Source organism: Gouania willdenowi, chromosome 10, assembly GCF_900634775.1.
Source record: "Gouania willdenowi chromosome 10, fGouWil2.1, whole genome shotgun sequence".
In the NCBI taxonomy this organism is placed as follows: domain Eukaryota; kingdom Metazoa; phylum Chordata; class Actinopteri; order Blenniiformes; family Gobiesocidae; genus Gouania; species Gouania willdenowi.
Window position 1 is genome coordinate 23,642,924 of NC_041053.1, and position 141,968 is coordinate 23,784,891.

The 141,968-nt window shown below is 39.2% G+C and overlaps 2 protein-coding genes across 7 annotated transcripts; both read right to left on the bottom strand.

Annotated features, from left to right (window-relative positions):
- Nucleotides 1–4,348: 4,348 nt before the first annotated feature.
- Nucleotides 4,349–70,518, bottom strand: ebf1a (EBF transcription factor 1a). Of its 5 annotated transcripts, none has more exons than XM_028459536.1 (17): nucleotides 69,740–70,518; nucleotides 68,799–68,955; nucleotides 67,778–67,841; nucleotides 67,125–67,180; nucleotides 65,727–65,800; nucleotides 64,175–64,243; nucleotides 32,206–32,287; nucleotides 29,924–30,065; nucleotides 27,043–27,173; nucleotides 24,999–25,125; nucleotides 16,432–16,520; nucleotides 11,979–12,044; nucleotides 11,432–11,594; nucleotides 9,421–9,600; nucleotides 7,686–7,883; nucleotides 7,415–7,483; nucleotides 4,349–5,272 (listed from the first exon to the last, which is right to left on the bottom strand). In XM_028459536.1, exons 1-16 carry the CDS (start codon nucleotides 69,871–69,873, stop codon nucleotides 7,416–7,418), a joined length of 1,800 nt encoding a protein of 599 aa, XP_028315337.1. In that variant the 5' UTR covers nucleotides 69,874–70,518; the 3' UTR covers nucleotides 4,349–5,272; nucleotide 7,415. The 5 variants fall into 5 exon arrangements, with proteins under 5 accessions (XP_028315337.1, XP_028315336.1, XP_028315338.1 ...); XM_028459535.1 differs by having other exon boundaries at nucleotides 7,415–7,486; XM_028459537.1 differs by lacking the exon at nucleotides 7,415–7,483.
- A 12,671-nt stretch (nucleotides 70,519–83,189) lies between these two features.
- On the bottom strand, nucleotides 83,190–88,560 carry il12ba (interleukin 12Ba). 2 transcript variants are annotated; one of them, XM_028459992.1, is made up of 9 exons: nucleotides 88,507–88,560; nucleotides 87,916–88,003; nucleotides 87,128–87,391; nucleotides 86,694–86,799; nucleotides 86,207–86,439; nucleotides 85,950–86,122; nucleotides 85,716–85,837; nucleotides 84,772–84,872; nucleotides 83,190–83,336 (listed from the first exon to the last, which is right to left on the bottom strand). In XM_028459992.1, the coding sequence occupies exons 2-8, from the start codon at nucleotides 88,001–88,003 to the stop codon at nucleotides 84,815–84,817; spliced, it is 1,044 nt and encodes a 347-aa protein (XP_028315793.1). In that variant the 5' UTR covers nucleotides 88,507–88,560; the 3' UTR covers nucleotides 83,190–83,336; nucleotides 84,772–84,814. The 2 variants fall into 2 exon arrangements, with proteins under 2 accessions (XP_028315793.1, XP_028315794.1); XM_028459993.1 differs by lacking the exon at nucleotides 83,190–83,336 and adding an exon at nucleotides 84,353–84,464.
- Nucleotides 88,561–141,968: the final 53,408 nt, after the last annotated feature.

The following is a 141,968-nucleotide window of genomic DNA, read 5'->3' on the forward strand; positions in this document are numbered from 1 at the left end:
AGTGTTCTACATGCTTGTTTAACACGCACAGTTTGACGGCCTCCCGTCCTCCCTCCTCCCCCCTTCCCATGTCTCTGCAAGCAGTAGTGAAATCCATCTCTCTATCTCTATCTCTCTGACATCCATTACATACCCCAGCACATCACCTCCCTACTCATTAGGGCCAACGCACAGTAAATTAGCAGCAGCAATTACAGGGAATATAAAGCAGAGGCTCTGCTGGGCTCCCTCTGACAGGTACCACACAGATCAGAGACAGACAGCCGTAGTGGCGAAGGATAATTACTGTGGGAAACGACCACACACCCTTCCAAAACGAAAAAACCTCCAAACGTTGGCGCACACTCGCTGAAAATGTCTTTACTAGAAGGCATATGCATGCATACACACATGCAGATAGGTGTTTTGTGCATAGGTCTGCCTCCTTTCTGAAACCCCCTACACTACACTACACACACACCCTTCCTTTCTCCATTTCTTCCCCTTCCTTTCTTTATCCGGGATCCCCATGGGGACTCCTGTTTTTCTTTCAAATATGCTTCTCCGCTCTTCCTTCCTTCATGTGTCCATGCAGGGAGGAGAATGAGAAAAAGGAGATGGAGAAGGAGAAGAGTGAGGAATGTGTGCATTAATATATTTCATTAAGCTACTAGTAGCACAACAGAACCTCTCTTGATGTGTGAAGGCTCTGCGGGCTGCAGTATCCACTGACGTTCTCCAGGAATAGTGTCTTTTATGTTGCATCTCCTGAGGGTTCTGAGGTCTGCTGGCTCCACGCTGCCCTCAGCCTCCCACTACTATTGTCCTCCTCCCACTCTGACCAGTCTATAGGCCTTAAAACTGCAGGAAATAAAGAGCAAAATGGCTTCACCTTTTGTCTATGTGGATTTATGATTTATGAGTGTGTGAGCTTATGTGTGTGTGTGTGCAAAAGTGTGCATGTGTGCTGCTCTGGGAGTAGAAATCCCAGATGCAACCCAGCACTGGTGCATGGCTCGCTAATCCAAAACATTAGGCTTTAGGACTCACTTTTCTTAACACAAAGAGTGCAGATTTCTTAACTAAACATCTCACTTCTCAATAAAGCTACTCTTCCAAACACGTCAGTGTTTGTCTGCAGTGTCAGCAGAGTCTGCCATCAGATATACAAGATGAAAAAGTGCCGGTGCAATCAAAACCTTTGATCAATAAGTTCTTAGTCTACACCAGTGGTTCCTAACCTTTTTTGGATTGTGACCCCATTTTGATATGAAGAATTTCTGGCGACCCCAAAGACGTTTTTTTTTTCTTTTGTTTTTTCTAGAATTTGTTTTTGATCATGTTTGAGCTCAGATTTTTTTTTTTAAACTGCATTTTAGTTGAACTAGTTGAACTGCATTTATATTTCACAAAGGGAAAGTATAGACATATCTGTTTAAGACTGTGTTGTTTTTATTAAAAAATAAATAAAAATAAAAAATCAAATACTAATTTTTCAGAAATTTCAGGCGATACAATTTAGACTCCAAGGGACCCCACATGGGGTCCCAACCCCAACTCTGAAAAACACTGATTTAGTGGCTCCTGAATAAGTTGATTTCTATAGTTTCTATCTATTCTGGTCATCTCACGCCAGAGGTGGGACAAAGACTGACACTTTATTTGTTAATTTTCCACTTTTTCTCTCTCTCACTCAAGTATCCCCTGTAATGCTATCTCGTACCCCTATTTGAGAAACACTGGTATACACCAAGGCCTTCACACTCTCCCCTTTGGCACTACGGAAACCGTCAATAACTGTAAAGACCCTATAATACTTGGAGGTCAGCAGAATCCTAAGATCCGCTGTTTTCATGATCTAATCCAATTGTGGCTACCTATAATTAGATATGCAAAAAATAATAATTTTCTGCTGATGACCGGGTATGCAAATGATGACTCAATTATGGTGGGCTGGTGCCTTTGCAATTAATAACCTTGGAATCATCATTAACTAATATGTTTAGGAGGAAACTTGTCAGGCTAACCATGTTCACCATGCCATCAGTAATGCATTAATGAATTAGATTCATTATAGGAAGGAAGGCTGGGGGGGGGGAGGGAGGGAAGCAGGCCCCACTTCTGACCTGTGAAACTGGTCAAAGCCAAGCCCTCATTTCTAATCTTTCACTCATCTTTGTGAGTCTGACATTTTCACACATGAAAAAACTCTTTTGAAATGTGGTATTGTTTTTTTTATTTTTTATTATTTTTTTATTATTACTATTATTTTAAAGAAGCGACACCTGACAAAGTCACAGACAAAAGGTAACTTTAATTCAACATTGTGAGAGTCCAAAAAGTTATCTTACAGCTCAATTTTCATCAAAAACAATAACAATCTATACAGTAGATTTTTTTTTCTTACCTCATATCTTAGAGCTGTTCAATGGATTTTGCAGTCAAAGACAAAACAGAGGAAAAATAGACACCAGCTATTTTGGTTTGCATCTTTTTTTTTTATGTTTGTTTGTTTGTTGTTGTTTGTTACCTAAATACAAAACTTTTTATTACTATCACTGATACTCATGTTCAGGTTTGGAACTTTGCTTACAAAGATGCCATTGTATGACAACAGACCTCTGTAGTTCATTTGAAACAGATACGTTGTGGCCCCTCCTGCTTTCGGCCCAGACCGACACAGGCACATGAGCCCCTGAAAAACCCCTCGTCTGTCAGCAGGCGCCTCTGGTAAAAACGCTCCTTTCTACCCACTTCACAAAACCAAGCTCTAGAAAAGAAAAGCAGAGAGAAAAGCCCTATTCTCTGTCCAGCAACAGCTTGAAGACACACAGTAGACACGAAAGACTACAGAAATGGCTGATATGGGCCAAGGAGTTGCCTTTTCATGCAATCCCCACTTGGTCTCGTCCTGTTTATCTTGTAATGAAGCCGTATTGTCTGAAGGCTAAAGCGGGGAGAGATGGCTTTTGGGATCGGCTGTCGGACACAGGCGTCAGCTTGCTGACTCCGTGTGAGAATAAAATTGTGCTGTGACTGTGCTACGCGTCTCTGTACGGCAATAAAAAGGACACCGTGTCGTCATTCTACAGCGATCCTTTGGGTAATGACAAGTTTAACCGTCATGCCGTCGAAATGATTCCATCTATCAAGAAACGCTACATAATGGCTACGAGAAAAAAAAAAAAAAAAAAGAAGACAAAAGTGTCTCTGTGAAGACTGTCGTGATCTACGCTCGGCTGAAAAAGCGCACCACTGCTGCGTTATTGTACAAGTGTGTATGATTGGTTGAGTTATGGCTCTTTGTTTCTAGTCTTCACCACCAAAACTGTTCGGTTTGTGCTTTGTCCCAAAGTTCTCATGAATTCTTCTGTGGCAACAGACAATTGTGGTGAGGGTAGAAAACTGTACACATGATTGAACAAAGAATGGGTTTGCATTGTTAAGGCATCTAGACTGCTGGTAAAGATTACAGTGGCAGGAAGAGAAAAAAAAAATAGCATACAGATACAGTATGTAGGCAGGCATAAATAACACAGGAAAAGAAAAAGGAGGGGAGGAAAAATAGAAACCAAAAGTAAAAAAAAAAAAAAAAAAAAACAGAGCAGTTTCTTAGATCTCTTGGTTTCCACACACATAAAAAAAAGAGTCACTCAAAAGAGGAGCCCATGCATATTATCAGTTCAAGAACAGTATCAATCTGAAAGCCTCAGAGTCCAAACCAAAAGATATAGATTTACAGTATATATTAATGTGTGTTTAAACTCTTAAAAAATCTACCTCAAACAAACACTCTCAATAGGATGCTACCTTTTCGCCATACAATAAACATTTTCATAAAGAAAAAAAGCAAACTGTTTTATTAACTTACAAATGATACAAAAATAGACAAGCGCATGATTTTAAATCAACAAATTAAAGCATGGTATAGTGATTTCAAAACAATCAATAATAATAATAATAATAATAAAAAAAAAGATTTGAAAAAGTCACATTTAAATAGTGAGAACAAACAGTCAATGACCAAGCAAAACACAGTGAAACATGTCCGCTTACTGTATTAAACTTACACAATACAACTAAACAAGGGTGAGAATCAATGTACAAATACAAGGGATAAATACATTATTTATAGAATATTTTACAGAAATCCCCTTTTTGTATCCAAATCTATGTTTCTCATGTTTAGCCGATGAGATATTGACAAGACACTAAACCTAGAAGCTGCCTTAAGACAAATGTTTTCATTTTAAACCAAAGCTATTGCAAAAAAAAAAAAAAAAAAAAAAAAACAACAAAAAAACGTGAAATGAAAAGTTCAACTATTTTTTTTTATATATATACAAAAATATATCACATATATCACGCTTTTCTTTTAATTTGACATTTGCTAGACTCCTGCAGTACAGTGCTGGCTGGACGCACACATCCTCAGGCTTTTCAAGTTTTCACTAAAAGGTCAATTCAGGCTAAATCTTTACCTTTTTTTTCTTTATGTGACCAGCAGGAAAGCATATTGCAAAGAGCTCAATCCTCACAGTTTTGTTAAAATTCAAACCAAGGAACCAAATTACATAAAAAATAAGAATGTGTAGCATAGCTCCTAATGTTAAAACAGTAAAGGATGATTCTTATCGTCCGTTTTTCTTTAGGTTATCAGATAATTAGCAGCAAAAGTCAGGGTGTTCCTTTTTATGATTTACAGTAAGTCTGTTTTGTTTTGAGCTGTGTTGTTAACGCTTTTGTTCACTTTGGGTAGTGTGTTGTTTTTGTGGGGTTTTTTCTTTCTGAGCAGCCTAAGCCAGATAAAAGAATCTTTTGCTGTGACAGAGACTGCGTAAACTTCACGGTCAAACCAAGACTTCATTCACTGTTGTTTGTGCGAGTTAGACGGCGAGGGGCCTCCAGTAATCAAACCCAAACGTTACAGGCATAAACAAAAAGATAAATAAATGCTCCTTTCATGAGGTCAGTGTCACACTGTGGGCAAACTATCAGTCTCTGTACACGCTGCGGTGTCGGAGAAGCTACACTAATTCAACCAAGAGGGAAATAACATCACAAAGGTTGGAACTGTCCCATATTTTCCTGTCTCCCCATCCCTTCTGATGAAATCCCAGTTGAAAGGCCTGAGTTTCGCAGAGTCTGGCGTCTCCTTCTTCACTTCCTCCAAGTTCAGGTTTGGCGTACAACCCAGACCATGTCAGACTCCTGCTACTGTGTCTTTTCCTATCAACGTTTTCCAAATCTACAGCGATGCCCTACATTGGTGGAACGATCATCCCAGGAATCGCTGTTTGTGAGAAAAGGTGAGAGACGGAGCGAGAGGTGGGAAGGAGGAGTGTAGAAAGAATAAAAGGAAGGAGGGAGAGAATGAAAGAGACGTCAGTGGGGTGATTGTTGGGTCGTATCCGTCATCACAGCAGTCATATATGGAATCAGATTTGTGCACGAAATACACAAGCAAATATTTGTTAATCACAAGCAATAAACAAGACTATGTTCAAATGTCTAAAAAAAATAAAACAATGTTTGCACATCCTGCCTTTTTGCTTGTGCTTCCTTAATTTTTCTTGCGATTCTGACACAAACGATCCCTGTGGGTGGAGTTATTAGGAGTGCGTCCACAGCCCAGAGCAGTTTTAAAAGCCACAATACAGTTTATTATGCACGATGTGCTGTTTTTACGCCCTCGATTTTGGTGTCTGCTCTGAGCGATCTCGTGTAATTAAGGTGGCCAAATAACACCATAGTTCTTCTTCTTCTTCTGTTGGTTTCATGCAGTGTTTGGGTTAATACTCCCCCCCCCCTCCCCCCAAAGATAGATAGCATAGACAGATTAATGTCTGGGACACTGAGCTGTCCTTCAAAACTAACCAATGAGGACCAGTGTTGGGAACGTTACTTTAAAAAAGTAATTAGTTTTAGTTACTCACTACTTAGTTAGTAATTGAATTACTCTATACTCTATAACAAAAGTAAATCAAAAGCAAGGAAAGTAACAATTTAAAAAGTTGCTACATGTCAAAGAATTCAGATTTTTTAGATGCGTGTGTCGTGAGGTGCTTGATTAAATTGGAGTTGCTTACAACGGATGTCGACAAAGTGTTCGCTCTTGGATATAATGTAACGTTTAGGGCGTTGTAACGGTGTAAAAAGTAATTAGTCAGATAACCCCCTTACTGAAAAAAAACCCGCCGTTACCTAATGCCGTTATTCCAAACACTGATGAGGACGCACTCCTAATAACTCCACCCACATGGGTCGTTTGTGTCAGAATCGAAAGCAAAATGTGAAAAATCACAAGTAAAAAAAGCAGGACGTAGAAACATTATAAGTAATTTGTTTTATTTCTTTAGATGACTTTTTTTTGGCAAAGTCTTATTTTTTTGTTTGCAATTCACACATTTTTGCTTGTGGCTTTACAACACAAATCTGATCGTCGTACACCTTAATATGCATCCGGCAAACAATGATGACAGTGCCTCAATAAGATCTGTTCATTCTGAGGCCTCGTGAGTCAAGACAGTTTTCATTGGCGCTCATTGGCAGCGACATTAAACTCCATCACAAAAGCCATCATTTGCACAGCCTCAAGCAAAGAGATGCCACCGATAATTGTTAGCAGTTACATCATGTACATCATAAGAGAGGGAATGTGGAGGGAGAATGAGGGACAATCTGGTGAGGATGAGCGGACGGGGGGGGTGATGAAATCAGTAATCTATGAGCATGTCAAAGGCAGTTTTAATCAAATAGATCTCTCATTTTTTTTTCAGGAGAGAAGCCATCAGAGGAAGAATTTTTCATTCTTTCCAACATACATTGCTTCTTATTGATTTACCACGCTCTTAAATCTACTAATTCTCAGGTTATTTATTAAGAGAATTCCCAGGTTGCTGAGATGACCAGAAATATATCTATAGTTATATCTATATATACTATATATGTGTGTGTGTGTGTGTGTGTAAACGTGATCAGTGCATGGTGGCCATTGGGCCTCAGGTCACGCTGGTCAGCGCTCATCAACGCCAACGGAGGAAGTGAGGAAGTGCTTAGCTCGGGGCTCTGATAAAGATTCCCATCCATCATTTCTCTCACTCAGGAACTCAACACCATGCAACATCCTGCCTAGACTAACAGGGACCCGTGCTGCATTCAATGGAAATGAGAGAACAGAGTGACCCATAGGGGCACAACTACCTCCCTGCTCTCCCCTTACATTGACACCCACGGAACAAAAACAGGAAGTGGAACACATGGCATGGCTTCGCTGACAAGTTGAGAGTGACAAATAAAAAAAAAAAAATTAAAAAGAAACGACAAGGAAGAGTTGGGCAGGGCAGTGCAAAACGAGCTCAGCAGATTGCATAGGTTTGGGAGGAAAAAAAAAAAAAAACAAGCAAGAGGAAAAAATGAATGAGGAACAACGTACTTCAGGAGAAGGCCAGGCCCTGCAGAGAGCTGGCAGACGAGTACTTGCTAGAGTCCACAAAAGATTGATCTACTGTGAGGCCGCAGAGTAGAAGGGTTCAAGAAAGGCATAGAAAGAAGTAAAAAAAAAAAGGGAAGAAGGAAAAGGAGGATTGGAGGAAAAGTGGGAAATTAGTTAATCTAAGAGGTGGAAAGAGAAGGCATAAAAGCTTGAGGGTGAGAACTAGTAGCTTTTAATGTACATAATAACCGCAGCTCCAAATCCAGCTCACCTTGCAGGCCGTTTGCATTAGCGCTGGTGCATGTGGGAGGGGGGGAGTTCTGGGGTCGGACGACGGGGGCGAAGGCACTCTTCTGCTTGACAGCGGCGGACACCATGTTGGCCGGAGAGAAGGAGAAGATGCCAGAGGAGCTGCTGCAGTTGGAGGGAAGGCTGGTGGATGACGCCATGGTGGGGCTGGACGGGACGACTGAGGAGAAAGACACGGGCAGGACGGTTGAAGGATCGAGTGGTGCGGAAAAGAGGAAGACGAAGACGGAGAGGGGTTAGAGAGAGGACCGAGGGCAGAGGACGGGCAGACGGGACGAACAGAAAGGGACTGGTCAATGGGTGATGGTAGGAGGGATAATGTGTTGGATTCAGATCAACTGCCTCAGACTTATTTGCTAATAAAGAAATCACCTGCTAGTCAAACATTTCATAGCTAGAAGGAAAAAAAACAACAACTTTGGTGTAAAAAATAGCACAAAGCTGTTTTTCTATCGGCCTGATTCGATGAGTCATCCTGTGCGCACCAGGCGCAGCAGGGTGATAAGCATCTTCTCACCTACTCAGCTGGCTCTGCCTATAATTTGTTTTAGGGCAACTTACAAACAAGGCTTCACACATCTCCTTCATTACAGATAATCGTGCAGGAGATCTCAACAAGGCACTTGAGTGCGTGGTTGCAGTAAATTAAGCTAAATGAGCTGCATCATCTGCACGACAGACAGACATTTCCTCACGCTTGCCTGTCTTGTCAATGAAGCACAAGAAGGCAAAGATAGCAAGATTATACCCCTTTAGACATTCTTGGAATGTTGTTTTACTGATTAAACCATTTCAGTGTTAATTGCTTTTTCAATTTGGATATTATTGGTCATTAATCTCATTAGTATGGCTGTACGGCACTTAAACATGATCGAACATATGGAAGGAAGAGTTGTCTCAGCAGCTTTTGACACATTAGGTGTTGGTTAATATCACTTTGGCTATTGTAAACCTTTGCCGGAAGCGCCACAGACAAAACTGACTCAAAGGTTATCTTTATAACCCAAATATCGTCTTCCTCTGACATCATCCCATCCATCCACTTCTCCGGGGGTTTTTCTTTTGTCTGCTAATACGCTAAGAGCATTTTCCTGCTCAGTGATTTTACAATCAACTGAGTCGTATTTCACCTGCCCTCTGATATCTCCTTCTTCCTTTATTGTTGTTATTATCCAACACTTAGCTTTTATGGCTCCTCCTGACAAATCCTTGCAATAAAGTCATAATCCATTTATGAAGGGGGCCTAACTAATCAATTAATGAAAATTGGACCTACAAAGGCAGGCCGAGGGGCCATTGATTGAAAGTGTCTGTGTGGGGCCGATGAGCCTGTTAAAATACTTGTTAACACCCTGGAATCAAAGAGCTGAAATGGAATTGCTTCTCTAGCAATTAGTTTATTGATTTAATCAAGGGTCTTTAATGTAGCGGGTGAGTGTGTGTGAGCAGAGGTGGTGGTGGTGATGGTGGTGTGTGTGTGTGTGCGCGAGTGCGTGTTTGTGTATTAGTGGTTGTTAGGTGATCTGCCACCCTGGCCAATAAAGGGAGGATTTGCGTTTCACTCTCTGCTCTTAAAAGAAACAGATGAGCCAGCTAAACTGCAACACTTTGTGTCCACTCTCGTATCCACATCTGCAGCTCAACTACCGTCCTGTGAATCAGTTTCAAGAGAGTGCGAGTTGTTTTTTTTTACTCACTAGCATAGGGCGAGTTGCCTGCAGATCCATTGAGGAAGTTGGGCGAAGTGCCCAAGGTTGCCATGCCAGAGTTAGCGTAGCCGTTCATGCTAGTGGAGACCGAGCTGTAGCTACTCTGCTGCGGAGTGGAGCTGGGGACATAACCGTGAGGCGACACACTGCTCGTACTCCTACTGAAACCTACAGATAGGGGAAGAAATAAGAAGTAGAGAGAAGGTGTTAGAAGGGGTTGCGAGTAGCAGACACAAGGGAATGAGAAAGCCTTCATGCAGCATGTCTACATAACTCATAACTTAACCCAGGGGTGTCAAACTCATTTTAGTTCAGGGGCCAAATACAGAGCAGTTTGATCTCAAGTGGGCCACAAATGTTTTGTGGGAAAACAAGTAATTTCAACATTATTGTGCCCTAGTTTGCACTTCTACGTATACATAAAATACTGAATATATAAGAAACTGATCATATCCAAGCAATAAGTGACAGATATCAGTCCCAACAGGATATTCACTAGAGGTGTCCCGATCCGATATTGATATCGAATATCAGTCCGATATCAGCCAGAAAACGAATATTGGATTTTATATGCATCTAAAGTCACCGATATAAGTGCTCCGATAAAATGTTCCGATAATATGAATCCATATGTGACTGTGGTTCACACTACTATTGCTGCCTATTGTTCTCTGTTTGACTAACATCAGGTGATCAAGCCTTTTCTAACATTCCACACTACAAAATAAGTCATAAAAGTATGCATAATTCGTGCTGATATTGTATTGGATCAATATCGGTATCGGCAGGTACGCAAGGCTGCAATATCAGTATCATATCGGAAGTGAAAAAGTTGTATCGGGACATCCCTAATATTCACTTTAAATTTCCTAGATTTTGTAACCAATTTCTATTAAATTAAGGGAAATATTATGTTATAATTTGAGGAAAATTGAGGGATTTTGTAGGAATTTTGTGTTTTTTCAACTGTTTAACATTAGAAATGACTGCAAGTATCTGATACAAGCACAGGGAAAACAATGTGCTAAAAGAAATCAGAAACAAAGCAAAGAAACACAGTATAGAGGGCAGAATGTAGCAGCTATCTGATGACTAAAACAAAAAGCCCTTTGACACGACAAGCTTCTCTTTAAAACTAAATATATTGATAAGGCAATTAACACTAAAATCCCTTTACAGCTCCTCTGAAATTTATTAGGAATGAAGGTAGTATTTCTGACAGGACCTTTTGCTTCTTTCAGCTTCATTGGGGCAGTGAACATAGGAGGACTATATAAGAAGAAGGACTATAAATACCAAAGGTCCAACATGCTGACACCGGTGGAAAAAAAATTGCCAGGATTGAACATCAAGAATTTCTGTCCTCTCCTACAATGAGGGATGCTCTCTGCTATAATTCTTCATTGTACCACACTTTTCCATGGGCACCGGTTGCTATAGCTTTGCTCATTGTATATGGAATTTAAACACACCACAGGTTAAGCAGCTGATTTCTATTGTGTTGTTCATGGTTCTGTGGATGTTTCCAGATGAAGATGAAGGGCTGCGGAAGCTCATTGGAATTATTGAGACACATCCAGAGGCTGTTCTATCGCCTCTCCTCTAGTTCCCCTGATAAATGTGATGAATCACCATTGACTGCACCCACATCTCTCTCTGTCAAACAACTACCGACCCCAGTCTAATATACACACCCCTAGGTCTCCCTCATATTTCCTCATTGTACTCCATCCGTGGCTTTCTTTTTCTTCATTTTTTTTACTCTCTTTCCGTCATTCTGTCACTCATTTCAAGAGTTCACCTGTATCGTCCTGCAATTTCCCCACCTTCCCCCACCCCTCCTTATTTTTAGAAAAATTTCTATTTATGGCATGTTCTTAAATTTCCCACATGAAAAATGATGCTTCTGCAGCACATTTTGACACTTTCACTGCAAGAGAGTGAGATGTAACTCGAATAGAAGTAGAAAAATCACAGCTTTTTGTTGTGGTTTGCTCACCCTGATTGGCTGTTTGGGCCACCTCTGACCCCGTGAAGGAATTCACGGCCATCATGCCTGCATGGACGGAGCTGCTGCCAAGACTGGCCAGCTGGTTGTGCCCTCTTGGCACTGTTGTGTAGAGGGCCTCTGCAATATCTGCTGCTCGTTTCAGAATCATTTCCTGAAAAAAAACAGCAAAAAGTTAAAGTGGAAATAAACAAAAAAAAAAAATGAAGTAAACATAAAAAGTTAAGGGGTTGAACAATACTCTAATCCCCTTTGTCCCTCTTTTATTAATGTTTTCATGTTTCTCTTCCTCTTCTGCATCTGTCTCCACACTCACCCTGCGCTCTAGATTTAATACGAAAACACTTCTCCTCCACTAACATATTCTCCTGTGCCTTTTTGTGTGTCCCTGATCGCGCACGAGCACATAGCACAGTGCTGAAAGGCCAACAGAGATCACAGCCCATGATCTCGCCGCGGGTCCACACCGCAAAAACGATTTCATACAATGAGAGATATTGATGTTTGTGATGAAAAATGTGGTTTTGTGTTTGCGTACCTGATTATTGTGAGGCATCCCATACAAAGCTTCCACAAGGTCTGCAGCTCTCTTTAAAATCACCTCCTACAATCAAGCAGAAATAGAAAAAAAAAAAACGCAGGAGAGAATTGATCACGAGTGTGACGGCTCAAGGAGTTCAGTCACTTTTATTACATTTCACTTCTCACATTATGCAGTGAATGCAGAACAGATAGTGTGCCAGAGAAGAGAGATCGGCGGATGAAGAGAAATAGGTCTATCCCAGCACTTTGTTACACGCTGGGCAGTTGGGGAGAGCCGAGAAAAGATACTGTTAACTGTGAATAAAACATGAGCCCATATCTCTCTATCACTCAACTATCTTCTACATCTCCTCCCTCCCTATCCCTGTCACTGCTGGATCATGAATCTACCCTACATGATCTGGCATCAATCTCATTTAACACAACATATCATCAGGTTGACGGCTATACAACTCCCCTCTTCAGCGGTGACACACCCGTCTACTTCCCTGTATTAACCCTGGTAATGATCTGAGTGAATAGCCCTGCATCCACTTTGTGTGATAAATGTAGAACATCATTGCTCAGGTGAAACCGCCAAGTGGAATTTCCCACATCAAACATTTATCCTAACGTAGAGTTGCTGCTTCTCTGTGCTCGTATTCTAACGCTTACCCTCCTTTTCTCCCTTTTGCTACGTCTCCTTTTCTCTCTCTGAGTGTATGAGTGTGTGACTCCAGGCAGTCGTTATATGTGTGTGTGATGTAGACACCTACAGCCCTACGAAACCCTTTTTAAAAGTTAATGTGCCGGGGCCAGGATATATGCTGGAGGCGCGACAACCAGAAAATTGCAGCCCCCTCCCCTCCAACCTTCTCCTCATTTCTTTCTCTCCCTCTTCCTCCTCTCGCGCACACACACGCTGAGCGTTATACTCTCCTGAGTGTATCCCTCGCTGTGAACAAGCCCTGGAGCATGTGTGCTCTCTGTTCCGTGACACACCGCCTTTCAATCAGACCTCATATCGCACACATACACACACACACACCTCACTTTCTTACACACACACGGGCAGGACCGCACACTCAGCCCCGCACATGTGGAGGCTGTCGAGCACACCCAGGACATGACGAGAGGGTCAGCAAAGCAATAAAGATTGTAGAGCGCTGTCCGAGGTGCTAAATTCACTCAATAATGGGAGCGCTGCCTCTGTGTTAACCTCCCATTACTAGCACTATCTGGGGGAGGCAGAGAGGGAGGTAAAGGGAGGAGGCGGGGGAGACCAAAGAGGAGGCCTGCTTGAAGTGATTGAGAGATGCAGAGGCCCTAGGAACGTAAGTGGTTCTTTAGTATGTATGCACTGCTCCTCGCTTTCTTCTCTCTGCTTTTCCTCGATGCCCCCATGCCTCCCTAGGATTGCTAGATAGGTAGATGGATGAATGAAGGATGGGATGTAGGGGAGGAGGAAGTTACGGTGGAAATAAGGGATGTGCAAGGCATTACGACCCAAACATGTCTGCAGCTGGTGTGTAAAACAGTTTGAGATGACATCTTTTGCTTAATCATTATATCTTTCACCACTTCCTACATCTTTGGAACCGATGATACAGCTCAAGTCTTTTTCCTGTTTGCTTCTCCAAACGTCCCCTATACCAAATGAGCTTCTATTTTTTGTCTTCTCCTGAATAACCTGTCCCTTTTCCTGTACCATGTGTACCTATCAGCCTCTCGTTAGCAAAGGGATCTGTCCAGTAGCTAAACGTGATTAGGCAGCGCTCCAGAGTCTTTCTGATAAACAGATAAATGTGGTTAGTGCTGTGCTGCCTCCAAAGCTCTGCCGCTGTAAGAGGAAACCATTTCCTGGGTGCAGGGTCTCTTCCCGTAAAGTCTGGCATGCAGCTACGTCAACAGGAAAGGGAACCTGATCCAGAGCAGAGCCTGTCCTGGCCTTGTCTGGCTGGGTGCTCACTCATTAGCCAGGTCCAGACCTCCTGGTTACACCCCAGTCCTGGCTACACACCTTCAAGCTTTGCTATCCAGCAGGGGTGGACTGGGACAAAAATTAAGCCCTGGCATTTTCTGTCCAAACCAGACCAATACATGATCACAAGACACCACGTAGAAGCCGTTATTAAGTCAGTGATGCTCAACATGTGGCTATTTGACTTCATTTTATTATTAAAAGGGGAAAATTTTAAACCCCTATTTACCAATTTCCTTCGTCCCATTTTTGCCCCTTTTCAAAAAGGGGCACTTTTTCAAACTTTAGCTACCTTTTGCTAATAAACTTAAAATTTTTCCTATTTTTTGTCCATTTTTGCAAGTTTATTTTGAAACTTTTATCACATTTTTGTCTTTTCTTGAATTTTTTTGGCCACTTTTCATCCAAATAAGCTAACTTTTGCCCAATAAATAGCACTTGTTTCCTTTTTCCCTACATTTTGTCTCTCTTTGTTCCACATTTTTGCCTTTATCAATATTGTTTGCAACATTTTGCTCATTAAAGCTACCCTTTGTCATTAAAGACAACACATTTTTGGGCCACTCTTGACTGCTTTGGGCCCATTTTAGTCAATATACACTTTTTTCTTGGCACGTTTTTGACACTTTTGGACCATTTTTGGCCACCTGTTACCATGTCTCCCTCCATTCACTTTTCAACAAAAAAAAAACAAAAAAAAAACTAGTGGACTGGCTATCCAGTCACTTCAGTCTGACTTGGGTGCATACATCTACTGGCCCCAACATAGCAAGGGCGGCTGTTTTTAAATGGAAATAGACTGGACACTGGTATATTTTGCCTGATTCTTTCTCAGGGAGACTCCTTTTCAGATATGGAAGCTATGTGTTAAACTCCAACACTTGAACAGACATTATTACCAAGGTAGCTCTGAATGCATCTTGCAGTTTGAGAAGGTACCAGTTTGTGCCCTCCATTCTCACCTGCTCTAATGATTGAAGCCAACAGTTGAGAGAAGTGTGGTCAACAAACTGTTATTACCTCAATAAAGGAACAAATCAATAGAGTTGAAATGAACAACTGGGTCTGCCAGCTACTGCTGTTCATTTAGAAAAAGAGACACCAGGAAGTAAAGGAGAAGGAGGAAGAGAAGAGGAGAAGAAGAGAGAGGAATGGATATTGAGATAGTTAGAGAAATACAGGGGGGTGATAGGCTAAAGACCAAAACTCACTGGACTAAGTCTTGAATTCATTGGACATGACACACAGCCAGGACAAGTGATTTCTCCTGCATCTATACCTGATCACTCATCTGTGCCTCATGGTGACTTCCTAGTAGTAGTCGTATGTGTGTGCAGGCACAAAGGTGTGTTTGCGCCTTACACAGCTGTGTGTGTGCGTGTACGCTGCTTTGCGGATGTGTGCATTTGTGTGAGTGTGCTGGAAGTAATAAAGTCCACCCGGGGTTGACTTCGATCCACTGACCCAGCAGGAGGTAAGAGTGGACAGCTATGATGGATCACCTAACCTGCTTCTGCTTCTCTCTCCTCAACCTCTATTCCTCCTCCTCTCCCTCTTTTCCTACCTTCATCCGTCCCTTTCTTCCTGCACTTTGCCAGTCTAAATGACCTTAAGCTCAGTGAAAAGATGAATAAAGTCAGTTGTGTGCCATTGCACGACTAAAACATTTGTGTAAAAGGAAATTGACCATAAATGTAAGTTAAAACCTTTGAGTGTGCAATGCATGGCGTCCTGCTTACTTGAATGTCTATAGCAGACATGGGCAACTGGCCGCCCGGGGGCCACATGTGGCCCCTAAGTAAAATTTTTTGCAGCCCCAAAAGCAAACCCACAAAAACTGTAATTCAAGACATTGGAAGGAATATGAAGCCCAACATAATACACACAAAATACACAAAAACACTCAAAAAATTCCAAATTACACAAAAAGACAGAGACAACAATCACTTAAACAAACAAAATGACTACAAAAACATGCAATACCTGCACAAAACATTACATTCAACGACACACAAACTGTTAACAAAATTACACAAAATGACAGGAAAATACACAAAACACCAACAAAAATACAGAAAGTGAGCCCAAAAATCCAGAAAATGACAGAAAACTACACAAAATTCCATCAAGAACACAAAAAAATAGCAAAAACACACACATATTGACTCCAAAAACACACAAAATAACTAAAAACTGACAAAACATAAAAGAATAACAGACAGATTAGATTTTCCCCCTGTGTTAATGCTATGATTGGTCATTCTAATTTATTCTGTTGATCATGTGACCCTCGAATCAGATACAGGCCCCTGCTGTGATAGATTTGCCCATCCCTTTTCTATAGCATAGTGACCCATTTTTGCCGTCTGCACTCACTTGATCATAAACCAAATAAAGGGTCCATGCATCAAAAGACGTCCCAATAAAACAATTGCATTCAGCAAGCTGCATTAACACTGAAACATGGTTAGGAGCGGAGTCACTGTACCTTGGGTAATCTCTCTTGGTCTCCAGGGTGTCTGGGGATGACCTTCTGTAACCTCTGGAAGCCATAGTCTATGGTGGGTTCATTCAGTGCTAAGTGCAAACAGATGGAATAGAATAGCAAGAGACAGAAAGAGAAAGAATAAAAACTGATTTAATTGCTTGATAATCAATAAAGAAAACACTCATTGTGTTAGTTTCACTGAGAACTACTGCGGGAGAAACACGCGACAGAAGATGGAATTGAATTGAAGCACCGTTTCCCCATTAATATTTCAACACTAAGCTAAACATGCTGAAAAATCTGGGTGCTCTCTATTACGTCTAGTGTTGCTCTTTGTTTGCCTGTGATGTAATGAATCTTTCTTTGTCGACCGCTTTAGTGCTTAATAAAAAGACTGTCAGGAATCAGGCAAAGTGAATGTGTGTTTGTGTGTGTGTGTACATGTGTATGTGTGTGTGTGTCCTGTGGTCTAGCGTTGATCAGCGACTAATATAAGCAATTACAGAGCTTGGTTCCCAATATAACAAAGGCTTGATCGCTCTGGGGAACAAGCTAGGAGCTAAAACTCACACGCACACGCACACACACACACACGCACACGCACGCGCACGCACACACACACACACACTGAGATTATCTCGGCAACCGGGAAGGCTCTCTCCCTCGTTCGCTCTCTCTCTCTGCATGCCATGGTCGGGCTATAGTAATTGAATATGAGAAGATTTACCATGAATATTTAAACATTAGAATAAATACAATGAAGATCTAAGGCTTATAGTACAAACACTTCAGAGGAAGATCGTTGGATAAGTGCTCTCTACACATAACTCCCCTCTAATGTACTGTCTCTGTCTCTTTTACCCACCACTGCTTATAAAGAGTAAAGCCACTGTCCTGTCCAGTTTTCTGGCCTGTATTGTTGCTTTGAAAGTTCGTAGGCATGACCTGAAATATCTGCAATTTGTGTAAAAACAAAGAAAAGAAGCTCTTCTCCGTGTGAATGGACTGTATGCGTTTGTGCCGTCTGTCTGTTTCTCCCGTGGGTCGCAGCTTGGACGTTTCCTGAGGGCTGATGCCCTGCTCGCCTCACATCTGAGCATCCACAGCCTGACTAGGCGGCCCCTAGAAAAAAGGCCCCTAGAGGCTAGGAGTACAAGCTGTCCTGCTGGACCTCTGGTGAATTTAACGTGGTTTTCTTCCCGAGCACAAATGTAGAAACACAAAAAAAATAGGAAACAGGAGAATAAAAAAGTGCAAGTATAGGGGAAGCGCTGTCTTTGCAACACAAACATATTCGGACAGCTCTCCCACAGGACGGTTACAGTAAATCAAAAGAGTGAATGAAAGGGAAGGTGAAGAGCTGCAGGCAAAGAGGGGGAAAAAGTGGATCCCAAGTTGCCGAAGGTGGGATCAGCTTCAGAAAAAAAAAAAAAAAAAGGGGGGGGGGCACGCATTACAGGCAAGCTGGTCTACTGATAAAATAAGCTAAAACAATGAGATGATCACATGCAACAAATAAAGTATGAATAATTTCTGAGGACAAATATTTGACATTACTTTCCCATTCTCTGATCTCACTAAAGCTTTAAGGAGGATTTGCCCTGGATTAGTCTCGGAGTCTGAGGAGGGGATTGTTCTGACAACATCCGCTCTTTCCTCTCAAAGGCTTTTGTTTTTATGATGAATTTTTTATCAGTTCTCCACAATGTGCTAAATGAGCCTCGAGTGAACAATAGCATAAAAAAAAAAACCCGAAGACATACATAGATACCCCTATTACAAATAAAAAGACAATTTTAGTAATTGAGAGAGGAAGTGAGATTGTCTACGTTCCTTTTCAAGGACCATAAACCTGAGGATGTGAGGGACAGCATATAAACACACCACCAGCTACCCAGCTTCTCTTCAGGGATTATCTTGGCTTTTTACACTCTTATATCCATGCTTGATATCTCACATTTTACACCAGGAATTAGTGCTCTACCTCCAAAGAAGAATGGAATGCTGCTAAACTCCAGGATTCAAAGCACACTCCCTCATACAGGTATTTTTTTTATAATCCTTAGCTGTCGCTCTCCACAAGAGCAAATCAAAGCCAGTAAAACATAACTGCCATAAATAAATGAATAGATGAGCAACAGCCCTGGACTGGAGGGATTCACCTAGCAATCACCCACATCAGATCAGATCAATGCTCATGGAAATTTCATGAAGCCTAGAATCCACATTGCTTCATATTTCACTATAATAACCCACAGAGCCGCAGGGGGAGTGTGTATGAAGGGGTGAGGGGGTAGAACGAGGAGGGGAGAGGCTAAAGGGGAAGCTGGGGTGTTGAGGGGGTGGATGTTTGGGTCGGAGGAAAGGAGATGGAGGGATAATTGAGAGGTCAGGAGAGAAGTGATGTCCTGGAAACAAAGAAGGGAAGGAAGAGTAAATGGGCAAGAAAGGTTGGAAACTATATACAGTCAGTGCCCAATGGCCTTGTCTCCTTATCCTCCCGTGTCACAACACAGAGTGAGAAGGTGAGTGGGTGGCGTAGTTGCAGGGTTGGGTAATTGGCTCTGAACCGTGATGTTAACACCCTAACGCGCCCTCAGACTGTGGGTAAGGAGCTGATCATATCACAACCTTGTTTCTCCCTCCTTCTCTCACTGCCTACCCCTTCATCTCTGCTCTCCCTTGTTACATCCCTATTTCCCTCCTCCTTCTCGCCTACCCCCATCCCTCCCTCTCCTCTGCAGTCTCCAGTGCTCAGGTGTGATCTCATAAGCGCTGCCTGGCGATCGATGCCGCCAGTGGCAGGGGGTTCAATAGCCCTGAATTACGGCTTCATTTCTAACCCCCCCCACCACCACTCCTCCCCAGCCACACAGATGAGAGCAGCCCCCTCAACATCGCGCACACACACACACACACACACACACAACACCCCCACCAACTGCTCACAATCCAGATCAATACCTTACAATCTAATTTTTATCCATTTTTCCATAAACCCTGAGATTGCGTTTATTTGCAGAATCCGACAAGCTAAATAAAGCATCGCTTGAACATGTCAGGGAGACTAATGTATGGCTGGAAATTCATACACAGAAAACAGATGAGTAAAGCTTTTTGCTCCTCAAGGAAAGGAAAGGGCTGAGCTTGAAACAGGACAAGAAGGCAAGAGAAATAGAACAAAGGGAGGGGGCACAGAGAGTCTACAAATCAATGGAGGTGTGGATGCAACTATACAACCTAAGCCCTAATTATCTGTTGCCAAAAAAGCGCATGTAGAAAATTATACCTGATATTCAGAGAATGGATGCAAATATGGGGATTTTTAAATGAAGAGTGTACGCTTGCATGAAGATACAAGAACTAATAATAATAATGATAATAATAATAATAAAAACAACTTTCCTTCTGGTGGAATCTGCCCATTTCAGTGGGATATGAGATAATCTACATTCGAAATTCATCTACATCATCATCATGTAAGCAGATGCTGCTGTAATGTAAGAGTGAGATGCACTAAAAAGGAAAGACAAGCCACATGGTGCAGAAAATTAATCTTAATCTCAAATAGAGGTGTGAATTTCCTCGCAGTTAACACTGGGTGCAGTAAACATGGATGTGTGCAGCGATCTCAGCTGGCCTCGTCTCCAGCTGTAGACCAGCAATTTTAATCAACGTCAGGCATCCACCCAGGCTCAATAAAAGACAGCATTCACAAATAGGGGCAAGGCAAGTAATTGACTGGCTCCTGGTTGCACCCCACGTTTATTGCCTGATGACTACACAGCGTGACGCGTGCATGTGCTCATGCATGCTTGTAGATTCGGTGCATCATGTTTAGGAATACTGAGTACATTTATTAGAGAATGGTTTATTTAGTCAAAACAATATGTAAAGCAGGTTTTCACATTAAATATTGCACTCATTGGAACTTGACAAAAAATAGTAGCTCAACATAAGATGAGGTGATGAGCTTTTGCCTGGTAGCACATGATGACTTTGTTGTTTTAAGATACTGTGCATGAATAGCATGGAAAGCATGTTTTAAACTGAAGAAAGGGTAATGAGTACTTATATATCCGACTGAAGTAGAAGTAGTTACTTGAAATTATACTCAAGTACAAGTAAGTCATTCATACAAGTAAAAAGTAGCTCAATTAAATAGTACTCAAAGTAAAAGTTACTAGTTACTTTCACACCCCACGTTTATTTTTGGTAATAAATCTTACCATGGTTCCCTTGCATTCAGTAAACATCTCATGTATAAACTTAAAAAGGAAGAGAACAAATCTTGCACAATTTGATGTTTTTTCCACAAAGGCATCTGTATAAAATAAAAGGTTTGTCAAAATGTTCAATTCTTTTAAAAAATAAAATAACACCATTGACAGATGCTTTGTCATCATGGGTTACATAGTGTTTGTAGATCTGCGATGCTCTGAGAAAATGCTGTTTTGATGCGGTGCATTACGTTGAATCTGGTTCATCGGCTGTGATGTAATGCATTTGATTGTTGTCTGGTCATTTAATTTTTTTGCAGTTTCACAACGTGCATTGATAATATCAAAACAAAAAAAATTATAATTTACTCAGCAATGGTTGGGCGTGGAAATGTAAAGAATTACTTTACTTCATTTAAAACATGAGTAAAAGTAAAATCACTGATTTAGAAATATACTCGAAAAAGTACAAGTACCCATTAAAGCAACTCAGTTACAGTAAAGTGAGTACTTGTAATCATTATTTTAAACTCTGTGCAAAGCACTTGTACTTTTACTATTGGAACCCAAGACATTCCAATACCTAAATACCAGCATAAAACTTCTGAGACTTTTCATGCTTTTGTGTCGTCTTTAGTGTCTGAGCTGTTCAAAATGACAACTAAAAGTCTTTCCACCGCCTCCTAAAACTAATTTGGAGCTCAGACAGAGAGAGCGATGTTAGCAGCAGCTGGTTTAAATTCTGTTCTTGACTTTTGTCTTTTCCCTCACATTTCCTGCTCCTCCTCACTGCAACTGAGTGATGTTTTCTACACACCTAATCTGCACTCAGCGCTGAAAAACTACCCCTAATGTTTGTGTGTGTGTGTGTGTGTGTGTGCGCGCGTGGATGGGCGCACGGTGCACATGGTGCCAGGTCTAATGTGAGCCAGCAGAGCCTTTTAATATCAGCAGAGTCTGTGGTGAAAGCACTAAGCAGACAAGGCTGCATACTGAGGAGGGAGGGATTGCCTTCTGAACGACACAGGTGATTCATCAACTCCCTCAATCTATGACCAGCATCCTTGTGTCACATACACACAAACATATTTGCACTAACACACACACACACACACACACACACACATGGCCCTGCTCCTGGGGTATTATCACTTTATATTGCACTGAAAAATAAAAGGCAAGAGCTTCACTGATGAATGTCGCAAAGACAGCAATCCCTTAGAAGGTGATGCACAACTAAACATGGGGATGCATTTGTACAGTGGGGTGTAAAGGGAAGGGGGGGGGACCTGATAATGAGAGAGACAGACAGGAGGAGAAGGAGAAAAAGAGAGAGATTAGGGAGAGCTTGGAGCCCCAGAGACGGGTAAGGCAGAGAGCAGAGTAAAGAACAGAAGGGGGATAAGGGGATAAAAAAAAAAAGACAGGAATTGCAGAGAATGAAAAAAAACAACATTATTTTATTCTTATCAGTGGATAACTTAATTGCCTTTGATGAGTCTAATTTGAGCTTTCAGAAGTCTAATGGCAGAAGAGTCCTCAGAGACGACAAAGGACACGTTACTGTAATAGCTTCTCTCTCTCAATCTCCTCTGGACCAAAAAAAAAGTCCCCTGCTTGTCTCCTCGGTCCAGAAATAACATCCCAGTGTCTTTCCGTTTGGCTTCCACTGGCTGGAGAGTATCAATATTCACACAAAGAAGTGTGTGGATGCATGCGTGTGAGCCGCAATAAACCTATACATAATGGTGTGTGTTTGTGTGTGTGTGTGTTGAATATGTTTGCAAAGCAGCAGTAGCAGCAGTGTTGGGTATGTGTTGACTTAATTAGGTCTGTGAGCTGCTCGCTTTCCTCTCCTCAGCAGAAGTTGATTAGCAATGCCAGCTGTCCCCAATGTAATTCAGCAGCGTGTGTGTGTGTGTGTGCGTGTGCTAACACATGCACGTGTAATATGTATGTTTGCTAGTGTGCACTGTGTTGATGTGTGTGTGTGTGTGTGTCTGACTGTGTGTGTTGGTTGCAAGCTGCCACACAGTGTTGCCAATCCTCCATGATTAGTACCCACTGGCAACTGGGCTCAAACTGGTGCCAAACAAACCCAGGAGGGCAACATGGCCCCTGGTAAATCTCCATCCTCACCCATCGATCTCCTCCTTTTCTCTGTTAATTCAATCACTCCGCATTAAAAAAAAAAAAAAAAAAAGAAAAAAACTCGTTTTTTTTCCCCCCACCCTCAAAAAACTCGTCACGTGTCTCCATCCCCATCGGTTTCATCTTTAAACCAAGGCATGAGAAAGTGGTAATGAAAGACCACTGTGAGAGGCAGACACAAGAACTGGGCCCAATGCTTTGACACGGTTGACTGTAACTGTGAAGGCGCCAGCGTTTGGCAAGCAGTGTCGTCCGGTTATGTGTTCAGCTCCCAGAGAATGACCTCTTGCTACCTCACCTGTTGAGATTTTCCCCCATAGTGCCTCAGTAGAAGCAGAGAAGCTGAAACTGGAGGGAATTCATTCAACGAAACAAGTTTTGAATAAGTGAATGTGACAAGGTGAAAGAGTGAAGGGCTGGGAGGCAATAGGAATTTATGCATGGGGCTCCCACATGCCTTGCACATTTTAAAGGCTACATACACACAGACACGGCTGCACACACTCATCTTTATGGTTTTGGCAAGCTGTGTGTGTGCTGGTGGACAGTTCTGGCATGGGCAATGCAACCCTCCCATCTGGCCTTTATCTTTAGTGTTGCAGTTTCTTGTTTATGTTTTAGTGCATTTATATGCATAGCCACAACAAAAAAATAAAAATAAAAACTCCTGCACTGGTACTCAAATGGTGCACAGCATTGCCTGTTTCAGTAAACAGTAGCTGTGACATACAAGTCGCAAATAAAGTAAGAAAGTGAGTTGTGACACACACACTTTAAATCTCTTTAAGTGTTATTTTGTTAAATGTTGCCAATTCCAGCTGAGGCTTACAGCCTAAATCTATCAGGGGTTGAGATTACAGACAGATTTGTGTGATTCACAATCTCCCAGAGGACCTGTGGCCCTGCATTGGTTAATCGCTGCTTCATGTTCACTCTCTCTGTCGCTCTTTTCACTGCACAACCATTACTCTGCATGCTGGTATGTTAGCTCTGCAAAGGCCTTCAAAATCACATCATACTCCCGACGAAGGCCTTTTTTTTTTTCTTTCTTCCTCTGAATCACATTTTCGACAGGGTTAATTCTCAATAATCCCACTAATCAAAAGGTTAAACCGGCTCGTGACCTTCAACTGCTTCATAGAAAAGGGCCAACACCTTTCCTTGTATGATCATCAGCAGGCTTTTTTTCTTCACAATTATTGAGTCAAGGTATTGACTTTAAATCTATGTAGCATGTAGATTTGTTTTCCACAGAGGGAAAACAACACTGTTTTAGATGGTTCACATCTGATAAGGAGAACTAACACCCGGGCTTTGACAACTGAAATGAACAAAAATGCAGTCAGTTGCAAGTTTGTGGTCATTGTGTCAAACTCCAGCCCTGTAGAGCAGCCAATTCAACCCACAAGAGGAAGTAAAAAAAACAACCAATTCAGCTGTAGATATCTCAGCCCCCCCACCCCAAATACGCAACTTCAATGAAATTCTACATTATTTCCCATGCTTATATAACACGATGGCAGTCATTTTTAATGTCAAATAGTTAAAAGAACTTTAAGTTTTTCTTAAATCTTACAATTTCTCGCAAACAATACCACAAACTTTGCCTAAATTGCCCAAAAAACATCGAATTTTGAAGAAATCTATAATTTATTGTTTGGTTATTGTTGTAGTTTTACCTACTGTGTCTATCATTTATACAGTGAAGTGCAAACTAGGGCACAATAAGGTTGAAAATGCTTTTTTGAAGCAGCTAAAAACCTGCAGCCGACTTAAGATCAAACTACTCTGCATTTGGCTCCTGAGAGAACATGGGTTTGACACCCCTGTGGTAGAAGGTAAATCAGAAGCTACCGACATTAATAACACTTGTTTTTAATACGTCACAACTCTCCCAAAACACATCTAGTAAGTATTTACAGGAACTGATCATTTTTCACAAAAGGTAACATGACTTTGTCTTGTGCTTTGAGTGGACTCGGAAGCTTCAAAGAAAGTTAAGCTGTAGACTTTTAAACTTTTTACTTTGCAAAATAAGTTCCTTATACACATCATTAAAATAAATATTATAAAAAAAAAAAAGAAAGATACATTTTAGTTTGTTTTTATCATGGCTATTTCTAAAACATCTCAATAACTTGTATCCTTTTGTACTGCACTAAATAGAGGTGCTTCATCTTAGTACACTGTGGTTACCTGTGTAGATGAAGCGTCCAGGTGTGCCTTTGCAGAACTGTTTGGATTTGTAGGACAGTGTGACCTCCACCACCCCAGGGATGTGTCTGGGAGGAGTCTGCACACGGATGGCGTGAGGGGTGATCAGCTACGGAGAAGCAAAGAGGGGACGCTAATTAACACAATGAAAGTTTAGATCCAAAAAAAAATCAGCCCAGGGGAATGTTCTCAGCTCATCTCAGACCTTCTCTTTACAGCTTTGACTTTTTTTGTTTTGTCTTTCTATAAGCGTGAAAACAACATGCTGCGGCTAAAGCCCTCAGGTGGCCTCATCGCCCCAGGCAATGTCACTGTGAGGCTCAGGATGGTTATCAGTGCCGACGTGGACTCTGTACGAGAGGTTCAAAAGCAGTTATCTGTTTATTAATAAAACACACTTTCCCTCCACATATTGAATAGTATAAGTAGATGTATAATTTGCTTGGCCTCGTCGCTGTGTCTGTCAGCTGAAGCTGTCTCGCTGCTGTTAGTCGTATTAAAGCGGCACTGTGTCTCAAACGGGCTCACTTAATGCGGTTGATGAGCCCACTCGCCATGTAAGTGTGCGCACGCTGAAGGGTCTTTGAAGGAAAAATGGTAACAACACAAAACACAGATGAGACCCGGGTGAGTGCTCATTTTCTGTACGCTATAGTGAACTAGCACTCAAAGCTAGCAGTGTTCAAAAGCTATCAATGCTGCTGCCAGAGCTTCTCCTGTGTGTGGTTGTGGTTGTGTGTGTGTCGTTCTAACTGTCCCTTTTATTGCTCACTTAGCAAAGCTTTCATTTTCCCATTGTCTGGCCCTGCTCACCTCTCAGTGAGATGATATAGGAGCTTTTTATAGAATTATTATTCCTTTACTAAAGAGAAAGCTGTTTAGCTGCACTGCTCACTGACCTTCAATTTTACACATATAGGCTACACTACATTTACATTTTAGTCATGTGGCAGATGCTTCTTCACGGTAGCAACGGTGTGCACATATTTCAGAAAGCCAGGAAATAACATAAGGAAAGACAAGGATTAAGGTAATAAGGAGCATGAGTGAAATAAAAGCTGCCACAAGGTAAAAAGAGATGCAGACTTTCTTGTTCTGATATGCAGAAAGGATTGCAAAAATAGGATTTCACGTTTAAAATCTTTGATCAATTTTGTAGTTAATGCACTGCCAGTCGGAGCAGGTATTAAAGTGCCATTACTCTCCCTGTTAAGATGAACAGAAACCACTTGGTTACCCTGTTGATGCTGAATAAATGCCCATAATTATTATGTACTTCTCTTTCTTTAACTTATAATGACACATTTTTTTTTTGAAGAAGCTGTTTGTAATTCAAATGACAAACTGTTCTTAAAATTGTGCACTTTTTAAGGTGTTTTAAGACAATTTTAAAGGGTAGTGAAAATACTGTATGTATTACCAATACACAAAATATGTTAAAAGGACTTCTTAGAATGATTGTGCATGAACTAAGGAGAACCACCATTTTGGATAGGATATGATGCACTTTCATTGATCGGCATGGTGCATTGTGGGAGGTAGAGGCCACAGGTCTGTTTACGCTGTGGGTAGTGTAGTTTTTCTGTTGGCTCGAAGGTATGAAATTGTTCTAAAAAGTATTTTTAATGTGTTCTTTTATAAATAGGTGCACACCACATTTTGTTTATCAGTAATACATAAAATTTGTTATATAAGCTTTATGAGCAATAAAAACAGGACAAAATCAAAGTACATTTTTTAGTATTGGAGTATTTCTCGGTAGATCTAATAGTCAGTCATCACTTTATTATATATTTTTTTAAAGTATAAAAACTTAATTTCATGTGCAAACATGCACAAACAACAAATAGTGGCTTTAGGAAAAGCTGTGAAAGTTGAGAAACACAATCACAAATATTTTCTACTAACTTTTTACACAATGGAGCTTAGCTTCACTTTTTGTGGGCTCAGTATGGAATAAGGAAAGCTAACGTTAATATTATCTAATCTACTATATCTGCCACACTTAATTGACATGTTGACTAACCTCACTCCAGACAAGCATGGTTCCAAAAATGACTTGAAGGCCATCAAAGAAGTTATCCCCAATAACGATAACCGTTGCACCCCCTGTGGTCCAGCCTTCACTGGGGCTGATGGCTTTGATGCTGGGAGTCGCTATAAAAAAATAGACATAATATATTAGATGCTGACTAACCCAATGACATCTCAGCTAAATACCTTACCATGGTACAGCCTAGTTCTTTTCCTCTCTCTCTCTATTTCAGGCACACACAGACACACATACATCACCTCTCTCCTCTCTCCCTGAGGTCGGCGGGTGAGCGAGGAATACTAATCAGAGTGATTATACGCACCCCGTTATTAAACATCACCCCTGCCCTGCGTGTGAGGGCGGCCGCAATGTGCTTGTTTTATGACACGTGGCAAAGTGTGCGGGTGTGTAAATGTCAGGTGTGCTCAGTGTCTGATCAAAGGCCATGTGGCCAGGGAACAGAGGAGAGCCAACAGTAGCTCTACCCTCTGAATACCCTGCCTTCATTAACTAAACACTTAGCTCCTGCTCAGCTGGTCACGTCTTCTATCTGGAACACATGACCAAAGGTGTAAAGAGTACTGGTATATCCTACTCAAGTAGACGTACTGTTACTTGATTGAAATTGTACTCAAATACAAGTACAAGTACAAGTAAGTCATACAAATACTCAAGCACAAGTAAAAAGTAGCTCAATTAATTAGTACGCAAAGTAAAAGTTACTACGGTAGTTAATGTATGCACGGTTCCTTTGTATACAGTAAACATCTCAGGTATAAGTTGAAAAAAGAAGAGACAAAATCTTGCACAATTGAAACTTTAATTTATTTTCCACAAAGGCATCTATTTAAAATAAAAGGTTTGTCAAAATGTACAGTTCATTTTTAAATAAAATTACACTAATTAATTCAATTAAAAAAAATAAAAAATTAACTCTCTAAGTATAGCTACGTTTATGAACTCAAAAACTGAGTAAATAACCTCCATTCAATGCTGTTTGGTTTTTCGGTTATGTTGTGATGCATTTGATTGTTGTCTGGCCATTTCATTTTTTTGTCGTTTCACAATGCCCGTTGATCACTTTAAAACATTTGTCATGTGTTTAGTAATCTTTCAGTGTTTTCTATCTAAGCATATTCTCTGCATCTTACTCCGAGAAAATACATGGAATAAAAAAAGCCAAAACAAATTGTTAATATCTGGTATTAAATGAGCTTTCTGACCTCAACCGTTGGCGATACACTCTTGGAGATTAGTGAACGTGATTGAAGAAAAGAACAACATGGGGAGAATATATGTTTATACAGCTAAATCTCATCTCCTCAACAGATACCCAGCTTGTCCGACATGCTGTTATTCTGTAAAGTGGCATAATCCACTTTAGACTAGGCAGACTTTTTCCCTGCAGCCTGGCCTTTGCTCTTTGTCGTACTCCCTGTTCTGTTGATCCTTTCCAACAAGCTGGACTGATATTTAGCCCCCGATACGCCTGCAGAGATCAGCATTCAGCGAGCAGCAATCTGTGGCTGTAATCATGGCCTAAGATGCCTCTTTTTCACAGCCGCTGATATTATGTGCGCTTGGTGTGCGCGTGTGAATGTGTGTGTGTGGATTAACCAGATGGTGGAACGTGAATCCATGTGATAGGATTATACTTTGGGGTGTTCCTCTGTACCATCTGTTCAATTCTTTGCACTGCTCATCTATTACTGCCTCAAATGGGCCCCAAAGTTATGTATTCTGCACATAAACTGAATCCAAATGAGAAAAAGAAACGAAAGAAGGGAAATAAACCCGACAATGAGAAACCACTGTCCTTGTTCACGTCCGTGTAGAAAAGCAGAAAGTAGAAAACACCCCAATATCTGCAAATGAGCATGACTTCTTCTTCTTCTTCTTCTTCTTCTTCTTCTTCTTCTTCTTCTTCTTCTTCTTCTTCTTCTTCTTCTTCTTCTTCTTCTTCTTCTTCTTCTTCTTCTTCTTCTTCTTCTTCTTCTTCTTCTTCTTCTTCTTCTTCTTCTTCTTCTTCTTCTTCTTCTATTTAGTGGCATGTCTAAGATGTCTCGTCTTTGTCAAGTTCTCTAATCATTTGGGACCAGTTGCAGGGACAAGTGGTCCACCGTGCTTCAAGTGAACAGTCATTTGAAAGACTTAACCATTACATTAAATCTTAATGTAATCTACTTGAGGCCATCATGTAAAGCTCTTCTTAGTTTTTTTTTGTCATTATCATCCCTGAAGTTGACTCTCCTCTATGAAGAAAAAAAATATGTTTCTCTTATTCAATGTCTGGGAAATCGAAATGAGAAAATAACTGGATTAGGGACTTGGGAGTCAGTGCAAGCTCCTAAATCATGTGCACATGTCATTATGAAGTATTAAAGGTTTGGGTTTGACTGTGCATGTGGGGGTGTGTACATGTGTGCATGGGCTTTTTAGTGTGTGCATGGGTGTGTTTGAAAACCTAAGGGATGGGGAGTGATGGAGGGGCTGAAGGATAAAAGCAGGTCTCCGAGGAAATAAAGCCAGTGTCGGCTTTAAGCAGAACAGACCTCATAAGACACATAGTGCTTATGTGAGGCAGAGTAGAAGGCCCAGAGGCAGAGACCTGAGGGGAGCAAGCCACAAGGGAAAGACAAGAGACTCCCGAGCCACCACTCACTCAGCTCGAGGTATAGAAACCCTACAAAAGAAGAAGAAATGGGGAGGAAACGGGAGAGAAAGATAAGAAAAAAAAAGACGGTTTGAGGGAAACGGAGTGGAGACAGAAAGTGTTGAGCGTGGAGCCAGACGAGAGGGGTGAAGGGTGGGGGGAGAGAGAAAGAAAGTAAAGAAGACAAAGAAAGCCAGGGTTTGTTCCTGCTCTTAATACCGTGCTCCAGGTAGGACGGCGTTCCCTCCGAGGGGTCCAGTCTCCGTGCTCGGCGTCCGTGTTTGGAGTTGTTATGCACAAACATGTTGTCCGACACGGCCAGCACGTGACCCTCCACGCTCACCGTAGTTGACACAACCACCTGAGAAAATGAAAAGCACACAATAACAAGGAATGAATACTGGGCTCATCAAAATCGCAGCATTAAAAAGAATATCTTACAGGTTGTTGATTAGAGTCAAGGATTACAATAGTAAATGGTCACCTTAGTTATTAGACTTGTAATGAATTATGTTTCCAGCTCAAGTACATACCTTATGATTCTGAATTGATTTGTATTGTTGGATTTATCCTGTGCAAATTCTCAATACATAAGGCATTTCATTTTTTCTCTCTCTCACCTTTGTCTTTGTTAATGGAATGCATTAAGACCCTTATAATAATGCTTGCACATAAAAATAAAATTACAAATCATAAAGAATAATACTATGGGCTTAGTATAGGCCAGTGGTTCCCAATCTTTTTTATCCAGTGTACTCCCATTGCATTTTTGTCAACTCATGTGTACCCCCTCTTCATTTCATACATGCTTTTTTGAACATTGGTTCCCTCAGGTTTAATCTACAAATTCAAAACAATTGCCAATGCAACTTTTATGTAATTACTTCAATAGTAAGAAAATGTGGCTACCGATGTAAAATGTAGCTAATTATTTTCTCCTAAAAGTGTGATAAAATGGCCGCTAGAGCTTAAAATAATCCTGTTTCAATAAATTGCAAACAAATATAGTTTTTTTTTTCCTTTGCAATAATACTGTTTATGCCTAAAAAGGAACTAGAAACCAGATTATTCCAGATTATTTTTTAAATGAATTGTTAAATCTTTCTGAGTACCCCCTGCAATGTGCTTCTGCACCCCTTGGGGTACGCGTACCCCTGTTTGGGAACCACTGGTATAAGCAAAATAAAAGCAGGACATCATATATACCCAATAAATAAACTTGGAACAATTACTTACTTTATAGCAAAGAATTAGACTTGTGAACTGTGAACTGTGACCCTCCTTCCTTTCACTAGGTTATTAAAACTAATAAAGAGAGAATTTTATTTTATTTAAAAAAACAATTATATAGTTTTAATTAATATAGTGACTTTTTTGACATTGTGAACCAAAATCCTGGATAGAAACGATTATTCTTTGATGCCTAAATCCCTAATTCCGCACTCATAATCATCCTAGGAGTTAGAGAAGCCGACAGCTTAGCTGAAGTGAAACCACTTTTTTAAGTGGCTGTTTATAAAAGGCAAATGGCAATTCTTTGCATAAATGTTAACACATCATCTGACTAATATACAGAAACACAGTGAGACAGCTGCAGGTGTCATCCAGAGCTTAAAGATTGTAAAAACACAAAAAGAGGCCACAATGATTTGTAGAGCTGTCAGATGCAAAGTTGGATGATTAATGTCTTTAAAGTTTATCACCTCAAGTGCTCTAGTTTCATATTTCACATAGTCAACAAGATCTAAATTCAACATGTAAATGTAATAATAATACATGTTTAGATTACAGAGCTCATTGGTTTCATACACACAGAACATTGCAAATGGAAGGACAGCTAAGTAGTGAACCTGAAAGCATAGTTTTCAATTAAAAAAAATGAGTTTTTATGCATAGAGGTATGTTGATAATTAATTCCCACAAGGTACTCATTTGAAAAGGATGTGTGGTTAATGTAAAAAAATATTATTTCATGGTTTCTGTGTGATTATTATATTGCATTGATTGTTTATTAGTTTTAGTAATGTTAGAAAATGATAAATTTATACTTTTCCTACTCCTTTTCGTTCATGTAAAGTGAGATGCGTAAGAGTTTGAAGATGCAAAATGCTGTTTTGTTGTTATTTCCTAATGTTTATTTATTTTATTTTAAACTGTTTTTAAGTTGTCATTTACATGATCGAAAATAAATAAAGAAATCGAATCAAATCAAAGCTTATAGAAATGCATTTTTGTTGTAATATTTGATCCTAATTATATATTTTAACAATATGTGTTAACTTTTTGCACAATGCATACTTTGCTCTCCTTGCTTTAGGAGTTTACCCATGGGAAACACATTGTAAATATTTTTGTTCCACTCTCTGCAGGGAAATAAGCTGTTGCAGCCGCAGTTTTCTTGTAATAATGAGTGATGATATACATGGTTTGTTGTACTCTAGACACACATACAGTATAAAGGATTGTTGCACACTGCATGCTGTCAGGCACTTTTCTATCACCTGGAAACGCCTCATGTCTCGAGGGTTCCCAGCGTTCTTCAGGCAGTTCTGGTTGCACTTCAGGAAGAACTTGAGGAAAAACCTGCGTTGGAGGACACATAAAGAATCAGTTGAGTTTAAGTGACTCATTTAAAAACAATACGATCATTTCAATGAAACACAAATGAAATAAACGGCATTGGCATTCACGGCTGTATACACTTCCCCCGTCCTCATCCGTCAGCTGTTTATGACAAATTCAGTTTTCTATGTAAAAACAGCTCCAGGATATTGAGTAAAGGTGCTGCTTTGAATATCCATCTCTGTGCTGGAGCCACAGCTCATCAGACGAAGGACTCCCACCCCACCTTTCCCAGCTATAGACCAGCCATGTGACAGAGGTTGTGCTGTAGTTACTCTGCAGCATAGTGTTGCCATTCCTGCCTCTCTCAATCTCAGTGTGTGAGACCACATCAACAGCACCTGCCATACATTATTAATAGGCTGAGATGGCAAGTATGGCCAGCCACATCAATACTTAATGAGAGAGGGAGGGAGAGGGGAGGGTCGCAGAAGTAAGAGGAGAGAGCCGGGGGGGGGGGGGGCGGGGGGCAGAAGGGGGACGGCAGACAATTTATTCCCTGGCCACACCCTCGGGGTTGAGGCCCCAACAACTTCTCCTTTAAGTGAAGGTACAGTACAGCGGGAGGTGCACACTACCTCTCTACTCTGTCTATATCTACATTGTCTGTCATTCAGTCGGAGAAAAAGTGCATCAAATGAACCACAGCAAACAAACGGTGCGGTGTACAAACAAACAGGGAACCTCAAAAAGGTGGGGAGAATAAAACTACAACATTTCCACCCCCACCTTCCCACCTCCCCACCCCACCCAGTTCAGACCCTCCTCCTTCCTTTGAGGTAGCTGAAGGAAGTGCTGACAGCTGAAAGTGCTTACAATACAGATCTGCAACAGCCACAGAGAGAATCACTCCTTTGCTCAGCTTTTCTTTCATATGTCTTATTTTCTTCCTTCTGTTCATTTGTTATGGCTGGGATTCTGCACTGGGCAGCGTGTTTGAAGCCAACAGCCTTAGATATGATCATGCCACACACACACACACACACACACACACACACACACACACACACACACACACACACACACACGCAACGAAAAAAGAAAAACAAGAGAGCAAAGAAGATAAATGGACCAACCAGAGTTGTGTCTCATTTCAAACTGCTGTGTGCATTACGGGCATCTGATGTAACACAAGAACTGGTGATTTTTTCTCCTGATGTACTTTTAAATGCATGACAGCTGGTTAGTGGTAGAAGTACATCTTAAAGTAAAAAAAGAAAAGAAAAAAAACTCTCTTATGATCTAAATAGCCAACTGTCTCACTATTATGGTCTGTTGTCTTGCTTTGGCTTTGTTTGTCCTTTGATTTACAGCTGCGCTATAGCACAGGGGGTCAAAGCTGAATGAGGGGAGAGGAAGACAACTTGGGGAAAGACACAGGAGAAGAAAAAAAGAGAAAGTAGCTGCGTTTCCATTACCTTTGGAAATGCACAAAATCGAAATATCTCCACAAAAACTGGAAATAGAAACATCAATTTTGAAAAAACACTAAAATATCGTTTTTACGCTTTTATGAGGAGGAATTTCAGACGTTTTGATATTGAATTGTGTCGCAAAAGCGCCATGAAAACACTTTTTCAGCAAACACTTCACAGAACGCGACGTACCTGGTCACATGACCACCTCTCTCCACAAAAACATGACGCAGTACTAGATAGAAGAGGAGACCGGGACATTTCTTAGCATTATATTTAAAAATGATAACTGCCATATTAGACAAACAACAAAGTAATACAGAGTTTTATAAAGAGATTTGGAGCGTACGTTTTCCTGCAGCAAAGTCTCGCTGGATGAGATTTCATGGGCGTTACGAGGCTGCTACCAAAACAGCCTTTATTGGCACCACATTCAAAGCGCAATTATGCTTTGTCAACATTTAGAAATATCGCTTATATTTTGCAAAAATCACTATAGGAAACACAGCTAGTGATGGAAAGATGGACAGAGTGATGAAGTAGACTGTATGTGAAATCTGAAAGAAGAGCCAGACCACCCTCCTGTATATTTTAGAAGCAGGAGGCCAATATCTCAATAATTCATGAAGCAGGGAGAGTTTTTTTTTCTCTTTTTCCAGGGCTGGGCTGTTAGACCCCACAGGCCGAGGGTCTCCCAACTTCCTTATCTCCTCAGGGTCAGGGAGCAGCCTTACAGACAGCTGTGGACTACATCCACTTGTCCATGAACATACTCTGCCTCCTTCGCTGCACCTTCTGTTTAATTCATTGATTTTTTTTTTCTCTACCAACCATCTTTCCCCTCTGTTTCTCCCCTGATGTATGGCTGATGGATAAGCGGATGGAGAAAAGTTAGGGTCTCTGGAGTCAGAGGTGACTAAATCATGAGGTTAAATATTACAGATTGAAGAAAGAAAAGGATGAGGAGGAAGAAGAAGGAGGGAAAAGTGAAGACCCCCAAGACACTGAAAGAAAAAAATAACCTGCAGGGGGAAGAAGTCAGCATGCCTCATTCACTGTGCTATATGTCAGCATGTCTCCTTGATCTTCCACATGCACAGATCATCTGATTCATTATTTACATGACTTAAGGTGTCTGGAGTCAACCACGTTGGAGCATTACAAAACTACAGCAAGTTGATTCCTCCAGTGCTTTAGCTCATCTCCCCAGGAGCCCAGGGACTGAAATCACCGCTGCACACATTTACACGGATCAGCACAGGGGGTGTGTGCGGGTGGGCTGGATGAACATTATGGAATAGCAAAGAGATTACAACAAGGATTTATGGATAATCTGATTGACAGCTGACATGTGAATGGGAAACATGATGTGTGATTAACTCGTGTGAACGACAGTTGCTCTCTTCAGCTTCTGCATTGTTTATTTTTTTGTACTTTGCAAAAACAAAATTTTAATTAACGATTGAAACTGTTGGTATAACACAGATCTGACCACATTAAATCTGCTCTGAGGGACGACTTTGGACTGAATAGAATTTACAGTGGAAATAATACAAATCTGATAATTAACTTTGTAACTTCATTGTTTACTTGAAATGTTTTTTTTTTGTCAAACTGCTGGGGACATTTTGGATTGCCGTGGTACTGATTACATTGTGACATTCGCCTTTTCAAAAATCTCATGAATTTTCAACTATTTATTATCAGCGTTCACAAAACTTTGAAGCTGCTGTGTGAATTTTTGATTCATCACACAATGCACAAAATCAAAACATCTACAACAATGACTCTGTGTCAATGTGTTGCCATATTGCATAATATAAATATTCTTAAATTAGATAATTGGAAATGGAAAAATCGATTCATAATGGTCAATAATGAAAGAAAGTGTGGTACGGAAAACCCCCGGTGCTATTGGTACCGTTACCAAAGTACACGTATGTAGCGTCTTAGGGTTATGTATAGGTTAAGGTCACAACTCTATATCGCAACTATTTTTATGGTTAGGGTTAGGTTTAGTCTTAGTCACGTGACCTAAACTGGCCAATGAGGGGGGCTGAGTACAGATAGAATGTTGGTATCTTGATACGGCAATCATATGGATAGCCACTGCCATAATGAATTTATGATTAATCAATTATCTTTTTATTTTCACCACATCTAATATTTTTGTCATTTTTTTTTTTGGTTGACATGAACCTGGGCCATGTCTGGTCTTCAGAATTTAATGAGCCGTCCAGTGTAGAATTACTGTATGAACAAATTATACAATTTGTATTATACAAAAAGACAAAAACAAACCAAAGTAAGCCAATATGCTGATTTTTTTAAACAAGTTGGGACTGACTTCATCTGTTCGTCCATCCATCCATCATCACTGTATAAACCTATTTTGGGATTGAATCCCCAATCTTTTATAATTAATTCATCCCCAGCAGCACATATACCTGTGTTACAAAGAGATTCCACATACATAAACACATTCATACATACATTCATACAGTACATACTTATTGTCCAACCGCAGAGGACTATTTCCTTTCAAGACATGGCTCATTACATCTTTTACCTCCTCAGACTCTTTGATTATTGTTGCTTCCACAGCTTTTTTAATTCAACCTCTTGCTGGTTTCAAGCTGTTTTACAGACTGCACAGCTTACACGTATTATGGGTGTAAATCACCATACCGGCTGGATTAAATGAAATAAAAACCATTTTCCACTCATGTAATTACCCCCAAACCCTGAAACAGCGGTGGAAGTGGATTTGTGTAAATAACTGTTTGGCCTCTCCAAGCCTCTTGGCATAAATTTGTTAAAGCGAAAGCGAAGGAATAAACACATACAGCCAGTTGCTGTGGTAATTTAATGATCTCACGCTTTCATCATATCATAATGGGCATTATTTGTCACTTTGGAGCAATTAAACATGAAATCATCCCCTGCTCATAAAAAACAAAACAAGGAAAGCAATTATAACACAACTTTTAAGTAATCCCTGTAGCATCTAAATATTATTACTGCAGTGATAAAGATTGTCTAAGCGATTAGCTAACAGCAAGGAAGCCTCCGAGGGACAATTCTGTTATATTTTCTAATAATTTTCTACTATTAGCCACAAATGAGGCAAGGAGTTGGTTTCCTTGTCAGAAATAACACGGATAACTTTGAAATGCTGGTTTTTAATCTCTTTCCGGTTACACTTTGTGCATCGCTGTGTCTCAATGCTTACATTCTTCACACCCTCTCCTGCTCTGTGCTGTTGAGATGCCGATGCACAGGAAAAATGGCTGCAGGTGATGCCATAACTCAGCTCTTCCCTCTCCCACCATCTATTCCTGCTGTACGAATCATCTCCAGAAGAAAAGCACTGTGTCTCGCTCCTAATATGCTTCATGAGGTGTGTAATTCACTCTGCTCCAGAGGGGAGCCATTTGTCTTGGGGGTTAACTAAGTGACACAACAGCACTTCCCCATGCCTGTTACCACCATGGGACATGTTGAACTAATCTAGGCAGGTAGAAGAATGCAGGATCCTGCTCTACAGCAATTAGGCATTGAGATTTGTTCAGGAAATCGATTGTAATGAAGTCCAGGACAAGTTCAAATTAAGTGTAAATATTTGCAGCAGAATAAAGTGCTAGACTAATGCTCAACTACAAATGCAGCCTTTCGCACGGATTCCAATGTCTTTAGCAGCTCAAGTTTTATATATTTTCCTTTTCCTGCTCTTGTGATGTATTGCTCATTTTCTTCTCTCTTCTCTTCAACTCCTTCTATCACTCTTTCCGTCATGCATCACTAACACTTCCACCAGGAGCCAGAGCAGCTTGTTTCTGAGGCGACCCGTCTCCCTCCCTGCCTGCAGTATGGGTCTCAGGCATGGAAGCACACTCATGTGCATGCACACACACACAAACACACACATACACACACACTAATTTAGGGAGATTTATGAGGGGTGCCTTGCACCAGGAGCCATGCAGGCTGACCCCAGGAGTGTAAGGGGGCACTGGGTGAGGCCGGGGGGGGGACCTGGCTCCACAGGGGGGTGACATTAATAATCCAGAACCAGGTCTGTCTCTGAGCTTGGCCATCAGCCTCGGAAACCAAGATGTATTAGCCCACACTGGTCTAGTTTGGAAACATTCAGTTTAGCACGAGGTCAGACAAAATAAAACACAGACCAGAGAACCTTTGGGGCTGATGTGCACAAACAGACTCTCCTACACACACTTCGCCTCAACTCTTCAAAGTAGTGGGGCATCTCTATCTATATTGCCCTCATGTCTATCTTAAGTGTCATGATTTATTCAAATAGAACATCTCACTGCACTGAAAAATTCATTTCCAGCTCACTCTGCCCACTGTCCCGTCGTCCTCTTTATCTGCTTGATGTGTGTGCATGTCGTGTCAGCTGAATTTGCCCCGTCGTTAAATATTTCTCAGAACAAATGGACCCTGGAGGAGGGAGACGGTGACTCACAGGGGGATTCTGGCTGTGCCCTCGCCGCTCAGGGAGATGCCTTGCTTGGGAGAGATCGTTCCTCGCTTCCCCTGAAGCTGGAGCTTCGGTCGCAGCTTAGGGACAGAAGTCCCAGAGACACTTAACCAATTGTGTTTCATCCATTTCATCCAAAAAGGATCATTCAAAATTCAACTGAAAAAAAAACTGTGCAGGGAGCATTAGAAGACAGACATTGAGATATCATGTATCTTGTATAATGGAGAGGGGATTGCTGGGTTCAACAACTTGTAGCCTGAGTCTACCTGTGGCCCTGCTTTACACTACATCTCCCAGGGGCGACAAACATCTGTGCATGTGTGTGTATACTGTGTGTGCATGTCTGAGAATCAAAGCCATGATAAATATGGGGCTGTCTGAGTGATGGACAATCTTGGCAGGCAGTGCTGATTGAAACACTTCCTCTGCCGAGCCTGGCCCATTAATCTGATGGAGGCAGAGACAAAGAGAAGCGAGAGAGTAAAAAGAAAAGAGAGAAGTAGGCTCCAAGGCCCCCAGACCAGAGAAGTAATGAAGGGTCCTGGTCCCTCTCACCTCGCCTCTGTCCTGCCGACAAGCTGCTACGCTGTCCAGCGCAAACCCTGCCCTCATGGGACTGAGCAGTGAATAATGGTGCTGTCATCAGCCTAGGTAGACATGGCCATACTGCCAAAGGGTGTGTGTGATTGTGTGATTGCGAACGTCCCTGCGTTCATTTACCCTAACTGATCTCCTTTCCTCTCTAGCTTCAGTTGAAGACCTCTGTAGTCATATTGGATAGTGTTGATTTAAGCACATGTTAAACTTAATGCATAATGCATTGACTAAATATAGCTTGATAAAGAGCACTGTGTCAACCCGAGACCGGCCCCATACATTGTGGGGATGAATGTGCCGCTTGCCAAAGTTCTTCTTTTTTTTTGGTCCCTTTAAGCACCATATTAAATCATAACTAACTGTACACAGACTCAAGGTTATGTTTCTAAACGCAGCAGGATCAGCAATCAGAAACTTAGTTAGTGTGCCATGTTTGTTCTCAGGTGAAGAGTCGCTCCATCTGATGAGTCTTAAGGGATGAAAGTGGAAGCAGAGACGAGGTGAGACCCAGAAAAGGAGAGAGAGAGGAAAGACTGAGGGAGTTTGATACTCAGCAGAGACGCATGGCTTCCTAGCATATTACTGACGTTACTCTAATTGAGATGCTTTTATGGGTACTTGTACTTTTTTGTGTATATTTCTAAATCATTCATTTTACTTGTACTTAAGCACGATTTAAAAGAAGAAAAGTAATCCATTACATTTCAACACCCAACCATTACTGAGTAAATTATAATTTTTTGTTTTAAAATGATCAACGGACAAAAAAATGAAATGACAACAATTAAATGCATCACATCATAGGTGACCAATCGTATTAAACATAATGCACAGCGCCAAAACAGCATTAAATGGAGGTTATTTTCTCAGTCTTAGAGTTCATAAATTTAGCTATACTTAGAGCCTGTGAATTTTTTCATTTTGAATTTAATTAACTGGTGTTATTTTTTTTCAAAAAGACTTATACATTTTGACAAAGCTTTTCTTATATACAGATGTCTTTGTGTTCCAATTGTGCAAAATTTTGTCTCCTCCTTTTTAGGTTAATACATGAGATGTTTACTGAATGCAAAGGAACCGTGGCAAAATTTATTACCAAAGATAAACGTGGAGGTGAAAGTAACTCGTAACTTTTACTTTGAGTACTATTTAATTGAGCTATTTTTTACTTGTACTTGAGTATTTTATGCATGACTTACTTTGACTTGCACTTGAGTATAATTTTATTCAAGGAACAGTACTTCTACTCGAGTAGTATGCATCAGTGCTCTTTACACCTCTGTGTATTTTGGCCGATCGTCGCTCTGTGTTTAGCAACACATTACGGCTCCTTCTAGATTCCTCACCTGCAAACCCCCAGCCTGCTACATATGGCCTACCAATCACAAAATAAGGAACCATGCATGCATTAGCATAACTAATGACCTCCCCTCTCCATTTAATATGCAAATTTCCTGAAACATTACGGAATGCCGTCTGTTCTAAATGAATAAATTTGAATTGCAATTAGAATAATCCTTTATAATTAATGAAAACTGTCAATTTTGGTTCATAAGTAATTTGATTAAAGTGGTGATGGGACACTTATGAAGTTCATCAAGCTGCAACAACACACACACGCACACGCACACACGCACAGCCGCAAACGCACACAGAGGTTAAAGATGACCATCAACAGTAAGGCTGGATTATTGATGAAGTTGTTAGATAATCACATGGAAGTAATTGTTGCACAAACTGAGGTCTTCTTTCCTTTTTTCTTCGCCCCCCCAATATTTACAAGACAAGTTCTCAGTTTTACCACTGTGGGCAAACAACAGATCAATCACAGCTTTGTGTCGTCTGACAGGAAGGGAAAAGTGAGAGAGTGATTGAAGAGGTTTCCAGGCCGCGTGGTGCTGTGTCAGTGGCCTGTCCGTCTGGTGGGAGACACTGATGGACTGTCCAAGTAAAGAGGAGAGGATGCACGCGCAGAACCACACACACACCAAATCGTTACACAGGGAACTGAATAGCTACCCTTTAGTTTTTCACAGGATTTGCTGCGTTTTATCAGCACATATAATACCATGTTCCGAGGTGAAAAAGCAGGTGCAACGTCAATAACGCCCCCCTATCTTCAGCTTTGCCTCACTTGCGACACGGCTACTGAAGAATACAATGGTTTCACTTCAACAAGGGTCATTCAACTGTGGGAAATTATTGCACAGGCATGTCCTCCACTTTGAAGGTGTCAAACATGAGTGAGTATAAGCCAGTGTGTGCATGGCTTCAACCCAATAGTAATGGTCCATATAATGTACAAGAGCCTTGCAGACTAATTAGCTAAATCACTGAGAAAATAGCAGCCTACTAATTAATGGGTATTATGGCATTTCAGAAGTCACTGCTCTAATTGGGAGGGAACTGAGTATCAGATTTCCATACTGCAGTAATACTCTCTTTATCTTACCCTTTATCTGTTCGTCAGTTTATCTACTTGGTAAGCTCACTTTTAAACAGTCCTCTACATGCATGCTGAAAAAAAAACCCACTACCCTATACACCAGAGTGAACTACCCTTGCCCTATCAACCATACTTCAGAAACATCTGACCCATTAGCTTTTTTTATTTCCACTCATTAAATAGTGTTATATTGCTTTCTGGATAAAAGAAAAAAAACTTGATTCTCATGAATTGATGAGTAATAAGATTCATATGAATAATTCTCTTCTGTATTACGTCTCCTAGAGTCCCTCTGATACTCCTGCACGCCTGCATATCCCCTGTAGATTCCTCTTAACCCTATCAGACGGTGGGACAATCAAAATTGATTTGCATTCAAATGCCACACACTCACTATCAAATATCAAATCAAGCTGGAGTCTCTGAGATAGACAGTCACCTCCTCCCCTGCCATTGCCTCCTCCACCTTTCTCCTCACAGGGTCCCAGGGACTCCCCATTCTCTCCCAGACGAGCCCTATCCAGGAGTGACAAGCTGTGGCGAGGGCTTGATTGACAGCCTGTTGATGTTTTTTTTTCTCTCCATCAAACACACTACTTTGGCGCACAGACGGAGCACATCCACATGCACGCGCTCTCTCTCTCTCTTCACCTCCACCACCTCCCCCTGCTGCTATACTGGTCTGGGTGTCTGTGATAGCCCCTGGGCTAGTGCCCCTCAGGCGGCACACTACTATACATACAAATCACAGTGTGTCAACCTTGTGAATGGGCCCATTTTGACTTTGTCCTTGTAAAGTCAGGCCCCCCTTGAAGCTGGCTGTATCTGTATCCTGCGCTTTTTCCTTACTTTCCTTCTCATTCTTCACATGCACTCGGGCAGATTCTTCTAAAAACTCACACAAGGGAACAAACACCCATAGTAGAAACTGTGTACCTAAATGTGGTGCTAATGGGCAGCAGCTCTCCCATCAGAAGGGTATAAATACATCATCAACCACATAACCGCACAGACAGTCCAAACACACACAAACACACTCACAATAACAGCCAGGACCTGAGGCTTAATCTCACACACTCAGCTCTACACCTGGTCAATGTTAAAAGGGCAGTTATAGTCAATTACATTCCCATATAATGCATAAACCTCCACCCTGTCAGTGCAGGGAGAGTAATTGAAAACAGGCGCACTAGGTTTCCCAACTAAAAGTCAGATTCCCACCCTTGACTTTAGCATTCACAATAATCACCATCACTTCGATGCCATATTCTAAGGTCCAGGGGCCAAATACAAGGAGAAAGAGGAGATGGGGCTGCCATTTGGATAAAAGACATAGCAAAAGAGCAGGAGGATATGTGGTTATGAGGTGGTGAAGGAGAGGATAATCGTGGTGAAACTGGTGTGCGATTTGTCTACCAGGTGAGGTCCGAGTGAAGTCGCAGTTTGGGTTGTGTGAGGTGTGGCGGTATGGGTGGCAGTGTTTCATGTGGGATGAGCTGGAGGTGGAGGTGAAGCTGAGGGAATGGGTGGGTGGGGAGGGGGCGTAGGGGGTGGCGGCATGCGGTTGTAAGTAGGAGTTTGAGACTGACAGGTGACATTACCCTGCGTCATGGCTGGAGGGACAGACGGACAGAGGGCGTGATGGTTATCCAAGCAGAGAAATGTCACTGTCCAGACACCGCTGTGACACACACACACACACACACATACATACAGGCGCACACACACATACACACGCACGCACGCACACAAGGATCCAAGACAAAGGCGTCTGGAGTCTTTGAAAGGGAAAAAGGCTGGCTACAGTAGGCAGAGATGAAGAGATTACGTCCTCTTCATTTGAAAACGAGGCAGATTAGAAAAAAAAAGAGACAAAGCAAAAGGAAAGGTTAGGAGTCACGGACTATACTACTACAACACAACAACCTCGCATTTAGTTGATTTGTCTGTCTTCTAAGCAAATACTCTCCCCCTCTATTCCTCACGTGTCCCATTTCAATCTCCTCTCTGCTGTTTTCATTAAAGTCTAACCTAATTTTTGGCAAAGCTTATAAAAAATGTCCATATTGCTGCTCATTCGACCCCATTGATTTAGTGTTTTGTTAAAAATTCACGACTGTGGATGCAATTAACATGCTGTTAATGAATAATTGATCGCATCTTAAGCGGCCATAAAACTCATGCATATTAATTATTGAAGCAGGAAATATGAAAAAAAAAAAAAAAAAAAAACAGCCTTCGTTGTTGTGCCTCAATCAACCTTCTTTCATTTCGTTTTTCAGAGTGTTTGTGTTGGGAAAAGAGAGAGAAGTGTGTGTGTGTGTGTGTGTGTGTGTGTGTGTGCAGGAAAAGAAGAAAAAAGTCAACTGCTATGCAAATGCCCACTATAAATACTATTTTAATAGCTCTTATGTGTACATAAAGCTGCCTGTGAGTTCTTCTATTCTTGCGTTATGTCTCATATTTGTGTATTTCCGTTTAAGTGTGCAGCACAGACAGCTCGGTGTGATGTTGCGCTACTGTTTAAGTGAGCACTTTGTTCATCGGTTTCTGCTGTCTGCTGTTGTGTTTACCACAAATGAACAACAATAAAAGAAGGGAAAATGATCCAGTAAAAATGAGGGGCTTGTCAGCAAAAGGCTGAAGATCAGTCAGCCAACAGTAAGCTTTTCTCCTCCAATATGTCTCTGATGAGTTCCTAGGTTTGAGCTGATGTTGCCTCCGGCACATCCTGGAGAACGGGTGTTTTTGACTTAAGATGGAGAAGGTGGTGGGATTCAACTTTGTGGAAGCTTCATATTAATGCTGTGGTGCACCTGTGGTCAGGTAAAACCTTATATGTATGAGACCAAAACTCTATGTGTGTGTTTATGCACAGTTTATGGGGTTAAATGTATTAATAGTACATCTTGCATCCCTCAGCTACTCTAAATAGTCTTGACATGAAAAATACATCCTCGGAGCAGCCACACTTGAGGAAAACACAGATTTACATCCTTGCTTGTTATTTATTTAGCACACAAAATGCTCATGGTGGGGGGGTTGAGTGTGCATGCGTTACTCCCCTCTATCTCATTCTCACCGGTTCCTAACTAACTACTCTACAACGTTGGTGCCTCGGAGCTAAAAGTGACAAGCCGTCAATTGTGTTCCAATATTAACCCCCTCTCAACGTCTGCATGCCCGTCTTCTTCTCTGTGATGTTGGGTTGATCAAAGAAACGGCACTTTGGTAAAAATAACCAGGGAGAGTGAGATGGAGGACACCATGCTGCTCGCAGACTGATGAATGACGGCCAGTCCTTCAACACAGCACTGTGTCCTGTTTTCTTTCTTTGTCTCTTTTTCACAGTTTAAAAAAAAAAAAAAAAAAAACATCTCGAAAAGGCAAGATTATGCTCAACATGCTTGGTTCATCAGTGTATGGTCAAGGTGTACGAGGAGGAGAGGGGAGTAGAATCTGCCAAGATAATTTTTCCCTTCATTTTATCTTTTTTATTCCAAAGAGAGCGCAACGAGGCATCTGGTTAAGGATAAAAGGGAGGAAAAAGACCACCAGAGAGACAAAAGATGATAGAAATATGTCTCGTGCCATTTCATCTTATCTTAGCAGGTTCACCTAGCGGAGAGATTCCTCAAACGCACCTTCAGTCATCAGCGAAAAGGAGGCTTCAGGGGAAAAGACACAAGAGTAGAGGACTAAAGGAGAGAATTTTGAACACACACACACACACACACACACATGAAGGGAGGAACAGGAGGTGAATCTTGCTGTGGCTAATTCTCTGGGTGTGGGAAAGCAGAGCACCTAACACAAGTTGGCCTGGTTTCAGTAATGAGTTTGATTCTTCCCTCTGTCTCCTTACTATCACTGGGGACCAAGGCTGCATAATAACATCCTACACACACACACACACGCACACGCACACACACGCACACACACACACACACACACACACACACACACACACACACACACACACACACACACACACACACACACACAGGTCTATGGGGAGCTAATTATTCTCACCTGTGTTAATTATTGCTGTAAGCCAATCAGTGGACTCTGTGCTAATTAGGCAGTGTTAGGTCTGATTAGTGTTTTGCAGCAGCCCCACTCAAACTGTTATCTCTCAGACTAAGTCCCCTCAGGCAAAACAGGGGAGAGGAGAACAGGTGGATGCATGCCCTGTGTGTGTGTGTGTGTGTGTGTGTGTGTGTGTGTGTGTGTGTGTGTGCGCACTCATCTTTAACGATAAATAACTAAAGGACAGCTTAAATTGACAAAAAAAAAAAAAAAAAGTTATTTAAATCAAAGTTCCATTTAACAGAATAATAAATATGACAACACCAACTGCTCCTTTATACCTCCCCCCCCCCCCCACACACACACACACACACACACACACAGTCACCATGCCCTTTTAGTTAATGAGGGCTGAACCAGGATCAGTGCTGTCTCTAATGGCTTCGTTTTTTTTTTTTTTTTTTTTTGCAGGGATAACCTCTCGAATTGATCCACACATCAACACATGCTACCCCAGTTGCTCTTGGGTGTGAATGTGTTGGGGTAAAACAAAAAGACAGAAAAGAATCCAGCGGTGTCAATGGAGGGTTTGTGGGTGACCTCTTGAGTGAGGGGGTGAAAGGGAGAAAAATAGGAGGAAAGGGACGAGAAGAGGAGGAAGAAAGAAAGAGAGCAAAAAAAAAAAAAAAAGGAGGCTGGAGGAAACCTTCCTCTTATGACACGATTGATTTTCCTTCAGAGGCTTGAGCCTGTCGCTACTGAACACTTGGTTCCACAGTCCTACACACACACACACACACGCACTCACGCACACACACACACACACTCAATCACACTCACACATACACAAACTTCATGCCCTGACCTCCACGTGTGCCTGCTGGTCCATACTAGGTCCAATGACACTAGGGCCTCCCACAAATCAATACTCAGCTGTCACTCAGTGGGCGACCACGCATGCACAACTGAGCACGTGCACATGCACACACACAAGCACACACAAACAACACATACACTTGCACATACACATTTACTTGCAAGGTGCACATTTGTGTATGCTGGAAGCAATGTTTTTTACAACCTCAGCAGATGCCCCCTCCCCCCTCCCCTCAAACACACACGCGCACACACACACACACACACGCACAGTACTGGGCCAAAGCCACACTCTCCCTCCTCATCTGCTTCTCACCCTCCTGCTGCCTTACACTGACTCAGTCTTGGGCCTTGATGTAATATTGATGAATGAAGAATGAGCCTGTATAAAAAGTGATTTGCCGTTGTGATTGTAGATTTTAAGTTGTCATCGACTTAATTATCCATTTCCATTGCATGCAAACTTAACACACTCACACAGACGCGACAGACACAACAGATGCATAACTGCTTTTCACTTGTGAAAGCTAAGGGAATCACTTTCCTTCTTCTCACGTCATTATTTCACATCATTCAGGCCCATCTCTTCATGTGTCTTCTCTTCTCTTTTCTTCTCGTCTCTATCCTGCTCCTGCTCCCCCTCCAACTCAACAATCTCAAGCACTCGCCTGCCTCTCTCCACACACATCTCAAGTACCACTTAGAAAACCAGACGAGGGCTTGAGCCAAATTCTCCTCTCACTCTTTTAATGTTTGCGCAACTGTCTGCGAGTGTGACTTCTAATATCCTCAAGTTCAAAATCTCCAAAATCGAACACCAACATTTATTATTTCCTACGACAGTGTTTCTCAAATGAAGGTACGTAATGGCACAACAGGGGGTACTGAAAGATAGTGGGAATTTAACAAATGAAAGCATTAAAAATGTGGGCGTTTATAATGTTTATTTTTTAGTTAAAAATGATAATCATAATAATGATGATGAAAATGATCTTGATTAGAACATGAACTGAAAATGTAAAGGTCAGTCTTGGTCCCACACCAGATGGGAGATGAAAGGAAATATTAAAAACTGTAAAAATATTAAATACATATTAAAAACTGTAAAAATCTATTCAAAAAGCATAAACACTGTTTCTTTCCACTTATTTTACAGGGTGCATTTGTAAATACAAATTAAAAAAAGTTAAGAGTACACTAATGTTTTTTTTTTTTTTTAACTTTAAAATACAAGTCACGCTGCTTAAAAACACATTGACAATTTTAACAATTGAAATATCATACGCGCCAATTAAAATCAACAGTTTACAATGTTTTTGTCCTGGATATGTAGTTCATAGTGCTGTGGACGTGTAGCCACACAGTCACGTTAAAACATTTTTCATTTACTAAAGTTCTACAATCAGCAAAGCTCAAAGATTAAGTTTTGTGGCATATTAATTTGCACTTTATTATTTGTGTAAAGTTTTGTGTATTCTTTAGCTTTAGTTTAAGATATATTATATGTATGTATATATATATATATGTCTGATGCCCTCCCCAATAAGGGAAAGGGAGCACTTGAGCCAAAAAAGTTTGAGAACCACAGCTTTACGGGACAAACAAAATATAAGAAGATCTGCAAAAAAAAAAAAAAAAAAAACAGTGGCTAAAAAGCATTTGTTTGTCTCTTAAATCACTAATTACAGCCTGACACAACACAGGGCACATACAGGCTAATTCACCATTAGGCCGTTTGGTGTTTATTAAACTTTTATAATATGATCACTCTGATAACAGCACAATTGTTTCCCTGGGCATGTGTGATTATGGTGTTGTACCCCTCTGTCCTCTTGTAATGTCTCATGTGGTGTGTGTGTGTGCGTGTCGGTGTTTATGTGTGTCTTGTGGAGCAGTGTTTTCCATTCTCATTATAGTGGCACAGACTCCTGCTGCAGGGTCAATGGAGGAGGGAGGCTGCGTGAATGTATGTGTGTGTGTGTGTGTGTGTGTGTGTGTGTGTGTCTCTATTTGAAGGGGAGTGGGGTGGTAATGAGCACAGGAACATAATACTACGGCGTCCATTAATGCTCTGAGGCAGTGACATTAGGCATACTTAACTAATAGAGCCAGTCTCTGCAATTACCCACTGTTATCTCTGCTGCTTTAGAGGGGAACCGGCTTTAATAAATGTTTGTAGTAATGTGATAAATGCCAGGTTTGCTCATTTGTAATCTACACTGCAGGACAAGGGGAAGTGGGTGGATCTAATTGTTTTCCTCCCAATTTGAGAAAGTGGTGGATTCAAAGGAGTTCTTCCTTTTTTTTTGTTTTTGTGTCAGCTTTTTTCCCCCCTACAGGTACATCTTCCACCAAGTCGTCTGTCTGTCTATCTCTTCCAACCCCTCTTTGTCTCACTCTCAGTGGGGTACTGTAGCTACTGTCCTGCTGTCAGACACAAAAACAGCCCATACCTGGCACATCATCCTATCATGTCTCTGCTTCCTCTTTTTTCTTCTCCCTCTCATCTCTCTTTCATCCCGGCCCACATCAGAGCTGCTTCCGTGATCGTGTGTGTAAACATCTTGTCACGCTAACACAAGCGTCACGACTGACGAGAGACGTGCTTCATTAACGCTCCGCTTGTAAGTTTGTGTTTGTAAGTCCCTGTGGGGGCATCGTATCTGCATGTGTGAGTGTGTGTGTGAGATTTTTAAAGGTCATTGGTGGCGACACGGAGAAGAAGGTGTGTAAAAATGTGCTTATCTTCTTCAAATGTGACATAGTCGAGGAAGCACCAACTATAGTTGTTTAACAAATCCAAAAATCGCTCGAAAGTCGTCATCAAACGCCTTTTTACAAGAGCGAACCAAAGGAAAACTGTTAATGGACAAGCAGGTATCACTTGATACAGGGAAGATACACCTCACACGCACACAGGCACGCACGCACGTACGCACGCACGCACGCACGCACACACACACACACCACACACACACACACACACACACACACACACACACACACACACACACACACACACACACCACACACACAAAGTACTCAGGTTAGTGTAATTGAGTAGCTATATGGGTACTTGTACATTTTTGAGTATATTTCCAAGTCAGTCATTTTACTTGCACTTAAGCACGTTTTAAAAGACCTAAAGTAATTTGTTACATTTTTGTGATTATCTTTTTATTGAACATAATCCATGTGTTCTTAGTCGTACCTTTTCTGATCAATGTCCGGCCACTTTCTTGGTTTCAGGTTGGGGTTTCTACCTATTTTGTTGTTACCCACAGGGCACTGTTTTAGAGTAAATATATTCTGCTATACTTAGAGCCTGGTAATTTATTAATTTTGAATTTAATTTTGACAAACCTTTTATTTCATACAGATGCCTTTGTGGAAAATAAATTAGGTTCCAAATGTGCAAGATTTGGTTTCTTCCTATTTAAGTTTATCCAAGAGATATTTACTGTATGCAAGGGAACCGTGGGAAGATTTATTACCAACAATAAACGTGGGGGGTGAAAGTAACTTGTACAATTTCTATCAAGTATTCATTGCACTATAGCATTTACACTGTTGTACCTTTGCACTGTATGTAGATATTTGTGTTTTTCATTTTGTAAGTTTTTTTTTAATTCATGTGTCGTAACACTTTTCCAAACTGCTACAATTCAGTTTAATGTCTTGCACAATGACAATAAAATCTATCTATCTATCTATCTATCTATCTATCTATCTATCTATCTATCTATAGTATCTATCATAGTGTCTATCTATAGTATCTCTCTATCTATAGTATCTCTCTATCTATCTATCTATCTATCTCTCTATCTATCTATCTATCTATCTATCTATCTATCTATCTATCTATCTATCTATCTATCTATCATAGTGTCTATCTATAGTATCTCTCTATCTATCTATCTATCTATCTATCTATCTATCTATCTATCTATCTATCTATCTATCTATCCATCTTTCTACAATATCTATCTACAGTATCTATCTAAAGTATCTATCTATCTATCTATCTATCTATCTATCTATCTATCTATCTATCTATCTATCATAGTGTCTATCTATAGTATCTCTCTATCTATCTATCTATCTATCTATCTATCTATCTATCTATCTATCTATCTATAGTATCTATCTATCTATCTATCTATCTATAGTGTCTATAGTGTCTATAGTATCTATTTATCTATCTATCTATCTATCTATCTATCTATCTATCTATCTATCTATCTATCTATAGTATCTATAGTGTCTATAGTATCTATCTATCTATCTATAGTATCTATAGTGTCTATAGTATCTATCTATCTATCTATAGTATCTATAGTGTCTATAGTATCTATCTATCTATCTATCTACAGTATCTATCTATCGTATCTATCTATCTATCTACAGTATCTATCTATCTATCTATCTATCTATCTATCTATCTATCTATCTATCTATCTATCTATCTAAGTAACTGTACTTCTACTTGATATATCAGCACTCTTTACACCTCTGCACACACACCCGTCATTCTTTTTTGGAGGTACATCTTCTGTCTGTGTGAAGACAATAACCAAAGGAAGAGGGAGGCAGCAAAGCAGTGTGAAAATAAAAAAGTTACAGGGGAGAGGCAGAGGAGCGAACACCACTTTTAATTGTTTTCCAGAAAAAGGTTGCAAAGGTCTCGTGTGTTTTAACTGAATGGCATCTCATGTAAATCACAGAGAAGCCAATAACTGGGGATAATTAGTGTGACTCTACCGTGACGCACGGCGAGCTCGAGGAAGAGCAGAGCACGCCGCCGACGAACGTTGTTCAAACATGGGGGAAGATTCCAGGTGTGATTAACCAAAAAAAAACTTAAAGCTGGAGGTTTTGAGTGGGAGGACCAAAGCAAAAAAAAAATAATACACATAGATAGAAGAGAAGATTGACAGAGAAGTGGAGCAAAACAGGGGAGAAACACAGAAGGAGAAGAAAAGGAAACGAGCGAACACTCCGCTCAGCAAGGTCAAGCCACTTCGCTAACAAACAAACAAAGTAAGCAGTGTACACATAAAGGGGGTGATGCGGTGTAAAACAACAAAGTGTCTCAGTCGATTGCCTACGCCTTACATTGTCTCCTCTCATGAGTTGCATAAACACAAACAAAGGCCTTTAAATTCAGCTCAGCTGTTTGAAGTGGAACAGTGACGTGTGCCTGGCTCTCATTTGCTGATGATTAATGCAAAGTAAAACAGAATATATTAGAAATGTTAGAATATATCTTCCCTTTGATCAAACAATCTTGTTGACCGTAATTGTCTGCGTGTTGACGCTCGAGCTTTATGTTTAATTACGGCCGTCACATCTCCTTGAAGAATTCTTTATGTCTTCTAACATAACGGCTCAAATTAGCCAGGCTCAATATCACAAAAGTGAAAAACAAAGATGTTGGACTTGGACAGCTTATAGAAGTTTTGTTATTTATGTTTTTGAAGACAAAATAAAATGCATAAAACCCTTATATACAACAATACTTAAAGCTGCTGGACATTACATTTTTTTAAACAGATAAATGCATAGTATATGCCTCATAGATCCATAATTCAAAGTTGAAAGTTTGTTTTCATCTCTGCCGTAAACACTGTTTGTTAACAGTTTTTGCACATTGCATTGTGGGATGTGGAGTTGCAGAGACACATGCATCGAAGTGTTCTTATTTCATTCTGATAACACAGAGAATACTGGAAACTGTCCTCCTTGTCTGGCTAAACAAATCACAGTAAGAATGAAGGAAAAACACTTTTTTTACAGGACTTTAAATCCCACAATGCAATACATGACACTTTTCTGAAAATGTCAATAAAAGAGTGTTTAAAAAATAAAATAAAAGGTTCAAGTGTCAATTTCAATCTTTGGCCTTTCTTTTTGGTATGGAAGCAGATTAGGGTCAGTTTTGATGGAAAAATCAAATTCAAGAATAATGTAGAAATGTTGAGATTCAAGTCAAAATTTTGAAAATGAAGTCAAATCTACGGAAGCAGACGAGGGACAACAACTGATAAAATGGATGATATATGAAATAAAAACATTGATATGGATATATACAGTACATGAAGACATGTTTTTATATAACCCCCTAAATATAAAATATATAAACACTACTAGACCAAATTTCAGGAGCTTTAACAAACAGCAGACCGTGGCCTTCTACAAAATGCCATGTATCGATAAAAGTGTTACAATATTTTTCAATGTTTGGTTTAATAACAAACATCTTTTTTTCTTTTATAGCTCGTAAACACAGGAAGCATTCAGTCGGAAACACATTAGGGCCAATTTTGATGGAGACTGTTGTAGTATACGGTGAATTGACCCTAGTCTGCTTCCGTAGATGTGACTTTAATAGCAAACCTTCAATTTGTATCACAACATTGTATTTTGAGTTTATTTTAGAAATTTTGACATATTTAAACTTCATTCTCTAAATCTCGACTTTAATCTCCACATTTTGACTTTATTCTAATCCTTTTTTGTATTTTGGAGTAAATTATGTTTCATTGATCTTTGAAGCATAAACTACAATGTAATCAAATACAAAATGATCGTGGGTAGCAGTTTTAAACTATGGATTCAAATGCTATGATTTGATAATGAATGGCTGCACTTCTATTACAACACACATTGTTTTCTCTCTGTCTACCCCACACCGTGCAGCTTTTCCTTCCATTGTGACATGTGAAACTGAGCGCACCGCTGACACCGCCCGGCCAGCGATCCATTCTTTCAGGACAGATTGATGGAAAACAATCAGACATTACATGTTGCTTCAACAGGACAGGTCATAAGCACTCATCCTGGACACCTGGACTCACATCCTGGGCTACGGAGCTGATAGGAAGAGAAAAATCTGTTTGCCGGGTATAACGCTGGCATGTAGCGTACTGTCAGTAAACAATGAATCATCAGTAGGGGCTGATATCAAGCTTCAGATGAACACACGTGTGTCGGGGAGGAGGCCTGAGTATCCCTTACAGAGAATAGCTGTGTGTGTCTATTCAATTAAGACAGGCGACAAGAGCAGTAATATAACACATTTGCTGAGAGGGAGCACTTAGTGGACTGAGCGCAAGACTGTCCACATAGATCAGAGGACTGAGAAAACAAAGCTTTGTTTCAGCCACACACACATGCATAGCCATGCACGTTCCAATGTGGGGCATCACACAGGGAGGCACACACACTTGTGCTCTTCACGCCTCATTTGAAAAGCAAATTGAGCGCATCTTCTAGGGCGAGTCACGGACTGAACCCTGGGAAATGTTACTGTTACTTGCAGCATCGCACAGTCCCACTCCTCATTCTATCTCTGTCTCTAATAGCACAACATCAAAGATTTCTTTGGGCGATTCCTAAGAAAAAGGACTCATTATGGTTATATAGTGACCAAGAGAGGGCGTCCAGATCAGGCAGAGAATGATGCGTGGTATTGACTAAGCAAGTAAAAGTAAAACCACAACAGTGTTGGATCATAAGAAAAAAGAAAGGGAAAAACAACAACAAAATATGCTCAATTTTCTCAAATTTATTCTTTCGAATTGTAAATTTTACAAAAATAAACTTCTTGATGAATGACTTTAATTTACTCATTTAAAATGTAAACAATGCCATAGACCACGTATCAAACTGAAGGTCCGGGGGCCAAATCCGGCCCTTTAGACCATCCAATTTGTCCCGCAGGAGAGAGTAAAATAAGACTAAAAAAAATGAACTTTTGTGCAAATTACCAAATAATTCAGTTGTAGATATCTCAGCCCTTCTAAATACACTAATTTAATGAAACTCCACAATATTTGGAGGATTGCAATTGTCCCACACTTTTATCACATGACTGCAGTCAAAGGATTCAATTATGCTGAAATTATTTCTCATAATTTCCAGAAATTAGATAAGAATTAGTCGCAAAATGTAAGAAATTTAAAAGTTAAGATCCTGCAGGGACTGATATCTGTCCTACTTTACTATACGTCAAAATGCAAACTTTGGAGAAATTATTGTTGAAATTGCTCGTTTTCCTGCGGCGCACTTAAGATTAAGCTACTTTATATTTGGCTCCTGAACTGAAATGAGTTTGACAACCACTGCCATAAGCAGTTTATTCATAGGTAAAAATGACCTAACTAAATGAACACACAACCATGACTGTTAATAACAAAACAACCTATTTCCTCTGTGTTGGGACAGCGCGTGCTTAATTTCTGCTGACGAACAAACCCCATTACCATGTGTTAATTTTTGTACAGTGGCTGCGAAAGGAAAGCCAAACTGTCGTTTGAGGTGAGAGCTGAAGGTCCAAGTAAGACAGAAAAGAGCCAGTGCTGTTTCAGAGACTCGTCGACCTCCAAACTCCCAGCTGTCAATCAGCGCTGCAGCTCTTACCCTGGGGACACGCTTTCCTCCAACACTGGGGGTGTGTGTGTGTGTGTGTGTGTGTGGGGGGGGGGGAACCACCGCAGGGAAAAATAAAAAGAACACAGCCAAACAGATGCAGAAAGCTGCAGGTCACCGTGCATCTGTGTGTGTTTGTGCATGTCTGCAATATTTCAGCACGCCTGTGGATTCTTCGCAACTGGGCATGCGTGCGTCTGCATATGTATTTGTGAAACTGCGTCGGGGCTTATCCGAGTACCGCCTGCATATCGATGAGCCAGCAACTCTGCCTCTTTTGCCCCTGAGCCCTGCACAAACACCACAAGCGTCTTGGGGCCAATCCTTCTTCTCAAGGTCCAATCCAGCATCTAACGCAACTCTCCTTCATAATAACACACAAAGACAAACAGCACAGCAACAACAACAAAAAAAAACACTTTCAAACAGTGGCTGAAAAGCCAAAAGAAGAAGTGCTTCACCAAATATGTGCTGAAATGGATGGGAATTCTAACTAATTAACGTGCAAACAAACCCAATATAAGGAACCCAACGGGGACCTCAACAGTTGGGTATCAGAAGCATGTGGAATAGCAGTAGTGATGGTGTGCATTCACCTCCTTACCATCATAGTCGTGGCTATGAAAATGAAACTAAGTGGATGGGACGGAAGGCACTGCCAGTAAACCACATTAGCATCAAATGCAAATGAGGAGGAGGCTAATGGCTGGACAGGTGCACACAGGGCCTCTAAATGACACACACACACACACACACACACACACACACACAAACATTTGCGCATGAACATACGCACATACACACAAATGAGATGGATGAATTAAACATGGGTGGGCTCTGCTTGGGGGGGCTGGCAGAGCTGACATAAAGTCAATGATATACATTATTCACTAGTGCACGTTAGCCCAGCAGAGGCAACACATGACCTCTCACCCCAGGAAGTGCATCCAAACATAACAACCAAAACAATGAGGGGGTCCCCCACAGCGGCAGCAACGTGCTGGTAAACAAGCAACACATGACCAGGAAACAGGCTATATTAATAACACGGCTAAATCAAACGTGTGTAATGTATAAGATGGAACTTAAACCGAAGAAGCCAAGTCAGACACCTGGTCACCGAGGGCTAACTATGAGGCTGGGATACAGGCCATTTCACTGCCTAAGTGTACAGGAAACTGCCATGACATCATCCTCCCCGGGAGGAGCACTTCCTGCCTGACATTCTTCACTCAAGACACACACACACTCGTCAGGAAATGGCCTCTATCAACACACACACACTGACTTCTGGGGAAATAACCAGCATTGATGCGGATACACAGATGCAGACGCACTTGCAAGGAAATGGGACACATCAACAGCAGGCTCCGGGAGTGTGTGCAAATGCAAACACACACATACATGCATGAGCTCAGAAACAGCAATAAACCTGAAACAAACACACTGAGTGCGCATGTAAACTTAACACCCCTCCAGTCCTTTGAGCACTGCAAGACATTTAAACCAGTGGATTTTTATCTCTGGTCACAGAGCCGTTCTGTCCTCAATGCAGGGAGCAGGAGCTGCACAAGCAGGAAAAAAGACCACAGGACACAGGTGGTGGAATACAGGAGGGGACATGTTGCGTTATAGCTGGGGTATCAAACTCATGTTAGTTCAGGGGCCAAACACGGAGCAGTTTTATGCCAAGTGAACCACAGATTTTATGCAAGAAAACGAGTAATCTCGACATTATTGTGCTGTATTTGCATTTCTACGTAAACATAAAATACAAAATATGGTGAGAAACTGAAAATATCCAAGCAATACATTATAGATATCAGTCCCAACAGGATCTTCACTTTAAATATCCTAGATTGTGACCACTTTCTTTTTAGCTCAAAAACGTTCATCATGTCATCGTACGACTGTAGACGTTTTTTGGTTCTTTTTTCCAGACATTAAGTGTAGGAGTAGATGTTGCTCTTTACCTTCTTTCTTGACAGTTTCGGCGATGTCGGCGATGTCGCTCGCCTTCCTCAGAAGCATCTGAGGCATCGCCGAAACTGTCAAGAAAAAAGATAAAGAACAACATCTACTCCTACACTTAATGTCTGGAAAAAAGAACCAAAAAATGTCTACACTTTTCTTTTTAACCAATTAGGTCATAATTTGAGGGAAGTTGATGGATTCTGTAGGAATTTTGAGTTTTTCAAAGGTTCAACATTAAAAATAACTGCAATCGTGCGAAAAAAAGCACTGGAAAAAACTGTGAGCTCAATGTTTTTACTTTCTCCTGGGGACCGGATTAGATACTTCAAAGGGCCGAATCTGGCCCCCGGGCCATGAGTTTGACAAAAATGTGTTATAGGGACAGTTCAATCCCCAAAGCAAGTGGGTTTTACAGATTTGTCCACAGTCATATTAACATTACTCATCTGAGTGAAGACACATTGGACAGCCACTGTCGACTCACACCTCAGCTCCTTTAGCTGTGAAAGAACATGAGGGAAATGTGTTTCTGATTTTTAGGCCCTTCCAGGCACAATAATGGAGTGATCATATCCAATGACTGCATATGGTTAACCCCATGCTAAGCAGCAGGGACGAGGAGAAGTGGAAGTGGAGGTTGAGGGGTTAAGGATCCGCCTCATATTACCAGCCGCTGTAGGAGGATAAAGTGGACTACACATGTTTCCCTGGGGAGGGACACACGGGGGTGCCTCACCTTTCAGATGCTTACCTCGCCCCAGTGTCAAGCCTCTGTTAGTGTCAGACAAGGACTTCCAGGTTTCAGGAAACACAAAGGGTCACTCAGAAATATGAACATCAAACATTCACAGTTTTAGATCCGTGGTTGGAGTCGACACATGAAACTTGAGGTATGCTGGCAAGATTTGGCCCATCAAAGCATCAAATAGGCCAGTGGGAAAAAACTAGAGATGTCCCGATCCAACTTTTTCATTTCCGATATGATATCAATATTACAAGCTTGCGTGTTGGCCGATACCGATATTGATCCAATATCAGCATGAACCACACATATTTTTTTTATTTTTTTTCTTTAATTGAAAAAAATATTAATAATAATGACTTATTTTGTAGTGTGGAATGTTAGAAAAGGCTTGATCAAGTGATGTTACTCAGAGAACAATAGTCAGCAACAGTAGGTATGAGAAAAAATTGACCCATTTATTATTAACCAATTGGTTACATACATTTTAACGTTCAACAATAATATTTATAGTATTCTACAATTGAATAAAATAAATAAAAAATGAATATATATATTGGTAAATCCGGAAATTTGAATCCAATATCCGATATTCATTTTCAGGCTAATATCGGACCGATATCGATATCTGATCAGGACGCCCCTAGAGAAAACACTATGCTGATTTGTGATTTTTAGCGTTGATACCGATCTATAGTATTGGGGTTTTTAAAAAGCTGATAACTGATAAATTGGTTGATATATGAAATTAAAAAAACATTGATATGTACATGGACATGATCTTATATATTACTCAAAATATGATTTAATAATAATAATGCAATGAATTCATAAAACGCCTTATTTTGGTGACTCAAAGCGCTTTACATGGCATTATTCTTTCACTCCACGAGGCTGCCATAGTGAACCATCGGCCCCTCCGACCACCACCACCCAACAACACGAAGAAAGAAAACACTACTAAACTAAAATCAGGAACTTTAATTAGTAACACTGTCAACATTAGGACTGTACAGCCACTGATCAATAAGTAAACACAAAATTTGGGCAAACTGTATTTCCAGAATACAATGTAAAAAAAAAAACAAAGCCAAAAAATAACAATAAAAAAGCTGCTCAAATGGATTTTTTAAGGCAAAATGCTATTGTAAACCAGTGGTTCTCAAACATTTTAGACTCTGTTATTTCAACCCCTTTGTCCGACTACAACATTTTGCTCAGAATAATATAAAACAACAACAATAGAGAATAATGATGGAATGAATGAGTGTTAAAATACATTTTAAATAATCTAATTTCATAATAAGTGGAATCAAAGAGTATTTAGTGGCTCCTATATTTTTTTTTTTATTTCCCGTCATCTCACGCCTGGTGTGGGACCAAGACTGTTCAGTTCATTTTCTAGTCAAGATCACTTCCATCACCGTTATTATAATCATCATTTGTAAATAAATATAAAGATGATAAAAACTGCCTCACTGATTAATTGGTCGACCTCTGTAGTGGTGATTCGCTCTGATAAATATGTGCGCAAAATTGTTGAAATTGCTACTATTTCCTTGAGTTTGTGCCAGGTGTGGTTTAGTATCACCCAGCCCATCAGATTAAAACACTGAAACGTCATACTGCCCTGAACCCCAAACAGACTGTGCTGAATCTTTGCTTTCACCTCAGTTTGTTAAACGTGTTGATACCAAAGTGCTTCCCTCCATCACAAGCAGCCCAAACAAAACTCGTTCATTATTAAAATCTAAAACATAATACTCCTCACACAGATTATTTGAAGGTAAAAATCATTCTCCTTTAAACGGGGGGTGAGATAAAGACAGGGGGGGAGAGATTCCCCCACTGAGCCAGTAGAATACAGTACCCAGAGCGCTGCTGTACCAGATTTGTTCTCCTAACAATCAAATAAGTTTCTCATTAGCTGACTTTATTTTTCCTCATTCCTGCGGTTTTGCTGCAGTGGCCTGTTTCTCTCGTCCTAACGAGAAAGAGCTAATTAGGCAATCAGACCCATTACTCTTCCACAGGAGTTAGAGCTAGCCCAGCTAATTAGGGCTGTAAAATCTAATCATCTCTGCGAAACAGCAGCGGGCTAACGAGCCCTTATTTAACGAACTAAATAACTTCAAGGGTTGAGAGGGGCTGCTGATGGTGTTTCTTTATGAATTTGAAGGAGGGGAGCTCATGGTAATTGAGTCAGTTTCAGCCTCGCAGTTGTTTGTTTATGAATCTCAGATTATTACAGATGCCACAAATATATTAGCACTAAATGACTAAACGTATTAGCCCTGGACGCAGAGGTGGACTGGCCATCTGGCATACCGGGCATCGTCCCTGTGGGCCGTCGACCTGAAGTGGGTCGGTCCGCTAGGTTTTAGTTGTTGACGAGCGAGAGGAGGCAGACATGGTAACAGGTGGCCAAAAGTGGTCCAAAAATGGCAAAAACATGGCAAGAAATGAGTGAAAAGTGACTGAAATTAGCCAAAAGCAGTCGAGTGGCCAAAAAATGGGCAATTAAAGAGGAACCAAGTGGTAAGTAATGGCAAAGTGTAGCCTACATAAGTAAATATGACAAACAAAAGTTAAAATGGGTAAGAATGTCAAACAAAAAGACACAAAATGTAGGATGAAAAGGAAACGAGTGATATTTATTTGGCAAAGGTTAGCTTATTTGGATGAAAAGTGGCAAACATTTTTAAGGAGGGACAAAAACTGGATAAAAGCGTCAAAAAGAACCTGCAAAAATGGAAGAAATTGACATTTATGAGCAAAAGGAAAAAAGTGTTATTGAAAAGGGGCAAAATATAGGACAATGGAAGTTGCAAAATGGCCAAAGGAAATAGGTAAAAAGGGGTTTAACGTTTCCCCATTTTAAGGTTTTCTGGGGAATAATAATTAAAATTAAGACGTAAAAAGCCACATGTTGAGCATCACTGACTTAATAACAGCTGATAATGTAGTCAGCTGGTCTGTACACAAAATGCCAGGGTGGAATTTTTGTCCCAGTCCACCTCTAGCTGGACAATATCGATGAAAATTCATATCGAGATATTTTTCCTCAAAATAGCGTTACACGATATAAATCTTAATATTTTTACCTCGAAAAAGTCTAAGTCAAATTTGCTAATGAAAAATGATATACAGGCACATTTATTAACATTTAACTTTGCTTTTCATGCTGTTCTAAGAAGTAGCAAAATCAGCAACTCCTAAAATGAGTATGTTAATCTAAAACAAGCTATTTATAGGCAACATTGTCATTTTCTATATTGTCCAAAATGGAAAACTCAATATATCTTGAATCTCGATCTATTACCAGGGCCTACTTTCTAAACCCCTCTCCTCTAACCTGACCTATTTTCTCCATCCAGAAAGAAGCTCTGGCTGCAGAAAGAAGTGGAGATGTTTTTTTGTCCCTCACCCTTTTACTAATTTGTTGTTCGTTAATGCTGCCCTCACACCTGAGCCATTTGGCATCAGGGGAATAGTGTCAGTGACGTATGCTCGGTGTGGGAAAATCTGTTCACAGATTAGCCGACTTTATTGAAGCAACACTCCTCGAACTGCAAGGAAGCAGGAAAAGTTTTCCTTAGGTCGAGCGTGTCCCACGAAGAGATGAAGTGACGGACGCAGGAGAGAAACTCAACAAGTATATGCCCACGGGAAAACAAAAAGAATCTAAAATATGGCACAGAGAGTGATGGGCAGGCATGTTGTGTGAGGCCACGTGGTGGGGTGCAGCTGTCTCACGGAGCGCTGAGGTGAGGCCTTCCGCTCCACCGAAGCGGAAAGAGGGTGGGCACGCACACACAAGCCTGTGCACACGTAGCTGTTCACACACATGCGTACGCAGGTAAAGGGAAGCTTTTGACAAAAGCTGCAGCGCAAAGAGGACAGCTGTGTTCATCACATAGCACAGGTCACTGAGTCATTAACACTCGTACAAATGTGGCTCATTCAAATCAGACAGAAAACAGCCTTCAAATCTGTGTTTTTTTTTTTTTTTTTACCTGATCGAGCAGATGTTTGGACATGTAGCAGCTCCTAATCATGTCTTTAATATTTATAGCTACTATTTCACTTGGAAAGTGACTGTGTTTATTCACTTCAGTGCACATTGAAAGTGTCGCATATGCACGTCTACGCAATGGGACGTAACAATTTGATTCCTTACAGCAAAGGTGGCGTCAATATTACTGCGTTTAGCTAAGATGTCACAAATTATCACTTGCAACCATTTATAAATGCTTCGCTGCTGTCTGTCAACCAGTGTTCAATGACAGTGTTTCCAAATGAAGGTAGAAAACTGAGTCTATGATGCAAGTTGCTGTGTGTTGACAAGTTATTGTGGCATTTGGTACAAGTGGAAAAGGCATTTATTTATTTATTTTTTTTACATATTTCCAAATGTAACTTTTTTTGCCTCTCATTTGTCAAAAATCACACATTTAAAAAAAAGGGAAACTATTTCCGGCAGTGGTTCTCAAACTTTTTTTTGCTCAAGTACCTCTTTTCTCTTATTTCTGAATCCAAGTACCCCCTTTTTCCAACTAGAACATAACAACAATCTAATCAAGATCATTTCTATCACAATTTTGTGTGTTTTTTGTGTCGTCTTGTATATTTTGTCGGTCATTTTATTATTTAGTATATTTTTCTCTCATTTTATGTGTTTTTGTTGTCATTGTTGTGTGTTTTTGGTATTATTTAAATTATGGCACGGGCTATCCGTACGGTTGCCGTATCAATATGTCGACATTCTGTCCGTACGCAGCAGCCCTATTTGGCCAGTTTAGGTCACATGATAGGTCAATCATTGGTCAGTTTAGATTGCGTGACTAAGACTAAACCTAACCCTAACTCTAAACCTAACCCTAAAAATTGTTCCGATATTGGGTTATAACCTAAACCTAACCCTAAACCTAAACCTAAGAAGCTACGTACGTGTACTTTGGTAACCGTAGTAATAGCACCGGGGGTTGTCCGTACGGCAAACGTACAAATATACACTTTTTTAAATGATTCTCTCTCTCTGTGTGTGTGTTTGTTGTCATTGTTGTGTGTTGTTGGTATTATTTTAATTATTCTCTCAGTGTGTGTGTGTGTTTGGTGTCGTTCGGTTGTTTCTTATGTCATTTTGAATGTTTATCTGTTGTTTTTGTAGCGATCGTGTGTATTTTTTCTCTCATTTAGTGTGTCTTTGTTGTCATTTTGTGCACTGCTGGTAATAGTTAGTATTTTTCCCTCTTAGTGTGTGTGTGTTTTTGTTGTTATTTTGTGTATCTAGTTGTTTTGTGTATGCTACTTGTTTAGTCTGTTCTTTTTTTATTATTCAGTATATTTTTCTCTTATTTTGTGTGTTTTTGTTGTCATTTTGTGAGTTGCCTGTAATATTTAGTATGATTATCATTTTTAACTAAAAATAAACATTATAAATCACCATAATTTTCCTCCCTCTCTCTATCTCAAGTTGCATCCTCTGGGTTACACGTACCCCTATTTGAGAAACACTGCTTCACGGTTTAAGGTTTTTTTAGGTGAAAAAGTGTAGACATACACATGTAGGCATCACAGCAGTGCCTGGACATCGAAGGTTTAGAGCTTTTCCTTTTCTTTCCACTGGCTATAAGTTAAGAAAGCTGCTGCATTGGTCAGAGGTACTTTATGACAGCATGAGAAACACACAAACACACACACACACACACACACTGAAAGGTGATTGTGTGTGTGTTTGTGAAGAAAACCACAACCTCGTCCAAGATTTATAGACAAAAAAACACACGCATCAGAGCGGAGCTGCAACCCTTACCGCTCATCAGCACAACCACACAAACATGGTTTAACCACTTTCAAAGCAAGAGCTCCACTGCTCCTATTCACACACACACACACACACACACACGCGCATGCACGCACGCACACACACACACAGCTGATGTATGATTTACTGCTGATTCACACAGATTAAACAGTCAATTATAGCTGCTGAAGAACAACCAGTGGCCTGTTTAATTAGAGTGTAGGTAACTACTTCTTCAGCAGAAACTTGCTTTCTTTTTTTTTTATGTGCTGTATATACATTCTCCATCATTTTCAGATCTACAGACCCTTTCCAAAAAATTAGAATATCATAGAAAAGTGGTTTGATTTTCATAATTCCATTCAAAAAGTTAAACTTTCATAGATTATAGATTCAGGGTCCACAATTGAACTTATTTCAAGTATTTATTTGTTTATTTTTACATAATTTGGGCTTCCAGCTCATAAAACCCATGAAAACAGAAATTCAAAAAATTAAAATACTGTGAAGAAATCACCATTTACTTTACAGTTTTTACAGAAATGGGACTGGTGAGGAACAGAACAGAACATTTAACCCCAAATCATGACGGACTGGATGTTTCACACTGGACCTCAAGCAGCTTGGGTTCTGTTCCTCACCCGTCTTCCTCCAAACCCTTGGACCTTGATTCCCAAATGAAAGGTACGCTTTACTTTCATCAGAAAAGAGAACCTTGGACCACTGGCCAACAGTCCAGTCCTTCTTCTTTTCTTTTTTTCTACAAAAACTGAGAAGAAATGGTGATTTCTTCACAGTATTCTAATTTTTTGAATTCCTGTCAAATTGTGGGCCCTGAATCTATAATCAATGAAAGTTTAACTTTTTGAATGGAATTATGGAAATTAAACCACTTTTCCATGATATTCTAATTTTTTGGAAAGGGTCTGTATATGAGCTTGTGCAGCATGTGCCTTAGAATTGTTGTGCAGGCCTTCACAGAGCTATACAGCAGCATCCCATTGGCTGATATGGTAGAGGTTTCCTTACCTGTCGATGATGACGGGATCTGACGGGGTCTCGTTTCTGTTTCCACAACTCTTCTTATCACAGCATCGACTGCCAGGGAATGAGAGGGAGGCAGAAAACACACCAGAGTTTAGTCACCAACCACATGTAACAATGAGAAGGTGACACATTGCAAACTTCAGAGACAAAGCGGGGAATGCGATGCACGAAAGCATGGGAGTTAAAGGGCGTGAGACTTGTTGGAGAGTTTAGGGAACAAGCGTGTGTTGGATTCCTGTTGGGCTTGTCCGAGTAAAACCAGGGCTCTATCGCTCTTGTGTGTGTGAGATCAACAGGGTAATTACACAGAAAGTTTGGAAGAAAAATCAAGAAGCCTTGAGCTCGAACTGGGCTGGATAGAAAACTTGAATTAGCCTCTCGGCTCAGGTTAGCTCCATTTCTGTCAGACATCACACAACCAGACATCTTATGTTCTCTATTTTTCCTCCGTGCACGTCCCCTCCCTCTATCCTGCCTCTCTCTCTCTCTCTCTCTCTGCAGTTCTCTCGCTCGTTCTCTCAGAAGTGGGTCACAGAGTGGTCCCACTGGACCTGGGGAGTAGTGCATGCTGGGTAGAAAGGGGGTTGCATACTGATGTGACGAGTCCTTTCTGAATCTTTTGACGGCAGCACAATTTAACAATGCGTACGTGTGTGTGCAATCAACCCCCCCCCCCCCAAAAAAAAAAAAAAATGACAACAATTTTTTTTTTTTTTTAAACTAAAACCTAGCACGCCGTCTACCTTTACCCTCTAAGCGTTTGCACGTCTGCTCACCTGCATCGAACTACATGTGTGCTACTACTGTATGTGTGTGGGAGGAGATGGAGAGAGACAGCAAAGTGAGGAGAGAGTGTGACCCTCCCCCTACTTTTCTGGAGTCCCTCAGGACAGGAGGCTTGGAGAGCCAGATCAGATTTCTGATCTCCACCGTTTCCTGCAGCATATGAAAACAAGTGGTCTAAATTGCCATGTGTGATAACCAGGAAGCAGCTACACTCTGTTTTTTTTCTTCTTCTTCTTTCCACATGTAAGGGTCTCCATGTCCTACCTGACAAAACCTTCACCAGAGACACAATCACCGTCTGTGAAATGCTCGTATTGATTGCAAAAGCCGAGAGTGGGAAGCTTCTGAGAGTTTTTCCACTGACTATTTTTGAGCTTTTTGGTGTTTGTGTGTGTATTATAAGTGTAATATGAGTCGGCCGTGCACGTCTGCACACATAGCTCACTGTCAGGACTACTGCGTGTGCTGCACACACTGAGGAGGATGGGTTTGAGTAATGAGCTTTTCCTTGTCCTAATTAGCTGAACATGAGAGGGATGCACACATACACACACACACACACACACAAATGTACACACACACAACAGAAATAGGCCAGGGCCCATCTTCCCAACCCACTTTGTGGGTAAAACAGATAACATTTCTCTTATAATTTTGTGTTGCTAACTTGAGAAGTAAATGAGGTACAGATCACAATCGTGTCCATAAAACTTTGACATGACAAAAAAAAAAAAGTTTTCCGCCTCACCTGCACATGATCTCGTGGGTCAACAGGACTCGACACATCTCTGGATTCTTATCTTGTCCTTCATAAACAATTGCCTGAATGAACGGGAGAACATGAAATCATAGTTAATCATTCACAATTACAGTGATTCTCGTTCCGGAGCACCATGTTAGAAGAATGGAAACGTTAACCTCAAAGCAGAGGCAAATAAGAAGTGAAAAAAAAAAAAAAAAAAACGTGTGTGTGTTTGTGTGCTTTTCATTTGGGTACTAGTGTGAGTCTATCTGGCAGATATGTGTACCGTGGGAATCCAGGAACGCTGTGTCCTGGTGGAGATGGTAACTGTTTATGTGTATGTGTGTGTGTGTGTGTGGAAGCTATGCATGTGTGAGTGTGTGCATTTCTTCATATGTGTTTGCTATGTGGCGTACAGTGAGCAGTTGGATTGGCAGACTGGAGTAGTGCACCATCTGGTCCTTACAGCACAGCTTCCAAAAATCTAGTCTGGTTACCCCCCCAACCCCACTCAACATATCTCTAGGGCTGTGATCACCCTGCACACACACACACACACACACACACACAAGCAAACACACACACATATGTACATGCAAACACACATTCACACATCAACAACATCTTATTCTACCCGTTTCAATCTAAGTCAAGCGCTCATGGTGAAAGCTCAATAGGAGAAGATTTGGCAAAAACAGAAAAGCTGTTATAACCAAAACATTAATGAGGAGGCTTTGCTCTTTTCGTCCAATGAGAGAACTCTAAGTGCACTACAGCCCCCACATGTGCTGCTCTGTTATTTCTTTGCGTGATTGAATTGGCCATAACACACTTTGAGTTGGTTTGTTCTGTTTCACATTGAGGAAATGAGGGTCAAGGTCCTGAAAGAGTGAGCTGGCATGCATCACTGTCTTTCCTTAACACTAACACACAAATGTTTCTGCACCTCAGCGAGATATTCAAGCACCAAAAAAAAATGTGCACAAATCACAGCCTCACACACATCAGGCTTAATACATCACACAGGAACACGCACACACACACACACACACACACACACACACACACACACACACACACACACACACACACACACACACACACACACACACACACACACACACACACACACACACACACACACACACACACACACTGTGCAAAGGCTTTGAGGACACATGTCCTCTACATTTCTGGGCCTGTGTAAATGTATTCCTCAGGTAAGACAGGTCGTTTATCAAGCTGGCTGTGCTGTGCTGAAGTTTAGGGTCTCAGACACAGGCATGCAGGAGGGCCAGGGTGAGGAGAGGGGGTGGTGGTGAGGGGGAGAGAAAGGGGGGAGCGTGAAGGGGAGATCACACAAACACGTGCAGGATTTCTCTTTCTTTCGACAGAACTTCTTACCTGTTTAGTCATTGAGTCGATGAGTCGCACGTATAAGTCCTGTTCTGTCCTGATCCCTGAGGAGGAGAAGGAAATATGTCATTTGGACTCATAATGTTTTTCAACTGAAAGTGGTGAATAATAAAAGATGTGGATGTGAAACTAAACTTTAAATCATGTTTATTCCTTTACAAGACATGCATTATTGTAAATCAAAACCACTACTTTTAGTATTTACATATACTGTTGAAAGAAGCATTTCTTATCAACTTTTTTATAGTGTTTTTTTTTCTATATGTTTAAAAACAACTACATCGATTTTTTCATTTTTTTTTTAGAAATAGATATTATGATTAATTTATTCTATTTTCACAAATTAATCAACTCAACTTCTCTAAAGATTGTGTCTATTTTACAGTTTTTCCAAGAACATAGAATTTTTTTTTTTACTAAAATACCGGTTTTGGCCTCGACTTTTAATTTTCTTAATGTTACAATTTTAGGAAACATTTATAATTATTTTGTTTTGTCGTTAAAAAGTTTAGATGATTAAAGAAGCACCAAACTCCGATTTTAAAACAAGTGTTTAAAACTGTGTTTCCTCAGTTTTCTTGCTTTGATTTAGGCTATCGTTCACACAGCTTTTGTCATCACATCATGTATAACAAACTCACCGTTACTGTAGAGGAGCTGGAGCCTATAATGGATCCCATTGTTGGTCTTTTCCCCAGTCGTTTCCTATAAAAATTAAAGCAAACAGAGCCGGTCAGAGGGAAACGACCCTATCTTCTCCTCCTGGGACTCTTAGTACAGCCCGATGAGTTCACATTACATTACTGACAGAAATAATGTCTATTTATGTGCTCACAAAACAACACGGACTCATCATCGCGCGGAATCATAATCACGTGATTTAAAACTTAGAGACATTCGGGTTTTTAAAATAAAATTGACCGAAAATGATAAAATGCACTGAAAATGATTTTTTTTTTTAAAATAATTTGATGACAATTAATTTTAATTGTTCTGCAAATATTCGGGGTGGGGGGGAATCTGCAACCCTGCGAGTATCAAACTTGTATAATTACAAAACAGTGCAGATTTGGGGATCTAATGTGTAACACACACACACACACACACACACCAATAATTAATGACAAAAATAATAAACACATTTCAGCTATAAGAATAAAATCTGATTGATGAATAAAACACTGATATTAAAATGTGTTTGAAATGGTCATTACTTTATATAAACCTTCTTTAAAACAGTTAACAGTCATGTTCAGGTAGTCCATATATATATATATATATATATATATATATATATATATATATATATATATATATATATATATATATATATATATATATATATATATATATATATAGCTAACATGTATGCTGCTGCCTGTGAATCATTTAAAGTGTAAATCTTTCAGGAGACCACACTTAAAAATCACATCAGGAAAGCCTTCAGGACCAATGATACCCGCTGCGTGCGTCTGCTCACTTTGTTACGCGCACGTCTGTTATAATAAATTGCACACTTCACACTTAGTTAAACGCAAAAAGCCCTCAGTTAAAAAAATTAAATATATATATATATTTTTTAATTGTATTATTTTAATTTAATTTTTTTTAACTTATAAATAAATGTATCATAATGATTTGTTAATAAATTCACGCACTCACCTTCTCCTTCTCTACAAAGTCCACATAGGTGGTTCTCTCTATCTCCACAGGCTGACCCTGTCGGTCATACAGAGCCAGGACGAAGTGGAAGAAGTTGGACTTGCGGAGGTTGGAGGGCGGCTGCTTCTCAAAGTGCGCCCGAGCGAGACCCACTCCGCTGCGGACACAAGCACAAGCAGCGCCGGCCACCAGGACGGTGATCAGAGACACATCAATCAATAAGAGCAACACACACATGAAAATTGTTCTTTATTTTTATTTTTTTGGTAACAAAAATAAATAAATAAATAAAAGTCCTATACTTATTTATTTATTTTTTTTAATTATTGTTAATTAAATGCAGTAGAATAAACGTGCTGCGGGTGTGCAAAACAATTTTAAACAAAACAATTCAAAACAACTATTTAAACACTAATTTATAATTCCAAATAATAAAACAATTTTAAATATTTATTTATTAGAGCTAAAAATCGAGCATATGTATTAATCACCTACTTACATATATAGTTTCATTTAGTTTTATTAGAATGCATGTATCCATCTTGATAGAATATAACTAAATCAGAATATAATAACGTAACATGCATTATTAAAGTTTACATTAATCAACTTCACAAAGTAAAAAAAAAACAGTCAATATTATCCACTTTAACATAAGCTGTCAGTTTGCTGTTAAATAGAACCATGATTTAAAATAAGAAATAATTTTGTATTGTAAAGTTTCATTTTTGTAAGTAAGCAACATCACTGTTAAAAAAAAAAAAAAAAAAAAAAAAAAAAAAAAAAGTTTTTGGTTTTCTTTCCAAATATGATCATCAGACTAAAATAAACTTTTTTTATGCGTGGGGAGCGGCGGGTACGTGTCCCCCTGCCGCGTCCCTCTGGGGACCCGCTGCTGCTGCCCCGGGTGATGCGTAAAGCTCACGCCGCCCCAGGCTCACCTCTGCGCCGCTGTGTTGGCGTCCAGCACCCCGGCGCCCTGCATCCATGTCCGAACTGCGTTCATACCGGCCACCATGGGCTCCTCTTTCATACTAATCCCAGTCCTCTGGATACTGTCGTGGATGCCAAACATCAAAACGTACCTTCACACTGTTTCTAAACCTCACACACACTCTCTCTCTCCCGCTCCCTCTCTCTCTCTATCCTCCTCTCTTCTCTCCCCTGCCTCCCCTCCTCTTCTTGCGTCTTTTTGATCGTGCTGTCAAGAGGTGCAAAGTGGCGTGGTCTATTTCACTTGGCGTTTAGTTGCGTGCCTGTTTCTCAAAGTAAACCAAAGATTCGACATATGGAAGGAAAAAGGGGAGCTGTCAGCATCCAGGGTTTGGGTGCACTTCGCGTCAGAAGAAGGAGAGAGAGTGAGAGGGAAGGTGGGATCAGCCGCTGAGAGGATGAGGAGCGATGAAAGGGAGAGCGCAGGATGAGAGCGCGGAGTTGGCGACGGTCCCCCCCTGGATCAAGGTGCAGCTGACAGTAACGCAGTCAAAATGTCACTATTTGGAACAAACAGTCCACAGTGAGGGGATGAAAGACGTCTCCCCTCCTCCTTTTTGCTCTCTGTTTACAAAGTCTTCTCCTTTGTTCTGATGAATGAAACGGAAGATAATGCAACAACAACAAAAAAAAATCAGGAGGCAGTCCTCATGCCCAACGGCTTCTATCCTCAGCTCGGGTGTTTTGGCGCTTGCTGCTTTCTTCCCAGAGGAATCACTTTTGGACCATCTCTGAGATGCCAAACGGGAGAGATCTAGTAGATGGGGGAGGCGTGGTCTGAGAGGCCAGCAGGAACGCCTTCAAAACGCGCTTTAATACGCGGACATCAGCTGTCCACCAACCTGCACCACGTCTGACTGCTGTCCCCGCCTCGACCCATGCACGCTCTGTCCCGCCCCAGCCCCCCTCCATCCTTCACCCTCCACCACAGGCTGCATGCGAACTCTGTGCTGCTTGCGCGCAAAAACTGTGAAATGTGTCTATTCGTGCAGTTTAGAAATATTCACAATAAAAAAAAAAAAAAAAAAAATGATAATTGCACCAAAGTCATTTGCAGGTTATGTAAAAATGTTTCTGCTGCATCCAAAACGTGCACATTTGGCTGTAGACCAAACGGAAAAATACGCACACGTGTGATTACTAATGAACATGTGAATAAATCATATTCTAAGTCCAAAGTATCTTTGCTTGTGTTGGAAAAGAATAATATTAAATTGCTTTATGCGAATATTTCTGTGTGTTTCAATGTTCAGAATCAACATTCCACGTCTTTTATTCACAGTTGCAGCTCTGAGATTATACGAGCTTATAAAGACAGTTTGAGCTCACCAAACAGCCTGCCAGCCGCTGCGCATATTTCTTCTGTTCTTTAGAAACCAACTTTAATCAGCTGCATTACATAAATCTCAACGGGACCGAGTGTTGAATCCGACATAAACACGGGGATTAGGACTAAAGTGTGCGTCAAAGGAGAGCCATTGCACTCTGAACAAATATGACCAAAAAAAAAAAAAAAAAAAAAAAAAAAAAAGTAGAAAAGTTGCACAAAGTAGTCAGACAATCCATGAGAGTTGTCTGCTCCATCAATTAAAAGCGGGTAATGTCAAATTCACTGATTCCAAAACTTTGTCTCCTGGGCAATGCCTCCAAAAAAAACCAAAAAAACAATTACTTTGCTTCCTTATTCCAAATTGCCTTTTGTCATTTCTACAAATTGCACATTTCTATTTTCCTCGTGAAAAACGAAGCAGCTGGGGATTGTAAACTTCACAGTTTAAATTATTTTAATAAATCAACAATTATTATAAAGCCAAAGTAATGCGACTAATAAATTAGATTGTGGTTTGTGATGGGGGAATGGATTCAAATTGTGTTCAATTCCTGTTTATTTTTATTATCGTTTTTATTTATTTATTTACCAAAATAGACTGAATTAGAACTGAGTATTTAAGAAGTGGCCACTGGAGACACTTGGGAAGTCGGGAAAAAATAATGTCCCATTGACATCTGTTCGATATAGTGCATTTCTGCTTGTTGTGGGGTGAAAAAAAAATGAAATTGAATGAAAAAATAAAATTAATATTATATCAAAGTGGCAAGTTAAAATCTGGTGTACATGCATAAAAGTTGTGATTTTTTTTATTTAATTTTTAAAAAAAAAAATAACATTAACAAAAACAAACACTTTTTTTAAGTTTATGAAGACTTTAAACTTTACAAGACGTTTTAGAACGAGAACGAGTCGGAAAATGGATAACGTTTACGCACCAAAACCTCCAAAAACAATCTCATCATCTTATACAAAGTTGTTCATTTATGCGTCCAGTGGTTGGAGAGGCGTGTATAGGCGTCACACCACGTGGGCACAGGATAAACACTGATAAATAAAAGTAACGTGAGAGGAAATAATGCCTCTCTGGTCCAGGTTTACGCGCACGGACACGCGTCCTCACGTGAGCCTTCAGCACATTTGTTTCTCCCTGCTACGATTGCCATGCGGAACTGTGTGGACGAGCGCAGGCCTCTGGGGTGCCATACATTCATATCCCCGACACACACGCGCACACGCACGCACACACATGCACACGCAGCCCAAACGTCAGCGTGTCAGTATCCTAAAAACAAGATACGCCAGTTGGGGCCTTGGTGATCCAGCCAATGTGAATACTGTGATTTACAAACTCCACAGCAGCCAAAGCTTTGATAAAGTACATCTGATCATTACGCACACACAGTATGCGCGCGCCATTTAAAACACGCAGAAGTTCTTGTGTGTGTGTGTATATATATATCGGTGTGTATTGCTCCCTCACTATGAATAACTCAAGTTCAAGTGTCCACATATGTTGATCTATTAAAATTCCCTGCCTTTTTAAACCCATATCCGACATTTTGCCGTAAGTGATGAGAAAAGAGTTGTATGCGCTGCTGTAGCTGTACAAGCAGCAGATGTTGTTGTAAATCAAAAGGTTGGCCTGATGATAATAATGGCCTGATTGAATTGAGGACTCATAAAAATCACTAGCTCTAAAGAATCAAGCATATGCTGGTGAGGAAGGCCCTTCTGTCAGACAATATGCTCCGTGGTCTACATAAAAAAAAAAAAAAAAGAGAGAGAAAGATATGGATCGTTTTAATGTAAACAAGAAAGGTGAACTTCATTCAATGAAGTTCATTGATAATAACGTTGGTTTTTTTTTTTAAAAAAAGAACGCATAATGGCAACAGATTTGAGTATCCTCAAAATAGCAAAAAAGACACTTTACTATAGAAAACACTTCAGATGGAAATATGAAGAGAGATCATCGTGAGTAGCGTTGATTTTTACAGTAATGTTTAAAATGTACCGACTTCAGGTCAACCAGACAAACACAAACATAAACAGGAGCAATGTTGCCATCTAGTGGCCAAAAAAACACAATACATGAGGAAATACGCACTGCTGGTGCGACTGTACAATTATCTTTTTGGTGAAACCCAGTCAAAAAGAATAAAAAGGAAAAGTAGAATAATGATAATTAAACTAAATCAAATCTAATCTCATGATTATTAGCTACTATCTCATAATTATGACTTAGGATCTCAATTATATTATTATTATTATTATTATTATTATTATTATTATTATTATTAATAATAATAATTTATTTTTTTTACTGGCAGGAATGGGCTTCCATAGTTCCAAGATCTGTGTTTAAACTATTAATGCAATTGAACACACTTGATAAAACATAATGACATAAACACAATGTTACCACTGTATATATTGATTCTCCTATTTTCTTTTTTTTTTAATTTATTTATTTTTTAAAATAAAACATCTGTGATTGCTTGTTTACTGTTGACATATTCACTGGTTTGATTTCACACTGCTGCATCAAACAATAAATTACTTCACATTTGATATTTTACATCTTCAATTTATCATTAATAATGGTAATCTTTAAAGATATTTCAATATATATTGTACTGTATGTGCTGATCATCATGGATAAGTCTAAACTGAATATAGCATTTTGAATTTAATGTTAAATAAAAGTTCAAACTTAAATTAGTAGATAAACCATATTAGGTTAAATTTGTATCTGATACTCTATGATCCTTTCTATTTTGTTTAAGGAAATTTGAAGCATTTTAGAAAAAATTAAGTTTTTCAACAATTTGAGATAAAAAAAGACTGCTATCATGTTATATAAGAATGGAAAAAAACTGTAAGCCTTGCAAATAATGTGGAGTATACATGAATTTGTGTATTTGGAGTAACTGAGATACTCCTACAACCAGTGACGTGCAGTGACCACTAGGGTTGGGTAGGTACGTTGCAAATCAAGACCACGAATGACAATTTCATATGTTTCTGCTGGCAAGTGTTAATTCAATTCAAATCAACTTTATTTGTATTAAGCAATTTCCAACAAAGTCATTTCAATGCACTTATCAAAATATAAAATTCATAATAAGAAAGAAAAAAAACCCCAACAAGATCCACATGAACAAGTATTTAGCCATCTAACAAAATCAACATCGTAAAACATCATTAAAGAAACATAAACAATTATTTAATATTGCCTCCATACTCTCTCAACAAGATATATCTCATGACATGGCAGCACATCCGTTGTTTGTGTTGGAAACACAGAAACACGGAGAAAATCACAACAACAACAACAACTCAGAACAGTCTCAGTGAGGAGCATCCACAAAGCCAATCCTTCCTTTTGTTCCATTCACTGTGGAAAGTATGAAACATTTTCTGACCTTACCTTTGCTGAAGGTCTGGTAACTCAGGTGTTGGTCTCCCATCTTTTAAAAGCTGTTGTTTTTCTTCAAAAATTTTTTTCTCTATCATCTCTAGCGCTATCATCCTGCCTGTAATGTTATCCCGCCCACTCGCTAGAGCGAGAGAGAACGTAGCAGCAGCGTCACATGGGTCAATTCACTAATGTACTGTGAACTTACGTATAGCATTTAGCATAGCGTGGTTACGTCCAAAGGCAGCGTAGAGAAATGGTTCCCCAAGATGACAAATGGTTGTCATCTTGGGGAACTGACAGCACATGCGCAAACACGTAAAAACACGTTATGGGAATAAAGGCAGAGCAGCCGTGTGCTTTTGGGAGGGGGCGTGGCCTCCTCCTGCCTTACAGCGGAGTGAGACGGCAGCCATTCCAGGAAATAGCGCTGTTTGGTCATTTGGGCTATGAAATGACACTTTCAAACTTAAAGGTACTGTAGGTATTGGAAATGGAAAAATAAATCATTTATAATTATATTAATTTTAAAACAAATAATCAAAATATCAATTCACCCTTGGGTAGACACTGCCTACCTTGCCTACCCTGACGGCACGTCACTGCCTACAACTGAATTAGTTGGTAATTTACACAATTATTTATGTTTTCTCTGTCATTTTTACTTTCTTCTGCGGGCCGAATTGGATGCTGCAAAGGGTCAGATTTGGCCCTCAATCCTTGCTTTTGACACATATGCCCCAGACTAGACCTGGGTGACATTTAACTTTCATATGCCCTTGTATGCAAATGTGATGTGAGAGAAACAGCAAAAATGGCAAAGACAGGGGTTTGAGTTATCTACATGCATAAAAACTCAAAAAAGAGTAAGATGCTAATGCTCAGACTGCTATCAGTTCATGCTGGATAAAAAGGCATCACAATACATCAGTGTGCATCATAGGTGGGACCACAAAGTTGCAATACAGTTAGGATAAACATGTTGTATTATACGCTTTCATAAACCAATCAGCAGTGAGGAATGGCAACAGCAGCACTTTTAAGGACCTGAGTTGGTCTCTAAATCTTGGAGTATAGTTAAGCATCCATGAGACATGCTGGAGAAACAAGCACAATTGATAAGACTCAAAGGATCTGTAGTTTTTGTCAAATGCCCTATAACACTGTGGATCTCCAAAGGTCAAAAGGCAAGGGTCCTAAATAAGATGTGTTTAAAAAAAAACTTCAGAAAAAAGGTAGGTTCCTCCCACCAGAGTGACACACAAAGCATATTTATAGGGATGTAACGAATCACTCAACTCCCGATACGATTCGATTCACAATACTGGGTTCATGATACGATTCTCTCATGATTTTTTTCTACAAAATGGGATTGTAGTCAAATGATGACTGAAAAATACTGTATTATTTTATTTTTATTTTTCATTGTCAAAATAATCCCTTGATAAACTATTCAAAACAATGCAATTTAACTAAAAATAAATGTTGAATGAAAGAAATAAAGCAATAATACAAATGAAGAAGAAACCTATTAATTTAAATTCTGGTTCTATAGTAAACAATGCAAAATGCATAATAGTTATTTTTCTTTTTAAAAGTGCAACTGAAGAGTCATTGCACTGATTTACGTCAGATATTTGTTTGGACCAGCAGAGGACGCTGGTAACCCAGTGGTCGGTTGGCATGCAGAAATTCTTGCAGTGAAGAAGAGATGCTATGCTAGCAGACAGAGCTAATAGAAAAACCTGACTTTTACAGATATTCACGTAATATTACAGATATTCTTTGGTGCTAAAGGGGCAAGGAATCATTTATGAACATGTTTAAGAGTAGATGGCGGCCAGAAACAAAGTAGTAGCAGATTCCGCCCGCTGTGTACGCTGCTGGACAAGAGAAGGGATAAATATATATATAGCGCCCTCTGCTGTTTAAAAAAAGTACCTCGATTCAATTTTCAAAGTATCGGTCAATCGTGATACCTATGCATCTATTTTTAACTGCCATACGATTAATCGTTACATCTCTACATATTTATATATTTTGTTACTCAGTTTTTATTAAACAAAGTAGTTTCTGATATAATTGGAGATGCATATTTAAGTCTTATATCATTGTGGTAGGATGACCGGCAGTGGAGGGGAAAGACAGACTTGAAAGCAGAATTCAGTTTAAACTTTTTCTACATATTTTTCTTCTTTGGCTGGTGAAACATATTTACAATGAATCCCCAAAACAGTAAACCAAAAACTGAAAAGGGCATTGGGATGCAAGGCTACATTTTACAAATCCTGAACATATCTACTAAACCATCTGTTTGCTTTGCTCTCAGTTCTGCTCACTCAGGGTTCCTCTCTCCAACTGAGGCTCAGCCTCTATTTATAGGCAGTCTATACCTGTGACTCCACCCACAGGCAAACCAAACCCAATCTAAAACCAGTTGACTCATTAACAAAATAAATTCTCAGAAACAACATACAAAACAAAAAATAACATGAATTATCCAAGCATCCATAATAAATTAATGTCAACTAATTCACTGCCAATGTTTTAAAAATCCATAACAAACAAAACTTACACAAACACCCCTGTACAAATAGTTTGTCCAAAAACCAGCCCACCAAACACCCCTATTTACATGACTTGGTTTAGTCCCTCTTGTTTCTTGCACACCTGGAAGTGCTGCTGTCAAAATGGTGGTGCGCTAGCTGCTAAACACAAATGCTGGTAGGCCTTTCCCTGCACAGTAGAAGTTGTTTGCCTGGTAACATGGTTAACAAAGAGGATGCACAAGCATCATGAAATCTGTTACCAGAACAATGATAACAGACAGATGAACGGAATGATGATGGCAGTAGCAACAATTCAACAGATGTTAAGCTACTGGCATTAGCTGACTGTGCTCACTACCCATAGACCCTTGCGACTGACGTCACGACACATTGACTCAGCGCCATCTTGGAAGATGACAGCCCTATACGGATACACCTACGTGGGTGTGTTTATTTAAAAAATAGTGTTATTTTTTGACTTATTGAAAGCAGTCCATGTGCTAAACGATTGTCGAAGGTCGTCTTCATTTGGCCTCAATATGTCGGAGGCCATTGATTATGTTGATACTCTGCCAGACCCTGAAAGAAGTCGGTACAAGGATAAACTGGGTCTGATCGGTGGGAATGATCCCTACAACATTACTGTTGATAATTAAATGGAATGAAGATGTGTCTTATTTCCCGGGAGTGACTTATCCTGACATTGTGAACTACCTCGTCTTTACATCTGGCTCATACACAATAGACCACATGAAAAGTTTCAAGGGACTGGAAGCTCACAACCAGTTTGTTAGTGGCTTAATTTAATTTCCTGAAGAAAGACTTGTGTACTGCAGTCCCAGCCGTGTTAGAACACCCACACACAGCACAAAAGTTTACCATCGCTGTGGGCTCTCTGCTTCGCTAAAACGTTTCCTGCGGCGGCTTGTTCTTCTATCATGGTGGAGGACCGTACATCACGTGACCTGTGAGGTCATGTGACATGGGTCTATAGTGTGGGCGTCACAGCTAACTCCGTGGCAATCATAGTGAAGTTAACAGTGACGTGCAGTCAGGGTAGGCAAGGTAGGCAGTGCCAACCCAAAGGTGAATTGATATTTTGATTGTTTGTTTTAATTAGAATATAATTATAAATGATTTATTTGTCAATTTCCGATAGCCTACAGTAAATATAAGTTTGAAAGTGTCAGCATTTTGTGCTTTTCATAGCCCAAATGACTAAACAGCGCTATTTCCTGTGCAAAACACATTTACAAATACCACAACATATTTATCTCCGCCACCGTAGATATACAGTATCTTGTTGGGAGAGTATGGAGGCTGCTATTGAATTGTTAATGTTTCTTTAATGGTGTTTTACGACGTTGATTTTGTTAGATGGCTAAATGATGGCTCAATGCTTGTTCATGTGGATCTTGTTGGGTTTTTTCTTTATTATGAATTTTATATTTTGATAAGCGCATTGAGATGACTTTGTTGTAAATTGCGCTATACAAATAAAGTTGAATTGAAGTGAATTAACACTTGCCAGCAGAAACATATCAAATTGTCATTGGTGTTGACATTGGTGGTCTCTATTTGCAACGCCCTGCCTACCCTACCCTAGTGCTCACGGCACGTCACTGACTGGAAGATAAACATGACCTACTTAACTCATTTAAAATGAGTCATTTTGGAGTTTGGAACATGAGCCAAAGACACAGGTTATAGTTTTAACATTATGATTAAAATCAAAGCTTCAGCATGTTAAAGATGGATATTTACTCCATCCTGTGTAAGCTGGGCCTGATAAAAGGTGGGTATAGGAGAAAAATGAATGACAGATAATGATTGCAATCAACTAACTTCATATGCTGTGTGATCTGATAATTAAACAGAGACCATGTGTCTTTTGTTACAGCTGAGAATAATGAAGACTATTATTTCAGTATTTTTGTGAACAAGTTTCTTCTGCTTTCCGTCAAAGGGAAGTAACTTCAAAAGCATGACCTCTACTTCTGCAATCTCATTGTTGGCTTTTGGTTTTTCTTTCATGAAGGGGAACCTTTGATTGCAACAATATATTGTTTTTGGTCATTGGCGAAACCCACTCAGCTCTGCTGCTCCTCCCACAATGTTTCTTACAAATGTGGCACATTTTAAACAGAAATAAAAAGCCATAATTTACTGCCAAGAAGCATTGTTACAACAAATAATTTACCAAACACAAATGTTCTTCATTTTTTGTGTCAGTTTACATTGTTCCATTATGTTAGCCCTGCTACTGACTGACAAAATATAATTTAAATAGGCTGTAGCAACACATAATTATCAAAAAATAATAATAATAATTAAAAAAACAAAACAAAACAGAATATCACACTGTCCACAACATATATTTAAAAAAGGCCAAGACAGTGAATCATTGCACAAAACCATATTTTGCCCTTTCATGTCATACTTGAGCGAAACTACTAAATCAATACTCTCATTGTATGAATAACACTCACTTCCTCTGTTATTAGATTCACATGTGATGATGAATGAAAATGTCACCAGGCACTTCATGACCTAATAGTTGACAACATTTAGTTCCGTCTCATCTCTAAAGGTCAAAAACTTTGGTAAAACTGCATGAAGCATGTTCGCTTCCTTAAGTAGCGGACTACAATGATTTTTTTTTTTTTAAACGGGGAACTCCACTTGAATTCCAATTATCTCAATAATATCAGGCCAGTTGTTCAAAGGTAATCTGATCAGATGTTGGTTATCAGATTTGATCAAATCTTGAAAATGGGTTGTTCAAAAGGGAAGTAAGGATTAGAAAATTTTGTAAAACTTTAAAATTGGTCAAATAATACATTTGTACCATTTAATGTATATACTTTTATTTATGTTTTGCACTTGATTTGTTTAACCTATACAATGATAAAGTATATAACTTAGACATAGGCTACCAAATAAACCTTTTGGTAAAATAAAATAAAAATGATCTTGTGAAAACAATCAAAACGTGAAACAATCCCCCCAAACAGCTTTCAATAACAAACAAAATTATATTAAATGTTTCTTTCGTCACTATATATTCATTTCAAAGAAACAATCATCAGAGATGAAACTGTCAAAAAAAATGTCTAGCAATTGCATTCCTGACTAAACATCCAGTCAGTGCCTCATTCTGACAGAACGCCAGAGGTTGGGCTGGTTCTTCAACAGGCTCAGGTGCATCATAAACACCATCACAGAGAGGGATTGCACCTGGTAGGAATGTTGTGTAGGACAACACAGGGAAGTATTATGTTGGATGCTCCCTGTGGTTTTACTCACACTGAAATAGCAGAAGCACAGATACTCCCGGCAGCTAACCAAACTGTAGCAAACCAAAGTGAAACTTCAGATCCGCCTCCTAAAAGCGTGACTTGAAAATGCTGGTGTCTCCTCCTCAGATGAGGAAGAACCCTGAACGTGATTTATTTTGTAACTATTGGTTATTTAGCAGTTTTATTGAGGACATTTTCAAATATCCACAATGTATTTGTTAATGTATATTTGTTTTGTATTTGTTGTGGCTCAGATGAGGGGTAATAAAATAAATTATTATTGTTATTTTTGTGTTTTGTCTCAAAATAGAAAACACTTACAGTGACCCCCATGTTTGCTCTTCTACCTGTTGTTCTTTACATAGCGGTAGCCCACATTGTGATATTTTGTCCCATTTAGAGCACTGGTAATCCGGATTTGGTCATCTTGAAAACTGTATATCTGGATCAGGTTGATCCAATCCAATGTTGCTTTGAAAAACCGGTATAAAAGTAAGACGGATTACCTGAACCCAGTTAGCAAAAAATGGGATTTCTGAATCTGGATAATTTTGATCCAGATTTAATGTTTTGAACAACTGACCCATCATCATCAATACATTGGGTTAAATTATGCGTACAACCTTTAGTTGGACGCCAGTTTAGATTTCAGTATTTTTGTCTGATAACTGGATGCTTCCGGAGACCTGTTAACCCTTGGATGCATGACCAACCAATACTGTACACTCTTCCATAAGTGGGGTAAAAAATAATCCCAATTAGAATCACTGCATTTTTGCAGTAAACTTAGGAAATGTCTTTGATTTTGGTTAAAGACAATCATTTTTGTTTTCAATTTTGACACATTCACATTACTTTTTATTCACAGTTTATTACAAAACAATCCAGCTGTTTGACTATGGAGGATGAACAGTGAATGAACATGCAGTAGGTCCAGGGACCAAATCACCGTCCACAGCGAGGGAAAAAAAGTCAGCAATAATTTTGAGAGCAAATTTTGTTTTCATTTTAGTGATAATCATTGTCTTTTGACTAAAGTGCAACTTAGTTTTAGTCAAAATGTAGTCATCAGAACTATTTCAGTTATTGTCTAATTTTAGTCAACTAAATGACATTAAGATTTTAGTCAACCAAATCTGTTACAGATATAGTCAACTAAAATATAAGGTATAAGAGTTTATGCATTTTTGAAAGCTTTAATTACCATTTATCAACATGATATGGGACAGTATTAAGGCTTGTCCTACATTACATGTATATAAAGTAGTTTCAATTGGTCAACTTTCAAAAAAAGTTATAGTTTGGTTTTGAATAGTTGTTGGAAATATCAATATATTTTCATTCAGTTTTTGTCAACGAAAACTATGACAAAATTTTTTACTCAAATAAATTTGTCACAAGTGACACCTGTGACAGCCCTGACAATTGAATAGTACCACAGATCCATGAGTGTTTTGTGTGTCTAGCGTTGCCATGTGTTTCTGCCAACTATCTGGTTGACGGTATCTACACCTCCTTGGGTCAGGTTGCAGAAGAGGATCGCTTGTGTTTTTTTTCTTCTTCTTATTTCATTCCCTATCTTTCTGTGGGGCATTATGCTGAAGAGTAGAACAACCTTTCCATTTTTTCTAACATAATTGATCACTGTCATGCTGCTATGGAACTCAAACTTAGTGCTGTAGATCTCCCTGCACTTGGATGCATTAAACTAGTATACTTCTTCATGGATGTGTGAAAAACAAGTTCATAAATGAAGATAATAGTAACATGTGGCTTGTAAAATGACCTCCTGGGAGGTGAGATTCTTGGCATTAGATGTGTAAGTGGGACAGTTAATGTATACTGGCTGTCAGAGTTGATAAAATTCAAAGATACCTTGGGTTAACCCTTTAACCCTTTTTCATTTAGGAAATGCTTGGTGTAATTTTTGACCCCACTTGCAAAAACTGTAATTTCCTGTTATCAGGAATACCTGATATAAACCTGTTCTAAACCTGTTCTTATTTATTTTAAGCTGTTGAATGTTTTCTTTTGCACTTTTGATCATGTAAAGCACATTGAGTTGCCTTTTGTATGAAATGCGCTATACAAATACATTTGTCTTGCCTTGCCTATATAATAAAATAAAACGCTTTCAATGTCCAAGATTTTTAAGAATAACAAAGCTTGGGGTCTTTTTTTTTACCCCACTTGTGCATCGAAGTGTTAAAGTAACTTAAAAAAAACTAAAACAAACAACAAACTTACCATAATTACAAATTGGTCTACGTCAAACACACAAAACCAAATTGCGAAAGTTGGCAGCTTTATACTCTACTAGTGTTCTTTGACACAGAGTGCAATGAACACCACATGAGCCCTATCTGCTTTCAATGACTTGAGTGCTGTGGTTTTATTTAAAGCCATATTATCCCCTAAGCAGTCAGAGAAGAATAGAAAACCAAAACTTCTATTTGTTAGTCAAATAAAAGGTAAGGATGTTTCTGTTCTCAGCAATGGGATGTTCATTTGGAAAGCTACTGGTTCAAATCCAGGCCTCAATTAGTAAAAGTCAGTACACAATAATATTATTCAATTTCAATGCATTTATTCATACAGCAGCAGTACAAAAAGATTGAAACATTGAAACATTTTTAATGAATATTGACATTGAAATATTCATTGTTCGCATTTTTGTTTGTGACGTTTCATTCACTTTGCACAAGGAAGGCTATAGGCTAAGCACTTCTGATAGACTCATTTGCCAAAATAAATAAATAAATAAATAATTGAAATTAGGTTAAAATAAATGTCCCAAAACTTTTAATGGAAGCGAGCAAGCGTGGCAATTGAAAACATGCAAACTCCACGCAAAAGAATCCCATGCAGGTGTCCACCCTGGGAGTCAAACTCAGGGTCTTCTTACTGTGATGTAGAATTGCTAACCACTACACCACAGTGCTGCCCCTGTAAATAAGTAAGTAAGTAAATTTTATTCATAAAGAGCTTTTCACAGGTAAAAATCACAAAGTGCTGTACAAACATTTCAGTTACATCCCATCCAAAGAAACATGAAAACACAATCACATATAACATGGAAGGGCAAAAAGGGGAGAACTGTGGGTCGCTATGGGCAAAGTAAAGGAAAGTATTAAACTAGGAAAAAACCTCCTTGGCGTACGTGCACCAAAAGCAGAACACTGTCACAACAAAAACTTGAGAAGGGGTTTAGGGTGGAGAAAGGAGGGAATGCAGGGAGAAGAAAAGAAAGGATCACCAGCCGCTGGGGGCTGGAAATCCTCCGCATGCAGCCTCTGTTGGCGCTTCACATGCTCCCTTGTAGCTTGTAAGCAGGGAGTGGGAACGGAGGGCCAATGGAGGCGTTGAAAAATAAACCCTTTGCTTTCGCTCTGATACAGTCAGATGATGTGTGATGGCCTTGATAGATCTGGTTCAGAAAACAAAAGTCCAGGTGGTGATGGGGAAAAAGGAGGGGTAGATGGAGGGAGACGGAGCATCAGTCTGCACAATATCTTTGGTGAAATAGAAGACAAACAGCCTTGAGCGGCTGGCGTGTGGGGGAGGCCAATGATGATAAGCGATTTGTTTTCGATTCAGGCTAGCACAATTTTGGTAGCCTTGAGTCTTGGTCTCCAGCAGTGAAATCCAATAATGTGGCCTCAAACTCAGCCTCTCCAAGCTGGTTTCAATCCCGCGTAAATATTCCAAATTAGCCTCCTGCTTACTTTTGAGCTTGTTCATCACATTAGTCTGAGTGTTGAGTGCTCTGCCCCATCTTTCAGAGATGACTGGCAGCCTTCCCAAAACAGCTGTCAACATAATATAGACTTTGAGATAGATCAGAAAGCTGCCCGCTCCAATCAGCAGCATCCCTGCTACCATAAATCCAATCATGCAGATGTCCTCCACGAAAAGCATAGACAGACACAAGACCTTCCACTTATTCTAGGAATCCATCATGTATCCGGCCACAAACATTCCGTCTGGACACGTGGGCTCACCTCTGCCTGGTCATTTTGTCGAGCTGACCAATTCCATAATTTCGGTTTTTGGATAAAATACAGAGAGAGTCTCCTATTAGATCCACAAGACAGAAGACAAAACAAGCAGCAAGGGTAGATAGGGAGGAGAGTTGGAGAAGAGAAGAATGTCACCGCTTTCACCGAGTAGCAGAGGAGTATCAAGGATATATAATAATAGTTATATATCATCATAGGATAATAAATATGCCCCCCCTTCTTCATGTATTACTGTATTAACCTACCCTAACTAATCTAACTGGTAAAACATGAAGCCTTACAACTGGAATTAGGAAAACTTAACAGTCACTTAATTTACATGATATTTATCTACAAAGCACACAATCCATTCAAAATAGTACCTGGAATCATGGTTCTCCTTCCCAGTTTGTCAATGTTTATCTGCTAGTTTGTGTGCCTCCCGTATTTGTTTCTTTTGTTATTTTTCTTGTTTCTCTTCATCCTATAAGACAAAACAAATATGGGTAGTTTATAGTTCTAATGAAATCACTTCACAGATGTATAAATAAGACAGAGACTGTGTTTGAAATCACATACAAACGTACTACTAAGACTAATTCTGAGTGATGTAGTGCGTTCACATTAGATATATGGACAGATCAAATAAAAAAATTTGAAGTATGTACAATGGGCATAACATACTCAACTGCCCCATGATGCATTACAAGAATGTAAAATCGTCTTGGGACTGGCTTCAAGCTAAAAATCAAACATCCTCTTTTCAAAATAAAAGCATCTCTTCTTGTCTTCCATTAGTTTTTAACACTTTTGCAAAATAGGGCTCTTATTTTGAAGTTAACCAGAAGTTTTATAAGTAGCAGAATGGTGGGTCTCCGAAAATCTCAGAAATGTTGGCATGAAATACGTTTCTGTGTGTTTTATGGATCAAATGACCACATGTAGATATTCTACTTGGTCACTTTCTTAAAATATTTTCAGAACTTTCAAAGGTGGTGAATTAACGAAGATATTTAGCCTCAGTGTGCTTCAGGTTTTTGTCGTTCGAAATGCATCTTGGGAGACTTTGAAGTATACTTCAGTGGGAAAGGTCATCTTCCTAATCCTCCTAACCATACTTATAGTATAGAGTATATAGTATAGAGTAGGCAGCATATACTCATTGAGTTTGTAATGCATAGTATGGAGTATGCCATTCTGAACACAGCCAGAGAAAAGTACATCCAAACAGGAAACAAGAAAAATGTAAACGTGTAAGTCAAAGCCGGACCCGAGATATAACTGTTATGTGAAACATTAAATCTGGGAACACGTTATTTTTTCTCACCTAATATGACTCCACTCGCTCCACGGTGAGTTGCAGAAAGCATCTTTGGCACGGACACACACTGATCTAGCCCATGGCTTTATTTGAAACTGAGAGCTGTTATAATTGTTGACAACCATGACCTAAAGGGAAAATATATGTCAATACAGTATACATTTTAGTGTTTCTACTTCTTCTCATTATCTGACACATTTTATCTGCTCGTTTCATAAAAAAAATAAAAAAAAGTCACACCTTTGAAGCATTTGACATTGAGCAGAAATCCACACAATCTTTACATCTCCTTCTGAACAGTGCTATTTGGAAAGTGAGGGGAAAGTAGGAATGGGGGCGACTCCAGGAACTGGGATAACTCCACTCTATCAGCGTGGTGTTCACTTTTCTAATCCTCACTTTATCTGGTTTCACTGTTGGCCAAGAATGACATTTCTTAATGGAATGAAAAGTAAGCGTGGAAATGAACACTCTTACACAAAGTTACAACTGCTCACCGATCTCTGACAGGTGGAACTGCTTGGAGTAATTTTCCAGCAGAAAGAGCTGACTCCTCACAAAGATTGTGAGGTGGATAGGCCTGCTCTCCTCAGCGTAGGGGCAATGCTGTTTGTCCTGGCAGGAGATCGCCTTCCCACTGTCTTCAACCCAACAGTTGAAGGCATTTTCACCTGAGGAGCACGTCCATTTCTGGTCACGGGTGTCCACAGAACAGCGGGTGTCAGAGAAACTGAACCGAAAAGCACAGAAATGAAGTTTCTTGTCAGAAAACACATTTGAAGAACTTTAAGCTCCCTCATGGACCAAGAAATCATAGGTCACACTAATACAAAGTTTTAGAATAACATGATTGATCAGAATTTACAGATGTATAGTGTTAAAATTTGAATCCGGAGAGAGAATATGTGAATGTAACTGTGTAGTCTGCTCACTGTTATTGTTGGTAGACGAATCAGAAAAAGCTTCAGCAGTCTGTAAACTTACCGGCCAACTCTGATAAATGCTACTTTGCCTACACGGATCCTGTCCCAGGTCCAAGAGCATTGGAAGCCTCCGCTGTAGTTCTGAGTCGAGCACTTCACATAATCATCTTAAGAGAAAAATTAGAAAATATACAATAAACTAAAGGTAAACATCGACTGTGCTCAAAATTGCATACAAACGCAGGCTACTACTCATACTAAAGGCTCAAACATACTCGGGTGGACCCTGCGCACTCCTCAGAGCTCACATACTTGGCTGCACTGCTACGTAGTAGTTTCCCCTAAAATCCTACATGCCCCATGATCCTTGGAAGTATACTTCAGTGGGAACAATCACCATCCTAATTATACTAATAGTATATAGTAGACAGTATATACTTATTGAGTGTGTTGTACGTTAGTATGCGATTTCATTAGTTTTTGAATTATTCATACCATTGCCATCTTTCACTAGAATCCTCTGTTTCTTGTCCACCTTGATGAGAACCATGGTGTGATTCAGAACTGATCTGTCCACACTGTGGCAGGTGTAGTTTCCTCCTCCAAGGGATTCTTCTAAAACCACCGAATAAAAGTTTCCTGTCTGCGTTTCATTTACTCCATTTTTCTTCCAGTAAATGTCCTTCTGATGGATTGTTGTATTCTCCAAACAGGTCAGACGATGATGACCCAAACTTCCATTCACTTCCAAGACTAGAACTAAGACAATCACATGGGGGGTGAAAAGAGTGGAATGGAATTTTGTATTTAATACCATAATACCAAGCACTAATATTAACAAAGTGGTAACAGGAGTACTACTTCACCTATCGTGACACAAAAGAATAAGATAAGATACAACTTTATTGATTCCCCCAATGGAGGAAATTTAGATGCTGCAGCAGCTCCAAAAAAACATGGAAACAGGAATTATAACTGCATCAAATAATAATTAAATAAGGGGAGAAAAATGCAATAGAATTATATAATACAAGGCATAAACACTATGTAGAAAATAGGAAACAGCAAGTAAGACAGTAAGTCAATTAGATTCAAATAATTCATTAAAACACAATGTAATAGGCAAGTTAAAACACACATGCTAATATATATCAGAAGCAGAAACAAAGCTTTATTTTACTAAAAGTTGGAGATTCTGGGGGTTATTATTTACGATAAAAAAGTTGTGCGCTTTATTTGTCTGCTAAAATCAAGGATGGGTTATCAAAAAGGTCTATACTCACTGTTTGGATACAGAGTCCAAAAGCTCTGGGGATTTTGTAAAGTGAAACGGAAAAATGCAAATATGACACTGAGAATGAAGGTCTTCATCTGAATAAAAAAAAAGAGGGCAAACAAAGGAATGAGAATGCAGAAAAACAGCAAACACCTGAGAGAACAAAATCAAATTAGGATCATTTTTGATATGAGCCAAAAAAAACAACACACACACACACAAATGCACATTAACAGTAAAACAGCAAGTTATTCATTATCAGACTGTAACACCAGCACAACCTGAACATTGTATTATAAGCATCTGTACCGTTATCATGCGCAATATGATTCATTGCTTTTCCTGTTAATTATTACTAGAATTTATACTCACATTATCTTGTACTTCACTCATTGGTTTATTGTAAATTGTGAAAATTGTCTCATCCGATCTAAATGTGATTGTCATGTCATTTCTTTCTATCAGAATAAATCAATGTAAAATGTAAGATAAACAATTATCATTACCCAACACAATCATCTATTGCTATTTATTTATTTAAGCCAGTGTTATCAAAGCTCTATCATTATCATGCTCTTCTATTCAGAGGTATGCTTACCTTGTCAGCAGTCTTCACACTATGTTAACTGTGCCATGCTGAACTGGTTTTATAGTACGAGTCACTTCAGGAGTAAATTCCCCAGCAGGAGCATCAGGCTTCAAAAAGTACAGAGGAACCGCCCCTCCTCTTCATTTGAATGAACAAACAGCATTTCGTCATCTTCATTTCACTGTCTCTTCTGCTGATAAATTACAAAAGGACGGTAGAATTTTAACGCATATAAGCATGCATACTTTAAGCCTGACAGGCGTGCTTTGTTTTACATTGTTTTAAATAGGTTTTATCATCCGCCATACGATGCCAGCTGAGAGTCAACAACAACTATGTGTTTGTATTTGATCAGCCGCTGACTGGGACTCATTCAGTTTCATTTTCAGTTAATCACACTTTCTGCTGTGACATCACTCAGTTATGACCACAAAATGACAAAATGGATCTCCCAGGTAATTTATTTATTTAGTCATTCATTCATTCATTTCAGAGATTCTTTTTCTTTTTCTAAACCGACACATGCCATATGTGTTTATTTCAAAGAAATGACTGTATAAAACCAATAAAAAAAAAAAAAAAATACATACAACTGTGCATCAGCGTCCAAAGGGTGTATACACCCAGCTGCATAATATAACTGTTTGAAACCTGATCTATAAGCCACTTCACGCTCTGGAACTATGCATGCAGGTCATAGGTCGAGAGGGATATAAACATAAACAATCTCGTTCACTCTGTTGATATTTTCAACCTAACAGCATTTGTAATGTTGTTCCAGAGATCTTTAGTGTTTTAATAGTGTTCATATTATTAATATTACACATTTTCAGACTCGAGGAGGGTTTTCCATTGATGCCACTTTCGGCCGATTTGAGCACTTTAAAAACCAATGGAAGCAGCTCAGCAGCAGTATGGAAGCAAGGGCAGTCCCCATGCATACGCACGTATTGGGACTCGGGGAGACCATGGCTTTCCGATGTGAGAAACAGTATCAAAGCGACAGACCTCTTCTGCTTCCACACTCCCTTCTCCCAAGCTTTCAACTTGTTATGTATTTTCTGTATTTACTTTATTGTTGTTGGTTTATTTTTCTGACTTGTGTAGTTGTTTTAACAACTGTAAAGTGTTTTTGAGTTTTTGCAAAGTGCTTATGAATAAAAGGCAGTGGCTATCCGTACGGTTGCCGTATCAATATACCGACATTCTATCCGTACTCATTGGCCAGTTTAGGTCACGTGACTAATACTAAACCTAAAAATTGTTGTGATAAAGAGTTATAACCTAACCCTAACTCGCTACTTACGTGTACTTCAGTAGACGCACCAAAAGCACCGGGGGGTTGTCCGTACGACAACGTACGAATAGACACTTTCTAAATAAATTGTATTTATATTATTGATGGGACAAGTGTGAGTTCTCACTTTGAAAAGGTAAATTCACGAGGTACACCATCCACTAACCAGGTCCATGATTCATTTTATTAAGCTATTATTTTAATTCAATTTACAAATTTGAAGGATGTGCACATGATGGACATGTGGATACGTGAAATGAGTAACACCAGCTGAAAATGTTTGAAAAGCCAGGAAAAAACAAATTTTCAGCTCTCAACTTGGTATTTCTGCCCTCGGAGATCGATACCATGTTTACACAAAAAATCTTTCAAGGAATCAATGTTCCAACGGGTAAAATATCTCTAAATCTCTGTCAGACTCGCTTCCTACATCGTCAGCCATGGCGCGTTTATCCCTCTTGACCTTTGACCTAATGCGCAAGAACTGAACCAGAGCGTGAAAAAGCTTATTGAATGTTCCTTTTCATGTTGTTTCTGTAATGTCTGTACACAGACCCACCTTTTAAAAGAACATTAGTTAAACTTAATGTTAGGATTTGAAGAGGAGACGGAGGCAGGTAAGGCTTAAGAATTTATTACAAAAACTGAAGAAGCTGAGGAGATGGGGGGGCAGGCTGGCAGCAGGACTCAGCAGACAGAACCAGAATGCAGCAGAGGCAACCTTGGGCACATGAGGAAGAGGTAAGTACTGTATATACAAACCCTTTCCAAAAAATTACAATATCATGGAAAAGTTGTTTAATAACAGAACAGAACATTTAACCCCAAATCATGACCGACTGGATATTTCACACTGGACCTCAAGCAGCTTGGGTTCTGTTCCTCACCCGTCTCCCTCCAAACCCTTGGACCTTGATTCCTGAATGAAAGGCACACTTTACTTCCATCAAAAAAGAGAACCTTGGACCACTGGCCAACAGTCCAGTCCTTCTTCTCCTCTTTTTTTTCTGCAAAAACATAAATTGTAATTTCTTCACAGTATTCTAATTTTTTGAAATCTGTTTTTGTGGGTTTTATGAGCTGTAAACCCAAATTATGTAAAAATAAACAAATACATACTTGAAATCATTTAAATTGTGAGCCCTGAATCTATAATCTATGAAAGTTTAACTTTTTGAATGGAATTATGGAAATTAAACCACTTTTCCATGACATTCATTTTTTTTGGAAAGGGTCTGTATCAACAATTCCAATAGAGCACTGAGCAGAGTACTTGTAGACTGGTCCCTCATTAAGACCAGGTGAGCCTCATTGTTCCAGCCACGCCCCCATCAATCACCAGCTCTGCAGAGGAAAAAAACACAAAGGGGAGGGGAACAAAACACAAACCCTAACACTTAAAGTATAACTACTTAAATTATAATCTTTTTTAACCAAACCTGAAACAGCGTGGGGCGACTGAGTTGATCTAGATCAGTATTTCTCAAATGGGGGTACATGTACCCCTAGGGGTACACGATGGCACTACAGGGGGTACTTGAGATAAGGACAGTGGGAAACTAACAAATGAAAGCATTAAATGAAGAAAAAGAAGAGAGAGGGTACTTGCGCTTAAAAAGCTTGTAAAACACTGTGATGGATGATAATAATAATACAACTGGATATTTTTGGAAAGCATAAAAATGACAAAACAAATTGCAGTTTGGAAAATGACCATGCTTTTATTTGACTTTAACTCCAGACATACTTACTCTGTATGAACTTTTTAACTCAATAAGAAAATAAAAAAAATTAAAACGTCACTCATCTTGTCACATTTGAACAGCTTATCGTACAGTTTCTTGCTGCACAAATGCATGAAATCTCATTGATTGGTCTGACAAGAAATAGAAAATCATGCATGTGTTTTTATCCCTTTGTAAATCTTTAAATATCTGTATCATCTGTGAACAAAATACAGACAGATGTACTATGTAAACAGTGTCTGGATGTTCCTATAAGTGTGTATATATAAAAAGTGCTGACCTCTGGATAAAACCAGAGTGACGCCTCATGCATATTTCTTGGTAAACACAATATCCTTACAAAATAAAACACAATTTGAGTTCATTATCATTGATTACATTCCAGAAATCTTTGTTTTATTTCCTTTTCCTCACAGTGTCTGAAAGGATTTCTCACAAGTGTCCACATTCTTCAGAAAAATTCCTAAATACATTTACACACACACACACACGAGGTGTTTTCCATCAAGACAACACTCATTTTGAAGAAGCTTTTCAAAACCTGTAGCATTAGTGTATTTGTGCATCACACCATGCCATAACATGATGTCCATGTTTGTGCAGAGATGATGTCATTTGGATGGCCTGTTGAACAGGTTTAGTGTTCTTATTATAGAAGACTTTCTTGATAGCTGCCGAGAACATGCAATGCAGTCAATTATGAAAACAAGCAAAGATCAATAGACGATGTGTGGAGAAGGGTGTGATACTAACAAGAAATAAAGATCAAGTGAAACCTGACCTTACCGTGAAACCAGCGAGACGAATTGTAACATCAGGGCTGAGCTGTATGAACCAAAGCTGTGGTTGAGATTGAAAAAAGGAGGAGTTTTAATACTTTGCTGTTTATAATGATAAAAAAAAAAACACAGTTGGAAACTATTACAGAGGTGATTATAAATGTTCATCTCCTACAGCACTTTTTGAAACATACAAAAACACATTGGTGTCCATAAACAAGTGTCACAATTCATTATTTTAACTCTAAAAACATAGAGGTCTGCTTAGAATTCAATCTGCGGCGCAGATGCCATTTTTAAATCTCACTTCCTGTGCAGTAACTTTACATTCTGCCTTTGTTCAGTTGTATAAATGTCACAGTGCATTTAGTAGAAAAAAAGGGAACAATCTGCAGTCAGTCAGACATGTACAAATGTCATGAATGTGCTCAGTGGAGAATGGAAGATTTATGAGATAGAAGGACTTCTAAACAAACAAGAGACAGAAAAAAAATTACAAATTTGTCAATAGAATCACTTTTTGACTGAATAACAAAAACATACCCATAAGTGCTAATCACTAAACATCATACAATTCAGAATTTCACTGATATACGCAACACGTTCACAGCAACAGTGAGACTTGAAGCTAAAAAACAACAAGTAACTAAAAAATGTGTCCATATAAACTTAAAGGAGAACATGTCATTTCCACTGAGAAAAAGCAGGACCAACATGGAATCAAATCAAGAGAATATTGATGAAATGAGCGTCCATAACATGTGCCTGATTCTAAACCTTCCAGGTCAAAATATTGTGTGATTGTTGCACAACAAAATAACAAAACAAACAAGAAAAACCAAAAATGTTCTGCTCATAAAGAACACTTTATGAGCAGAGCAAGAAAAAAAAAATATTGAAAAAAAACTTTAATTATATTTTTGCAATTTTGTAAAGAACCTCTTCATTTTAAAAATTTAGATCTTCATTTTTAAAGATTTGTTAATAATATCAAATGTGAGAGGAAACAGGGACAACAAACAGACTTAATTTCATATTTTAAACAAACAATAGATACTCACTGGTGTATTATTCTGACTGACCGCTAGATGTCAGTAAATAGCCGCTGATGCTGTGCTAAAGCGTGACGTAGGATCCTCAAAATAATAAAAAAAAAAAGCTGTTTGAATGAGGTACAAAATATATAAAAAAATGCACGCATGTTAAATCTTTTGGTTTCAGCATACAGTAAGTCAGATTAACTGAAGTGACATTTGTACATCACTGATGCTGCAACACATGCTTTTTTAAAAACAAAGACTACTTTCATGAGACAGCCGTTTCCCTCTTGACTTATCTCAAGTAATGTGCAGCTGTTGGGAATGACACGGATGTGCATAAGGTTCTGTGCACTGGAATATTTCCCAGATGCCCCAAAACTGGAACAGCTGGAGTGAAATCATTGCAGTGACCTCATGTGCAATAAGTGTAATGGCGGTGTTAGCACACATAGGAGTGCAAACAAGCATGTGGAAAGGTGAAGGCGTGAGGGAAAGATCCCCCATTCAGCACATTTATTTATCATTTTTTACATTAAACTTAAGATACAACCAAAAAACAAATGTATCTGGTGAGAAGCAGTGATGGGCTGTGGAGGCCTTGTTGGCTGACCTAAATGTCATCAGACTACTGTAAATATTGAGTATTAAATTGCTCCTCCTATTGTATTTGCTTCATTTCATTCTTCCCCCTTTGTGGTGCTGCTTCCAGCCTCAGGTCAAGTTTCTGAAGGCTGGACTTATGGTTAGAGCTTTTATCCAGTCATATTTCAGCCATCATGAGTTGCCAGGGTCAAAAAAATCTGCCCCCAGGCCCAACAGTGCTGTGCCCATATCTTAAAGTGATTAGAAACGTGAATGTGGCGTTAACCAATCAGATTTTGAGTTGGCGACACACTTTTGAGTCACTGTGGACACCAGGCACATAGCTGGCCTTATGTACAAAGATAGCAGGTACACCTTCTTAAAGGTAGGGTAAGCGATTTTCAAAAGCTAGCATGATTTTGAATGTAGCTTCCCCGACGGCTCCATCTTTACCCCCCTTGCCCCTCCCCTCTGTGCTCCATCTCCCTCCCATGCATGCGCACAGCTGCTGCAGAAGCAGACCTCAGCTCATCGCTTGTATTGTGTAGAAACTATATTGTCTCATGTCTCATTCAGCAGTAAGAAAACAATAAACTTCACCATTATATATGTTATAAAACAAGACTAAAAACTCTGTTTTAACTCTGTCAGCGGTGACGCGCTTTCAGTGTGAGCTTGTGCATGCGAGGGGTCGAGAACAAGCATGGAGACATGATTGGTTTAAAAAAAAAAAAAAAAAAAAAAACGGTTTGTTTATTCCATTGGTTGAAGTTATTACAGGTTTACAGCTGCTACAGTTCACAGATTTTCTTCGTTCCTTTTTCAGAGCACATAAGATCTTAATTTCTGTCAGGACATAAAGACAATTTCAACCAAAAACAAGTGTATCTGGAGAAAATCGCCTACCCTAGTTTTAAATGGAGACACACTAGTGAGCAGCAGCTATGCAGAGAGATGGATTTGGTCACAGATGATCCTATTATGTTATTTTCACAACAGACTTTTCAAGTGAAGCCAGACATTGTGAGGAGAGGTCAGCCACTGCCAGGCCTAAGCTGGCAACTCGACTCAGTCGGTAAAGTAATTGTCCAACACCCGCAGATCCTTATCAATGAGCGAGACCACTGGCTTACTTACAGCCTATGAGTAGCTTTGCAAGTGATCAACTACATGTTTGGAGTCACGGAGGCTTTTGGAGGATTCTTAGGTCACAAACCAGGATTGTTGGCCTCGCCCCTCCTATGAAAACTATACCTGTCGACTCTGAATTTTGTGGCGAGTAGGTTTGACTGAAAAAAATGCTATTAGAGAAATATAGTGACTATTGAGTAGGTAGTTAGCAAAACATTGATTGTTCATTGGAGGTTTTATAGTATTAACGTGGCATGTCTTAAAGGGGCCATGTTAAGCTAAATTGACTTTTCTGTGCTTTAAACATCATAAAAGTGCTATTTAGGCTTCATACACATGCCCAAAGTGTTTTTTTCATTGATTACCTCAGTCGTTAGTTAGAGGGTGATTTGCTCCTTTCTTACTGCAGGGCGAACCCAAACACCTCGCTCCAAGTTGATGACACGTTCCCACTTTGATGACGCGCCTCCAGGAAGCTCTCCGCGGTGATTGATATGTAAACAGACACGCCCACAAAGGTGAGCATTTCAGTGTCCTTCGCGCAGTGCTGTGTATGTATTTTCTACAGCCTATGTATGTACTGGCGAACGCCCCGCTCCGTGTCATGTTTATAAAGCAGCATGAGCTCGGCTACGGAGTGGGTGGGAGGAGGGCGAGTCGACCTCTGGACCTACGTCACTGTGCGGGGAGGAGGAAGTCAGTGTCCCGTCTATAGACACGCCCACTCATGAATTTGCATAAGTAGGCCGCAATTCAGCCCGTTTGTGTAGAACTGCTCAGAAAGTGACTTTTGAGAGGGCTAAAACTCTGGAAAACAGGCGAGTTTGGGAAAATAAACCTCAAATACTATGTTTTTGGGGTTCTTAGAACAAGTGGAGATGGGAGAAAAATAACATGATATGGGACCTTTAATTAACTGCTCCAAGAGCCACGCCCACAATCAAGACTGTTTTTTTATTCTCTCGCCTGGACACACAAAGTTCACAGTAGTAACTATTTAATTCTTGCGTTTTTCTGTGCTTTCAGGCATTCCGGCTTATGTCTACACTCCTAGTCCCTTCTGTTTTGCACTCAGGTTGTGCTTCATTCCTAATCAGCCTTAATCTTGTCATTTGTCATTCCCTACTTGTTTGCTGTGGCGTCTAACCCCCTCTAGGTTTAGTCCAGTCAGTTTTTGTTTCCTTGTTTTATTTTCTGTGTTGTGTTTTGTCATTTTGAGTTTAATCATTAAACTGGACTGGTTTTATGAGTGTTACTGCTGCCGGCTGCCTTTTCTCTCTGCATCTGGATCCAATTTTCCACATTTTAAGTGAGTGTGAAAGGTAAGCCATTAAGAATGACAAATACCTGCTAGTAATCTGTACTTAACACCGACTTACCTCCTGATCCCACTACAAAGAGCCTTAGTAAACATCCTACTAGTGACTTTTAACTTTGGAAATATAACTTGTATTCTCCTATTTAGGCCTGTCTTTGTTCTCACTTTTTTGGCAGAAAAGGTCAAGGACAAGAAACACTGTCATACTTTCTGCTGTGTAAACAGAAGCAAAGAGGCAAGATGGTAAACATAAACTGTATACATTTTATTTGCTGCTTTAAGGCTGGTATCTGGAGTTTCTGAGAGGACATCTCGATGTCCCGCCCTCAACAGCTCCACTTCTTCCTACTGCCTCTGCAATCTATCTGATGCCTGGGCGCACTCGGTGATCGTTTCCATTTGTATAGGGGTCTATAGGACGTATACATTAATGTATATGAATGACCACCGGCAGTAGACCATAGTAAAAGACTAGTTAGAAAAAAAAGAAGACTAAAACTAACACCCCACTTTCATTAACAGGTATAAGTTCAAGGAGTTCAGTAAGTTTACCTACTTTTAATAGAAGCAGTGTTTGCTGCTATCGCTACCACTCAGGTAGACACAAGTTGGTCTTGTGTCGTTATCTTCTTCCCTCAGAAAAACGGTTCCAGTGACGGGTAGCCAGCTGGAGAGAAAGGGAAGTAAGCAGAATTCACTTTGCTCCTATATCAAGTCACACCAGACTATACCTACTAAGTTTTTCTCAACAAAGTGCAGCTCATGAATTTTGTTTCAGCTCAGTTTCTCAAGAAAAAGCCCATAGGATTAATCTAATAACTTGTGGGAAGATGATCTTTTTCCATATCTGTTGTGATTCTCCAAAATAATACATTGTTTTTCTCTAATACAGGAAGAGAACAATTAAATCAAGTATTGAGCAACATATTTAGGAGAGAAGCTGTTCTGAAAACAAAGTTAAAGAATATTCATCAATGCACCCAACCATCCAAGGCATTGAATCATTATAGAACACAACACAACGGCAGCTTAATAAATAATGCCTTTTTCCCAATTATACACAAAAATGACTGACGTTTTTCCTTGTATTAAAGCTAAATCTTGCCCACACATCTTCTTCTATTTTTCTGCCCAAATCCTTGTTGAGTCCAGTCACATAGATATTTGAGTAATTCTTAACCAAGCACCTTGTTTAACTTCACACACAAGATACAGTGTCTCACAAAAGTGAGTACACCCCTCCCATTTTTGCAAATATTTATTGATATCTTTTCATGGGACAACACTGAATAAATTACACTTTGATACAATGCAAATTAGTCAATGTACAGCTTGTATAACAATGTAAATTTACGGTCCCCGCACAAAAACTCAACACACAGCCATTAATGTCTAAACCGCTGGCAACAAAAGTGAGTACATCCCTAAGTGAAAATGTCCACATTGAGCCCAATTAGCCATTTTCCCTCCCCGGTGTCATGTGACTCGTTAGTGTTACAAGGTCTCAGGTTTGAATTGGGAACAGGTGTGTTAAATTTGGTATTACCACTCTCTCATACTGGTCACTGGAAGTTCAACATGGCATCTCATGGCAGAGAACTCTCTTAGGATCCGAAAACTAGAAATGTTGCTCTACATTAAGATGGCCTAGACTATAAGAAGATTGCCATCACCCTGAAACTGAGCAGCAGCACTGTGGCAAAGAGCATACAGCTGTTTAACAGACAGATTCCACTCAGAACAGGCTTCGCCATGGTCGACCAAAGAAGTTGAGTGCACGTGCCCAGCATCATATCCAGAGGTTGTCTTTGGGAAATAGACGTATGAGTGCTGCCAGCATTGCTGCAGAGGTTGAAGGGGTTGGGGGTCAGCCTGTCAGTGCGCAGACCATATTCCGCACACTGCATCAAATTGGTCTGTATGGCTGTCGTCCCAGAAGGAAGCCTCTTCTAAAGATGATGGACAAGAAAGCACGCAAACAGTTTGCTGAAGACAAGCGGACTAAGGACATGGATTACTGGAACCATGTCCTGTGGACTGATAAGTCCAAGATAAACTTATTTGGTTCAGATGGTGTCAAGCGTGTGTGGCGGCAACCAGGTGAAGAGTACAAAGACAAGTGTGTCTTGCCTACAGTCAAGCATGGTGGTGGGAGTGTCATGGTCTTGGGCTGTATGAGTTCTGCTCGAACCCGGGAACCACAGTTCATTGAGTCAGCCATGAATGTCAACATGTACTGTGACATACTGAAGCAGAGCAGGATCCTGTCCCTTCGGAAACTGGACCGCAGGGCAATATTCCAACATGATAATTACCCCAAACACACCTCCAAAGCAACCACTGCCTTGTTAAAGAAGCTGAGAGTAAAGGTGATAGACTGGCCAAGCATGTCTCCAGACCTAAACCCTATTGAGCATCTGTGGGGCATCCTCAAATGGAAGGTGGAGGAGCGCAAGGTCTCTAACATCCACCAGTGCCGTGATATCGTCATGGAGGAGTGGAAGAAGATTCCAGTGGTAACCTGTGAAGCTCTGGTGAACTCTATGCCCAAGAGGGTTAAGGCAGTGATGGAAAGTAATGGTGGCCACACCAATGTGGACATTTTAATTTGAGGGTGTACTCACTTTTGTTGCCAGTGGTTTTGACATTAATTGCTGTGTGTTGAGTTATTGTGAGGAGACAGTAAATTTACACTGTTATACAAGCTGCACGCTGACTAATTTACATTGTATCAAAGTGTAATTTCTTCAATGTTGTCCCATGAAAAGATATCATTAAATATTTGCAGAAATGGGAGGGGTGTACTCACTTTTGAGATACTGTAACTTCTTAATAGCCTTCAACCATCAAGTTTTCCTCCTTTCACAATAACTTATAACACCATAGTTTCAGTAAAACTAAAATACTGTGAATTTATTGAGAGCATTGTTGTTCAATTTCATCACATTTGTCATAATGGCTTTTGATTGCATTTAGTCTTTGTGTCATCCAAGCCATTGTCTGTTTTAAATTATCATCATGATACCTGTTTTACTTCCTGATTAATACATTTTTTTTTTTTTTCAAAATCTTTAAATGCCCCTCTTTATTCCCAGGGATACAGTAGTGTTTCTTATGAGCAGCTTGGCGTGCAGAACAGAGCAACACATTCTCACTCCCAACTCGTCACATATTGACGTTCGGGAGGGGACCTACCCATTTGGTGTCCCGTGGCACATTGCCTTATTTCAAGATAGATTGTGGATTTATAATTGTTTTTTTAATACATTTCGAGTGAGAAATGTACCCCTAACTTATGGTTAGGTTAGGGTTAGAAGTTTTTTTTTTGAAAATTTGCGGTGAAAAGCAGCTTACAGACCCTCAGTGTCGAAAAATGAACGCCAAGGGGCTACCCCATGCATCGAATATTGATGCTAAAGGGTCGTTCTGGAACGTCAATATGTGACAAGTTGGGAATGAGACTGGGTTGGACAGAGACATGAGTCTATTTCCAGGCTGTGGGTGGTATTGCAGGAGCAACTTCATAGACATAATTTTTTATTCCTATCTGACAACTTTATCAGTTTGCCTGATTAGGTCAGTGACTGTTTGTGTTAGTGTGTGTGCATAAAGAGTCAAATCAGGATGAAAATTACAGTGATTCACTTATCACTTTTGGCTTCCAGCATTAGTTTGAGCCTCTGTCTCTAACAGGGGCCTCACTCATTAAAAGTGACTTGTTAAATCTGCTGAAAATGACTCAACCTTTGGCCTAATTCTATCTCCAAGTACTAGGCTCAGGGCCAAGCTCTACATGAGTATCGCTTTTCTCTTTTTTTTCCAATGACATTCTCCCTGTAGCTATTAAATGGGTTTCTTCCTGTTCTGGTGTCCCAATAGTAGAATCATACATAATGTTTGAGTTCTCCTCAGAGATCCTGGCAGTCTGCCTGGAAGTGTTCACTGCAGCAATGTCTGAGACAATACAGAAAGAAAGACCTCACTTCTGAGGGCAGGGTAGTGTGTTGTTCACAATTATAGCACATCAATGCCAAATCTTTGCTGCAAAGAAAACAAAAAAAAACAATCTTAACACAATAATGAAAGTAGATTTAAGAGTGTTATGAATTTCTTTTTCCATCATCCAAAGGTAGTTGCACATAATTAAATAGCATGACATGGCTAACGCTATTTTCTAGACACTAAAAAAACTATAATAAAGAGATTTTTTTTCAAGGAACATAAAATAAATTAATAAATAAACATTAATTTTAAGTCTGTTAATGCAAATGGGTGATGAAGCATTCAAAACCAAAGACAATAAGCCTACATACATATTTCCCTTGTACAGACTGTGTGATGCATTTTTTCCGTGGCCGAATTTCCAGCGTAGTACTGCAGATGTGATGTCAAATGACGCTGATGCGCGTTCTCGACGGCTTGGAGTGGCGAAAAAGAAAAAGAGGGTTGGGAGGCTGGAAGAAGACAAGCACGGTGGACTAAACTACTGACCTGAAACCGACAGTTAAAACCTTATTTTTTCCTCATACAAATATATTAATATTTGTTTTAGTGGTAAACCCATTTTTGTTAACAAACAACTGTTAATGTCAACAGAACAGATCAGCGCACTGGGTAACAAGCGAACGTCAAATGCAAACAGGCACGCAGTGCGAGCGAGAGACCCAGTGGATCTATTTACATGATCCACGTATCCAAGCTAAGAATAATCCATGTTCTTGTGCAGACGTCGCATCGGTATAGAGTCTTATTGATGGATCCTGCCCTATGCTTCTTTAAACTGTTCATGTCATGTTTTTAAAAATAGGTTGTTATGGTCTTGTCTCGGTCTCGGCTTGTCTGGTCTTGGTCTTGACTTGGTCTCAACTTCCAAAACTCATGGTCTTGACTGGGTTTCAAGCAAGTCTTGGTCTCAGATCGTGTGGTCTTGAGTACAACACAAGTATTTGTTTTATGACCATCATATTTTGTGACCGTAAATGTACTTTGTATTTTTATTGTAATTCTTTGAAGCACCTTGTGACTTTCTGTCTGTGAAAAGTGCTATACAAATAAACATTACTTACTTACTTATTACTGTATATATGATCTTTTGATAAACCTTGCCATTAAATTCACAACAGGTACCCTTTAAGTAAATCAGGATTTGGGCTGACTGTCTTTCCAGTAGAATCTCACTATCCTTAAATATGTTTAAATGTTAGAACTTATGAATGACAGAACACACAATACATAATACTGGTAATTAATATAATATCAAGACCCCTATCATTTGCTTCTAGTAATAGTGTTTTACATCCACACTTTCAAATATTATTGATCAATTACACTGTTACTGTACAAACTACCTTAGAATGTACTCCTAAATGTTTTCTTTAAACCAGGGCTTTCGCCTTTATTGGTCATATGCTGTATATTATTATAGAAATAAAATTTATTTTGTCATTTTGCGGTGCCTGGGGAGCAGTTAGGGGTTTAGGGACTTGCTCAACCCTCCGATTACAATCCCAGCATCCTTACCAACTCGGCCACCACTCCCTTAACTTTCCTTAACATTATGAACTGATAAACATAACAGGCAGTGAGTGGGACAACTGTGTTATTCTTGTCAGACGCGTTGAGTGATGCTGTACAGCTCGGGTTGAGCCAGTTCATTGAGTGTAGCTTATTGACACACAAGAGGACTCAATGATGTTGGTTGGTACATTTGGCTAAATCTCAAAATTGACTTCAAGTTAAGATATATTCAAGCGTGATTGTTGATTAAAGAGGGTGTGACTTGATGTAGTGAGGGTGACTTGATGTAGTGAGGGTGACAACAAGTCATTCTAAAGCCTATTTCAGTCCGGGTACATTGGAACATCTGAGCATTACAAGCCGACATGTGAAGAAGTGGAGGTGTGATTCTGTGCAAGTGGAATTTCAGACGGCGGGTCGTGCCCTGGCATTGTTTCCTCTCCCTTCATTTGGTGATTAGCTCTGACAAGTGGATGTGAAAGATTCTCAGGGGAGGAAGAAAATTAACAAGAGAATTATTTTCAACTGTCACAAAAACACTCTGCAGGAGATTAAAAAATAAAACACCCTGGTGTACATCGCTGACTGCAGGCAACATATGCACAGACTTGCAGTTTTCTCCTCCGATTACTACTTAAAATCATGGTCGTGACTACTGAGAGGAATGGTGGCACTTACCAGTAAAAGCTCAGACATGGGCAGAGGACATTAGAACGTGACAGACTATGTACGATGATGGTACCGTGACAGCAGGACAAAAATGATCTTTCCTTGTTGTGTAGGTGAAAGAAACATATGAGCATAGTGGAAATGTACACCACATGGGTGACCTTTCAGCCTAGTTTAGCATCACATGTGCCTCTAGGTGCAATTTATGTAATGAGATATTTCAATCTTAGACTAACCAGGTGCATGATAAAGTATTTCCAGGGGTGGAAAGAGTACAGAAAAAAATCTCCTTAAGTAGAAGTACTGTTACTTTTACTCTGACGAAGTGATTGCTACAGACACGGGCATCTGCAGACTCTGCTCCTCCCGACCGCAAACGTAGGTTTAAAATCCACTTTTTACGGCAATTTTCTGTGAGCTTTTTGCATTTCACATCTTTGTGAACGACAATCTTTGCTACTCAAAATCTCTTTTCCTTTTCTCGGTCAGAACGATTGAAGCGGCTGTAAACTGTAAACATGGGCGTTTTGATGATTTCAGACGGCAAACGCAGGCTTCCTGCCCCCCATCTGAATTTTTCGCTCTCGCTTTGTCGCGTTGCAGCAATGTAAGTGACGTCATGTGAATCAACAGAGCAGGCCATAGACATTAACACATATTGTCTGATCCTAACAGCAGCTCTAGGGTATGTTCAATAGTACAAATGTAAAATAATTACACCACAGTATATTATATCTATGGAGCAGACTACTGTACGTGTGGGATTTATTTTACTCTGTAACGGAATCTATTTCCAATGTAACAAAGTACCGTTACTTGGAACTAAATTTACTTAAGTGAAAGTAAAATTACAGATTTTAAAAAGTATTCAAAAAAAGTAGAAGTACACAAAAAAGCTACTCAATTACAGTAACGAGAGTAAATGTAATTTGTTACTTTCCACCCCTCAGTATTTCACACAGCTTTCAAAATAACAATGCACAGCTTTACGAACTCAAAATGATAATATAAAAACCTTATACAAATCAACTGGGAGAAATGTAAAGCTAAAAAAACAAAACTGGATCAAAGAAATGTATTTCCCACAATTAGAGTATAAAACTAAAACTAAAAAATGTTCCCATGGCTCTGCTGGGCAATTTCCTCTCTTATGTAACTATTTGCTGTCTCAGCTGATTTCCGTGTCATTTTTTTTCCATACTGAATGATTTTCGACTTTGGGAACCAAGGAGACCAAAGCATTCATTCAGTCAGTTAGAAACTTTAGAAGACGGTCAGCAACATAGGTCACGTCATTCGTGATAACATTGAACAGGAAGCTCGTTAGTTATTATAATGTGTTTCAATGAGTCTGGCAGGGCTATAGTGTGGTGTAGGTCTCCACTGTTGCATCAGAATTGGGGTTGCCTGTGCACTTCACTAACGTCAGCAGAGCACATTATTTATTTTCATATATGTTGCTGGCTGGGCTGATTCAGCCAATGCTCCAAAACCAAAAATCTCTGTGGTTGTGTGAAAGACTGAAGGAGACGCTGAGTGATGACATGACATCACTCTTCAACTCAGGCCATTTCACTTTCCAACGCTCTGCAGGAAAAGCATCAGTTGAGCTGAAAGTAATATTTCTAAATGTCAAAAAAGTACAGTTGTGCCTTGATCGTGTTTTCATTGAACGTTGTTTTGGGCAGGCGCCTCGTAACGCCCCTGAAATCTCATCTTGCGAGACTTCGCTGCAGAAAGACGGACGCTCAAAACCGTCTTATAACACTCTGCATTCCTTTGTTGTTTGACGTCTAATGTGGCAGTAATAATTTTAAAGTATAATGCTAAGAAATGTCCCGGTCTCCTCCTCTGTTTACACGTACCGCGTCATGTTTTCTCGGAGAAAAGTGGTCATGTCACATGTGACCATGTACGTCACTGTTCTGTGACGTGTATTTGTGGAAAACTTGCTTCCACAGCTCTTTTGCGACACATTTCAATATCGAAACGTCTGAAATACCTCCTCAAGAAAGCGTCAACACTGTTTAGCAATATTTTAGTGTATTTTCAAAATTCAAGTGTTTCCATTACCAGTTTTTATTACAATATTTTGATTTTGCGCATTTTAATGGAAACCCAGCTACAGATTCCTAATAGTCTCCATTAGAGTCAATACTTGTATTTAGCATTCATTTCTGAGCTTTCAATACATTTATGTGTAAATACTGGTGCAACCTAAAATTGATACTGTAGCACAGTGATGAACAACTTTTATAGCAGCAGGGGACAACAAAATGTGATTATCTAATCCGAGAGCCACGTCATCAACATTTATTTGAGCATTTAGAACAATGAACAATCGGAGCATTAAAACAGGAAAGAACTTTGTGTGTTTTTGTTTGTTTTTTGGAATCATTTAGAGTCAGTACTATGAATAGAATAGAATATGGACGCTGATCAGTTTGACTTTACTAAGGCACACCCAGTCTGTGGGTAGACAATATTTGTATTTCATTCAGCCTGTATTATCTTACAGAACTGAGGCTCTCTGCGGCGTCACAGAATACATACATGAATGAATGGATTTATCATCTGATAGCGGCAGCCACACGCAGGCTTTATCAGCTGACTGATGTTGGTCAGTTTATCAGATATAAATCTGTATCTTTCTATGTTATCGGGTAAATGAAAAGATTGCATCGATACCTTAATATTTTCTCTCTCCTGTCAGCTATCAGATCTGATACACGCAGTGACGTTTCCACAGAATGAAGCACCATTTCTTTGGCAGGTTGTTTCTCAAGAGAACTGAGGCGGGGCTTAAATCTTATCAAGCACTTAAGCCCAGTAAGAAGTTAACCAGCGTGGGAATAAATCCTGGAAGTTAGCACGATAAGAGAAAATCCAGCTTCGTAATACAGGCCCTTAGTGTATTTTTGTTGTTGTTTTGTGTCTTTATGCTGTTTCTGTATGAGGTGTCACTTGGTGTATTTTTGTTCTCATTTTCTATATTCTTCTGCTATTTTTGTGTGTTTTTCGATTGACGTTTTGTGTGTTTTTGGAGTCCATCCATGTATTTCTGGTGTTGTGTTGTGTGTTATGCCTCATTTTGGAGGTTTTGGTTGTTCTTTTGTATATTCAATTGTAATTTTAAATGTTTTTGGAGTTACTTTGTATACTTTTGATGTACTTTTCTGTATTATTGTTGTCATTTTGGGTATTATTCTGTAATTTATGCATGTTTCTGGGGGTCATTTTGTGTATATTTTTAGTCATTTTGTGCTTTTACATTGGGGGTAGCACAAAAAAACAAAAACACACCTTCCAATCAGCAGATAGTCATCTGCTTTTGTCTTTTGTTTTTCATGTCATGCGTATTAATATTTAATATTTTCTTCAAATCCTTATTTTAACGTTTGTGAGAGTTCATATAACACTACCGGTCAAAAGTTTTAGAACACCACACTTTTTCCAGTTTTTTACTGACAATGATTCCGTTTATTGCATCATTGCACTCTGAAATAAAAGCATAGAACAAATAAGCAATTTGAGTTGTAAAAGAAATGATGGAATTCATGAACAATACTGTTCACCTGATACTCATGAGGGTCTGGTCCAACGCTGCTTTTATGCAGACAGAAGGGGTTGGAAGTCATCAAGAAAAGTTGGAACACCTGTAGGAATGAGTAGCACCAGCTTTCAAGGCTGATTCAACCTTCATTGCTGTCGAACAGCTTTAAATTATTAACCCACTTCGTGTTCCCTGTAAAAGGCCTATTTGTATATTTCTGAAATGTACATTATTTTTCAGTTTTGGGTAACAAAAGTTTTTTTCTTAACCTCTGGCTGTTCAGTATTTACCTTTGTATTATTTCAAGCTATTCATTGGACTTGAATTGCAATAAATAACTGGAAAAATTAGGGTGTTCTAAAACTTTAATGACTAATAATATTACAAATTTTACTAATAGTGTTATATATAATAAACCTTACAAGCAAAAATCATCCTGGCCAGCATGTTGAGTAGGACCTAAAGTGTCCTCTTTTTTCTCTTGTGTGTATCGCTGAGTGGGTTGTGCTCAGTTTTTATTTTTTGTTGGTATGAATACATTTTCTTGCACACCAAACCTCATCTGTTTACTCATCTGCGGTGTTTTGCTGCTATAGCAACAGCAGCAGGTGGAAGCTAACAGCCTGTATGATTGGTTTTTCAACAACACAACTCTTTAGATGGAATCAGTACTCCACAACAACTGTTGTCATGTCGTTCAACCCACGAAACATAACATTTCTGTTAAAAAGAAAATACAAAACAACCTTTGTTTGCCTCTGGCTTGTATCCCTAACATTAACTTTATTTCCAAACTGGAAAGCTGTCTTAAACAACATCAGTTCATTTAGTTTATATAATTATAAATCTTGTAACAATTAAAGAATCAACATGGGAAGACATAATAAGGTCAAGACCATTTCCTCTGTTTGTGAGAACTCAGCCTCTTTGAAAAGTTTTCTATTTGCTAAATATTCCCATTTGTATGCAGGGGAATGCCAGTCATTTATCCCATGGACTTCTATTTCATAAACAACACGTCAGAGATGGAGAGCAATCAGACTCTATAATAAGGGCCAGAGTACAACACTGCGTAGGATCCTATTGTAATGCACCTCATTTTTATTATTAGGGGGCCAAGCCTGCGGGGCCTGGGGAGTGCATACGCAGTCCCCTATTGTTCAGAATTTTATAGTTTTTCTTATTTTTATTTTTCCATTGGTAAAAGTGGTGCTGCAGTCATAACCGTGCAAGGGAGAGTGGTGCAATTTGGAGGGTTGGTCCAGAGTCCGCGGCTTACCTCGGATGCAAAAACTCACATATGTCCGCCAGCAGGTAGCACTATAACCAAGGTCAACGCGTTTTGGCCTATAACGTCCACACAGATTCCCTGAACAGCACTGAGTCACCTGGGCTGAACCACGCCCATTTTTGCTTATAATTGTGTTGTGCAAAAACTGGAAAACCTACTTTTTCAATCAGCCTGAAACTTGGCATTTAGAGTCTTCATTTGGACCTGATGTAAAGTTTTGGCAAAAATTTTGTTCTGTCAAAATATGCACAAATTTGCTATGAAAATGCAAACTGCCATATCTCAAATTTAATCACGATTGTTCTAAGTGGGCGTGGTTTATTACAACATAAACAACAAACATTTATTTCAGCTGAAGTATTAAGTTGAGGGCTGTGAAATTTACAGGGTATATATATATATATATATATATATAAGAGCACACAGATCACTCATTCCAAAAAGTGCACCACTAGGTGGCACTATAATGGGTGAAAATGCATTTTGGCCTGTAACTTTCACATTTTAAATCACATTTTTGTAAACTATATCCACGTGTTGCCTAAATACAGTTGCATCTTTTGACGTAGGCCGCGCCCACTTCCGAATCACCTGGGCTGGCCCACAACACTAAAAATGGCACATTAGCCTGTGACCTGACACTCGCCCCAAGCCTGTCATCCTTCGTGACGTACTTCCATTGGCTCCGCAAAACCTGGGGGCTGAGTCACGTAAGAAGGCTTGGCCTCCTTTCATAACTGCTTGCAGTTCTAGTTATTCATATTATCATTATTATTTCATTTATGGCCAAATGATTGCATTTTTGAGGGCCTAAACATATTCAAAAGCTTATGGAAATTTGAACGCATATTAGGACTGGCGAAAAATTATATATTTTGGGGGAATTGGACATGTGAATGGCAAAATGACTAAATGGCGCCCCCTTGAAAATTGTATTTGCTCCCAGCTGGCACTGATGATATCATCACTGTGGAACTTCTGCAAAATTCTGACTCTGATCTGGGTCTTAACCATGTGAATGATCTGTACTCGGAGTGGGCGGGGCCTTCCCCGAAAGTGGCAAAGGTTGTCTTGAAATGGGCGCGGCTTTAACCGGTATGCTATTTTAAGCATGTAATTTATATGGGTTGATCAGAAGTTGTATTTTTTGCTGATTAGAAAACTATTTACAGGACAGCATCAGCATTGAGCGGTTTTGATCACAATAGCACACAAACCATTTACAGAACAAGTTTTGCAACAATGAATACAACACATGCGGTTGCAATTATGAAGTAAAATGTAATGAACAAGAGTTTTCAAACTCAACATAACATTATTTTTTTTACTTTTAATTTATTTGTGATTGTGATTTTGTGTGTTTTTTTTTTTTACTTTTTTGGTTACTTTTTATTTTATTTATTTCACCACCAGGTGTGTGTGTGTGTGTGTGTGTGTGTGTTTAAAAAACAAAAAAATCTCTGACAAGAAGAGACGCAAAGCAAGTCGTACCACGTCTGAATTAACCCACGTTTACCAGAGGTCTACTGGTTAATAAGTAAGTACAAACCAAAGTAAAAATAAACCAGAAGCTGAAGAAACCCTAAACGTTAACGGAAAAGACTCACAAACCTCATTGACTAAGGGAAAGACCGAGCACGCAGAGCGGAGCTGCGGACAAAGTCAGTGACAGCAACACAGGAAGGGGGCGCTGTGACTAGCCTATCACACAGTTAGCTCTCCAATGAGGATTTTCATTCAATCCGAGCACAGATATTGGCTAGTATTACTCGTATAATACTTGTGCTCGGCAAAAGTGCTTTATCCATACCGGATACTCGTTTCAGTCGAGTCTCCGGCTCAACTCTCGTAAGTACTGTTATTTACCACACTACCACAAACACACATTCCCAAAGATTACACAATGTAACCTTATTGTCTAATGATTTACATGTGTTTTATACCCACACAGAAACAAATCAAACACCTCCAGTTATGGTTTAACCCAACCATCATTCATAGTCATAGCGCCACCTATTGGTAAAAGGAAATCATAGGCATTATATTCGCACAGAACATTGCAGGAAAGTTTGAGATATAATCCTTGAAAATGGTCAGCTACAACACTTTAAAATTTCTGGCACAACTCAACATGGAACACACCTCAACGTGCACCACTTCCCGACATGCGTGTAGTTGTGAGGGTGTGGAATCAGAACAGTATCATAATGAATGAACTCTTGCATGGTTTTACACAAATGCACATGCTTTGTTTCGTAATTGTATTTCAGATTCACAAATGCACATGCTTTGTTTTGCAAATATATATTTTATGCAAACTTGTAATATAAATTCTGAAATGCACACACTCTACTTCACAAATATTATTTTGAGGCACACTTGTAAAATAAATCCACAGATAATGCCAATTGCTGCATGTGCATTTACAAACTGCTTCTGTGCTGTGGAACCTCTGAACATTTGTGAGAAAAATGTGTGTGGTGAATTTTGTGACTGCCCTGATGTCGCGGGTCAACGAACGTCACCATTGGCTGATAAAACTCATTGACAGATTCATCAGCCAATCAGGTGTATTTGCTTTTAGCCAATCATATGGCTTTTTACATTTTCTCCACACTCTTGTTTGAACACTGCGCATGCGCACATATCAGTAGCTCTGCAATTGGTTTAAAAGTGTGCATTTCAGAATTTAAATGACAAGTTTGCATAAAATATATATTTGCGAAACAGATTCTGTGCATTTGTGAATCTGAAATACAACTATGAAACAAAGCATGTGCATTCGTGAAAAACCCTGCAAGTGTTCATTCATTATGATACTGTTCTGATTCCATACGAGGGCCCGTTCATCGCTGCTTGCAGCATGAATTATATTTGCACTCTTCTTAAACACAAAACTAATATAATAGGTCTTGCTAATGCATCTTTCAGGCAAATTCTAAATTAAAATGATGTATTATTCATTTCACACATCGCTTTGGTTGAAGAACCAAAGCCTTTAAAGCACCTAATTTAAAAGAGATTTGTATTGAATTTAAAGCAAAAAACAAAAAATGTTGATACATTTACATGCAATAGACTGGCATCCTACATGTTGTAACTACCTCATGCCCAATGTGAGCTGTAGGATGAAACGGGTATAGAATTGATGGATGTCTATCAATTATTCCTGATCAGTGCAAAGGAATAACTTGGCAAGAGCCAGATTGATGTGTAGCCCTCCCTCTAATTCAAGTTCTCCACATCAATCTGGGTCTGTGTCTGGCGAATCCATTCGGAACCAGAGAGGGACATGAACAGAATGGTTGATACTGATTGGGCGAAGCGCCTGTCCACCATGATTTGATTTAGCCAATCACAGGGTAACAAATGATGATGTCGTCATCGGCATGTGCCACAGAGATGCTGCTACAACAACAATAAGGCTCCACTGGTGAAAACCTTCTTTTGGATCGTAATGCTGCGGTCATTATGTCGTTGAGTGACTTTTGCCGTTTTTGCAACACGAGTATGCAAGCTATGCTCACTAGTTCCCCTACCCTCAACTGCGCATGCCCCAGTTTTACTTCGGCGCTTCTGCCTTTGTCACACCCGGATATCCCGCCCTAAACCACAACACTGCCTCGTGATTGGTTGAAATCGGTTCATTCAGTTTTGAAAGGCAAAGGCGGGAACAGCACAAGATGGATTCTGGTGTTTGTGAACACCAGAAGAATCCATCTTGCAGACAAGGTTAGCAAAAGAATAACCAATCAATTCGCACACATATGAGATTTGTTTTGCTGAATCTGCTGCTGTTGTGTTTACATTCAACTTCAACTTTCAATTTTACTTTATTTATATAGTGCAAATGACAACAAAGTCATAGTAAAGTCACCTTTCTCCTGCATAAACTGGTGTGAACACCAGCTAGTCCTTATATTCTCCAACCAGTGCCAGAAGAAGAAGTGTGGCAGTAGCAGTGTATATTTACATCTTCTCCCTGAATACCTATGTATGTACTCCAGTTTCTTCCCAGATCTTGACACATTTACTGTTAAAGGTTAAAACATTTTTTTTATATGAAACATAGAAACAAGGGGGAAAAACTAATATATTGTTCGATGTAATTTAATAAAGGTGAAAAACATTCATGCAAAACGACCATACGAGCTGAAAAACCCTTAAAATAAGTACAGCTGGGAACAAGTACATTTCATTGAGGCTGTTAGATTTAAGAGGCAGAATTCCTTAACTAAGCCGGTGTGTGTGTGTTGTACATGATGAATTTTACACATAGTATGTTTAAAAGATTGGTTCTGCTGAGAAATTCAGCTCTCAGCCATTGTTTTGAAATGAATGTACTGTATATACTGTGTTTAAACTGATTATAAGTCAGAGAATTTATGGAGCAGCTAAGGCCAGTTAGTCACAGAAAACATGAAATATCCTAAAAAGCACCTTTGTGCACGTTGGGCTTACTAACAGAACTGTGAAGCTTATCTGTTACCATGCCCTCTGAAAGTCCTTGCCTCAAACATTTAGGTACATGTTTTACATCTTTTATCTGACCCCAAGACAGAAAGCCACACTCTTCATGTTTATGTCCTCTAAATAGGGATGCACCAAAATGAAAATTACGCAGTGACGAAGAGTGGTAAGTGGAAAGGAGAGAGTCTGGCTGTGTTTGTTTTTGCGGAAAGGAGGAGCTGTTGTTGTTGCTGCTGCTGCTCTGGTTCTGCAGCAACACGCACACTCTTTTCTGACTCTAAATCACTGCACGTTGTTTGATTGCGTCGTTGCGTCACACGCTACAATTCAGTCTTGCTTTTAACTCACTAAACCAAAGGCCAAATGTTGTTTCTTTAGCAATATTCGGCCGAATACATTTGGTGGTCAAATATTCGGTACATCCCTACCGGTAAACTTAATGAAACAACAGCTCTTGGTCAATGTCACCTGACTCTTCCGAGCTGAAATACAAGCTTTGCTTTTCATTTTTTCAGTCCAGCAAAATGAAACCCCCAAGGTCCTATTAGGAATAAGATTTAGCAAGTTTAAACCATATTAGTTTCAGTTCTCAGAACTAAAGTCAGGTATTTAATCCATAAAGTGTTCTCTCAAAAAGCCCAAAAGCCTAATTTTTATAGACATAAGAGCTCCTTATTTGTTCATGCTGAAGACAAACATTCCTTCTAAAAAAATTCTCAGGCAATAAAATAACCTTAAAAGTCAATACAGCGATGTAAATGCATGACGAGACAAGGTCTTTAAAATCAAAATCAGAAATACTTTAATAATCCCAGGGGGAAATTATTTTTGTTACAGCTTCAGATATACAAACAACATATATTATACAGGCCACACTTATTAAGAACAACATAAATATAACTACACATATATGAAAGGTCAACTGTACAGTTTAAATATGTGCAGAAAGTGCAAAAAGAGCAAAATGAAAAAGACTGTCCGTGTTTGAGTCAGGTTACAGAAGTGGGGTGTCTGACTATCTTAGGGAGGCGTTATAGAGTTTAATGACCACAGGCAGGAATGATTTCCTGTGGCGCTCAGTGGTGCATCTGGGTGAGAGGAGTCTCCGACTGAAAGTGCTCCTCTGCTGGGCCAGTGTGTCGTATAGAGGGTGTGTGACATTGACCAAGATGGACTGAAGCTTGGACAGCATCCTCCTCTCTGCCACGATTGTCAGGGTGTCCAGCTCCTCCCCCACGACATCACCAGCCTTCCTGATCATTTTGTTTAGTCTGTTGTTGTGTGCGACCTTCAACCCACTGCCCCAGCATGTGACAACAAAGGCACACAACAGACTCGTAGAACATCCTCAGCATCGTCTGGCATATGTTAAAGGACCTCAGCCTCCTTAGGAAAAAGAGTCAGCTTTGGCCCTTTTTGTAGACAGCTTCTGTGTTTTTCGTCCAGTCCAACTTATTGTTAAAGTACACCTCCAGGTACGTGTATTCCTATACAGTGTCCACAGAGACCCCCTGGGTGGAAACAGGGGCCACTGGTGTATGTAAGCAGCAAACATCTACCAAGGCTTGATATCATCTCAACACTGGCACGGACTATTGTTTTTTTCCTTTCCAAAAGCTGTTTTCATCAATTTCAAAAAGTCGGGATAATAGTTAGAATTCATCAAATCCACTGGATTGAATCACAAGTAATCCACTATATGGTTATATGGTTATATGGTTAATGGTTATATGGTTCTGGTTAAGCTCGGGTCTTAACCAGAACAAAGAGGTCAGAGCACATTACTCCAGTTTTAAAGTCTTTACACTGGCTCCCAGTCAGCCTCAGAATAGACTTTAAAGTTCTGCTGCTGGTGTATAAATCTGTGAATGGGTTTGGTCCAGAATACATCAGTGACATGTTGGTCAGGTATGAACCCAGCAGGTCTCTCAGATCTATGGACACAGGTCAGATAGTGGAACCCAGAGCTCACAGTAAACATGGTGATGCTGCTTTTAGTTGTTATGCTGCAAAGAAGTGGAACAAACTGCCAGCGGAGCTGAAGTCAGCATCCAATGTGAACATTTTTAAATCAAAGTTAAAGGCACTTTTTTTCTCTACTGCATATGATTGAGAGAGAGATTTTTTGTCATGTTGTTGATGTAATGATGATTTTACTGATGATTTTAATTGATTTTACTGATGATTTTAATTGTTCTTATTGATTTAAATGTTCTTATTGATTTTAAACAATTGAATGTTTTATCATGTAAAGCACATTGAGTTGCCTTGAGTATGAAATGCGCTATATAAATAAATTTGCCTTGCCTTGCCTTGCCTATATTCGATCAATACTACAGTGACAGCCTCTGTCCTCTCACTCCTTCACCCGCTCTGCCTGTGCTCCATTCATCCATTCATGAACCAAAGAACAGGACTGAACCATTTTGGTGTGGGCCTCTGACACCAACAGTCCAACATATTAGCAGCTGAGCCTTTGAATAATTTAAGTGTAAGATAGGTTTGCAGGATTTTCACACATATTTTGAAGCCATCCAGATATCAGATTCTGTATTTAGGGGGCCAAAGCCAAATCAGAAATTGAATCTAGAGTTTGTCAAACCACTGGAATTTTAAAAAGTACTGTATATCTGATTTTGACATGAGTGGTTTGATGAACTGGAAAAACCAGATTTACTATCATGGGTCTTAAATAGCTTGTTGGGAAGCTAATAGACCAGTGTGTATTTAAACGCAACACAAAAGGTTAGAAACTTTAAAAGAATGAGAGATTAAAACCTGTGCAGTGGGCCAAATATCATCTTTGCCAGGTATTGGCAGTTATCTGGATCACTGATCCTAACTCTACCATTGCTGCTCCCATGCCTGGATAAAAATGTGCACAGCGCCAGCACCTCAGCCATGTAAAAGAAACAAATTCTACAAGGAGAAGATGGATTTACAGTTGGAGGACTTATGACACAGAGAAAGTCAAAGTCAGAGACGTATGGAAGCCACCCAGCTAAGTTCAATTATTTCTACCAGGACTACCCTCAACATTGGGACATTGAATGCTAGAACCATGTGCAAAACACGGAAAACAGCACAGGTGGCTGCAGAGATGAAAACCTATTGACTTGACATACTAGGAATCGGCAAATCAAGATGGACGGGCAGCTGAAAGAAGAAACTTGCTTTAATAAGATTGCTGATGTTTTTTCGGTCATGAGGAAGAAAATGCACCACACACTGAATGAGTAGTCTTGATGCTTTCAAAGACAACCCAGAGAGCTCTCATCGGGTGGGAGGCCCACGTTTCACGCACCATCACAGCTTTCATTAAACCCGAGAGGAGGAAATTTAATATGAATAAAAGCTCCAATCAACGGAAGTGACAAAGAAAGAAAGATTTCTTGAACAAATTCCAGACCACCATAGAGACATGCCGATGAAGCCATAGTTGCCTTGTCATGGGAGACCTCAAAGCAAAGGTGGGTTGCAACAACCAGGGCTATGAGTTGGTCATGGAGTAGCAGGGACTGGGCCAGAGGAATGACAATGTAGAGAGATTTGTGGACATATGTGTTGCAAGCAGCCTTATCATTGGTGGGACAGTTTTTTACAAAGCAACTTGGACATCACAGGACTGCAATACTTTAAACCAGGTCAACTACATGTGTGTCTCGAGGAGGAGGTCACCTCATTGAGACCAGACTTAAGCTTAAGCTCAAGAAGAGCTGGAGAGGCAAGCCAATGCTATATCTTTAACACTGCACTCCTGAAGGATGCAGGCAAGGCAGAAGTGTATTACCAACAAGTTCCAGGTCCTTACTTACTTACATATTGCCTAATGCCCCTACAGGGACATAAGCCACCAACAAGATCCCTCCAGCTGTCTCTATCCTGAGCTAGTTCCTCCAGCTGCTCCCATCTGTGACCCAACTTCATTGGGTCCTTCCTTTACCCTTGGGGATTCCATCTTAGGGCTTACACCCTCACTTTAATGGGGAAGTTGTGGCATAACGCTTGTAATCAGAGGGTCATTGGTTCAAATGCAACCTTAACCCTAACTGCTCGTTTTGTATGTTGTTTAGTTTGGATAAAGGCATCTGCTAAATGAAATTTAAAGGCTTGTAAATCTGAGTGGGATAATTGAGGAACTAACCCAATATAACTGAGACATACTATGAATTTTTCAAAATTTCACCAATGATGAGAGGTAGGGATTATTTTAACTTTTGAAACATTTTTTGTTTGAAAGTAATACAAAGTGTTTGTTGAGTTTTGTAATTGTGACATAAACAAACGTTGTCAATCTTGTTTAGAGCAAATTACGTCCCCCACACAAATTGAAGCTCCCAGCTTTGTGCTCTCTATGGGTTTGATTGTCTTGTGTAAGATGTGAGGAGGATCACAGCAGCATGCACAGTAGCCAATGTTCTGATCCCAAAATAGATGATCGGTTAATTGCTGCTTTCATGGATAAGACATCAAAATAAAAGTCACTCTTGGATTTTGTTTTGCAAAATTTAAAAAGAAAAGCTGTCTCTGATTTTCATGTTCAAAGAGTGACATGCTTGCCATATAATTCTTAACATCAATGTAACCTAAAGACATTTACAGAGCAGAACAGAGAATTATGCCTTGCCCTTTTGTCTTCTTAATGACCACATTTGAAAGAATACCTCACTGTTTGTAAAGGTCACACGCTTTTCGAGTCCTTTGCTGATCATAGTGCCCCAGGGAGTCTTTAAATGTTGATTTTTAGTGGTTTTTTTTTTTAGCCTTCTTTGAGCAAAGGGTTAAAAAGGTCATATCTCACCTTATCCTGACTCCACGTGCATCTCTGTGGCCATGGCAACTGCAACAAGCAGAGTGTTTGAAATAGAAGAAAAAAAAAAGTAAATGAGTGAGTCATCCTTATTCACAATCTAATGTATAATTTCTTTTAAAAAGAATGAAAAAAAGTTTGTTGTTCAAAACTGTAATTTCCTCAAACTAACATGCAAATTCTTAAAACAATGCTGTGATCAGAGGTTTGATGCCTAGTTGTGTAAAATGTGTAAATGAAAGATCAAAGGTGTTCACTTATTATGTAAAAAAACAGGAACAAGTGGATCTTTTGTGCTGCTTACTTCACACAAACTCTAATTTATCAACCTTCAAACATGTTTTTGTTGTGTTCCTACTAGTAATGATGTGTTGATGAATGACCAAGCCACAGCCTGTTTTCACCAGATTAGATGAATCACGTTGAACACATCTAATACGCTTCCTTTATAAGTCCATCATCTGAGTCTCATGCTGTTTGCTTCATTCTCCTTTCATGAACTCCTCAGCTTTGATAGTCATTGAAATTCAAGCTGTTGAATAGTAATTTGAGTCATTTATAGGGCCTACTTGCTTGACTCCTGCAGGAATGAAGATAGCATGTAGCAAAAAAAAAAAGAAGCATCTTTTTGATGCAATTACCAGAGCACTCTCCAATTTAAAAGCTTTCCTCCGGCTCACATTTGTGGTTTGCTTAATCAAATACGGCTATACAGTAAAAGTGTACTTTATATTCAAAGCAGCAAATCAGACTTTTAACTGTTTATTCTAAGCAAACTCCCATTACTTAAGTGTGTCTATACAAAAAGCATGTTAAATATGTGCCATACGTTCACATAGCTGTCATGCACTTGTCACTTGTGACAGACATTGTTGTTTCGATGGCATAGGTGAGATCTGAAACTTACTTTTAACATATCACAGAGTGTTTTCACACTCAAGGAACTCAGCAGACCAGCCAGACCTGTTCACGCTTCTCGACAATTCACATAGTGTTTCAGGTCATAAATCCAGCACGAGCTGATGACTGACAGATTTATTTTTGTCAATAAAACTGTCACTAGCTTCAGCTGAGGTTAGACTATTTCTGTCATACTAATTCGTACTCAGGCATGCTTTGTTGGTATGAAAAAAATCAAGGCATTTCACCGTCTACAATGTACTGCAGTGAGGGCACGCTGTATCAATACACTAATGTGCTCTAAACGTACGTATAGCATTTAGCATAGCACGATTACATCCAAAGGCAGTGTAGAGAGCTCCCTTTTTACGTAAATGGTTTTCATATTGGGGAAATGACTGCGCATGAGCAAACACATATAAACATGCTATGGGGCCAGAGGCAGAGCAACAATGTGCTTTTGGGAGAGGGTGTGGCCTCCTCCTGCCTTACAGCGGAGTGAGACTTGTGCAGCGTCTCTGCCGCACCAGGAAATAGCAATGTTTAGTCATTTGGGCTGTGAAAGACACAAAAGTACTGTAGGCTATCGGAAATTGAAAAATAAAAAATTACAATTATATTATAATTAAAACAAATAATCAAAATATCAATTCACCCTTGGGTAGGCACTGCCTACCTTGCCTAACCTGACTGCACGTCACTGATGTACTGTATGCTTTTTTCTGGCCTCTGAGCGTTTAATGTCTATATGGAGTTTTTTGTACGCTTAAATTGACGGTTCTTCTTCGTGCTGTTGTCCTGCAATTTAATTAGTTGAATGCTTTCTCAAAAATAACGTGCGTCTTATGTGATTGGATATTGTGCTGACAACGTCACCACCCACCCAGCACATACAAACCCACTCCTCATACGGAGACACATGGCTAGAGCAGTTTACTGCAACGCTGGGGCTTTGGGGGAAAGTAGCAAGTCACAAGTCACTGATGTTAAGGTCCAAGTCGAATCGCAAGTCTCTACATTTTGTCAAGTCGAGACTAAAGTCGAGTCATCAAATTCATGACTTGAGTCTGGCTCGAGTCCAAGTCATGTGACTCGAGTCCAAACCTCTGCTTTTAGGTGCACAGGAAGGAACACACACCAGCATGGAATGACATTGACATACACACACTGACAATTACAATTCAGGGTGACCAAACATGCATTGGACCCACCCCCACAACTCCTGCACATGTCTACATTTCACATGCAGTAAAAAGTCCTGGCATTTTGATTTAATGCTCAAAAGCGGCTGTGTTTTTACAGCTGTTTGCAGCTTAACTAAATTAGGTGTAAACATCTGGTGTTTCTGTTTTAATCAGAATATTCAAGTTTGCAGTTGTACTAAAATCACATGCAGTGGTTTCTATTTTATATAGAAATGGAAAACTTGTCAATACGTATAGTTTTTTGTTTGTTTGTTTCAGCTTCAACAAATGAGCCAAAGATCCATTATTTCTCTTTGTTAATTAAAGAGATATAGTATTTTTGTCCAGGTCAGGATTGCAGCATCTGACTGTACAAAAACCTCATTTTCTTTGTGCTGTGAGGCAACAATGCTAACTGTATCCCTATATATAACTACTGTATATTTTTCTAATTTTTTTCCATTTTTGTTAATCGATTTTAAGAATTACATAATGTTTTAGAGGTCTGAAAAGTTCCATATTAAAAAAAAACACGTTCTTTCTGGTCTCTACATCTTAAAAATGTGTCCTCCTTGAGCCTGCAGCGATTCCTGCATGGTCTCTGCAGCCCACCCACTGGTGAAACGGCGCTCCTACTGGCTGTTCAGATTCAGCTCCTGTCGTGACGTAACCAAAGGAGTCGTTTGCATAGGCCGACCTCCACTGAGCGGTGATAGGAGTCTTTGTGACACAATGCAACGCAGCGGTTGGACAAAACAGTGAACTGACTATTCCTGTAATCACTAGAGGAGATGATAAGAAAGCGATTTAGCAGCTCCAGTAAGCGTTTGAAGTGTTTGAACTCCTCTGCTTTTGCTGGTGCTGCTCTGGCTCTGCAGACCAATAGTATCCAGCTGCCAGGACACAAGCCTCTGACTGGGTGGATGTGCCCCTCGCTGGACGAAAGTGCCCCTGACGTGACAGCGGAAACTATTTTTCAATGCGACAAACCTCAAATTTAGCCAGGAAGTGGAGGAGGTAGAGGTTAGGGTTAGGGTTAATAAAAAAGAAAGGTAAGTATTGCAAAGTCGCCAGAACAGTGGATAGGGTTACTGGTATCAGGAGTCTTGAAAGTCTGGAAAATGCTTGATTTTCAATTTAGCGTTTTCAAGGTTTGAATAAAAATAAAATAATAATTTGATGTTAAAAAATATGCCGTATTTTTTTTCCTCTGCTGTCTTCTATGAGTGTTGCTCCCGGTTGCCCCTCCCCGCTTTTTTTTTTTTTGCGCATGCGCCTCACTTTGCAATCACTTTTGGGATTATGCCGAACAACATCGCTTTTTACATGGACATATCTCTCGACCCAACCATGCCAGGTTGCCAGGTTAATGCCAACTGGCTTCAAAATGTTAAATCTAAAGATTGGCTGCGATGAGGCCTATTGTACTGTCTGCAAAAAGGACATCAACCTATACACAATGAAGGAATTGACACTAACAAGTCATACCAAAAGGTAAGTTAGTTGAGACGAAGTTTTTGTTCAATTCTATAGGACAATGTTACTTTGGATTACTGTTCATTCATGCTCTCCTTGGTAAGTTACACCAAATTCCGAGTTTGTGTGTGTTATTGACTCATCGATACAAAGAAATAGCATGCTAAATTGACACTCAAAAAAGTTAGCAATTGGCTGGTTTTCATTTATCCACTGCATAAAATGCATGTTGTTAGCTTGATAACATTAGCTCGGGGGGGGACTTCATCCTAACGTTACATGACGAATTCACCTAACTGAGTGATAACTCTTGTGCCCTTTGGCTGCGTGCATCTGGCTGCGTTCTCTGTTCGCAGCCCGTAGGGCATAGCCGTCAGCTAGCATGCCTTGACAAACACTAACGCTGCATTCACACCAGATGCATCCTGAAATGTCCGTACATTCAGATTACGTACAAAGTCAATGAATAGATGTGTCCCAAATGCTAAATCTTTCCAGTGTGGCAGTGCGGTGCGAGGAGGAGGTAGCAGGTACAAGGAAAAAGTTTAGTAATTGAAAAACACATTTTTGTTGTCTTGAATGACTCACACCTGCTTTGTAAAGATCTCCATTCAAACCTATGGAAAACCCCTGGAGAACAGAAAACAAAGACGTCAGTCTCGATCATTCCACAAAACAGTGAACCAGTGTCTCTTTGTGCTCACATAAAGGACAGGTGTTTTCAGCACAATCATTAATCATATAAATAAAATAATTAACAACTACAAAACCATGGAGGATCCTCCATTGTCAATCTGCATGTTATTTAGTTAGTAGAGGTTTATATAGAGACCTCCAAACAGGGCTCAGCTCAGGACTTTCCTGTGCTGAATTGACGCGGCCGGCTTCGGCATCTGCTCACGTCTCCACACTTTTTGGAGCTTAGACGAAGCTGAGATGCATCATTTTTGGGAGTGTTTGGCCATACACAAACTTCTACATACTGTATTTAAAAAAAAACAACTATAATTTATTTAAATATATAGGCATATAGATGTAACTGTTTTTCATTCAAATATTCAGCCGGGGTAAAAAGGACCCTGTGCAAAGGCTGTATTTGGCCTTAGCTATTATTGTATGTTTTCTTAAAATGTACTGTGTGTGTGTCAGAAAGAGAGAGAGAGATAGAGAGCGAGAGATAGGTTGTGAATTAGGAAGTAGTGCCTACATGAAGAGCTTCTGATTAGTATATGAGTATAGCATACGTATCGTCATGTTGTTATAAACCTGATAGATGGTCATTTTGCTTTTGTATTGCTTCTCTCAGTAAACATTGATTTGTTTTCCCCTTTTTTCAGGCAGGAAACATAAAGACCATTCAAAGCATTGATCAGGTCAAAGAAAGAGAAAAAGAAAAAGAGAGGTTTCTTGAGACTGTGGGGAGTCAGTTAGGAGATATGATTACGGAGTGAAGGAGTTGCCCAAAAATTGAAACAGTCGGCCATTGTTGACCAAAGTCAGGGTTATGTTGGTTTTGATCATGAAATTGGCCATAGATAAATGCATTATTTTTTTTTAAATCTAAATACAAAGAAAAGTGTTATTGTCTCTATACAGTATGTTTTCCCATTGAAATGAATAGCAGTAACCTGTATTATTGTGAATGTAGATTTTATTTGTTTAGAGGGCATTATATGCTCTTGGAAGATTTTTTTTCTTCTTTTTTTTTACATTAATGTGCAAGTTATTGTTCATATGTTATAACTAAAAAAAAGTGCTATTTCATCTTTTTTATTTTGCTGTGAATGATTTGGTTATAGTGAAGCATGTAAATAAATGGGCATTTACAACTCCAGAAAACAGGTGAGTTTGGGAAAATAAACCTCAAATACTGTGTATGTTGGGCTTCTTAGAACAAATGGAGATGGGTGAAAAATAGCATAATAAGCAGTGACGTGCCGTGACCACTAGAGTTGGGTAGGCACGTTGCAAATCGAGACCACCAATGACAATTTCATATGTTTCTGCTGTCAAGTGTTAATTCAATTCAAATCAGTTTTATTTGTATAAAGCAATTTACAACAGTCATCTCAATGCGCTTATCAAAGTATAAAATTAAATATAAAACAAAAAACCCAACAAGATCCACATGACCAAGTATTTAGCCATCTAACAAAATACACATCGTAAAACACCATTAAACAAACAAACGAACAATTATTCAATATTGCCTCCATACTCTCCCAACAAGATATATCTCATGAAACAGTAGCGCATGTGTTGGAAACACAGAAACACGGAGAAAAGGCCAACAACAACAACTCAGAACAGCCTCAGTGAGACACATCCACAAAGCCAATCCTTCCTTTTGTACCATTCACTGTGGAAAGTATGAAACATTTTCTGACCTTACCTTCGCTGAAGCTCTGGTAACTCAGGTGTTGCTCTCCCATCTTTTAAAAGCTGTTGATTTTCCTCAAAAAAAGTTTCTCTATCATCTCTGGCGCTGTCATCCTGACTGTAGTGTTATCCCGCCCACTAGCTAGAGAACGTAGCAGCAGTGGTCACATGGCATCTATTCACTAATGCACTGTGAACTTACGTATAGCATTTAGCATAGCACGGTTACGTCCAAAGGCAGCTCTCGACGCTGCCTTTGGTCGTAAATGGTTGTCATCTTGGGGACCTGTCTGCACATGCGCAAACACGTAAAAACACGCAATGGGAACGAGGAAGAAGAGCAACGTGCCTTTGGGAGGGGGCGTGGCCTCTCTCCGCCATACAGCGGATTGAGACTGTGCAGCTGTTCCAGGAAATAGCACTGTTTAGTAATTCGGGCTATGAAACGCACAAAATGTGGACACTTTCAAACTTATAGGTACTGTAGGCTATTGGAGATGGAAAAATAAATAATTTATAATTTTATTATAATTAAAACAAATAATCAAAATATCAATTCACCCTTGGGTAGGCACTGCCTACCTTTCCTACCCTGACGGCACGTCACTGATAATAAGGGACCTAAACCATTCGAGGACAACTGAAAAGCCTATTTAAATCTACAGTATAAAAAAATATTTGTACTGAAACCATAACGCACAAATTTTCTTTGTTTCATTTAGTATCCTCCCACAGTTCAAAGTTAGGTTCATCAAAGACTCTAAATTAGCCGAAGGAGTGAATAAGTGCTTGGTTTGAACATCTGTCTCCACATTGGCCTGGAGACAAATTGGCATCGTGTCCCATGCTCCACATATCAACTCAATACAGTAAGTCCCTTAGCGATGCTGTACTGCACTGTATAAGGCAGACACAGAGGACAAATGACGAGGGGTCTATTCTCCCATCTGGACTCAGGTCCAGGTTCCTGACACACCCACTGCGCGTAAGTAGAGCAAAAGCGCGTAGTCTGTGAATGAAGGCGGGTTGAACGAAAGGAGGTGGTGATGTAATTTTTTTGGGCTGTCTAGAAATCACAGAACATGAAGTTTTTGAAATCCGTGAAAATGATAAAGTTCACTTTTAATTTGAAACACCTTCATTGATAAACAATGAAACAGGTTGATTTGATCAGATCATTGATCAGATTATTGCACTGTGAGCAACGGCTGCGTTCTCCTGTTTCGAGTCACAGTTAAAATCTCTCTCCTTGATCATCATCATCATCATCATCATCATCGCTGTAAAGCGTGACCAAGTTAGATGCACTGGTGATATGAGGAAATAACCCGGCCGCAGAGCATCCTGCTTCAATACAGAGGGACGTTTGCAGTGAAACAAAACTATTGGCTTCCATAATACGCAGTTTTAAATATAAGTAGTTTAAAACAACCTGAGCTGAACCTCATTAAAATATGTGTGGGAACAATTTGTGGTCCATCCACATCCACATATGACAGCTTGTTTCACTCTGTAGTGGATGAAACAGTGACTTTATGTTGGACATAATATGAAAATAGTTGAATCACTGTGACCAATGTGGACAGAAGTCTGCCTCTGTCAGAGTTTTAAATAATTGCGCAGCAGCAGCTGAATGATCACAGCTGCAGTTATTCCAGGGTTAGAAGCGCGTGAGAGGAAAAAGACTTACACATACCGGAGAACGCGCACAAAACTAAATGCTCCTGCATTAAATTGGCTATACATGAAATTTAAAGTAAAAAAAAAAATGCACAATATGAAATTAATTGTTCTTTTTTCATTTTACATTGAAAGCCTGAAAATCGTCTCTTTAAGCTTTTGTCTGTTGATGATGATGTTTTGTCATGTGGGTTCCAACTAAGTGCTCAAACCTTAGATAAGGACTGTAATAAAACCTCTATGAAAGTCTTCCTTTCTTTGGAGCAGTCATCTGGCTCTGTAGCTGCTTCAGGGGAATAAAAGAGAAGCCTCCAAGCCTCTGAGCACCTCTTTTCTACTTATTTCTTCTATCTCCTAACAGTGCTTCTTTCTCTCCACTGAAGAATGTCTCACTTTAAAACAGGCTCCTTCACCCCTCACTGAAACTCCTTAACCAAGAACTAAAGCTCAATAACACCCCTGTGATCAGAACAGACATTAACTCCGCCCCCCCTTTATCTTCCACTGTATTTGTATGCATGTCATGCCTCAAACTAGTTTTCCAGTGAATTCCACGTTCAATGCCAAGTTGGCTGCAAGAGCTGGACACTGTTGATATCCTAATAATTTTTCAAGCATCTCGTTTCTCTGGGCCACATGGACAATTCAGCAGCATAAACTAAAGCCTAAAAATAGCACAACCATTTAGTGCTTTTAGCCGACCACAATCAGAAGCTAACCTTGTGCTTTTCCTATTTTGTAGATTGGGCATTCTAACCCTCTGATTGCCATTACTTGTATGTGAGTCACTCAAGGTTGGCATGTTCCTGCAATTACTGTTGGCCTTGAAAAACCATGAGTCATAGGTCCTAACAAGGTACTCGCTAGCCAGTTGAACACCTCCACTAACAGCTAAAGCTGGAAGTAACTGCAGGAAGGATGCATTAAAAAGGTTGTCGGAAGGCTTTCTTTCTACCTTCACAAAGAAAATGGTTCTGTATTAAACTTATGGTAAGAAATGCGTATTTTATCCAAGTTTTTCATCAAATCAGTAGTTTAGCTGCAGCATTTGTTTTAATGCAATTTTTTTTACATTTAAAAAAAAATCTATTCGAGATTTTAAGGTTAACCAATAAAGATAAATCAATACTGGAGAAATATGTGCTTCATCTATTCCTGCAGTGTTCTAAATCAGTCCTACTGTATTTGAATAAGTTACTGCGGCATTCTATGAAGGTACTCTCTACTGAGTATGATTGAGAGAGATATTTTTGGTCATGTTGTTGATGTAATGTGTTTGTTGATGATTTGAATTGATTTTACTGATGATTTTAAATGTTCTTATTGATTTTAAACAATTGAATGTTTCATCATGTAAAGCACATTGAGTTGCCTTGTGTATGAAAAGCGCTATACAAATAAATTTGCCTTGCCTTGCCTAGAATGTGATGTGAGCTTGTGCATAAAAAATCCACATACACGTGAAATAAATTGAATGTCACAAATGATGGGAAAAAAAATGTATAGACTGATATTTACGCAAATAAAATGACAGCAGAAAACTTTTAATCCAACATTTATTTGCATGTTTTTTAATTACTTGCGTCAATTATAGTTTACAACCACAACTCTCCGGTTACAACTTCTCGAATCTGCCGCTACGGAAACACAAACTACTTTTCTCGCGTGAATCTGCGCTGCTTGAGTTTGGCAACACATTTTGCGAGACGTCTGTTGCAAAACAGATTCGTACTAGAAATGCTCCTCACATGTATGTGATCTGTCCCATAAAAATAAAGAAACACTTCGCTTATCAATCCTGCGTCATTGAGAAAAAATAGAATCCGTAAGTTTGCAGAGTTGGCCACAAATTTGTCCCTTCTGATTGGGCAATCCCCCCCTCCACACACAGTAATTAAAAAACATGCAAATAAATGTTGGATTACAAGTTTGCAGCTGTCATTTTATTTGTGTAAATATTTTTTTTTTTTTTTTTTATTTTTTATTTTTTTTATTTATTCAGTTCATTTCCGACATGGTTGCAATCACAGAAATTCATTTTGACATTCAGTCTGTATATTTTTTTCCCATTATTTGTGGATTTTTTATACATAAGCTCACGTCACATTCTACAAGCTCTCCCATTTTGAAACATACATTCATACAAATACTTTGATTGGTTTGTTGATAATAAATGAGATTTACAATCCACCCTTACAATACCTAATCCTCCCCACCCCTACAAAACATTTATAGTTTTGTGATATGGAGCTCTTTTTAAGAAGGCCGTCCCCGGGAGGGGGCGACCCTCTTGAAGGGGCTTTAAGGGGTGAAGAATTTAATGTTTGTTTTTAAGCTTCATCCAGGCCCTGATTTGTTGTTTGAACAGAATTAATCAGATGGGAGAAGGCCGTTTTACAGTTTGATTTAATCTGAAAATAATTAGCTGTCAATCTGTAGAAAAGCGCAGGTGGTTTGATGTGTTTCACGTTACTTTGATTCTATGTCTCTCACAGCCTGAGGGGAAATGCTGTTCAGCATCATCCAATGACTGCAGCTGACACTCCTGAAAGACTTCACTATGGATCACATCAGAGTGATTAAATCTATGCTAAGACACTAATAGATTATATGTATTTTTTTTCTTTCAGGTACTTATAACTTTTATTACTATAAATGACAAATATCTTCCATTGATATCAAATAGCCAACCAACTGTTCATGGACACATCATCAACGTAGGGTTTGTACAGCTTATTAAGAGTAAAATTCAAGCACTTTTCCAGCACAAAACTCAATATATACATATATATGACAAATATTCCTCCCTGTTTACCTTCATTTCTGTTTTACTGTTACTCTTTTGCAGAAACAAAAACCCAATTTACATACACAATAACTTTAATTTCAGTGAATCTTTACTTTCAAACACGTAACAAACATGTACATCCAATGTACTTAACGTGCAAACAATGCAAAGCTATAACCAATGTACATTCACGTGTACATTTGGCATTTAACATTTAAACAAAATGTAATTTAATTCAAGTTGAAATAATGCCCATTTATTCACATGCTTCACTATAACTAAATAGTTCACAGCAAAATAAATTCAATAGGCAAAGGAATAAGTGCAATTATGAATAATTTTTAGTTAAAAAACAAATTTAACCATCTGTTAACAATAAACAGACTGTAAGGACGAAATAGTTATAACATATGAACATTAACTTGCACATTAATCAAAAAATGTAAAAAAGAAAAAAAACCCAAAAAACTTCCAAGTGCAAATAATGCCCTATAAACAAATAAAATCTACATTCACAATAATACAGATTACTGCTATACATTCCAACGGGAAAAACATACTGTATAGCGACAATAACACTTTTCTTTGCATCTATGGCAACTCCTTCACTCCTTAATCATATCTCCTAACTGACTCTCCACAGTCTCAAGAAACCTCTCTTTTTCTCTTTCTCTTTCTTTGACCTGATCAATGCTTTGAATGTTTCCTGCCTGAAAAAAGGGGGAAACAAATCAATGCTTACTGAGAGAAGCAATACATAAGCAAAATGACCATCTATCAGGTTTATAACAACATGACGATACGTATGCTATACTCATATACTAATCAGAAGCTCTACATGTAGGCACTACTTCCTAATTCACAACTTGTTTCTCTCTCTCTCAAATTCAAATTCTCTCTCTCTCACACACACAGACACACACAGACACACACAGACTACATTTTAAAGAAACGCTAAATAGCTACGGCCAAATACAGCCTTTGCACAGTCTTTTTTACCCTGGCTGAATATTTGCACAAAAAACAGTTGCATATTGTAACGGACTGGGTCCTATGTTTATGTTGTTCTATTTGTTGTGTATTCAATGATTCACAAATGTTGAGATGTCCCATGGCCTTGAAGTTATCATCGTTACATGCAGCTTTCCCTGCCAATGTGTATCTGAGTGTTGATTGGCTGGGAGGCTGGGGGAAGGAGGGGTGTGCGCATGGAAAAAGAGAGTAGATTTCATCCACAGGTGTATGTGAGTGAATGACAGTAAGACGGTACTTTGTGGTTTGTTCTGTTATTATTTTGGCGTCGACTACAGCCCACAGTAGTCGGGTTTTAACGTCCTTCATTAAAGGCTACAAAACTTGGATAACGGCTGGAGGCTCGTCATTACAATATATATGCCTATATATGCTATATATTTAAATAAATTATAGTTGTTTTTTTTTAAATATTGTAAGTAGCAGTTTGTGTATGACCAAAGACTCCCAAAAATGATGCATCTCAGCTTCGTCTAAGCTCCAAAAAGTGTGGAGACGTGAGCAGATGCCGAAGCCGGCCGCGTCAATTCAGCACAGGAAAGTCCTGAGCTGAGCCCTGTTTGGAGGTCTCTATATAAACCTCTACTAACTAAATAACATGCAGATTTACAATGGAGGATCCTCCATGGTTTTGTAGCTGTTAATTATTTTATTTCTGTGATTAATGATTGTGTTGAAAACACCTGTCCTTTATATGAGCACAAAGAGACACTGGTTCACTGTTTTGTGGAATGATCGAGACTGACGTCTTTGTTTTCTGTTCTCCAGGGGTTTTCCATAGGTTTGATTGAGATCTTTACAAAGCAGGTTTTTATTAAATGTGTGAGTCATTCAAGACAACAAAAACATGTTTGTCAATGACTAAACTTTGTCCTCGGCACAGCAAAAATGGCTATGTATGCGTGTAGAAAGAAAAAAAAAATAGAAGATGCTGTGGATATGGATGCTAAACTGTTGATGGTGAAGATGATCAGGGCCAGGCTTGTGAAGGATTTCAGCTTCTTCAGAGCTAATCAAAATCTTGAGCGGTTTCAAGCAGTGTGGGCACATAATGGGCTGCTCTGCTCTGTGCAAAATAACCTATTAGTGTTTGGAGATTTATTGAAACTAATATGAGTAATTTCATGATGTAAACTGTTTTTGTACAGAATGAAGAATGTTCAATACAAGTTTTGTTAAAAATCTCTGTCTGTCACACACACACGCACACAGTACATTTTAATGAAACATACAATAATAGCTACAGCCTTTGCACGGCGTCCTTTTTATGCCTACATATTTAAATAAATTATTATTATTTATTTTAAAACAGAGTTTGTGTATGACCAAACACTCCCCAAAAGTGCTGCATCTCGGCTGCGTTTGAGCTCCGAAAACTCTGGAGACCTGAGAAGACGCGGCCGGCTTTGGCTGACCGCGTCAATTCAGCACAGAAAAAACAACCGGGACCGGAAGTCAAACACTGATACAGCATTAAAAAACCTGGCAAATTTCCCAAAATATAACATTGTTTTAACGGTTCAGAAAAAGGACAGTTTGTGTTTGTTTATGTGTTCATAGCGTTTATAGAGTTCTATAACACATACATCGTATTACTTTGCACATTCGCCACTTACTTTGTTTCATTGCCACCGGAATTCTCTTGTCTAGGCATGCCAGCCGAATGCACGCATCCGAAGGGCACAAGTTTTAACACTCAGTTAGGTGAAACATCATGTAACGTTAGGATGAAGTCCGCCCCCCCGAGCTAATGTTATCAAGCTAACAACATGCAATTTGATGCAGTGGATAAATGAAAACTATCTAATTGCTAAGGGCTTTGAGTGTCAATTTAGCATGCTATTTCTTTGTATCGATGAGTCAATAACACACACAAACTTGGAATTTGGTGTAACTTACCAAGGAGAGCATGAATGAACAGTAATCCAAAGTAACATTGTCCTATAGAATTGACAAAAACTTTGTCTCAACTAACTTACCTTTGGTATGACAATTCCTTCATCGTGTATAGGTTGATGTCCTTTTTGCAGACAGTACAATAGGCCTGCCGTGCGTATGGGCCTCATCGCAGCCAATATTTATATTTAATATTTTCAAGTCATTTGGCATTAAACAGGCAACCTGGCATGGTTGGGTCGAGCGATATGTCCATGTAAAAAGCGATGTTGTTCGGCATTAATCCTGGAAGCGATCGCAAAGTGACGCGTGTGGGCAAGAAAAAAAAGCGGGGAGGGGCAACTGAGAGCAACACTCATAGGAGACGGCAGAGACAATACATTTTTTCACATCAAATTATTATTATTATTATTTTTTAAATATGACACGGACCATTATAGTGTAAATCCAGTACAGTGTTCAAATTTCAAGCTCATTTCAAACTTTGAAAGTATTATATTGAAAATCAAGTATTTTCCAGACTTTCAAGGCTCTGTACGAACCCTGCCAACATTATTTAGTCATCAATCCAAAACATTAAATACAGATGTTCTAATCACTTCCATGGCCACAAACGTTGAAATTGAACCACCTAAAGATGACGATTGCATCTACAAACATTCGTAAAATAATAGGTAGCTCAGTGGTACCTTATGGAAAGCCTTTCAAGAAGACGTAAAGCAGTTATGGCTGCAAAGGGCGCACCAACATCATATAAACCAGTGTCTCTCAAATGGGGGTATGCAATGGCACTACGGGGGTCCTTGAGCGCGAGAGGGAGAGAGGAAAATTTACAAATGAAAGCATTAAAAATGTGAGATTTTATTATCATAGTAAACATTACCAGCATCTCACAAAACAGCAACAAAAACACACAAAGTAAGAGAAAAATATATTGAATAATAAAAAGAACAGACAACCAACAACAAAATGACACCAACAACACATACACTAAGAAAGAAAAATACTCACCATCACCAACATACACTTAAATGAGACAAAAATACACAAGATCACTACAAAACAATAACAGAGAAACATACAAAATGACTAAAGAAACAACCCAACTATACCAACAACACACACACACTGAGAGAATAATTGAAATAATACAAACAACACACAAAAAAGACAACAAAAACAAACAAAGTAAGAGAAAAATATACTGAATAACAAAAAAAAACAGACAAAATAATGATAGAAATCATTATGATTGGAACACGTCTTGGTTCCACAACAGGTGAGATTACTGGAAATGATCAAAAACTATAGAAATAAATAAAACAGGGGGCACTGAATACTGTTTCATCCCATCTATTTACTAAATTAGATTATTAAAAATGTAGGTTATCACTCGTTCATCCATCATTTTGCTCTATATTTGTTTTTTCACAGAATTCTGTGTAAAATGTTATAGTCAGACAAAGGGGGGGACAAAAAAGATTGGCAACCCTGATGTTCTATTAATCAATATTTAATCCTGTCGATTCTCCGGAAAACCAAAGGAACTTTAAATGTTTTCCTTCCTGCTGAACTGACCACAGATATTTGAACAGATGTTTGAACTCTGGAAAAAGGCCTGCGCGTGGTGATGTTTGAGAGACACTTAAGGCGTGTTTGTGTTTTTGAGTAAAATCTAAATCAAGTCCTGGACTCTTCCCGTTACAGATTCTGAATCAGGATTTATACTGGTTTTGATTCAGTTCATCAATGTTTAATCCTGTCGATTCTCCAAAGGAACTTTAAATGTTTTCCTTCATGCTGAAGTGACAGCAGATATTTGACGAAAAGGTTTAACTTTTGGATCATCTGAGCTCTGGAAAAAGGACCGCACGATGTGACGTTTCACTGCGAGGGACAATGGAAACCTGTTGATTCTCCAAAAAAAAAAAAAAACTTTAAATGTTTTCCTTCCTGCTGAAGTTACAGCAGATATTTGATGAAAATGAGCAAGTTTGGATGCAAACTTTCAGCAACCTGGACTCTTTCCATCACAGATGCTGAATCTGGACTTTTACTGGTTTTGATTCCATTTAATCCTGTCGATTTTCAAAACAAAAAAACAAAAAAAAAAACCAGGGGAACTTTAAATGTTTTCTTTTCTGCTGCTTTAACCTTTGTTGGATCAGCTGCTGACGTTTCATCCATGGAGTCCGTCCCTTGCTCGCCATCATCGCAATGATATAAACCATAGTGGATTCAAAATCACTCAACATTAAAGGGATCATCATCTTCCTATTTATGAATTTAGCTTTGCATTTTAAATTTTTACTTATTAGAATATCTGTATGACAAAAAACACTATATCTTGAAAAATTCTAATTTTTTAATCATCTTTTAAAACTGGGACATCTTTAACGTGAGGCATTGTGGGTTGTACCATCCAACCGTTTTTGTCAATCACAACTGCATGAATACATCATGTTTGGCCTCCTGTGATGATAAACTGTTCATCTCTTGCCTTGTTTACCAGTGCCACATGGAAGAAAGGTATTAATCATCACATGCATTGACTAAATGTTACCTGTATCATCATGAATCTCCATGCTCTGACATTTGCTGTGAAACTAATGAAAAGGTTAACTATGCATAAAACTAAGTGTACTGTATTCAAGGAGGCAGAGTATGTTGATCTGAGCTTTAATCACATTTAATCATATGTAAGGTCAATGAGGGGACCGCAGTCCATCACAAGTTAAAATGTGATTGCAATTGAGATTTGAGGTATAGTTCACCATAAAGTAAATAAATATTTATTAGAGTGTTAAAACTACCAGAATAGAATAGAGAGTTTTTAATCCCGTGTGTTGTACAAGATTGATTCGTCGTATTTTCTTATTCTAAAACAATCGACACAAATTCCATTCCACTATTAAATATTAACAAAATGATTATTTCATTGCTTTCTTCTTTGTCTGCATATGCCATCGAAGGTCAACAGCACATGTAGTTCAATCTTTTCGCGACAGCTTGTTTTATTATTGCAATGAAACAAATAGATGTATTTTATTGTGAGCTCATTTATAATCCATTTTCCTTATTCTCTACATATCTTTATTCATCCCTTATTGGTGCTTATTTATGTGTGTTTTAATCAAAATATCCTCACTTCATCTCTTTTGCACTTTTTATTTATTTATTCTTTATGACTGATGGTGATTTTTTTTTCGGTAATTATACTCAGGTTGTAACGTAAAGTCATTAATGAGACCATATTTTTTAAATAATGTCAAAATCTTTATTTAAAAACAGAGTTTGTGTTTTACTGGGAGCATCTGAAGGGCCTCTTCTGCCTCCACCTGATGAAGCGGTTTATAATCTGACTCTTTTTTCTTTTCTAGAATAGTTGGATAAATTATATTTATCGTGTTTTTTCAAAGCTCTAATTTTAACAATATACCAGATTTAAAACATTTGTTAAACTATAGTATATTGATCTCCCTGCGACCCTGAAAAAAGGAGCAAGCAAATCAGAAATTGTATGAATGGATAATATCTAATCTTTTTTGTCCCCTAAAGAAGCTATTGATATCTTCATGAACCCCATGTGACTTTGGCAGACACTTGTATTTTTCATATTACACAACACACAGGAATTGGTGTGAGGTTGTGGTCAAGGAACTGGCCCGTTGCTTTGAGGAAGTAACGCTATGGAAGAAAGAGAATGAGGGGAGGAACAAACTTGTTTTAACTAGACAGGGCTAGGTTGAAACTTTGCTCACCTTACATAATATGTTTCACAATCACATATTATGTGATTTTTACATGATCAGAAATGATTTCACATAAACCAATAAAGGTTCAAAATCTAATATCTTGTCAAAATGACCAAAAAAACCTGATTGTAACATTTTGAGTTGCTCTTCTATTCTAGATTTTTACTTTATCTAGTATTAGTTGTTTATCATACATTTGAAAAATAAACAAAAGGTATTCTCAAGCCTTTTTGAAATGTATTTTGTAATGATACATTTTTGCATTTGCCTGCTGTGTAAAAAGGTGACATTTAAGGTTACTGTCTGGCTGTGGTTGTAGTTAAACCGATCCTTTTCAGAGTTTTTAATTGTGTGCATTTACATACCATTCAAAATATGTGAAATGCATAGAGATCGTGCATACATACAAAAGAAAAAAAAAATGTGTCAACGTGCAGCAGCTGGCGCGTAGCTCTAGGCTTTGGTTCAGCTATCTGAAGCATGAGGTATTCTCAATAATCTGTGCAATAAAACCATTATGATCTTTGCCAGCAAATGTTGTCTAATGCAGATAAAACATAACGTTTCTACACTTACACTAACATTTTAAACTTGAAGATAAAGATATAGCATTGGCACGAATGGCTGAACTCTTTAGTGGGAATGAGCACACACGAGGCTCATGAAATCTAAAACAGACAAAGCAGCAGCTGGAACGTCATCATTCTTCTGAGAGAAGACAGACAGATGGTAACACCCTGCTTTATTTAGTCTTCATTTAAATTAACATTGACGTGCATTTATTCTTAAATTACACTATGAAATTTGGATGTTTTGGTTTTTTGAATTCAGTTCTGGTGCAGATTAAACATTATAATGTATGACTATTATGAAGATTTATCTTACAATAGGCTCACGTCAGATTATAACAAAAAGTCAAACAGAAAAGTTGGATGTAGATCAAAAAAGCTGAGATTTAAAATGTAATGCATAATGAAAGAATGTAAAGTCAGGGCGCGAATGCAAAGTGACTAAAACGTGTTTCAGAAGCTAATAAAATAAGCTAACTCAAACCAAATCTGTTTGGATTTAAATGGAAACCTATTCTTTAATATAATTTTTTTATTTATCAAGTAACAAAGAAATGTGTGTCGTCCTTCAGACATATAACATATACACTAAGCTGCTTCATCTCTTTATTTATGAAGAGAGCAAGCATCAGTCTTTCTTAACAACACGTCCTTGCAAAACTACGTTTACACAACCTAAATGAACAAAGAAGTTTAAGGAATGCATGGTTGGCGCTTAAACATTCCATAGATTTGTAACTGCCACCCTTTTCCCTGCAAAGGAACATTTAGAAGCAAGATTGTACAGTGTGTTCCTCTGAGCGAAACGTGCACTTGAAGAACCTGCTTCGATGAATCATAGCTTGACAGCACATATGCTTGAAAAAAAAATAACGAACACAAATATTTATTTAAATCAATTCCTCTTAAAATGTTTGTTTCTGATCCCTGGTAAGCTTTACAAAAGCCTGATAATAACCCATCAGTTTGAATTAGGGCTTTAGGAGCAGAACACAAGCAAAAGTATGATGTAAACTAAAGCTAATGTCCAATAGGTGTTTATGAGCTCTACAGCAAAGATCAGACAATATTACAAACTATCTTGCAGTGAATGGCTCATAAGTCTTTTGGAATACTAACTAGTCAATTGTAAACCAGCTCTCACAGTTTATGAATCAAATCCAGTCACCAATCAATATCTGGAAAGTCGAATTTTGCAGGCGGCGTTTATAACAAGAAGAAGAATGAGGACAGATGACCATGGTGGCTGATTGGGGTGAGAATTGGTATTAAACTGGAGTGTAATGGATTACTATTGATCATGTCGGCGCTGCAGGGCTCCGTGGTCATGACAAGACGAGGCTTGACAAGCCACAAACAGTACAGAAATAAGACAACGCTTAACTTTGTTTTAGTGAAGCATGTTTTTCCTGCCATGGAGGCAAAGAGTGCTGAATATTTCCCTCTAATGATATATATATATATATATATATATATTTTTTTTTTATTGTAATCCCCTGTAAAAAAAGAAAATAGATCTTCACATGTGAAAAAAAAAAAAACAATAGACTCAATTTGATAAAGCCACTAAGAGTGAGAAAATAAGCCTGATATATAAGTCTTGTTTGCTAGTGCTTGGTTAGCTTTTGTGCCTTCACATGCACGATTTAACTACAAGAAACACAAGTGTTCCACCAAGTGCCATTGGGATGCTGTTCTCTTTTTCTGGGCTTTATTTACAAATTTAAAACACATGCTGCCACTTTTCAGATTCAACAATCTCACAATTAAAATCTACCTGTATGAGGTGTATTCTGATTTTATCCAGTACAATATACCCGGACACGTCCACTGAATCAAAGACACATGTAGACACAAACACACAAAGTCAACATATTATTACTACACACACAATGTTACATTTTATGATTTCAGGAATGGTTATCTGAAATTATTTACATACCTGAATATTTTCTGCCAGTCTCTAGTAATTTCTAATTTGGATCATTCTTTCTTGTCGAGCTTACTTTGCTCACACAGTTCGGAAAGGTTAACGTAAGGGTAACACTTTATATTAAAGTGCTTATAAGCCTTAATATGCAGTGATTAAGAGTTATTAAGTGTCTCAATAAGGCCTTATTATAAAGACTATATATGTGTTAATATAGTTTAATCAAATTCAAATTGTATTTTAACCTTATTATTCAAGCAATAGAAATATGTTTAACAATGTTTTCTTTTTTCTTGTCTGCACATGCTGCCGAAGATCAACACTATATGTAGTGAAATCTTTTCACGACAGCAAAGCATGTTTCATTATTGCAATTAAATAAATGAATTGATTTTATTGCATAATTGTGACCATCACCAGACCGCCCTAAGGAAGGGTAAGGAAAACTAAATTAATGGGAGAACATTAAAATAGAGGGCAGTGTTTACACCTTGGTGAGGGGGAAGGGAACAGGGAAGAGGGAGTCAGGGTAATGTGTACAATTCATGAGTTATCACAACCTGAACCCACCAGGGCACAGTCGACAGAGTTCACACGTGGCATCAAGTAAAGCGGCACATCTCTGGCGTTCAGAGTTAACCAGATCGTCTGTAGAATGTTGTCCCATTCCTCCTGCACGTTTCCTAGAACCGGAGCACATTGTTAGATTCACTGATCCAGAACTTCCCAAAAGTATTCTCAGTGATTCTCAACCGGCTGATGTTGGAATGATGCACATTCAAGTTTGTTTACAGATATCCCAGCATCCATCATGCCGATGGCACGCTCCCTCATGACTTGTGACAACTGTGGCATTGTGACTTGTGGTAAAAGTGCACATTCCAGGGTGGCCTTTTATTGGCCTAACTGCAATAATTGTCTGTGTATTGGTCACAATGCTTGACCAACTCTGTGCTATGTTTTGTGCACCTCAGGGGTGGAATGATCAGTGAGTGAGTAATCTCACATGGTGTGGCCAATGAGAAGTGAGCCACTAGAACTGAGCAAAACAAATTGTTCAGTACACCAATAAAACACCATATGTGAGCACATTTTACTGTAGATCCATTTAAAGGTCCACTAATATGCTATTTTTCACCCATCTCTATTTGTTCTTAGAACCTCAACAACAAAGTATTTGAGGTTTATTTTCCCAAACTCACCTTTTTTCTGGAGTTTTATCCATCTGAAAAGTCACTTTATTGACGAAATTGACTTAATTCTAAAAACAGGCTGTTTTGGGGCCTTCATGTATTTGCATGAGTGGGCGTGTCTGTAGACGCAGACTTCATGCCTGGCTCTTGCAAGGTTGATCAGTGATCACCAAAGCAATTTTCTTGTGCTATCCACACACTGTTTTTTTTTTTCAGCCAGAGAGCTGTACATTACAGTAAAACACATGGCTGTTTAAGCGGCTATTGTGATTGTGAGTCTGTCTCAGCGCTGCTTCAGGGCATATCTTTATCACATCAGCCCACTGCTCCTCAGGGAGGGGTTAAATGCAGAGAACAAATTTTGTGTATGTAGTTTTACATATATGACATTAAGTGTAATGTATATTCTATATAAAACCACAGTGTTAGTTTTACCTGTGAGGTAGTTTGACAGGGAGGAGCTCACATTTTTTATAGGGTAGGAGGAGCCAGGTTTGTCAGGAGGAGGAGTTTCTGCATTTTGACGTCACAACACGAGAAAAATCCAACTCACCTGTTTGGAGCTGACTTTTTACAAAATGTGGAATAGCAAGGGAGGGAGGAAACAAAACTTTTTCCAACCCTCTGAATGAGGCTAAAGGGATGTATATCTCTGTAGCAAAACCATTATAAAGTGATTTTTTCCATAATACTGCCCCTTTAACTCAGCATTTTGGATTGTGCATTTATGTTTTTGTTCGGTATACATTCAAGTGGAAAATCCCTCTGATAGTTTGCTGCCTTTGGAATAGAAGGAGTGTAGTGTTAGCCTTAATGATTGTTATGCAACTTGTTTGTGGAAAATCCCTTGAAAAAGTACATTATATGTACATATATGGCTTTGACAATATGAGCGACATGGGAACATACGTTCTTATGAGATAAGCATATACAGTAGCTGGACATTTCAATGATGCACAATAAAGAAGCTGAAAGCCATCTAAATGAATTGTGATTAGGAAGTTGTTGGTTTTTTTTTTTTTTTTTTTTTTAAGAGGAATGGAGCCAAAAGAAACACTTAGCTATCTGAAAGATTGACTTATCCGATTATCCTGTATCTAAAAGGGACCTCTTATGTTTATGATAAACATCCGTCACAGGCTGTTCCAAAACACAAAGAATATGAAAGAGTGAAGATTACAGACAGGATTAGTAACAGTTGTTTTTTAATTGTGCAGCAAAATATTTTTTTAAGTCATAACTTCAGCGAAAAAACCCCCCAGAAAATTCAGGTTTTCCAGTTTAGGTAAGGGTGCTTTAGTAGTGTCCTATTTCTCACCCATAATTTCCCAGTAAATTGTGTATTATGGGGAGAATTCGAATACACTTGACACATGCCAACTAAGTCAACACACAACAGTGTAAAATGGCTTTTTTGTGCTTTTAAATTACTCAGACACTTTAGTTCTGCCTTCGACATGTGCTGAACATTGTGTATCCTGGCAAGAAAAAAGAGGAACTTCAATTGATGGCAAAGCAGGAAACTGAAGAGCAGCAGTCAATAGCCCTGTTTAGAAAACTGTTCGTCAATATTTCATCACCAACCGATTCGATCGGTGTTTGTAACTTTAAAGGATTGGCTATTGACTAGTTCATGTTGGAGATTGATGATTATTTTTATTGTACGGACAAATTATAGCATGTAAATGCACACAATGTTTTAAGTAAGACTGAGCAAAAACAAAAGAATGGCAGTTGAAATTGTTATTGAAACAATAGTTTTTAACCTGAAATAGTTATATTAGGATTACCCTCCTGTACATTTTCAACCACATGCTGTTAAACATGGTAACCATGGACTCTTTGTGGACAAGATGAGAGCGCTGCCTGGAATAACTTGTTTTTCGCCACGTTTCTTTGTTTGTTTCAGATAAAAGTGTGTTTTTCAGCGTGGCTCTTTGCATGAGGAAAACATTTCAGCTCGAATCCTCGGGCTTGTTAAGTGATGACTTAATGCCTTGTTTTTGTGTGCAATAATGGTAGTGCACTCTCACTTTGCTGATGGAAATCAGCCTAACTACTAGTCACTATTTTAATACTTTTGTTTTGCTGCTTCTGTTTTCTAGCATTTCAAAAATTACCTCTTTGGATTTATTGGAATATTTAAATATTAACTAACATTAAATAGCTGTGAAATAAGCATGTGCATATAAAACACATACATTCTATCAAAATGATCAAATGTAAAAATTCTAAGATCAACCCAGCTATGAATGGTGGGATGTACTAAGGTGAAGGTGAAAAATAACTTTTTTATACAAGCAAATGGGTCTCAACACATTTTGCCTCACAGCTTGACTGATGTTATCATTTAACAGCTAAAGCGCATCATGTCTATCGGGAAAAACACACAACAAACCTACTATTGTCGGCTACAGCGCAGAAAACCAGGAGAACTGTTTTCGATAACACACGGTTTCACTTTGGTCAGCTGAGCAGGAGATAGGAACTTATCACCGGTAAATAAAGTCCAATAAAACTCTGGAAAACAATAACCTGGAATAAATATTTGCTCCCTGGTAAAGATGTAACAACTGGTAAAATGATAAACTTGGTGATATTACAGCCTGTGCATGCAGTACGTGGCAGTATTTACTCCGTCTCCGGGTTTGAGTATCACCCGTTCAGTGAAGCCTGTTCCGTTTGCCAATGTCCATGTGTGTTATAAGTTCATGTGTCTGTGTGAATGTACAGATATTTATGCTTTCGTCCATCCACTCTTTTCATTATATCCATACCTTCTAAGGCTCTAATTAAATAAATAGTCTCGGCTCTAGTCCAGGCCGCCGTCTTGGTTTATGTTGCCGCCGCCTGTCATTGTGACTGACTGAGCATGTGCAGAACGACCGGAATTAACTTAAAGAGGATGCTAGCATTTACAAGATTGAGGAATTATTTAATTCGGAATTTAACTCAGAATAAACCAGCCACCTAACTTGAATTTAACTTTAATTCGGAATTACATTTGCGTTAGGAATTAAGTGTTTACAAGGTCAGTTTAAAGAGGGTTTAACTTTTATTCTAATTTAAAGAGATATTAAAGCTCCCATGTAAATGAGGCCTCTGTTTTGTTGTCAAAATACTATTACTAAAACTAAATTACCACTGTTCCTGATGCAACTTTGCAGGATTGTTACGTCACCACAATATTTTTCCTGCGTCGGTCAAGTGTTGCCTGCTTCACCTGTCGATATCATTAGAGATGCGAACATACTAAACGGCTGTTACTTTTGTCCCACGTTATTCACTATGGCTTTTATTTGTTTTCTCTTTTATTACTTTCGAAAACGGTTTTCGAAAGTATATTGGTTGTCATGTTTGTATGTGTGTCTGCTTGTGTACACCATAGTGTCCTTACAAATCCACTTCAATTTTTTTTCTGTGAATTGGTTTTTGGGCACAGATGAGACCATTAAATTTTGGTGAAGGTAGGTTCAAGATCAAGGTCACAAAAAATATCAAAAATTGCAAAATTCCCTATTCTTAGCATGGGGCAAAATTTCTAAAATTCATATCTCCATCAGATCTTAATTGATTCATTCAAGAGTTTGCAGGATGATGTAAGGCTAGGACATGCAACATCTGACCAAACATGATCCTTATCCGATCCAGATTGCTGACTCAGCGATCATTTTGAAATGAACATTGGAAAACCCATTTACGACTTTCAAAAATTCCCATATCACTTAAATAAGTTTTCATTTCGTTCAAATTTGGTGGATTGATGTTGGGTTGTGACCTCTTTCAAAATGTAGAGTTTCGTACGAATCCGATACAGAATGTGTATTTGGCAGCAGGTTGAAGTTTGTAGATATCGCCAGGATATCTTCATTCCGCTAAAGTCTATCACGTGATACAGATTGGTCAAGATCTAGATCCTGATCCAGGTTTGAGAGTTAAAAAAACCATGTTGAATGTCCACCATCTTTGAAAGTCATTTCTACTGTCGTTTGTGGATTAATGGCTGTCAAATCTGGTTTGAGAAGAGTTCCGACATAAACCTACAACGAAAGTTTGTGTTTATCATACCATCTGCAGCTTTTGACACATGCGCTGAACGAGCGCTTTTATTTCTTTGTCTGTTAGCAGGATTATTATTACATTTCTTCCAAGCCTTTAAAGTGTGAATAATCATGGTACCATGAATAGGATCACTGATCCAGATAACTGCTTTTGGCACTTGTTTTCAAGTATATCTTTGAGTATTTTTTTTCTTGTTATTTCTGTTGTTTTTGTTTGTTGGAGTCACTATAAATAAATGTCATGCAAACCGTTTAGTTTCTCTGTTAATTTGATCTTGCCGATCCATTCAATGTGGCTCAAACAGCCTTGTTGTTTTGATGAAAACAACCACATCAAATGATGATGTGGCTTTGTCTGCATCTGCGTTATTAAGTCTTTGGCTTTCCATGTGAACCTGTTGTCACATTTGCAGAAATAGGTCAAAG

Bases quoted from the DNA above. Each gene is read 5' to 3' on its own strand.
- ebf1a (XM_028459535.1), bottom strand. From the start codon at position 69,873: ATGTTTGGCATCCACGACAGTATCCAGAGGACTGGGATTAGTATGAAA. The intron at 68,956-69,739 runs GTGAGCCTGGGG...TTGTGTCCGCAG, and splicing joins GCCAACACAGCGGCGCAGAG to CGGAGTGGGTCTCGCTCGGG. The intron at 11,595-11,978 runs GTACGCAAACAC...GTTTTTTTTCAG, and splicing joins GGATGCCTCACAATAATCAG to GAAATGATTCTGAAACGAGC.
- il12ba (XM_028459992.1), bottom strand. From the start codon at position 88,003: ATGAAGACCTTCATTCTCAGTGTCATATTTGCATTTTTCCGTTTCACT. The intron at 85,838-85,949 runs GTGTGACTTTTT...TTTTCCCTTTAG, and splicing joins CAATGTCAAATGCTTCAAAG to GTCATGGTTGTCAACAATTA. The intron at 84,873-85,715 runs GTGAGAAAAAAT...TTTGTCTTATAG, and splicing joins AGCGAGTGGAGTCATATTAG to GATGAAGAGAAACAAGAAAA.